Source organism: Parasteatoda tepidariorum, chromosome 3 (assembly GCF_982258835.1).
Source record: "Parasteatoda tepidariorum strain Cologne lab strain chromosome 3, Ptep-v5.0, whole genome shotgun sequence".
Classification (NCBI taxonomy): Eukaryota; Metazoa; Arthropoda; class Arachnida; order Araneae; family Theridiidae; genus Parasteatoda; species Parasteatoda tepidariorum.
Genome location: NC_141757.1, coordinates 116,314,048 through 116,458,226, shown reverse-complemented (window position 1 = coordinate 116,458,226; position 144,179 = coordinate 116,314,048). Strand labels below are relative to the sequence as shown.

General features: G+C 29.5%; 1 protein-coding gene across 1 annotated transcript; it reads right to left on the bottom strand.

The window, feature by feature from the left end:
* Positions 1-124,829: 124,829 nt before the first annotated feature.
* On the bottom strand, positions 124,830-127,034 carry LOC122270457 (uncharacterized). Its single transcript, XM_043047826.3, has 2 exons — positions 126,747-127,034; positions 124,830-125,810 (listed from the first exon to the last, which is right to left on the bottom strand). Exons 1-2 carry the CDS (start codon positions 127,032-127,034, stop codon positions 124,830-124,832), a joined length of 1,269 nt encoding a protein of 422 aa, XP_042903760.3.
* Positions 127,035-144,179: the final 17,145 nt, after the last annotated feature.

The following is a 144,179-nucleotide window of genomic DNA, read 5'->3' as shown; positions in this document are numbered from 1 at the left end:
TCTATGTTTGCGGTTAACACACAAATAGATAAAAGTTTTTACAAAATAGCATATGTTTGAAACTATGATCTTCTAGCACAACATTGCTGAGATTTGGAAGTGTTTTCCTCCTTTTGGGGATCCCTTATTCCTTACCCTTATCCAGCATATGGAAATTGGCGTCTTATGCTGACTAAAAATACTGATGTGCTAAACTTCAGAATAACTACCTATGTGTCATTTTTTAAACTTCAGATTGAATTTTTTTCCTACAACAAATATATCAACTGTTTTTTTACATTTCATGTTTTTAAATTTTTACATTTCTGAAATGTTTATGAAACTTTTTCATTTTATTGATAAATTTATTTAAATTGTGTTATTATAAAGAATAATATTTCTTAGCGAAACACTTTATTGTGATCTTCGAACAAATGACTTCGAACTGAAAAAACTGCTACGTCATAAAGACTGCTTAAAATGAAGATCTAACTCTTCCACATTTCAATTGTGTTAAAATTTTTATCATGTAAACAAAAGTTTGTGTTTTATATTCAATATTAATTTCATATATTGATTGTAATAATAGGGCAGGGCTACAGGTTCAAACAAGTCTGAAGTAAGATAATTTGTGTTCCAAATGACAGCAATACAAACAAGAGGCGATCGACTCAAGTATCTTATGCATTCCAATATAATCACGGTGAGGAATGGAGCAACATGGAGATGTCGAATACCAACTGGCAACGCGCCTCTCCCATAGTACCACTAAACACACATAATCATAGTTCTCTGTATAAAGACCTATGCTAGACTTTGCGGCGGGAGGAGTTCTTACCGTAGACAAACTATATTTCCTCGTTTAAGAAGACTTGTCAGAGCATGCATGGAGCAAAGTGGGTCATTCATCAAACCACTGAAAGAGCTCTGGTCTTAATTGCAGAGTCAAGGGTTGCCGCTTAAGCAATTCATGCTGCTGAAAATAAATTGTCGAACTGTTTGATCAAAAGCTCATTGTCTTGCAGATGATTATATTTTTATTCGCACAATTCTTGATGCGATTGTGCGACCCGTTGTGGGCAGCCAGATAAGACATCCGTGGTCTTACTTATTAGAATTGAGGAGCCGTTGAAATACAACACAACGTTTCGTATATGACTGTCCTGCAGTCATCGATTCCAAATCCTATTAGCAGTTTTAAGGGATCTCGGTCAACGCGAGCAGCAATAATACAATCCGATAAATTGCGATCCCTGTAGGCTACAATCTTTTACTCAGCCAAAGTCAAAGGAATGCTGGTGGGTATCTTCTTACTCGATGCATCGCTTCTTTCTAAGTAGAAAATAACATTTAAATGCAAATTAATTATAAGAAAATTGATGTCGCATTACAGGTGTTGCCACTGCTTCCTGCTTTACATGAATCAGCTGAAAATCTAATCGGTTGCATATCCCACCATGTTTTATCTTCCGAGCAAATTTAATGAGTGTGGCATGTCCTCTCCTGGAGAATCAATTTTAGTATATTTATTATTATTTAACAGCCAGTAGTACCCAATATGTGAGCATATTATTTTTCACTTTCGAAACAATCCGAAAGAAACTGGTTAACCACAGAGGAACGCGGGGCTCCCTAGGCTGATATGTCGGTTTATCGGTTAGACTATTTATAAATTAATAATTAATTAATTTATATATCTGTCTCCTTTCTTGAGCCTTAAAGACTATACACTATATATACAGGGTGATTCTAAAAAGATGAGCAAAATTTTAGAAAGTGATAGTACACACCTAAGCAAAGAATTTTTATCAAAGAATGAATGGTCGAAAACAAAATGCCTAGGTGCTGGCGCATTTGGAAAGTTGTTTGATGCAAGCGTGAAAGCTCCATTCCTGTTGCGAGTTACTGCGCTGCGTTACCTGTCGCCAAGCATTCGTCCGCTGCAGGGAAAGTTCGTGATATGCCTGGTGTGTTTCAGAATGTTCGCCTATCTTTTCTTCGCCGTTGTACTGCTTGCATAGCACTGTTTTGAGCACTTATTGTAATCACATGCCATTAAATTTGCTTTTATAACTTAACTTCATCGTTCTTTGTGTGTTTCTGCCTCATATAAGAACATAAACTTTGACGCCCTCTAGCGGTTTTGCGTTTTGTTTTCGACCATGCATTCTTTGATAAAAATTGTTTGCTTGGGAGTGTACTATCACTTCCTAAAATTTTGCCCATCTTTTTAGAATCACCCTGTATATATATATATATATATATATATATATATATATATATATATATATATATATATATATATATATATATATATATATATATATATATATATATATATATATATATATATATATATATATATATTGGATATATATATATATATATATATATATATATATATATATATATATATAAAAATCCAAACCAATTACTTTATAATTAAGCGTTGGAAACACAATGACATTTTGAGTAGCTATTATATCAGTGTCATGGCGGAGTAAGTATATTGCAAATTTAATTACACTTTTCTTTTCATTATTATGAGGATACTTCATGCGATTAAGTATTCAATTTTTAACTAATTATATACTTATTTATGCTGATTTAATTATTTTGAAAAAGGCAACAACAATTATACGACAAATTCTGCCATTTTAACTGTATTTTAAGTGTATGCTCGATGGTTTCATTCCGTAAAGACATGAATAATAAATAAGCAATGTAGATAAACTAAAAGCTTTGTTTTAACATCCTAATATTTCGGGTTAATTCATTTTAGTCAAAATCTGCTTCACATTAAAGTAGTTTTCATTAATTTTAATGTTATTTTAGTTGCGTAGAAAATTACTTTAATGATTGAAAGCTGATAGAGTATTAGTATGTACTGCGATTCTCATGTCAAAAACAATTCATATCCACACTGTAATAAATTTACAATAATCAGGCATCAGACTGAATCATTAACTAATTACAGTAATTCACACGCCCTGATGAATAATCAATAATGTACTTTGCAAATCCTTTATCATCTAAATTTAATCATCTATGACGCTCAGGTCATAGAATTAATGTAAAATTAACTTATTATCTCATTAAATCATTTTACTAATCTCGCATTAGATACTTATTATACTTTAGAGAATTAAATATGCAGTATGACTATATTTGTACTCAATCTCATAATGGTTTAAGTCAAATAAAACTAAATGTGTAAGTGCATATTTAGCTTTACGGTTCGCTATAAAGTATATAAAATATTTAATTGTATATATTTTTTCTTAAGGTGTGCAACACTGTTCCAATCAATTGAATAATCCATTATCACTTTTAGGAGAGAAACTTTTAAAGTTTTCTTGAACATGATATGAGCCGACCGGGATTTCACTTTTTTTTTCATTCACGGCAATTATGTTGGACTCAAAAGAGTTATGTCAATCTCATCATTGTATCAAACGCAGCATATCTTTGAGTGCTAAAATCTGGCAAACTTTTTTGGTTCCTTGCATTTGTTTTTCAACCTTGTCTCATATATTTCTGAACGATATGCGTAAAGTGTGATATTGTCAACCTTTATAATTCGTACACTTTCATTTTTTATAAAATTAAGAAATATGTTCATGTATAATATTTTATACTTTGTAAATCTAAAGATTAGAATCGATTTTGTTAAGAAACATATTTATTGTTAATAGTTAAGAAGTTTTTATTTTTGTAAGCCCCATTTTTTTAAAAGAAAATTATGTCTTTTTAAAAATTTTTAATTTTAATTTTTGTTAATTTTTTTTTCGGTATAGCTTATAGAAAAAAAATTTTATCTGCTCTTGCGGTAATTAATCATAAATAATAAAAATAGAATATTACTTTAAGGCAAATTGTGTTTTTGAATAAAAATATATATGATCAATAACTAGTTCTTCTAAATACTTTTTTTTAAAAAATGATTACATATATTAACTTTAGAAAATTTTTCGTTAAAACAAATTATGTATTTTATAATTCCGTGATGTGGAAATCTTCTGCCATTTATACATACTCTTTCAAATCTTTCATAAAAATACTTGTATTGTTTTGAATCTTTCAGTGCTGCTGTATTGAACAACCTTCTGAGAAACGTTTATTATTCTAATTTTGTCTAAGACTTAAAATAACACGCTTAAATTTAATTTGTGTCCCTTTAAATCAAAGAAAATGTGTATTCCACATTTTGTCTCCCGCACTTTGCGATGTTTTGAGTAAAAAAAAATTTAAGACATTATAATATATATATATATATATATATATATATATATATATATATATATATATATATATATATATATATATATATATATATATATATATATATATATATATATATATATATATATATATATATATATATATATATATAGGGGAATCTGAAAAAATAATTCTTGGAGGAAAGAGTCTCGTCAAACTTGTCTTCAACTTCAATTGATTTCATTTTTATCAAACTTTTTCATATTTCATTAAACTTAAAGATGCATTCTGTATTCTTATTAAGAAAAAATATTTTCTTTGCAATTTAAAAGAGACTTAGAGAAGAGGTGGACTGATATGGACGTTTTTACAAAAAAACCTTATTAAATATAATTTTTAACCTGTGAAGTATATTTCAACAATTATTGGGACGTTTGCCTGCATTCTGGTTTATAACTGATATTACGAAGTTGTTTAGTTTTTCCATGGCTGATTAAAAAAAAAATCTTTTTCTTTCCACACTAGCCCCACTGAGACGTGGTGGCTTAGGAGATCGAGCGTTCGCCTTTCAATGAGGTGAACCGGGTTCGAATCCCAGCAAAGACTGATCGATATGAATTCCGCACCTGGCTAGCGCAAATGCGGGTTGGTTCCATCAAAAAGTCCTCTAAGGAGGCAAATTTCTCCCAATACTTCATTCAGAAGTTCTCCAGTCTTCTGGAAAAGATTCAAAATTGCAAGGCTTCGGAGTTGAACATTAGTAGTCGTAAACCCAACATCTGGTCAACTATTCAATGAAGGTTATAACACTAGCCACACTACAAGGGTGAACAAGCTATGATCGACAAATTTGATAACTTATTAAATAATCATTTCTTGCAACACAAAAAAGTTTATTTGAAATAGAAATAAAATTAATTTCAATCTAAGCCTTATTCGATGTTTTAATTAAAATTAAAATTTTTAATCAAGTATTTGACTATACTAAGACATTTTGAAAGCAAATTAATTCCTTTGAAAATCATTATTCAATTTAATTTATTTAAAAAATGTTTTGAAATTTGTTTTAATATTTTATTGAGAAATTTCACATGTCGACTTTAAACGTGTAACGAGATGAAGTCACGGTAATTCTACCAGTTATAGCTAATAGAAATTTGGTAAAAAATTTTCTCTTGAGATTTGAGAAATGTCTTTTTAAAAAATATATAGATTCATGATTGAGAGAACTTTGTCCCTCTTTTCTACTTAAGAACAGGACATCATGATCTCTATATCTATAAACAACTTCTACTCTACCAATAAAATTTACAGCATTGTTTTTAAAAAAAAATTATTGACTAGCTCAAAGTCGTTAACTCTTATCAAGTCAACGTTGTCAGGAAGTTTCAGGTTTAATTTTCTAATTCACATTCTCTGGAAAAAAATACGCATGGCCTTTAATAGGTTTTTTGGTTAAGATACGTTTTAAATAGCTTATTTCTGCTGCATTGATAAGCACAGAATCAATTTTAAGTTTAATCAATTTCAATAACCAGTTTTAACCAGATGAGGAAATGATACGAATGGACAATACATGGTGTGCATGGCTCAGAGATGTTTCACTTATTAGAACAATGTAATCAACTAGCAAAACACGGCAGTATTCGATGTTTTTCTGTTCTAGTTTAATACATGGCAAAAGCTAAATATATACTATATATATGTTGTTGTTATTTTTCTTTAATTCATTTATATTGAATTAGATCCTCTTAACAAGCTTGATCTTTTATATTTTCTTAAAACCTTTAAAAATTCGGGCTAAAGTTTTTACTTGAGATTGAAACCACTATTTGTACAGGTATATCACTCCGTAAAATCACTCTAATTTAGAAAATAAATAACATGAAATATGTTATATTTATAATTAGTCCATATTTCTTTTACTGGAAATTGAAGGAAGCCAATTTGGAGATGTCCACAGTAGCCCCACCATCAGGTGTTTGCTCTAGTCCCACGGAGACCTGTGTTTGTTGGTGCTTAATCCTGGTTAACTGATGCCCGGTGGCTGAATGGTAGCGCTTCACGCTGTCATGCAACATGTCCTTGGTTCGATCCTCGCTCCGAGCAAGGTCAACTCAACCTTTCATCCCTTCAGTGGGTCGATGAAATGAGTACCCAGCATACTTGAGAACTAAACACTGAGGTTTTCCTAGGCTGACCACCCAACCGGAACATCTCCTCTTGCACTCCAGAGTCCAAAGGTCAAGAAAACTGAGATGGTCACATTAGGCCTTAGTCCTCTATGGGCTGTCGCGCCCCTGAGTTTGAGAGAATCCTGGTTAAATATAGAACAAAATTTAATACCAGAATAGGTAAAAAATAACAATATATTTTATAAAATATTATCACCTTTTGTTGAAATTTTGAAGATAAAATGTATTAATAAGAACGTAAGGAAGAAATTCGAAAGTTAATTTTGCTCACTAAAAATCTCGTTTACAAATTTCAATTAAAGTATTCACAATGTGATTATTTTAGTTGAATTACACAGCTCTCAGTATGCAATTGCAAATGAAAGTGTACATCAGTGTTGCCAATCCATGATATCTAATAGAGCCTCACACTAGCTTCATCACCTCTATTAGTCTTTATTGTAAGTAATAAATAAATGGAAACTAGTTATGAAAAGAGAAGTGTTGCGCAGAAATTATTCATAAAAATAGTGAATTGCACATACAATATCCATTGGATTACAATTAATATTACAATTTATATTATATTGTTTCTTAAAAATCACTTGTTCAAAAACATCAAATAATCAAAATAGTGCCAAACAGTAAAACAATGAACACCTGCAGTCATTAGAGTGTCTTCACGTGGCCTATATTATTCACGTGGCCTATTTTATTAGTAGAATAAACTACATATTTCTTAAATTTAAATAAAAACTTCGAAATCGTCTAGGAATTCGGAGGGCAGATTTATTACATTGTTAAAATATTTGTAAAACACTCTATATTCATAAAAATTTAGAAATATTATATCATGATCAAATCAATAAAATGTTTATCAAAATTAACTTTAATCTTTAAAGCAAATTGAATCAAATAGTTTATTGACTAAATTGTATCCATAATATAATGTTTTACAGGGTATACTCAATTTTATATATCCATTCTTTTAAAATAAAACTTAAAGAGTAGAAAAATATTGTTAAGTATTAAATTTGTTATTCTATGATTTAAACGAATGAATTTATTTAAATATAATTGAATGAATTTATTCAAATATAATTAATTTTCCTACTTAATTCCCGCATGGTTCCATTATTAGTTCGAGAATAAATTTTTAACAATGTAATTAAAAGCATGTCAAAATTTTTTTAATTAAAATAGTTTTATTTATTTTTGCCAAAAAGATTCATCCGTTCATAAAATTTTATTTTATTTTAGTTGAATTTTAGAAAATCAGCTCATTAGAGCGTATTCAAAATTTTTATCTAAACAACAAAATTATGATGAAAAATATAAAAAAATATTAATTCATTTAAATCCAAACCTTATGAGACTGAACTTAAAAATTAATTCTATGTTAATAAATAAATAAAGTAATTACTATGAACAAAACTGTGCATAAATAGTCTGGATAGATGCGAACGCATATACTTTAAAGCTTAGAAAAAATTCCAAAAATTGCAAAAGTAAGATATTTTTTAAATGTCAATTAAGTTGAATAGTGTCGATTTAAATTATCCACATCAGAACTAAAAAATATATTTTATATAAAATGGATTTAAACCATAAAATACGGCTAACAATGGTAACATATGGTAGTAATGGTATACAATAGTTTTTAAAATATTATTTTTGTGTCTACTTAAGAAGGAACAAATTAACTAAAGTTCAGTTTACTTCAGCTTATCGTTGTCAACGCCAAATAAAATTTCATCAGTTTTTATGTAATGATTTTCTTTTATTCATATTTTTCTTTCGTTATTTGCATATTTTTATTTTTTAATGATTGTGTACGTACTTAACAAAAGTATCGCTACCGAGTTTAATGAGACTCTTCTACTGAGCAATAAATTTTGTTGTTTGAATATATTTGAAAGTTTTAAATTAGATTTATTTATAAGAAATGTCGCACAATTCTTCACGTCTATTAAACATTTATCTGTAAGCCACCAGTGCAAAATAATTTTTTAAACTAATTACATCAATTTCTATCATTTATTGAATACGTTGTAATTAATTAAATAGAGCGATTTCCAAAGAATTATTGTTTAAATCAATAAAGTACAATAAGTTTTAGAGCATTTGCAATTTTAAGTAGTTTCTGAATCTTTTCAGAACTTTACGAAAAGATAATAAAATAAAAGACGCTAATGTAAAACTTTTTAGATAATGATGCTCACTGCTTTAAATTTTCACTCTTATTAATAATTAATTTCGTAATGCTTTAAGCTAAATGGCGGAAAAGGGCTTAAAAGGATTTCTTAGAAGCTTTCTCCCTAATTTAATTACGTTTGGATTGTTGAATGTGGTGGCATCGACAACAATCTAGTGCTTGATTTTAGTGACATTAAAATAATAATAAATATAAATTTTTTTCTATCTAAATTAGAAAATAAATTGTCCAAAATAATCTTTGTTAGATTGTTATGCTAGGTATTAAAAGAAATTAAGTATATTAAAAAGAAAAAAATAATTCTGGTAAAATTAACGTACTGTATGGTAATGACATTTCTAATTAAAAATGTACATAATTCAGGTAATAAAAAAAAGTGCGTGATATTTATAGGGCATTCATTTCATATTTTTTCCATTCATTTGATAACGGTTTACTGGAAATTCTGGTTATAAAGTCTTATTACCGAACATAAAAACAAAAATGCATGGTACTTATAAGGCAATTATATTAGTAAAAGAAAATAAAACTGAAAAGTAAAGTCAACTGAGTAAATAGATTTTATGCCATACTCTAAGGCATCACGTTAAAATTACCAGATTGCACCACAATTACCAAATTTTTTTCAATTATCAAACTATATTGTCTTGTTTATTTTGTCATCATTACCAAAGCACTGATGGTGTTCCCATAGATTTAGAAACATGGTAAATTTAACCATATTATTTTAGTTTCAACCACACTTTAAGCAGCGAATTATAGGTATAACAAATCGATTAATGAAGAATCTGAAGTCATAAGACTCTAACGGAGACGTTATAAGGTGTTTTGCAGTCGATAAACTAAGCAAACTAGTCGATAAGCAAACTAGAAAAAAAAGCATAGTAATATACAACAACTTTTCCATAGTGTTTTTAAAATCGATTTTTTGGAAAAACCTCAAAATATTTAAAATATATCGGTTAAATAGTCTTCCAGTTTTAAAACTAATTTTTTTTTTTTTTGAGTAAGCATTTTTAGCATATATGATGGCATCCTTAAATTAGCAACAAAAAAAAATAATAAGCGTGAAATGCCTACCAATTCACTTATACCCAAGTTTGAAAATTGAAATGACAACGCTGGTATGTGAATGAACATTAATCCATAACATGTATGTCATATTTTATATTCATAATGGATCACACAAGCAGGTCAACAGAGAATTTAGTCGGAACTGATTATCCTCGACAGGCAATCAATCAAAATTGTTCAACACATAAATCATATATTTTGTTTAACTTTTCTATCACATTGATATATTGGACAGAAATCATATCTCCGTACTCAGACATTTGATTAAAGTTGGATTCGCTAGAAGCGGCAACATATCTGAGTGGGAAAAAATAGATTTTTTGTTATAAAAAATAACACTGGGGAAAAAAATTTTGCGGCATTTATACAAATACTTGAATTTACTGATTTCGGCAGAAGACATTTCAAATATGAAATTAGTTTTGGACCTAACGTTACAGATTTTGTTTGAAAGAATGGCATTTTCAGTATATTTTTTAATGAACTGTATAAGTTTAAATATGTTATGTATTACAGAGGATCACGTAAATGGTGCGATGAAGGGGAGTTAGATCAGGATTGAAATTTCAAGGAAAGACATGCTTGGAAATGTAATCGTAGGTGGCTAGAGGTGCTTCTCTATGATAACTTGTGCAGAAGATTTAACAATTCATAATAGGGGAAATGCTCCTAGTGGCGTATAATGTCTTCCCATGCCGTTTTAATTCCAACTCCTTGAGAAGTTGGTCGCAACAGTTAATCTACCCCATCTGTTATATAACGTTTTAAATTTGAGCATTTTGACAAAATATTGACAGAATGTCATTTAAACAAACTGTAGCTTGGAGAGACATTGCAAATTGAAATCAATGATACAAGAGTATCTAAGTACTGTTTAAAAAAATCTCCTGCAACAGAAACAAACTACAGCCTGGAGAAACAAACCGACTGCAAATTAGAAATCAGAGATACGAAAGTATCCCAAATCTGTTTTTAAAAAATCTCATGTATCAGAAAACAAAAAAAAGTTGTTCCCCAGTATAATGGATTTCGATTTGCAACATGGCCGCAAAAATTATTCGATTTGTTAAATGTTCACCGCAAAATCTGATGCTAGTGTTTTAAGTCAATATGTTATGATTTAAATACACAAACTATGTCTTTTTATGAAAGTTCAGAAAAACTAAATTGTGAAGTATGCAAATTCCGCAAAATTCCCAAACTCCGAAAAACATTTCGAAAATGTTACCTGGAAATTTTACACTGTTTTCATCTGTGTATAACAATCTGATTTTCAGTCATTTCCAGATCCAATTAGTTCTGCTTACCTATACAGAATCTCTAAAAGTAGAATTAACAAATAAACACTGTTCACATATTTCATACCAAATAATCAAACATTATATTACAGTTTACTGATTTTAGTAAACATATAATACTGCTTTTTATAAGGCTGAAAACTTCCATATTTATGGTATACCTTGAAAAGTGCCTCCTACTAGAGAGAACTAAGTAAAATCATTTTTTAAAAAAAATTAAAACATACCTAAATTGAAATCATTCTGATCTGATGATGCGGCTTCTTAAATTAGAAGCCTTTTCCCGGTTTAAAAGCATAGACTATAATCAGACTACGTTTAAGGTGTCACTTTTTGAAAGCTTAACATTGTTTTCTTTTAATTCAACAATTATCAAATAAGTTCTTCTCTTTTTTTTTGGATCATTTTTATGGTTTATCTTCTTTTTATTAGATTTTAGATTTTTTTTTCAAATTTATTTTAAATGAAATTATGCTTTTATATATATATATATATATATATATATATATATATATATATATATATATATATATATATATATATATATATATATATATATATATATATATATATATATATATATATATATATATATATATATATATATATACTTTTTAACGGGGAATACAGACTTTCATCAAGTAAATAACCCCTGTAACCACACAGAATATTAAATTCTGATTAAATGACACTTGTTGTCCAGTTCGTTCGCATGAAAAATTGTGTATATTTTTGTGTGAAAAAAATTTTTAAATTTTAGTAGAATAGTTTTCTAAACATGTTTCATTTTTCTTTCTGTTTAATTGACTAAACAGATAAATTTCATTATCATGTTGTTATGTTTGTCATTGTAAATAATTGTTTTTTTTTACATACCATTAAAAAAATATTATTTGTAGTAGGGAAAAGGAACAGTCATGCCAACCTAAATTTTAGAAATTGAAAGTATTCAAAAAAATTTTTATTTTGGCTCACCAAAAAAAAAAAAATTTCGGGGGGGGGGGTGTAATACAAAAATTATAAATACTTTTGCATTAATAAAACCATTAAAACTCCTTCGTTTTCATAAAATGTCTTTGGTAAAGAACAGGTGTAGAAATTCTATGTTCGGACTTCAAGGCTGAAAACATACCATTGAATTATAATTAGCTTTATATTTCAAAGGAGGATTTATTTTTAGAATCTTGTCTCTCTTTCACTTCCATATTAGGAAGCATTAAATGATTGTCGATGATGCGTAGAGTTACAAACTATGCACTGACTGAGCCTCTTCACCTCCAAATCTGTAAGTATTTAATGCGAGAGCAATGGTTTTCGCATGATTCTTGCTGAATAACGTGTTCCATAAAAGATCTGCCGGAACCATTCGGAAGTTTGTCCACACCCCCTCTCTTGTGAAGTGGGGATGTGAACTGTTATAACCACCAGCCTACCTTTAAATAAACCTTTTTAGAACGTATTATGGCTTATGACTGCATTATTAAAGCTGAATACAACAATGATAACAAGGATGTAGCCCTGTTATTATAAGACGACAGGATAGTTGCTTGCGGAGGAAACTTACGCATTTCTATCTCTTGGGAACTAAGTTTAACAAAGGCTAGCTGTGGCTTCGGAATTCCCATCCCAGACACCGGGGGAAAAGTTGCCTTCATGCGTAGAAGGAAAGGAAGGATTCCTCATCCCTTCGTCAACTACCTGTACCTCATCGCAGTGGAATGCTGATGTTGGATCGAGATTGTCCCCTGAAACCAGTTGATGTGTGCCTCATCCATAGAGTTGACAGATGACAAGACAGTTCTTAGTGCTCAAGTTTGTGAAAACAAAGCTTTGTGCGCGATTAAATATCATGAATATTCATGAATTTCTACGATTTAAGTGCGCGTTTCCAAAAAAAAAATATATATATATATATATTTTTTTTCTCTTCAACGAATTGATGAAGGTCGACGTTGAAGAGTTGGTTGTTCATATTCTATTGACATTAGAGTTGAGCCTTGCTCTAAACTTTTTATTATGAATAATTCAATAGTATATTATTAATGATTAGATTGCATTTCCAGTGTTTATATTGCGTTTTTTTTTCAAAATTATAATATAATATTGTATTTATAGTATATTTAAAATGTTTTTGAAGAAAATGAATGTGGTTGAGGTAAATGTCCAAAAAGTTCAAATGATTCGAAAATAGATCTAGGTAATGGATGCATACATTATCAGGTTAATGTCGACGAAAAAATAAAAAATGAGAACAAAATAAAAAATGTAGACTTAAAAGAAATTTGTAATTCTTTTACTTTTTCGGACTTGGTCAAAACTGAATATTCCTTTTAAAAATGTGAAAACTTAAATGTTAACCAAACAAAAGAACATTTAACACTTGACAAAATTTGTGAGTTTCCCCTTTTAAGATAGGCGAAATTGTTAACTCAGCTAAGTTTTTTATACTTGATACTGATTTACCATATGCTTTAATAGGGTTGCAAACTTGCAAAGATTTTTGTTTGTTTATTGATTGTGTCGGGCCAGTTGTTACTCAATTTGGTAAGCGACTGATCATCTCTGCTAATTCTAAAAGTGACAACTTATCTTTGCACATTAGACGGCAGAATTCTCAAAATGTTAAGGTTAAAAATGGTGAGAGAAAAAAAGATGTTTCAGTAAAAGTAAACATCGAAAAAAAATAAGGTGAAGGGTAACAAAAAGAAAAAGAAAAGGAAAAATAGGAAAAAGAAAGAATGTCCAAGAAACTGATTACAAAAAAAAAAAAAAAGAAATTTAAGTAAACAAAATTTTGAAATAGTTCAGGTATCAAAGCTTGAGAAATATCACAGCCCACAAATGTCGTAATTAAATCATGAATAGTGTCTAAAACAAAAGAAATTCTTTTTTACTTTCTTCAACGGAAGAAGTAAAACCTTTTTTTTTGGGGGGGGGAGATCCGAATCGGGTGTGGAGATTTTTACCTCATCATCATTTGGATGTGAGGGTCAACAAGGTGAGAAAGTTTTTTATAAACTATTTTTGTATAGTCCAATTTGGATCTCCCAATATCACTGTGCTTCATGAAATTCTGTTTTCCACCATTTTAACGGGGAATGCAGATTTTCGTCAAGGAAATAACCCCTTTAACCACACAGAATATTAAATTCTGATTAAATGACACTTGTTGTCCAGTTCGTTCGCATAAAAAATTTTGTATATTTTTGTGTGAAAATTTTTTTTAAATTTTAGTAGAATAGTTTTATAAACCTGCTTCATTCTTCTTTCTGTTTAATTGACTAAACTGATAAATTGCATTATCATGTTGTTATGTTTGTCATTGTAAATTATTTGTTTTTTTTTAACGTATCATTAAGAAAAATATTATTTGTAGTAGGGAAAAGCAACAGTCATACCAACCTAAATTTTAGAAATTGAAAGTATTCTAAATTTTTTTTATTTTGGCTCACCAGAAAAAACAATTTTCTTTTTTTTGGGGGGGGGGGTGTAATACAAATACTTATAAATACTTTTGTATTAATAAAACCATTAAAACTCTTTCGTTTTCATAAAATGTCTTTGGCAAAGAATAGGTGTAGAAATTCTATTTTTGGATTGCAAGGCTGAAAACATACCATTGAATTATAATTAGATTTATATTTCAAAGGAGGAGTTATTTTTAGAATCTTGTCCCTCTTTAACTTCCATATTAGGAGGCATTAAATGATTATCGATGATGCGTAGAGTTACAAACTTTGCACTGACTGAGCCTTTTCACCTCCAAATCAGTAAGTATTTAATGCGAGAGCAATGGTTTTCGCATGTCTCTTGCTGAATAACGTGTTCCATAAAAAATCTGCCGGAACCATCCGGAGTTTTGTCCACACACCCTCCCTTGTGGAGTGGGGATGTGAACTGTTATAACCACCAGCCTACCTTTAAATAAACCTTTTTAGAACGTATTATGGCTTATGACTGCATTATTAAAGCTGAATACAACAATGACAACAAGGATGCAACCCTGTTATTATATATATATATATATATATATATATATATATATATATATATATATATATATATATATATATATATATATATATATATATATATATATATATATATATATATATATATATATATATTTCACCAAAGCGACTAAGTAATTGTTGACATTAGTCAGTGAAAGTCGACTCTGTCTCGATTTCAGTCACTCACGATATATATATACCTAATTATTTGTCATAGAATATGCGATATTAAGTGATATATTTTTGGTAATATTGAACACAGTGAGCTTAACACGTAATTTCCTGTCTAAAAATGTCAGAACAGCTTCTCATCTTTACAAAAATGATTTGTACGGGTACTGTCTCACGCTATTGATCTACCTAATTCATATTTCCTCCACTTGACATTCTTAGTTTATATTAGCTTCTTTAATTTCGCTTCAGAAGCATTTAGCTTCTTTAATTTCTGTCGTAATCTTATTTACATTTGACACCTAGCAAATAAATACTATTGTGCAATAAAACTTTACATTCCTCACGTAGAGACTTCGACAAAAAATATTGCACCAGATTAATATGAGAATTAATGCTTAAATTAAAGATTTCAGTAAACACAGCTGATTAAGAAATAAATATCGATATCTGTGCAATAAAAAAATTTTCAGTAATTTCATTTTGGATTTTTTTTCCAGTTTTATAATGTGTGGAATAATATCGAGAGTAGAGAGAATAAATTTCCTATTTTGTGCTTGAGATTTTATTTTGAAGTACCAAACATGAAACTTACCTTGAAAGGTAAAAATAATCTTAAAACCTCTGAAAACTCAGGTATGCAATGTTAATCTCCCTGCATACGTTTGGAAAATTTTATTGCCACGTGCTTAGAACGTTCAATCCTAAAATTCCATGCATGTCCTCCTCTATATTTATATATTTTAAGGAAAAAACAAAACGTGAATACACTTTTGAATAAGCTTTCTAAAAACATCGAAATAAGTTATGCTATTGAATATTTACGAAGACCAGGTATCGAAATATTTAAAGAAATCTTGAATTCATTGAAAGGCTTGCGTTTACACATAAATCATTTTGAGAATAATCAGTGTTTCATGAGCAATGTGCTGCAGCACAAAATTTAACACGAGTTTTTCATCAGAATGCCGGTGAATCATCACAATGCCGGCTTACCAGCACTCTTCGATTTATCACTGTTTTTTAATAAATTACAAAAGGAACGCGATGCTTCTAAAAATTATTTAATCCTTCAGATTTGATCTTTAGATATATATATATATATATATGGAACTTTCAGGATCCACGGGGATTTTCCTTTTTTTTTTTTTGGTTTGTTTCTATTTTTCATCTTTTATATTAATGTCAGATATAGTTTTAAGCACCGTTTTTTGCCTTCGTCAAAAGATTGAGAAGAACGCAGTGATCGCAATTTGTTGTAACGCTTAATGTTAAAATACATTAATACAAAAGTTTTTTAGAGATTTTACGCAGAAAAAGAACACAAGTCTTCAATTTACTCCAATAGATACGTACTTAAACATTATTTAATCCTTTACGAGAACGCCATACCGCAAGAGAAACTTTTCATCGCATATTCTGTTTTACTTCCATAACTAGTTTAAAATGTAGAGAAGGGGAGTTGAGGCAAACCTAGAGTAGGCCATACAGTATTAATTGCTAAAAACAAAATTTGTTGAAATCAAAATCTATTACAAAATTTGCTGAAAACAAATTTGCGAAATGAAGCAAAATATTAGAACTTTCCCATTGTGTAATCCTAAGTTATGTTCTCATAATTTATTTTCATTTTGATATTTTAAACATTACTTTTCAGTATTTGAAACTTCATAGTTTACTCTAGATTTGCCTAAACTCACTTTTTCTACGCTTTAAATTCTTATGGAGGTTAAACAGAATTTGCGGTGAAAAATTTCTCAATCAGTATAGAGTCCTCTTAGCGAAGATTCTCATCTAAGAGATACAAGTGAGTTCCAGTATTTCGACTTCCACATTTTTCTTCTTTATTGCATCATATACAGTTCTCAGTGCCACTTTCAGTACCCCGAAAAAAAGATTGAGCTGAGTGGGTTGTTATTACGGAAGGCAATGTGCTGTTACACGTAATGTTGTTGCAGTTAATAATACAGCACAGTAGTACATCCTTGGTTATGCTTAATAGAAAATTTAACTTCTGAGTGAGAATCTAATGTATCGATACATTTCAGTTTCGATAGCTTCGCTTTACTTCCTTCTGTTTATTTCCTCTTTATTATTACGTAAAATGCAGATACCAACATTGTTTTTTTTCTTTCCAAACTTGACGATTGAGCAGAGCAGTTGGAAATTTTACAGAATCGTTTTTAGAGTCACAAAACTTATAATTTGAATTTTAACTATGATAGTAAATTGTGACACATCAGACAATTTTACTGCTTGTAAAAGATTTAATGCATTAATAACTATTTCTTTAAAAATCCATAAAAAATATGCATCAAATATATTATTTTCTTGAAACCTTTTAGTTTTTTTGATGAATGCTATCTAATATTTCCCATTGCCTTTATTATATTTCATTTAAAACTTGATGTATTTTACTAGTTTTTAATTAACTTTCTTAGTTCTACATGAAATTAATTCAATTTGTGTAGGAAAAGAACTTTTAAAAAAGTTTATGGGCAACTTTATTATTAATTTAAATACTTGCGCTTCGCTCAAAATGCTTACAAGCTTTTTGTTATTTAACTACATTAAACATTGTTATAACTTTTTTAGCATTTGTATATTATATTGTTGTACACACACGACACGTTAACATTTTTAAGTCACGTTATATTTATTATATTTACATAGTTATAACTTTTTAATCATTTGTACATTATATTATTTCACACACACAATTTTCTTGTGGTATTTACATAAATATTTGTTTTTGCCTAATTCGGGTGTGGGAGTTTTTCTCCTAAAGCTATATTTTTTAAATGACATTCTGAACTATTTTTGACTAAATGTTCCAGTTTAAAAATGTTACATAGTAGCAAAGGGTGGCATAAATGTTGCAACAAACTTCTAGGGGAGTTAGGATACACCATTTAGATTAAAACTGTACTCTCTTAAAATGAACGAGTGAAAATAACTCAACTTGAGTGCTATTTAACTCTTTCATCTAGAAAAATCCGGCCTTCTCATATTGAGTTAAAATCACTCAAGTGGAAGAGTTATATGGAAATAGCTCAATTTGAGTGAAAAAAATTTCCCTCAAACTTGAGTTATGTTCACTCGAGCTTGAGTGATTTTCAGTATTACCTGAGTGGATCGTTTTCACTCAAACTTGAGTGATTTTAACTCGTGTTTGAGTGATTTTCAGTATTTCAGTTTGTAAATTGCAGTCAAAATTTTTATTATTAATATACAAAATGTTTGTTTTTAGTGGTATCTATCGTAAGCGATAGAAAATACTATAGTTTTTGTTTAAAAAATTTCCTTTTGAGTGGATTTTTTTTTATCATAACTTTTGTTGAATTTAAATATCGAATTAGATAGTATAGTACTTGTGAAAGTTTTCGCTGTGAGCATATCAACTCTGTGATTCGAACTCGCTTCCCGTCTGTTGTGAGATTCACCAATTAACCCTCTCGGCTACAGTCCTGTGTCAAGACTGCTACAAAGAACTAATTACTTTCATGAGCTGGGTCTTGTTGGAGAGAATAAAGCTTTTATTTTTTAAGTCAAATAAGGTGAAAACACAGATAAAAAAATTTTTCAGAGTTACAGTTTGAATAGCAGCATTTTATGGTTATCCAATTGTTTTGATTGTATACGGTAAAACAACAATTAAATGAATTATTACTTAAGAGTTTTTTTTTTAGGAAAAATTCCTAACTACTATAGATTTGAGTTTTTTTTTCCTTCTCCTATGTTCTGTCATTTTTCTTTTAATTTTAATTTTTAAAAGTAAAGAGCTCTGAACGAATTTTTAAAGTAAGCAGTTTAATAAATATTATGCTCATTTAGGTTCAATTGAAAATACTATGAGTTATTTTTTCTCGAACAAGTTTATTCGTTTAATTTATAAAGCTTTATTTTCAAGCAATAAAAAAGGTATATTGTTTTAAATTGCCTAAATTTTTTTAAGCCAAATTTCTGAAACTAAGTGAAATTAATAAATTTTTGAAAAAGACGTTTGAAGCTAAAAAGTCTGGATTAAATACCCTTTTTCAAACTCAATTTTGCAAATTCTTTTGATATAAATTTGTTTAAAATCCAAACTATATATTTGCTTTGGTTAGAAAAAAATAAGTATAATTTTTGTTTTGCAATAATCCTAGCTTAGTATGAATTGGAATAAAAAAATTAACTAATTAACATTAACTACTTGACTTTACTTTAATATTGTTTTTACCATAAACTTTGCTCAAACATAGTTTTCTTAAGTCAAAAAGAAATAAATAATAAAAATTTATAAAAACGACATTTTTATTAAAATTACTAAAATACAGAAATATTTACATACCTAATTTCAGGCATATTTTAAACTAATTAAATTGTATTGCTGGGCTATTCCATGGTAACTTACGTTACATTCACACAAATTTTACTGCACTGAGAACTTAGCAAACAAATAATACTAATACACATATTAAAATAAAGTGATTTCTTAAAATTACAATCAAAACCAAAAGGAATCTAATTAAAATAATTAATATTTTCCAATTTAAACAGTGTAAAAATCTAAAATTAGTGTGGTAACTTACGTTACCGAAAAAGGAATGGCATAAATTTGCAATATGCTTGAAGGCAAAATTCTGTTCTTATACAAAAGTTTCATGATTAAGATTATATGTATCATTTTTCTGATATGTTTAAATATTTATTATGGCTAGATTTAAGATTTTATTTCAAAAGTTAAATTAAATATAATTTTTTAAGTGGGTAACTTACGTTACAGTAACTTACGTTACGAAATTCCCCTTGTATCAAACTTTTATTCCAATAATGTACAAATGCAAACTAAGTTATTTAAACAGTATAGTGCAAGGAGAAAAAGTGTACATGAAGTAAATTCAGGTGCTTTTGATTCACACATAACTGCAAACTTATTAAGTCCTCTGTTATTAACTAGTACAGGGGGCTCAATTCTTTTCACCATGTTTTCCTTCTGGTAGAATATTTCGTCTCTTTTTTCTGGCCATTTACAATAGATTCCCACAGCAGCCAGTACATTGGCTTTAAATTCTTGCACTTCAACAGATATTACCACACCAGGACATAACATGTCCTCCTATCTAACCATATATCAACCACCAGCTTTTATCTTGGATACATCATTTTCTTTTTCAACATCTTTCACTAAAAAGAACTTTTCTGGTATGCCTTCTTGTACTCTTAAATGGTGGATCTGCGTAATGTTTTTAATCTGTGGAGCTTTTGAGAATAGACTAGACACTCCACTCATCTGCTCTAGAGACTCGCACTCATCTGTTTCTTTTTCTAAACATAAAATAAATTTCTAAAGAATTTCGAAAGATGGAACATTATGAATTTTGCTGCAGGCTTCCTTAGTCAATCCGAACTTTTCATGATACTTTCCTGGAAGACAAACACTTTCTGGAAGTTTGCTACTAAGCAAGACATGCTTTGGATGGAGCTCAAAGAATTTAGTTTTTCCTATTTTACATTCTGGATTTTCTTCCATAAACGTTTGGTGCATTTCTCGAACTGAATGAAGATGCCGGGCTTGTACTTTCGTTTTGCTACAATTAGCATCTCTAACTATAACTACATCCTTAACTCCTGGTGCCTGTCGAGAGATTTCGTCCAATTTTGAAAACATATGAATGCCAACACCCAAATGAATGACTTAATGCAAAGAGCTTAGTTAAAATTAATATCATAAGGCAGTGATAATTTATTTAAAATTTCTTATTGTGACTGGACACATCTTATTTAGTTTATCTGCCAATTTTCAAGAGAAATACTCATTTCACATTGGTAACTTACATTGCATGCATGTCAGTAACTTACGTTACACTTATTGAATGGTACACAAAACAATAAATAAGTAATACTTGAAAAGAAAACTATTGCTGCTTATTTAGTGTTAGCCTCTAAGAAAGAAAAAATATTATTCCTACTTTTGTATCACTTGTTCTTTTTTACACATAAAAACTTTTTCTACTTTTTGGTAACTTACGTTACATACATTAATGTTTAGTTGAAATATACATAATTAAGTGAATTTAACAACAAAAACTTATTTTAAGACAGCACAATATTTCTATTAAGTGTAATAAAAAATATTTATTCTTTTGAGAATTTTGAAATTAAAATAATGTTCACTTACTGGTTTTCAAAATTTGACCATGTTCTGCAGCCAATTCAGAGCAAGCAAATTCCAATGTTCAATGGGTTACAAACACTAAAAAACTAAATTCTCAAATTTTTTTTTTATAAATTATCAAACTTCAAACCTTTCTAATTCAGAAAATATCCAAAATGATAACATTATTCTTATTTGAATTTTTTAATGCTTTTCCCCTTTTTCATGGAATTGCCCCGCTTCTGAATTATAAATAATTACAATTAAATCAAGTATGTATTTCATGAATTTTAGCTATTATGAATATAGATAGTGTATGTTATTTCCGTTATGAATATATATGTTTAGAATTTTTACCAAATTGTAAGAAATTAATTTATAATCAAAAAGAAAAAAAAGAAAAAACATTATAAAAATTTAATATACCAGTCAGGAAAGCAAGATTGAAGACATCAAATTCTTTCAATTTTACAACAATGCGAAATAGCTGCAGTTTTTCTGCAAATTCATCAGAAAGTATACTTCTGAAACAATGACTGCATAATTTCTTCAAATTTACTGCAGAATGACCACGGATTTAAAGTTTCAGTTTTTTCTAAATTCATGATTTTAAAGTGACCTCACTTAAGCTACAGTAATTTTGTAGACAATAGCTAAAAGTTTTTTCGAAATAAATTACTGAGAAATTACTTCGCATTAACTTCAAAATTACTGCAGTGTTTTTACAGTTAAGATTGCACTACAGAAAACTTGCAGTTAACTCTAAAAAAACTACTTCAGTTCTGTAGAAAAACTGCAATTTATTTTCAGCCGGGTATAGGTATATAAATTCAAATTAAACTATGTCTCATAATAAATATTATTTTTAATTCTGCTCATATTTTTTTACTATTAATCTATAACTGTTGTAAAATTCTCATTTACTTGCATTTTCAAGAACTTTAATTAGCATTGTACTTTTAATTAAATAGTAATTCTGCATTTTCAATTTGGCCTCGAAAATTGAACTTGTAGAGAAGTGGTACAAACTTTTATGCTAGCAACAAAGGAAAAATAGTTTGTATAAAGTGATAAATACTTTATGAGATACGAAGATAGTATTGATTCTGAATTCCAATTATATAAAAGCTAAAAACAGGATAAAAACAGAAAAATTCAAAATACTGCTTAATTTTTTTAAATATAATTTTTTCCACTTTTTCTTTGAATGATATATTTATAATAAAATGCATTGAACATCTGAAGATTCTGATTTGAATGAATGGATGTTGCAAATGTGAACTTTCATAAATTAAAGACAGTCAACTTTATTAATAGAAAGCAATTTAAATAACAGCAGTTATAGTCTGTATGAACAATAATTTCGTAAATATCTTTTATAAAAGAAGTATAGAATGATATGAAAATAATTATCCAGAAATGTTTTGTACCAAAATTATACATAAAAAAAAACTAAAACATGGATATAAATTTATTATATTAAAATAAAATGTTAAAACTTTAATATGAAATCTGAAAAAATTCTAGAACTCTTATCAGATATAATATATTCCCACATGCTTTGACAAAGATTCTAGCATGGAATCCGATTTTTTTAATATTCCATAATCATCCACATTTTTGACGAATAATTTAAATGAATAGTATTTTATTAAAAAACGCTGAAAAACAGCTAATTTAAATGGAATGTGTATATAACACATTCAAAATAAAAGTATTTTCAAAATTAAAGCAACAAGGTATATCTACTTACTGAAAAGTAAAATAGCGTCTTCTTCAGAAATACCGCTGTGAACTAAAAGTTGTTTTAATTCTTCTTAATTCAAAATATTAAATGACATATTCTCCAGAAAAAAAAATTTAACGTAAAATAAAAACGAAGACATAATCTATTTAGATCACAGAGCATAGCAATTTTATTTAGATTTATTATTGTTTGCTTTTTAAAATAAAGCGATAGAAATTCCAGCTTATATTTCGCACGCAATTAAATAATAAATACCACTCAAGTTTGAGTAAACGCAAGGTAAGAATTTCGCTCAAATAAGAATGTGTTTCACTCAAGTTGAGTTAAAAAAATTTTACTCTTTTTTGAGTAGGGGAAATAACTCTTTCATTTTAAGAGAGTATGGGAACCCATACTCAACAATATTGTCGAACCGGCTAAGGACACTTCCTATTATGACCTGCTCAGAAGTATACGAAGAAACAGATCATAATAGCTTCCTATTATGACCTGCTCAGAAGCACACGAAGAAACAGATCATAATAGCTTCCTATTATGACCTGCTCAGAAGCACACGAAGAAACAGATCATAATAGGGAAGAAGAAGTTTTCAGGAATGCGTTTTAATGCAATTTTTCATTCTGGTGTTTCGCCCTAACTCTTCTAGAAGTTTGTCGCAACATATTTGCGCCCCTTTGTTATACATAATGTTTTCAGACTAGCACATTTCGACACAAAATAGACTTAAAAATGACAGTTAAAATAATTGTAGCTTAGAAGGAGAAATGAATTGCAGATTTCAAATCGCAAGTGTCTAAGACTTGCTAAAAAAAAGTATCATGTTACAAAAAGCAAGAAAAAAATTTCCCCAGTGTTATCAAAGAGTATAAATGAATAGTAGTCGCTTTTAACATCTATTCGTAACACAAACATAAAATCAAAAATGGCGTAAATATCTGAAAGAATTTAGGAAAATACTCCTCTAGAAAATCTATTTGATATTTTAACAACCTTACTTTTAGAAAACTAATTTACATTGAACTTTATTACATCTTCGGAGGGGGAAAAAGCAAACTCGTTACATCGATTTTTCCATTATTATTCCTGCTTATTCTAGAAACATCTTTAAAACTTGTGGGTTCTATTTCAACGTTGGATATAAAACACATTTTTACTTTACTTTTTCTTTATTTGCTTAATAAGATTTCAAGATCATGAAACTCAAAACTTTAGAGCTTCGAGTAAACTTCAGCAAGCCAGGAAAGTTTTATAGGACTTTGAAGACATTTAATGAAACTAATAGCCTCTTGCGCTGGTAGAAGAATCGTTAAAAAAAAGTTTAAGCTAATACTTGTTACTCACACTAATGTTTTTATTTTACCTCTTTTTTTTAGAATTTATATGAAATTAAATGCATATGTTGAAATCAAATACATAAATGAAATTAATAACTGCATATATTAATGAATACGAATGCATATAGTGATGAATGCTCATATTAATGAATCATGAATTCAAGTATTGTCGAATGTGAATACATAATGAATGCATACATTGAATGCATAGATGAATGCATAATTAATGCATAATTAATACATATATTGAACGAATATATGAATGCATAATGAGTTCACACATTGAATGCATATATAAATGCATATTAATTGCATACATTGGCGAATGCAGAATGAAAGCAGAATGAATGTTTATATTGAATGCTTAATCTATGCCTATATTGAGGAAGTTTGAATGCATATATGTGCAGATACGAATGCATAAGGAATTGCATTCATAGATGCATACATCTTTTTCGATTGCATATATTGGAGAATAATGAATTAATATATTAAGAGAAAGGAAAGCATAGCAAATGCATATATGAATGCAGAATGAATGCATATATGAATTTAAATGCATTTGTTGCACCAGAAACTATATTTATCCTGGCTTATTTATTAATTTACTGATGTTGATTTTCTTAGTCACTTATACCACTATCCCTGCAACAGCCCGTTGCGGACCATGAAGGTTAAATTTCATAATTACGAGACCAACAATACGATATTACTAATGTGGTTGCGCACAAGCTGCCTTTTGTTTCCCCGGACAACCTTAATAAAAATGAAAGAAAAAAATAAAAGATACATAAAGATGATGTATGAGATATATTTATAAAAGATTTTAAAAAAATGACTGTTATCTTGTTGAAGTATTAGATATACTCTAAACAATAGAATATCCATATTTAAAATTTTTACTTTAAAATTTCATTTTCTGAGTGAAATGGAATTTAAAAAAATGTTTTTTTTTCTTTTCCTTTTGGAAAAATATTTGTCCTAAAACAACTTACTTCTTTATTAACAACACTATTTTTACACATAATGTATGAACTCTAAGATATATGCTTCAGTGATTTAACTGTAAAACATTTTCTAAGTGTATAAGCTGAGTATTAAAATAAGCCTATTCCTAATTTCTAGAATCCTTAAATAGTATCTTTAGACGCTTTCTAAATGATTCCAAAGCCTTAATTCTTTCGGTAAAATATCAGTTACCTCTCATTTGTTCACTTCCGTATTCTCTTAAAAATGGTATTATAATTTGGAAACAAATCAAAATCTTTTGAAGTGCTACGATCCCTTTTAAATTTTATTAGCATGTTAATCAAAAAAATATTACCACGTGTACTTAATGATACATACTTAAACGTCTTAACTTGGATAAGTAAGAAATCATTTTCTGTCTTTTTTATATTATCTTTTTTTTTAATTTAAATTATTTCTTTTAAAACAATTCCGTTGCCTAGCAACTATTAAGAAATATCTGGTGTCATCGAAAAAATTCAAAGAACTTTACTTCAAGCAACTGAGAAAATTTTTATTATATTCCTCTTATTGTTTTGGAAAGGATTATTTTGAAAAGATTTTTCCTTAGCACAAAAAAATGTGTATATATATGAAAACCACCGGGACAGAAAAGCTCTTGTCCATAAAAGTCAACTCGAAGAAAAAACGATTTTGCACTCGGAATCGAGAGGTTTTTGCACAGGATGGGCAATCTTCACTATGTAATAACTCTCGGAGAAAACTGATTTTTAATGTCTTTGATTTGTAAAATTTTGCAAAAATTTTGGATTTGAAATTCAATAAATGTCGATCCAGTCCTCATTTTTCAAAAAAAATTTACATGAACCGTTTTTTCCTTGGTTTTATATTTTATATACATAATATAGGGTGTGTCTTCTAACTATACAATTAAATTTCGATATGAAATTCAACAATCTGAAATCTATAAAAATATGATTTATTGCTTTTTGTGTATTTTTTAGCGTAGATTCCAATGTGATCATAGGAGAGTCTATACAAAAAAGGGAATTCTGTCTAAAAATGTAAATAAGCATAAAAAAGCTCAAGTTAAAAATAAAATACGTTTTAGATATAAAATATCGCTTAAATTTTAAAATATTAGTATTGTTTTCAGTGAAGCACTCTCTTTTATGAGTCGGGAGTTCCTGAAAACATTTTTCTTCTTTTCAGCCAAGCTCAGCTGCTGCACTGAGAAAAAAAACATGATTAAAACTACTAGAATTAGGTACAACTTACCTATTTTCTGGTTGTATAGAAACACGGAAAAGCTCAGTAATTTTTATTGAAACGCTTTGGTAATGTTTTTTTTGTAAAATTTACTGTAAAATATGTTTCTATAATTTGTGATAAAATTTGGTAAAATTCTGTAATTTTATCATGCTCCTTAGAGCATGGCAAAAAATCCAGATATTTAGTTAAATTTACTTTTCTGATTTTTTTTTTCTAAGTTTGTAGAAAAAAGAACTGAAAGTTAGAAAAGCAAAATTTCTAATAAACCGTTACCATATGAACGGAAAAATTACCAAATGAATGGTTTAAATCCCGTATATTAGTGTTTTATTAACCAGAATGATGGTTTTTTTCACCAGAAATGCCATTACAATAGTAATTTTACCACGATTTTTTTTCTCCTTGTAAGAATGCCATTATAATTCCAATTTATGTTTCTTACTCTGACGATTAGAATTCGATTGACAAATCGGTGTTTCAATTTGGAAGCATCGAAATTCTGTAAGAAACTGGATATCTGGATAACCCATTTTCATCACTATTCTTCCTCATACCTTATAATACCTTTATGTAAACATTTATTCCATCCCTTTTAACAATATACTCGCCAGGGGATGTCGTCAAAGTTATTTTACAGCCACCCTGTATATTAAATTTTATCCGTATTTCCTTACTATATTTCCACTTAATTTCAATTTCCATTTTGGTTCACTCATGTTCGGAAAGGACGATTTTCTCTCAAATAATTAAAGTTGTCCTATTCCAGACATTTGTCGGTGCGAATTCGGAATGAAATCGAATTTAGAGACTTCGGTCGTCACTTCAAGAGTCTTACGTTGCGAAATAATACTTTCTGGGTTCAATTAAGCACACTGGACTTTCTTCATTGATTTACCGAGTTCTTTAAACAAACAGTTTATTGTAAACCAAACTTAACTTTAAACTGAATGGTGCTTGATTAGTTAGTGAGAAGTTGTATACTTTTCTTGAAAATTCAATTGACATGAGGCCTTCCAAGTTTTGACAATTTACAACCAAGATAACTTTGATGGAATAAGTTAGAAATGTGTTTATTATTTCTAAGCTCTCTAAATTAACTATAAAGAAATATTCCTCTTTAGATAAGTACTGGCTTTTAATATCCTGATATTATGAATTCCTGGAGTTAGTTTTTAATTCCTTTTTTCATGATGTTTCTTTTTTTTTCTCTGCCGGATATAGTTTCTAGCAACACCTTAATTTATTTTATTGATCTCAGTCAATAAATTAAGCGCAGCTACATGTAATGACATTTTTTTTAAATTTTTTTAAATTATTGCATTTAATATAAAATAACATATAAAGCAGCATTAAAGATTTCGTGTAAAAAGTAATTAGTAATTAGTTTTATTTTTATATTTTATTCCATATTCTTCCCTGCCAAATCTCCCATATCGAGACGCTAATTTACAATACAACGGCTTTTAACTACCCGCCCTCTTTTTTGGAGATTTATCTTTGGACTGTAGCTTATCACAATTATAAAGCAAGCTTATAATTCTTTTAAAATTTGTTACCTGAACTAAAAATGTCGAAAACTATGTTTTACTTTATTTAAGGAAATGTCAAACATGAAAGCAGGTTACTAAAGAGCCCGACATCTGGAGAGAAAAAGCCCAACATCTGGAAAACAGGGTTCAAATAGTTTAATTCAGATAGTGGTCAAAATTGTGAGTTATTCAATGCTGCCAATCATAGTAACCATCATAATAAATACCAATATTAGTGAGCCTTAATCGTATAATTTCAATTCTAAAAAATTTAATTTTCATTACTGTTTTTTAGTTTAAGCACTATTGTGAAAACTTTCCTAATGATTTTAATGAAAAAGGATTTTTGTTATGTATTCATTAATTTTTATAATGTATTTTAATAATGAATGAAAACACTGAATTGTATCGTCAACACATTTTTACGAACTTTTATTCAATTCATTCCTTAATGAACGAATTCTAAATTAAGGAAATCGGTTACAAATTTCTCATGTAATGGAATTTCCAAAATATGTTGTAGTAATTTAAAAAATCTATTTCTCCATGATAAGTGAAACTATTTTACAAATTTTGTTCAGAAGTTAAGATTTTTTTTTCATTATACACTTTTCGCTTTAATGCTTCAATAGTTGGATTCAAAAGAGTCATATGCAAAACAATTTAAGCAAAGCTAACCAAATTTAAAAACTAAGCATAATTTTATGTTTATTTCAGTCTTTGCATTATTTATCATATATTTAGAACTAATTTTGTACATATTGTGAGTTTTGTTCTTACTTAAAAGAAAAAACTCGTCTACACAAGCATATTTGCCCGCCATCTCCAATTTTGGCTAATTATTGTTTGTTTTATATTTAATAATTAAATTATAGTAAATTCTGAATTTTATAAGCCTTTAACCAACACTGCAAAAATTGATGCGCAATATTTTTTTTAAATTTGAACACAAGCAACCCAACGAAATGTGTAAAAGTACATTTTATTTCAAATTAAATAATAAAAAAAGAGTAATTCATATTCAATTTAAAGGGTGTGTAGTAAAATTGATTGAGGAAAGATTACACTAATCTCAAGCTCATTCACTCAATAAATGAGTTATATTTTCCTTCCAAAAACACCAATGTTAGTGCACTTTGAATATCATAGACTTTGTTTACATCGAGTAAACATTGAGTGGATTTATTGTTGTCTTCTCCCCTATACAATATCTATGAATCAAAAGTTCTGTGTTGAATCATGTATGCATGATTTTAATCGTGAACGATAATTATATTTTAGTTTTTCGCTGTTTTAAACAATTTTAAAATATTTCATTCTTTCTTTATTCTCTTCATAATCTCTCTTTGCTACGGTTTTGTTAAGTCTAGTCTTCAAATTCTTCTGAATATTATCTCGGTGCTGTATATATGTTTGATTAAGAAACTCATTTTAAGAAATATTGTTTATATGCATCCTAAGTTAATGATACTTATATTATATCGTACCATAAAATTTACTTTACTGACTCGTATGTGTACCATATCTCAATGTAATTATAAACTTTAGTATTACTGAATAATAAACTACTTTACACCAAGTAGTGTAAAAGAACACTCTAGGTGTTTCTCTAAACCCTGGTACTATACATAGTGGAGAATGCCACTTAGGTGTAAAAGCCATTTAAGGTATTATGATATACGAAAACTTTTTACAGTGCAGAAATATTAAAAAATGGAGAAAGAAAATGTTTGATGCTTACATACTACATAAAAATATTTCAAGCTGTTAAAAGAAAGACTGTTATAAATGTTTTACCAAACACGCTTGTATAAAATGCAAGCCCCGAAGTAAAGAATATTCATCTGCTTCAAGATCCAATTTAAAAAGAAATTAAGGAATAAAGCTTTAAGACTGAGGGAGAAAAAGCGCAAACATTTACTTCGGAAAACAAAAAGAATGGTGAAACTATCGAACTGGAAAAGCGCATTTAATTCCCCATCTCTAATTTGGATTGGTGAAGGGATATTTATCGCTCCGCTTCTTCTTACTGCCCTTTGTCGGTTTTGTTCTTTTTACATGTTAGGGGGAAAAAAGAACGAAATGCCTAAGGATTTTCTCATTTTTATTTAAGCTTTCGACTAAGTAGACTTTCTCATTTTAAACAGTTTAAAGGGTTTTTGATTTATTTGTTAGCTTTTTCTTCGGGAAAATAAAAAAATCTTTTTTTTTTAATGTCTAATCTGAAAATATGGCTTCTAAAAAAATGTGTGACAAAGTGTAATCAACTAATTGTCACAATTGTAAACGGTGATACACCTTACCAGAACTTTCACAGTAAGACAGGGGGGCCAGAAAGCAATATGCAAAAGGATACCAACCTAGACCTTAAGTTCATACCAATTTTGATGCATGCATTGAAATAGGTTTGACTTATCAAACTCTCCCATTTCAAATAGTTTAAAGAATTTTTTGATTCATTTATTTGCTTTTTATTGGGAATGCCAAAAAAATTTTTTTATTCTTTAATCTAAAAATACGGCTACTAAAAGAATAGTAGAGTTGACATTTAAACCTGTGGCCCCAAAAGGTGATCCGCTGAACCCTAAGGCTCCGTAGAAGAGTCACGAGATGTGAGTCACGAGTAATGAGATTTGAAACTCGATAGTACATTTATAGGCCATCAATATATCAGTATTTATTTAATATTTTGGTTATTTTTATAAAAAGAAAATAAATGTCAGAAAAAAACAAAAATTTATTTTAAAAAAAATTTATTAAATAAATTATGAAAAGGACTTGCATATATAAAAACCTGCATTAGTTTTCCACATTGAACTTTTCTACTCAAAATAAAATAATAAAAGTCAACAATAAATATGCTTTCCCAATAACCATTCTCCAACTTTTATAGCAGTTCTTTTTTCGTTTTAGAAACTTAATTGAAAACTTAACTTCGAAAACACATGTGACTAAAAATTTATAGATGATGAAACCATGAAAAATTTTAAAAGTATTGAATACATTTGAAATATTTTCCAAGTAGTTTGTTGCTTTTTATTACTTAATTTGTTCTGTATTGCTAATGAACCGCTAAAGCATAATCGACTATTTAGAGTTCCTTAACAGAAAAATGAGAAACAGCTGATATAAGTAACCACTACGCTGAAGGTAACAAACCTAATGGTTTCAACTGTGATAAACAGTTCTAACAATTAAGAGTTTGATGTGAGGTCAGAAAGCATAATGTTCAAGACTGTCCGTAATGAGTCCATCACACACTTCAATCTGTGTGAGCCGTGGTTTGAAATTCGTATTGAGCAGTCATCGCTGGGATGCAAACCAGAGTCACCTTATTAGGACACATCATCTGAGACACCGCAACTCGAATATTAATTATTATTTAAAACTGTTGTTGTTGTTGTCGTATGCCAGGGGCGCCAGTGACACCATATATGGCCAAGAATTTGACTTCAGCCACATACATACGTCACGTCACAGCCCGTTTATAGGACGAACCTATTTGTACATCCATTCATTCATCCACAGATCGTAATTTTGACCTAAACCAGAGAACGATCAATTTCTAATTCAGTACCCCAGAGGTATTGACTTGTTATGGAATCTTGGAGGACTTTGTGAACCGACAGAATTAACGTGCACCAGTCACGATTTACTAAATGGGGTTTCTTCGGCCCTAGAGGATTGAAATCACGACCTGTTTCGAGATGAGTCCAACGCCTTACCAACCAGGCTATCCGGGCTCATTATTCAAAACTGAGTATAAACGTCCGAACTGCTTGTTTTTATAGCCATATTTCTGCCTCAAATCAGTTTTCACAACGAATGCTATTTATTTCCGTTCTCTGATTTCGTTCTTTCATGACTTTAATCTTTTTTTCTCCGTTTCCTTCCGTTTCTCAAACACACCTTTGCGTCACGTCAAATGCTAGTTTAGAGGTGTTACTTTTTTTAAGTACTAAGAGTGCGTGTAAACTAGTGAAATAAGATCAACTACAATATTGTTGAGAAGATCATAACAATGATAATATTTACAAACATTATCACGATTATATAATATTATACGATTATATAATATTATATTATCGTATGTTTTAATTTAATTATTCATCAATGAATTTTTATTGTAATAGCAATGTGCCACAAAATTTTCATCTATTACATTCAAAATCAAAATAAGGTAGAAAGTTAAAAATTATCAATTTCATAATTTTTTTTTTAAATTATGAAAGGCATTATTTTTTAAAAATCTATTAAATTTTTTTAAAATTTTATTACATTTGCATTTTATTACATTTACATTATTACATTTTTTTAAAAAAATTTATTGCAGTTTATTTTAATTTAGTAGTCTCAAAAGAACAGTGGTGGCTAACACGTGGCTCAAAATTGACTCGTTGAGCTTCTACGCGATCCACATAGCCAACGAAAATTTTAAAAATTTTCAATTTTTTTTTTATTTATTATATTATTTCATAAAATCAAAATATCTTTTCATAGTCTCAAATGAAACAAAGTTAGCTGATTTGTAATATCCATTAGTCAGCAAAACGAGATATTTTTGAAAAATATTAAAAAATTTTAAAAAGTGCTTTTTTTGTTTTATGTTATTAAAAAATAAACTTTGTATGGCGGAATTTTAAACTTGTTTAATTTTGTTTTATTCCTTGTTCTTACTTTATGTTACGTCCATTACGAGAAATATCCCATTTCATTTGAATTCTGTACATTCCGGTGCCATGGTGGCTCACGAGATAGAGTGTTCGCCTTTCATGAGGTAAACCGGGTTCAAATCCAAGCGATGACTGGTCGATACGAATTCCGCTCCCGGGTCGCACCGGCCACAGTCGTGATGCAAAAATATCCTCAGTGGTAGAAGGATCATGAGTTAGAGTCCCCTTGCCGTCAGGCTAACCGTGGGATGTTTTCGTGGTTTTCCTCTCCATGTAACGCAAATGCGGGTTAGTTCTATCAAAAAGTTCTCCACGAAGGCAACTTTCTTCCAATACTTAATCTAGAAGCTCCCTTGTCTTCTGTATATTAGGTTTCAAATTACATGGTTACGGAGTTGAACATTGGTTGTCGTTTACCCAAAATTGGGTCTGCTGTTCAACGACGTTTATAAAATATAAAATAAAAAAAGTCCGTACATTCAAAAAAAGAAATGACAGCACACAACTGTAATTTAACACCATATGCTAATAAACACGTGATGTATTTATTTGTATTTATTGCAATGCGCAGCTCTACATTCCTTTTCGATTAAGTACCCTAAACAGTAGAACTGACTACAGAACAACATAATCAGCATGTGCAAATAAAACGACATAAATAAATAAACATGGAGCTTATTTGCGTTTGTTTATTGCGACTCAAACACAATTGGATCTATATTTCTTTTCGATTGAGAACCCACGGAAATAGAACTAATAACACACATCTGCAATCTAAAGTCATATGCAAATAAACGCGATTTGTTTTTGTTTATTACGATTCAAGCAGAAATGGATTTCTTTTCGATTTAGTGCCTTCAAAAATAGAACTGATTAGCACACTACAATTTAACATATTGTATATTTCTGAGTTGACTTAGGGATCAATTTTAAACATTGTATCCTAAAGAGAATTTAAACCATTTCATAATTATAATTATTTTTTTTAAATAAACATTCATTCTGAAATCACATTAGACTTAATACCCCCATTGCTCAAACAAATACAATCTTTTTCTCCGAATCTTTGCGAATCACGCGAAACGTACAGTGGGCGAGGTGAAGGGGGGGGGCGATGCACATAACTCCGTCAGCATTAGTATCTGGAAGTGATTACTTATTGCGGAATGTCGAATGCATTCTTAAAACAACGATAATGACTGAAATTAGGAAGTTCAATTGGTTTCATTAAACAGAAACCTCATTTAAGATAATTTGTGAGTAATGAAGGTAGTTTGAGTGAAGCATGTAATTAAAACTTTGGAGTTGTTTCGACGAGAGTTGTAGAAATAAATTAAAATAATAGCTCGTCGTTTATTACCTCTCATTTTTATACAAGAATCTAACGTTATGAGGAAATCCAAATCTAAGCTGCTCGTAATTTTGGATGTTTAGGTGATCTCATAAAATATATTGATTTCGAGAACATCCAACATAGACTAAATAAACAATCCCAAGAAACTGAAGCGGTAAGATATGACTTGATTTAAGATTTCATTCGCTTCAAAAATCTAAAAATTAGAAATAACAGTCGACATGTTCAAGCGCTGCGTCCATTTTCAAGACTTGACAGACGTAAATGAGCTTTTCTCAGCCACTGTGGTTTTTCTCATTTATATTTCCATTTTCTGTTGGCAACTTTGCGTTTTATATCTAAAATCACTTCTTTTTTCTGATTCATACCTGGCAAGTCTTGAAAATGGGCGTCTGCTTTTGAGTGCTTGAAACATGTCGAATATTATTTCCAATTTATATTTTTTTGGAGCGAATGAAATTTTAATTAAGTAATAATCATTATAGATGTTTGGTAGAGAATTAATCAACTGTAAAGATAATAAATATTTCTCAAAGAACATACAAACACGCACGTTATTGAAATGAACAAACAAACATGGTATAACAAAAATTCTTTTTACTGCGTTATTTTCATTGAAATTTAAAATCTAAATCTCACGCAATTTTGATTTTAATTATTCTCGCATCATAATTCCGATTTTTCGTTCCTTTTTAAATTTTATGTTTATTTATTAACTTATTTCTGAAATTAAAAAATATTTAAAAATTGCTATTTTATTTCTCAATAATAACGAAACAGAGAGCCATTTTCCAAACTTGTCTGATCCCGTTCTTTTTCAACAAGTTTCAGTTCATATTAATAACAATCTATAGGACATTTTATGAAGAAAAAAATATTTGTTAATTTATAGATTGTATGTGAATATATTTTAACTTTTATTTTAAGAATGAAACATAAACAGTCAATCTGATCTAATCTGATTTTACTAATCTTACAATGTATAACATGAGGTGAAAGCAACAAATAATCATAAATAAATGTCAATATTATTTAATAATTTATTTAATCATTTTGGTACAACTTATCTTTCATACTTGTGCATAATGGTGTAGCATTAATACCAAATGATACTGAGTATAGTTAATCTTTCTTTTGGTGAGCTAATCTGATTTTCTGAATCTTATAATGTATAACCTGAGGTAAAAACAACAAATAATCATAAATAAATGTCAATATTATTTAATCATTTATTTAATCATTTTGGTACAACTTATCTTACATACTTGTGCATGATGGTGTAGCATTAATACCAAATGATACTGAGTATAGTTAATCTTTCTTTTGGTGAGCTAATCTGATTTTCTGAATCTTATAATGTATAACCTGAGGTAAAAACAACAAATAATCATAAATAAATGTCAATATTATTTAATCATTTATTTAATCATTTTGGTACAACTTATCTTACATACTTGTGCATGATGGTGTAGCATTAATACCAAATGATACTGAGTATAGTTAATCTTTCTTTTGGTGAGCTAATCTGATTTTCTGAATCTTATAATGTATAACCTGAGGTAAAAACAACAAATAATCATAAATAAATGTCAATATTATTTAATCATTTATTTAATCATTTTGGTACAACTTATCTTACATACTTGTGCATGATGGTGTAGCATTAATACCAAATGATACTGAGTATAGTTAATCTTTCTTTTGGTGAGCTAATCTGATTTTCTGAATCTTATAATGTATAACCTGAGGTAAAAACCACAAATAATCATAAATAAATATCAATATTATTTAATCATTTATTTAATCATTTTGGTACAACTTATCTTACATACTTGTGCATGATGGTGTAGCATTAATACCAAATGATACTGAGTATAGTTAATCTTTCTTTTGGTGAGCTAATCTGATTTTCTGAATCTTATAATGTATAACCTGAGGTAAAAACCACAAATAATCATAAATAAATGTCAATATTATTTAATCATTTATTTAATCATTTTGGTACAACTTATCTTACATACTTGTGCATGATGGTGTAGCATTAATACCAAATGATACTGAGTATAGTTAATTTTTCTTTTGGTGAGCTAATCTGATTTTCTGAATCTTATAATGTATAACCTGAGGTAAAAACCACAAATAATCATAAATAAATGTCAATATTATTTAATCATTTATTTAATCATTTTGGTACAACTTATCTTACATACTTGTGCATGATGGTGTAGCATTAATACCAAATGATACTGAGTATAGTTAATCTTTCTTTTGGTGAGCTGATCTGATTTTCTGAATCTTATAATGTATAACCTGAGGTAAAAACAACAAATAATCGTAAATAAATGTCAATATTATTTTATAATTTATTTGTTTCAGTATATGCTACATTTTAAATTTGAGTATAAATGTATAGTATTAATTAATGCCGATTCTTTTATTGTTTATAAATTTTGAACACCGTACGAAATTTGCAACGAACATTCATAAAACTTGAAATTGCCTTTAAAACACTGCCAAAATCGAAATGCCGTAAGATAAAGAATATTGTGTTGCCCTATATGTAATTAAGGTGCAAATTACAATTTTAAACAAGACGTAATAAATAAAATCACGTAAACAATTGCAATGTTACCATCTTGGTTATTATTATTCAACATAATCTTTCTCTTTAAAAAATGAAACTGTTTTGCTCAAATAAAGTGATCAAAGTTTAGTTATTAAAATCATCAAGTTTGTGACACTATGTTAAGTACGTCTACAGTTGATGCAATAGCAATAGTTTTCATACTATAATTTTTACTGTACTATATACAGTACTATATACTAAATACAGTACTATACACTATATACAATACTATATACAGTACTATATACTAAATACAGTACTATACACTATATACAATACTATATACAGTACTATATACTATATATTAACGTACTGTATAGAGTATTAGAGTACTATATACAGTACTATATACTACGATATACTATAAATTTTACAGTAATAAATTCCATAAAAACCATCTCTAATTAAATAAATTTTACCTTAAAAAATGCGGTATACTACTCTATGGGATAATGAATTTTACGCATAATGCGTACTCTGGGTGCTGGTACTTTATACCGTAATTTGATCCGGAACTTTTCACAGTGTGATTAGTCAAAATAAATTCTTAAAAAATTTATATAATCAAAAACTTAATTATTAAAATATCGTTTCATACTTAAAATTTTAAACATTAAAAAACTCTTATTGGTTTATCTTTTAAATTAAAGTAAACATTAATCTAGTAATTCAATCTAATCTTTAAAATTTCGTCTATTTTTGAGAATCTTTAAGCTTACAATAAAGATATGTACCCGTAAGAATAAAATTAGAATATTGATATTTTTCCACAGAACTTCGAAACATGATCACTTCCCAAAGGAAATTAGTAAATATTTTACATTTACTTTCCTAAAGTCACCTGCAACATCTCAAATTTTCTAGTCCCGAAATCTGTTGACTTAATGAAACACAACATGTATCTAAACATTATCAGATAACAGGGATCAAGTTCTGTTTACAGAAAACGTTCACTGACTTATCCTTTAATCTTTCTTAACATTTAGAATATACTGCGCTAACTTAATATCGTGAACTATTATTATAAAACTAATTTCTAAACACACACCCTGTCATTTGCTACTGTATCCGTTATTTAAATAAAATATGGTTTCTAATTTGACTCATTTCATGATGGAAAAAAAATTATCATTTTTTTACACTCTAAAATAAAATTCGGTTAATCTTTAAGTAATATTTGGTGAAAAGTTTCGCATTGCAGCAAAGTTCGGTTGAATGAAATATTATTTTATTTTGGTAACAATAAAAACTGATAACTACACTGTAAAAAATTCCGGATCAAATTACGGAAAAAAGTACCGGCATTTTGGATGCATCGTCCATAAAATCCATTTTACTGAAGAATTCCTTTTACCATAGAATAGATTTTTACTGTATCATCTATTTTTACAGTAATTGGAGTGATTCGGGATATTACGCTAATTAATACTTATTACAGTAAAAATTATGGTTTATTATGGTTATAGTTAATTTTGTTCCGTAACAAGTAAAAGTTTATTTTGCAATAAAAAATATCAGTAATCTTAGTGTCGCTATTTTTAAGTGAAATTTTTTTATTATGTATGATCGGGAAATACCTCCATGGAACGATCTTTGTTTACTTTCGTACTATGTTTGTTTACTTTACCATGTTTTCTTTACAGCTCGATCTCGATGTTTCGGTATGAGCACTTGTTATCTGTATAATAGGCAGTGCACGCAATCTCTTCATTCATTCAAAAATTCAGAATGCTAAGTATTTCACCAAAATAGTACCAAAGGTAGTTGAACTATGTCTGCAAAATTCAGTATGGTGTTGCAATAATTAAGTGTAAAATGTTAGCTAGATATCATTTGAGTTCTCAAAATCGTGGATGAGCAGTTAGACGACTGGAAGCAGATCAAAATGTCACCACTATGGCCATGGTAATAGTTGTGTCAGACAGTGTCATCTCGCGATTAAGAGAGATCACTGAAGGTTGAAATGATAGCATGCCAACACCACACTTCAAGAGCGAAAAAGAACAGAAATGCCACTCCTGGGCAGACCAAGCAACTATTACCGATACACATCCCAGAACAAACCATTTCACGTTGATAAAATCAAGTTGATTTGCATGTACGAAAACCTATTCGATGTATCCCGCTTTAACCACGCCGTCATCAAGAAAAATTACGTTAGTGTAAGGAGCTTATTGTTTGCAGTAACCACTAGTGATCCAGAGTGATGTTAACCGACAAATTCCAATTCACTAGGACAAGTGATTCTGGCTACCAGTTAGTGTAGTGAGGGGTGATAACATGTTGTGCGTAACAATAGGTTCATGAACGTGATTGGCCTGGCCTGGCGGACCGGTATGGGGGCATCATGCACAATGGCTGAACACCTCTTCACACCTTTAAACAAAGTAATCTGTACTTCACAGCAGTATTGCTAAGAGATTATTCTGAATCATGTTTGTCTGCTTAGGGGTGTGGTAGCCAGACTTTCTGTTTATGGACGACAATGCGCGGTTACACAGGTGCTCTGAGTTATCGGACTTACTAGAAAGTAAAGACATGGGCCCCATGCAATGACCTGTGTACTCTTCGGACCTAAATCCAATAGAATATGACTAAGATGTCCTTGACAGACTTGTTTCACAAAGAATAACACACCCTTTTGCAAGAGTTTAAAACATCCTTGAGATAGGAGTGGGACAACATCCCCCACACTCCCTCTTCGATAGTTTAGTGGAAACTATGAATAACAGATGCAAAATGTGCATTAGTTTCAAAAGTAATCACACATCTTACTGAGGTATTCATGCTGGCTAGAAGACCCATTTTTCATGGCTTTTTGAAAATCGTCCAATGAGCATCTTTTTTCATTTTATTCTTTATGGATCTGTCGATGTGTGAATTATTTAGCATAACAATAAATGTACATTGTCACCACTAAATGTGTACTTTGTTTTATTTCGTCAATCATTAGTTATTCCGAAAAATGTAATTGTTCCCTAGCAATTGTCGAGCAACGTGTTTTGGGTACAACTTTCTCCAGATATTTGGAGATAATAAAAACATCAAAATACTGCAAAATTGAGCTCCATTTCAATTAAATGCCAATTTTTGGTTCAGCGTTGTTCGAAATTTTTAAAATTGTACACATTGGTTAAATAGTTTATCTTGATACGCATTTTTTTAGCATATGCAACTATAAAAGTAAATTGTAAGGTGTTTATTCACATTAATTGTATATATAAACCCTTTATACTATGTATAATCTACACAAAGCTAAAAAATATATTAAATATATACCAAAATATCTCAGAAAAAGAGAAGAAGAAAAGATTATTAGACTATTTTCTACTGGGAGTCTATATTATAGTAGCTCCAACTGGCATTAAACCAGGTCACAACGAGATTTCATTTCTAAAAAAATACTTGTATTATTGCCACCAAATGTTCTATGCTAGTGAATGGATTAAATAGCTTGCAACTGAGCATAGGAAAAATCTAGACACAAAAGAAATCAAAAGTAAATTGCTTTTGAAGAAAAAATTGTAAGAAGGAAAAAAAAGTTTTTTGATATTTTATCAGGCAATAAACAACTATTAAATTGGTAAAATATTTCTTTAGTGCTACAGTAATCTTTTACCTTATTGTCATCTTTTGGGATTCTATTGTAAACGCAATATTAAGTTTCAGCTTCATTGAATATTATATCATAAAATTGTTCTACAAAACTATTTTTTAAAGAATGGATGTTTGTTGTGATAAAAAATATATATATTCCAGCCGTATCCAAGCAAATATATTTCATTTAAAAACATTTAATTTCATTGTTACATACGTAGAACATAAACGCATCATAAATCTTTTTTCCAATAATGTAACCGTTCAGAAATTTATGTTAAAAGTACATGATGTTTGTTAAATATGTTACAGAGAATAAGAAATAAATTTTAAAATTATTCCGCGGAATAATTGTTTAAAATGTATAAGTTCTTGTCTTTAGAGCCCAAAATGCTTGGATTTGGTTTATTTTCTAATTTCAATTTTTTCTGCAGCGAATCAGTATCCAAGTACTCAAGGCGACTACGTAAATTTATTTAATAGTGGTTTGAACATGGTTCTCTCACCTTGTTTAAATTCGATATTTTGTCTTTAGTAGATTTCTTTAATGTTTTTTTAAAATTTTTTTAAAGATTCTATTCATTTATAATTTTGAGAAGAGATAACGGATCCAGAATTCCAGATTAACTGTACTCAAAACTGTGGAGTTTTACTGTAATTGCATTTTCACGGAGTTACAACCATTAAAAATAATACCGAAAAATTTTACCTCTGTGCTAAATAATAATTAAAATCGTCCTATTTTAACGAATTCCTTTATTATATATTCACGAAAATTATGAAAATGCCTAGATATAAAGCCATTATTTAAAACAATAAAAAAGAACACTCGACTAAAATCCTCTAACCTTAGCATTCGGAGCTGTAATTGTGAATAAAGCAATTGTATTTATTTCACCCCAAGGAGTTATGAAATTGGATTCAAGATTTTATATCAGTTCTTTCAATCTCGCTTTGTAATGCAGTAGAAATTGTGTATGCAAGATATCGTTTAGGGAAATGATACGGAATGATGATTATGATAATGCGTTTCAATAGTTCTCTGATTTCCATACATTGATCCGATTCTTCGTTGCTTTTTATCTCCCCTTCCCCCCTTGAGAAAAGGCCGATACATTTATATAATATATCAGTAAGTCAATTTAATGGTCACGTTTCATTTTTGTTTGGCGTCTAACAATTTATACAAACAAAAACAAATATTTTTTTGTAAAAACATTATTTAGAAGTGAAAATAATTAGCAATAATAATTTCGTAATTGAAATTACTTTTAAAAAATGAAAATATTAATGTTGTAAAGATAAGTTATAAACATTAAATATCACTGGGTGTGGTAGCCAGTGATTAGAGAATCGGATTCTACTCCGGAGGGTCCGGAGTTCAATCCCACCGAATGCATACATGCACTTAAAATCTGTGGAATCGATAGTCTTGTCCTACTTTTTTAGATCTGTTTTTTCTCTATTAATTTTGCTTCATAGTACTTTGAGTGCCGAGATGTGTCAGTGGATAGAGGGTTCGCCTTCCAATGAGGTGAACCGGGTTGGAATCCCAGCGATGGCTGGTCGATACGAATTCCGCATCCGCCCAACACCTCCTAGAAAGAACAGTCCTCAGCACGGGTTACCATAAATATCCCCTAGTAGTCCAAACGTAAGGACATATTTTGTATTTTCAAACACTGCGCAGCTTAGTACCCCTAACGTAATGACATCTTTTTTATTTTTCGTCTACTGCGCAGTTAACTTCGTCACATCGGACTACTAAATTGATCCGTGCTGAGGCCTTTCTACTTCTAGGAGGTGTTGATCCGCCTTGCTCTGACCACAGTGCTGACGTAAAATATCCTCAGTGGTAAACGGATCATGATTTAAAGTCCCCTTGCCATCAGGCTAACAGTGGGAGGTTTTCGTGGCTTTTTTTCTCCATGGAACGCAAATGCGGGTTAGTTCCGTCAAAAAGTCCTCTACGATGGCAAATTTTTCACAATACTTGATCCAGGAGTTCACTTGTCTTCTGGATTGGGTTCAAAATGACATGGCTACGAATTTGAACATTAGTAGTCATGAAACCAAAAATTGGGTCGGCTGTTCTACGACGGTTATAAAATAAAATAAAATAGTATCTAGAGTATATAGCTTATTTTTTATTTCAGTTAATACTTACTACCAAAATTAATTAAGCAGCATTAACGTCATTAAAAGATTACTAGTTTGGCATTTTTTTACGATTCTTTTAAAGAAATGAGTACCATTTCTTCATTCATATTGCTTTCATTATAGCCTATTTTTAATTTTAAATAGCAATTAATGCCAAAACTAATGAAGCATCAATAGCGTCAATAATATGACGATATTTCAGCTTTTTTCATAAGTGATTTAGAACCGTTTCTTTTATTAATTTAACTTCATGGTATGGAGAAAAAAAATTCTAGTGAAACTACCGTAGTGTATGGTAAAAATCATTTCGGGTTAAAAATAAATGCAATTCTAGTAATAAAGCAAAAATATATGATATTTACAAACCATTCATTTGGTAATTTTTCCGTTCATATGGCAACGGTTTAATGGAAATTCTGGTTTTCAAAACCATAGTCAGTTCTTATTACCAAACATTTAGTTAAAAAAAAAAAAAAAAAAAAAAAACCTAAAAATAAGTTTAACCGAATAAAAGAGGAATTTTCATGCCATGCTCTAAAAAAATTATGATTGCAATTTTTTGCCGCATTCACTACATTTTATCTCATATTATAGCAATTATGTTTTTATCATTAGATTTTCACAACATTATATTTAACAAAATCAATCGATCTCATCAAAGAGCTTCGATAAAAATTACTGAGCTTTTTGATGTTCCCATAGTGCCAAAACACGGTAAATTTAGTCATATTCTTTTAGTTTAACTACCCTTTTTTGTCAGAATACATAGCATATTTTTTCTCATTTCAATTAGTACTTATTACCATAATTAATTAAGCATCACAGGCGTCTATAATAGTTTATTTTTTGCAGTTCTCTTAAGCAAAAACTAGCACCATTCATTCATTAGTTTTCTTTTTAGTAAACTAATGATTTTTTATTTGAATTTGTACATATTATCAAAAATAATTGAGCCTCATATATATATCTGATTTAAACACAGTATAGTGCAACTCGCTGCATTCAAATAAAAAATATTTAAACGTTAAACACAAAATCAGTTTTTTGTAACATATTATCCTCCAAATTGAAAATATTGTTCAGAAATTGATGATATTCAGCTATTTAGAAATGTGCATTCTACACTCACACATAAATGACTAGCATGAATCAACATTTATCTTACAAGAAAACATTCAAAATCCATGATCATCTTAAATTTCAGGCAATATTTTCACACATTTTCCGCGTCATCTTATAGGTTGGTCGTGTATGTATGAATTCCGAAGGGTAAGAAATAGAAGAAAAAAAAGTATTATAGAATTTCGAGAAACACTCGAATAGTCCTCCATATTTTATATCTCTTCAGACTTTTAAAAAAAGGGAAGAGAAAGCCCCGAACATTTATCAATTTTGATGATACCCGATTTGGGATAAAATTGAATGAGCGAAAGCAAACATTATTTGCCAAATGTTCTCAGCTTCTCGAGATGTAAAGTGAAACATCTCCAAATGTAAGTGATTCGTCACAGAAAAGGGCCTTTGTGTGGTGGATCGAATTTATCTTCAGATTTATTCCCTAAAAAAAAGGGATGATAAGATGTGTAAAAATCATTTTGAATTTACTGAATTATTCTATGTTTGTATTCTAAAAAAATTGTAAAAGTAATCTGAATTATCATTATTTTCGTTCTTCTGACTTCCATACTTTGCCAATTATACGTAACAAAATTATATTTACCGCCAAATGTACAATTTAAAATCTTAAATTTGACTCATCGTTCTTATATATTTTTAAGAAAACATTAATGAAGAACTACCTGGAAACGAATAAGAATGCAATATATAGTGAATTTATTTTTTGCTTTATTTCTTAAAAAGTATAATAATTAAGATGCGTACAAATTATTTTGAATTTACTGCATTATTTTACGTTTGTATTCTAGATTGAACAATAAAAGTATTTTATATGGCAATCGTTTGTCTTCGATTCTAAATTTCATTTTTTGTCATTTTATAATTGGCAGCATTTTCATAATAATTTTGGTTCTGCTCTGTAATTCCTCATTATCTATGTAAACCAAATATAATATTTTTACAATCGAATTAAGTTTTTACAATAGAAGTCCATGATTACAATTCTTCGGATATTTAAAATTAAAATTTCAAATACTGAAAAGGGTAAATATGTACCGAGGACATCACGTTTCTTTACTATATTATAGTTTGAAACCTTCTCTATAACTGCTTGAAATTTAATAAAAGTGAAATGGTGGCAACTATACACCAAACTTTTTTACTGTGTTCAAGGAGGACACAATGCCGAGATTCTACACAACTGCAAAGAGGAAGCCTAATCATCAAGGTAAAAAGAATTTTTGCCCAAATCACGCAAATTATAATTGCGAGTGATGTTTTGATTTACTTATTTTATTTATTTTACTTACTTACTTATTCTCATCGTGCCAAATTGGCACATAAGGCCTCGAGTCTTTTTCTCCACACACTCCTGTCTTGGGCCAAGGAACACGCTTCTTCCCAACCAGTTAATCCCGCTCTACTAAGATCTTCTTCATACATTTTCGCCGTGTTAGTCTCAGGCTCCCTCTTTTTCTTTTTCCGTCAAGCGCCCATGAGCTTGCAATATTTGCAGAATTGTTTTTATCTGTTCCTAGTATATGGCCGATTTTATTTATTTTATTTAGTTTTTAAGCAAACCTTCCACCATCTTTGTGTAGAACTTATTTAATTACTTAGCTTTCCCTAATTATTATTTTGAAATAAAGAATTTAAAAGAATATAAAGAATTTAAAGAATACTGAATTTCCCTAATAAGTGCTTTCGTTATAGGCGGAACAAATTTTCTTTATCGACAATCTTCTTATACTAAATTACAACGACTTTTTCATAATAATTTTGGTTCTGTGTTGTAATTCTTCGTTATAATGCAAACGATATGTAATGCGTATAATTACGCTTCTACAATTGAATCGTTTGTCTTCTGCTCTAAGTTGTTTCCTTTTTTACCATTTTATAATTGGCAACATTTTAATACTAGTTTTGGTTCTGTTCAACAATTCTTCATTATCTATGTATCGCAAATGTAATTTTTTTACAATAGAATTAAGTTTCTACAATTGAAATCCGTATCTGCAATTCTTGAGGTATTCTAAATTAAAGTTTCAAAAGCTTTAAAGGGGGAATATGTTTCGAGAACATTACGTTTCTATACTGTATTATAGTTTGAAACATTATCTCCAACTACTTGAAATTAAATTTACGCCGGTATGATCTTAATTTTAAATTAAATTGAAATTGTTCACAGGAAGCAGGTATCAAACATTATCTGTCACAAGCAGTTTTGAAAAGTTCTAGAGATTTTGTGCATTTTCTAACATTATTTTCATGGAATAAATTAAGATAAATATTAACAGTTTATTTCTATTGATAAATCAGTAATTATCTATTAATTGTGTACCAAAAAAACAGAATCTTTGTTTGATTAAGAAATAATATTTTGTGCGTTAAACATTTTAAAGCAGTACACATTTTGAAAAATGAATAAATAAATGGAAAATAAGATAAAATTAGCAATATCCCTTTTCTTAATTAAACCTTTTATAGATCCGGGACACATAAAATAAAATATATCTTATTTGAAACGTGTTTTTTATGCTTAAATATGAACAAATTCATTATAAAAAAATTTTATTTTATTTCTAATAAATTTTTTACAGATATTATCAGTTAAAAACATTGCAAAATTTTTACCTAGAACTAAAAAGGCAGTTAAGCGTCATTTATATCGCATAAAACATATATCGAAATGGGAGGGAAGTAATTATAACACTAAGAATAAAATAATGCTAATGGAAAATGTTTTTCTTGTAAGTTTTAAAAAACACTCAGGTATATTGTTTGGAAAATCAGAAAAAGAAATCTATTTTTTCGGAATTTTATTCACACTCTTAATTAAGAATTTCGAGTAAATGTTTTTGTTATTAAAACTGCCTTATAATCATAATATTTTTCAAATGAAAGCATGTATTTTTAAAGTTAGGGATTTAGTAAAATTGCATTTTAAAATTATTTTGCAGTTAATTATTATTATTTATTGAAATTATATACCATGTGGTACAGAGCTTTGAGAAGGTGGACATTTATAATTTACTTAAAAAAACTTTAACTTTGAAATCGTTAATAATGATTTCTACATAAGAAAAAGTACAAATTAATTTTATATATTATTACTTATTTAGAACGTATTAATTTAATAAACTTGGTAATTTTGTGAGAAACATATTGTACACATCAGTATAATTTCATGATACGCTTAAGAAAAAAAATTTAAACTAAACAAAATTGGTCCAAGTACAACAGGGTATTGTACCTTGATCATCCGCGTGCCGTATCTTGGGTCATTGCATAACACTCCATTGAAAACACTAATGATATTTATGCAATTGCATACTTACAACTCGAGTGACTCTAACCAAGTAACTTAAACTAAATTTAATTGGACACCTGTAAACAGCGTCACTTGTGTGATGGACCTGATTGGCTTCTGAACTGACAAATGCCACGATTTACCTACGATGACGTCACTTGCAGGAACCTAATAAAAACTTTTTCATGCAGGATACGTGTGTTTAAATGAAACACGTGGAATATATCAAAATTTTCAAAAATTTTAATCAGTTTTCAAAAGAACATTAAAATTTTTATATATTGTGAGTGGATAATCCTTAGAGAAATATACTTGTATAAACTGGATTTTCTGCACATAACTTAGACTGGTGAAATCTACACATTTTTTTAAAATTTTATTAAACTCTGGTGATTCATCCTTCCAGTGCATGTTACAAGGTAGCGCTGCGAGCGTATGTAAAAAACTTCTACCTTGTAAGTAAGCACTACTATAACTTTCACTTCTCTCAGCCGTTACATTCTGACAGTTCTGATCGAATGGACAATTGCAGTCAATTTTTTTTATGTTCTTAATGAATTCAGAATGATGGAAAAGTCCTGAAAAACATCTTTTTACCTCCCAAAAAATGCTACTTTTTTAATTAAGAGCAATTAAAAATCGTGTACTTTCGTTTTCAGTTTAAAAAGGAAGTCACGTGACTTTTAAGAAAGTGACGCCATTCGAGCCTGACTCGCGTTTGTTTACACTTTTTCTCCTTGGTGATTTAACGCTTGTTTACGTGCCTAGTTGAACGTCGTTTGTTTTTTTAAAAATATATTTTAAAATCGAAGTGTATTGCTTCTAAAATAGAAGGACACTTTGGGGGAAGATCTTTGATATCTTTTTTACCTAAACTAGAAGCATGAATAAATTTTTGGGATGAACCAACTGATGAAAGTTTAGATTTTTTCCAATAGCATTCTATTTCTGTTGGAGATGGTAGCGAACATTTTCGGTGAACCCAGAAAAGAAATGCTATCATGTGCTTGCATCCTCCTGCGCTGGCCGCACAGTTATCGCACACTAATGAGTTTATGACCCCAGAAGATTCATCACATGTCAAAGTTATTGCATATGCGTTGGTTTTTATTTTATGCTCAGGAGTCATTTTCCCTTTAACAATGCAGATATCACTTTCTCGCTTAACTTGCACATAGCCTATAGCATTATCCCCATATGTTTGTCTTGCTGATCTGAAGTTAAAATATATATATATATATATATATATATATATATATATATATATATATATATATATATATATATATATATATATATATATATATATATATATAAATATATATATATATATATATATATATATATATATATATATATATATATAAATATATATATATATATATATATATATATATATATATATATATATATATATATATATATATATATATATATATATATATATATATATATATATATATATATATATATATATATGTGAAAAAGATGATTTAAAAACTGAAAAACAGAATCTTATTAGACTAAACAACCAATTGAGACAGACCTGGCTTCCCCAAGGCCATAGTGTCGATAAAGAAGAAGAAGTTTTTTATAGCTTTCCTATGTCCATGTAATATTAGTTTGTGTTAATCGCTATTTCATATCTTTCTTTTCCGTAAAAATTCTAAAAGTTTCTGGAAACCTTAAATTATGAAATAGTTATTTAATATAAAATTTAGTATACATTAATTTTTTCTTTTTTTTACAGAATAGGGATAAAAACTATTATATTTTTTTAAATCCTTCAATATGCACACTATCTGCATAACTAGACGCTTTAAAATATAATGTAATAAAAATCTTTTTGATTTTTAATACATCATTCATAAAATGTACCAGTATCTTTCAAAATGGTTCATGTTATTATTTACACCTTGGATTTAACACTTTAAAAAATATTATGAAGCAAAACTTATTTTTAAATTTAATAGAAAAATTCGATAAAAAAACATTAGCAGGTGTAGTTAAAGTAAAATATACTAAAATTGAAGATGTGTATTTATGTTTGACAGTAGAAAGGGTAAAAATATTCTATAACTAGCTTGCCTCTGACTATTTCTTTAATTTTTTTTATAAATTAGAATCTAATTTTCTTTAATTTTATTTTATTAAATATTAATTTTTGATAAAACAATAATTTTTAATAAAAATAATAGCTTATTTATTTTTATAAAATCGTTTATAAATTATTTTTAATAAAATTGACTTCAATTAATTTTTAACTAAATTAATTTTAATAAAATTGATTGTAATTATTACAAAGTTGTTTATAATTGGTCTTTAATAAAATAATAACTTTAATTCAAATTAATTTTTAATAAAATAATACATTTTATTAAAATTAATTTTTAATAAAATAATTTTAATAAAAGAGTAAGTATAACGTTTATAATAATAATTTTGTGAGTAAGTATAATTATTTGTTTTTGTGAGTAATAATAATTTAGTGTGTAAGAATAGCGTTTAGTTTTATACTTTTATGAAAGTGGAAAGATGTTTTTAGTATACTTAAATCCTTGCTATATTTTAACGTGTACCTATATGTGTTATAACAAATCGCCGTTCCATTTTCACACACAAAATTATTTACAGCCAGGGGCGCCGGTAGAATAAAATATAGGGGGGTGCAACCCTTTAACAAACTACCATCCCCACAAAAAAAAAAAGATTAAAACTATTCTGTATGATTGCAATTCTTGTTTGATTAATCAATTTTTTACATAAAATTTTATAACTAAATTGCTTTTCTATTTATTTTTAATTGCTTAAAGAAAATCCAGGGTAGCGTAAGTGCACTTGCCGACGCCCTTATTTACAGCTACAGTTTATAAATAAACAAATTTATACCTTTGAGCCTTTATGCCTTTGATTTCAGGCGAAATGAAATCTTGGTTCGTTCGAAAAAAATCCATAATCATCTCTTCAGTAACTTGCGGCAAATTGTCCGTTTGAGCTTTTTGAAACCCCTCTTCCATTTTGATTCTATATATGCAATAGATTTCAAAATATTTGCTGCTAAATACGCATTTAAATACACGCGGGAAAATTTGGAAAAAATAAGTTAAAGAAGAGCTAGTTAAAACCGCAAGAAAGAAAATACATAATAATAACGGGAAGGTCGTGAGGAGTAAGGCTCTAATGACGTCACACCAATCAGCGGTCGTTTTCGAGTGAGGGCGTTTTCGCTCAAATTAAAATATTAATAATTAAATAAATATTTATTTGTCAGAGTTAAAAATTATATTTTCGTAATCAGGAAATCAATCTTAAGAAGTAATGACTATAATTTGGAAAATTTAGGAGATGCTGCAATTGTCCATTGTTTTGTACATCTACATTAAACGTTTTTCGTTCTGGACTTCCAGTTTCTTGTAACTCATTACGTTGTGATTTATCATTAAATGTTGTTTTGTTAAACGTTTGGAGATCATGTCATAACGAACACGCATTTATTTACCTTCACTTAAAGACCCCAAAAAATAAACTTTATGAAAGAAATTTATTTTTCCTTTCAAGAAATGTAGTTTTGCTTTTTTTAATATATATTTTGTAAGCATGTTTTTATTACTACTTTTAAGGCATATTTTTATTAATACTTTTGTTATTTTAATACATTTGACGTGGTTAGTTTAATTTTAGTTTTGAGTTAACAAAAAATGCGGAAATTTTTTTAATTAAAATATAGAATATTTATTAGAACTACTATTAATAGTAAAGAGAATATTCACAACTAAAAATTCTTTAATTTAAATTAAACATTTAGTATTAATTATTTTTTTAAATGTTAACGTGCTTGTAACACAAAAAAATATGTTAAATTAGAAAATATTTTACGTTTTTCAAGATAATTTTTATGTGTAATAGTTAATATTTACTTTAAGAAGAAGAAAATGATTTCCAGTATTATCTCGATATTTCTAGAAATATTAGTTACTTTCCGCATTCGTTTATTTTCTAAGAAACTCATTTAAACTCCGAAACAATTTTCAATTACTGATTTCGAAGAAGGCTCGATAGTTTTCCGTTTAACATTTTTCAAAAGTAATGTTTAGTTTGAAAATTAACAGGAGTTCTAGTTATAATTTATCTTTGAATCTATGTTCTAAAATTGGATGCCCCCATTTTTAAAATATATAGTAATTGTAAATAAACTAGTTTGAATTTATTTTTAACCATTTTTATTTTTCTAAATTAGAGAAAAATGAATAAAACGGGAAGAAGGTTTTATTTTACTGCTCCACACAAAATGGAAATTTATTATCGGAAAATCGAGAAACATTGATGGTTAACATTGATAGTAAAAGATGATTGGATGACATTAAGGCTTGCAGATTATCTTTCTAAATATAGTATCAGAAAAGAAAAAAAAACATTTCTTCTAAATAATAAAATATAATTCCAAAAATAATGCAGATAATATATAAAATAACTATTTATCTAATAATTGGATTTTCGCGTACTGAGATGTAATCTTAATTATTCAAGGGAGGGACCTAACATTCTCTAATTTTGTTGTTCAGACGATTAACCAAGTTGTAAAAGGTATGTATAAACGTATTCAGTAAAACCTATTTTTAGACATTTCTCCGTGGGAGTTAAGTTTTTGATCTTCGAACGATCAAAACTCGAACGATCATTAGATCAATAGTTATTAAGATACATATTTTTCTTATTTTGAACTTTGAACATTTGTATAAAAAGTGCAAAATAGGTTGATGAACACAGAGATAGCAAAAGCAGTTTCGAAAGAAACATGAAAATCTATTTAATTTTGGAAGGAAACTAAATTTAGTAAGAATCAAAATTAGAATCTATTTAAATTTACAACTAAAGTGGCTCACCCGTAAAAAATTGCTTGACAACTTAGCCTACCAAAAAAATATCTCTAAAGTAATAAAATAATCTAGTAGAGTATGTTAATTAAGTCAAGCAACGCAATTTACATAAAAGATATTTAAAACCTTAAAATAATTGCTGAAAAATAGGAGCAGGTATAGAAAATAATCATAAAATGATTTATAAAAAGCTAGAATTATCGTAGCGTAAGTAAAGCTGAATAGTAAAAACTGGAATTTAAATTGAGGATTTTAATACGTTTATGATAAGGGGAGTTAGATCAGAAACCATTTTGTCACCAAAACAGTTTTAAACTGTTAAATATACAGAGCAAGTCTGTAAAAGAAACGGGAATTTTTTTTGCAATGTTAAAGAGTAAAGATAATATCAATGAGAATTTGGAATCTGTATTTGTATATCAGTTTAGGATTCCGTTGTCACATGAAACCTTGAATGAGAAAACAATGCTTTGCAATTAAAATTTTTAACATTCTGTTCCTAAAATCTGTAAAACTTTAGAAAAATAAGTGTTTTCAAACTGCTTTTTTAGGTTTTCCTGAATCTCTGTTAGAGTTCTCTCAGAAAATTGTTTTTTTTTATGTCCCCTTTTTTTTGCACACAGATAAGCAAAATTTCCTAACATGCGAATTTTTTTGTTAATTATATTATTTAGTGAGATTGCATAAAAACAGTATATTAAGTAAAAGCAATTAAAAAATTATTATATTTGCAATCAGAATAATAAAACTTCTAGAAAACAGTCAAATATATAAAATAAATAAAATAATCGCACTGAAAGCATTTTATTTCTTTTAGAAATTTCCTCACCTCCGACTAGAGTAGTTATAACATAGAAAAATGGAACACGTTCCCTTTAACGTTATTTTAATAAATTATTATCATTAATAATAATTACTGCAAGTTTTTCCACTGGAATTTAAAATTAGAATTCTGAGTGTAATTGCACAATAATAAAACTATAATTATATTTTAAAGAGAATAGGATGTTCAAAAAGTAATATCACTGATTTTATTATAAATTCAATAGGCGTCGCAGCGTGAAAAGTGAAAAAATCTGGCACAATTACCGTACTATAAGATAAGGACATTTCTGATAAGAAAAGTGGTAGTAAAAATTAATAGAATTAATTTATTTATTTGGTAATTTTTCCGTTCACTTAGAGCAAAATTTCCTAACATGCGGATTTACGGGAAGTTTTAACATTTACGGGAAATTTTAATTTTTAATATTTTAGTACTTATTACCACATATTTAAAAAAGAATTCATAACAGAAAAATAAATTTAACCAAACAAATGGTTTTTTATTCCAGGAATTAAAGTAGCATGGTAAAATTACCAAATTTTACCACATGTATCAAATTTTATCACATTTTTTGAAATCGTATTTTATTGTTAATATTACTGAAATTTATTACCGAAGCACTTCGGTAAAAATTACCAAGTTATTTTATGTTCCATAGAACAAGACACGGAAAAATTTTACCATATCCTGGTAGTTTTGATCATACTTTTTTCTTAATCTGCAAGACTTCGTGTCCCTGTGCTCACATTTCATAAACGTTGACATAAACAATTGCGCCAAATGCACCAGAGACAGCATACCGTAGTAACATGACATGGGAGAAGCCGATTCAAATTTTTAATATGTTCTACCTATTAAAGCAATCACTTTCTTTTAATCGAATTGGTACCATCGCTTTTTTAATAAACAGTAATAAGGACCCACTTTGAGGTATATTTTCTCATAAACTACTAAACGGTTTTTAAAAACTTCTCTCCCTTTTTTGTTACACTGTTCAAAATTTCTCGGAAAAAAGACTGAGTAATAATATATTTAATTGTTATTTTATCCACTCCAAACAAAGCAGTCGAATAACCATAAATAAGATGGTATTCAAACTGTCGACTGTGAGAAAAACCGTTTATTAACTGCTTAATACTGTTAAACAACCAGAATTTTGTCGCACCAACTGGGCCCACCTAATGAAGCCACTTAGTTTCTTGCAGACACCCAAAAGAGATCTCTCAATCTCATAACTGACAGAACGGAGTCCCAGCATCACAATATTTCCTGCGATTTAGTTTTCCTTAGTAATTTACAGAGACAGTTTCCAAAATAATCTTATTATTTGCTCTTTAAGAATATTTCAACTAGGAATATTTTTGGAATTTGAATTATGTAATAGATTTTTTCTCATAAAACTGACGGTAAACTGACTAAATAAAAATAAAAATCAAGGACTATACTCTGTTTCAAGTTAAGAAAAAAAACATTATCTCAATGAAGATAGCCTATTTGCATCTAAGTGCACGCCAAACAAATGCCGAGGTGAACGAATATCAAAATCTTGAAATTATTATTGCATCACAGCCTTCCTTTTGCTTGCTTTCTTAAATCGGGTTAAATGAGGAAAACAAAAATTGTGGAATAATCATTTAACAAGTAATAAAAATTATGTCTAAAAATCGTAACAAAAATACGTCTTTCCGTTTACATTTAAAGAAGCTGATGTCTTTCTGATTACATTTAAATAAATATTCTTTCTTGCAGACGATTTTCTTCTACAGAAAAACAAAAGTAAGACATTGTTTTTTATCTCCCATTAGATTTGTTAATGGAATGTCAGCATAAGACTAACCATTTTTAAGTGATCCAATCAAATCCAATGCTCTTGTAACTTCAGATAGTTGTCTGTTTTCTAGAACGAATGTTGCCCGTATTTATCGAAATACGTCGCCAAGTCTAGGATTCCAGTAAGACTACAATACTATAACCTTTTTATCTAATAAGTCTATGACATATATTGTAAAAAATAGCGCGAATTAAATTTCTGTCTGACGTGTTTAACTTTTAAAAGCTTTTATGTTGTTTTGAAAGCATATTTATATTATTTAATAACGAATTAAAACAAAACTATATGAAGTCGCGGATGATTAATTAAATCCTAAACAGAAACGGTCTTTTCAACCATTTACAAACAGTATGAATAAAAAACTATTCGGTTTTTTTAACCATTTACTTATTGTAAATGCTTATTGCATGGTTTCAGAAAATTGATCGGGACATCGGTGATAGGAGTTTCGTTAGGGAAACTCTTCATGTGAAGTATTTTATTTTATAACCGTCGTTGAACAGCCGACCCAATTTCATGGGTTTACGACTACTTACGTTCAACTCCGTAGCCTTGTAATTTTGAACCAATCCAGAAGACAAGGAAACTCCTGGATCAGTACCCCCAGAGGTATTGATTTGTGGGAACATGGAGGACTTTGAGACTCGACAGATTTAACGTGCATCAGTCACCATTTACTACACGGGGAGTCTTCGGCCGGCGAGGATCGAACCCACGACCTCTTGGATATGGGCCCAGCGCCCTACCGACCAGGCTATCCCGGCCCATCATGTGAAGTATTGTGATGTCCGTTCTGTTGATTGACAGACAAGTTCTCTTGGCACCTATCTGATATGTACCTTTTTATACTTAAAATTAATTTCTACGCACATTTTAATAAGAATCAAAACTAAATATAAATAATTATATCACAAAAAGTTATTAATGAAGGAATAATTACTTCGCAATAATTTCTACAACATGATTCTTAATAAAAACTCAACATACGAATAATTTTTTACTACTTTTAAATTATAAGCTAAGACAGCATAACAAAATAAATAATAATAGTGCTGTTAATAGTAGAGAAATACCCGAGTTTATGATGCCATTTTAGATAAAGATATATACATGCATTAAAAGTAACTAAATAAAATCGATAATTCACGGATTAGAAAAAATAGTACTTTTGTTTACAGACGTATATTTTGAATTATTTATTTGTATTTTTTCCCTCACAATCTGAACTTTTCCTTAGTTCAAATAAATATAAATTAAAGAACCTCGACTCTCATTTTAAGTATAGAGACTAAAATAGTTTTTCATTTCGAAAGTATTTCTTCACTTTGAGGTATAAACAACTATAATATACTTATCTTTATGCGTCACCTTAAACCTCAACAAAATCAATTGCACCTTTTAAAGCAATTCGAAAATCGTTCACAATTTCCTCAGGACTAATAGAACAATTATAGGGTCTGCTCTGATTGTTTCAGCCATTTCAGCAATTTTCTCGATGAACCATGCAATCAAAATTCCGATGGCAGTAAATTCATCACGCTCGACTGTGTCTCTGTGATCTGCAAAATCATTTCACACCTCTGGGAAGAAATTTATAGCTTTTCCGACTTGGATAGCTGACATAAACGAAACGTGACTACTATGTCAGTTTGACTTCTGTTATTGTATTGTAGGAAAGAATTTAAGAACTTAAACTGAAACTTAAAGGCGACCAGAAACTAATTCCAGACAAATGATGTATGCTTTAGAAAACAAATATACTTTGTAACTTTGTTAACTTCAAGGGTAGTACTTTTTGTAAAAAAAGTCATTAAGAAATAGTTTCTACTTAACCCTTTAGTGGGCCATTTATTTCTAGTAAAGGTAAATTAAAGTATTTTTGGAACTGAAATTGATATAAGAATAGTAATTGATATAAGAAAAAATACTCATTTAGCTTATAAAAAATAAATCTAAATCTTAATACCATTTTTTTTGGTGGTAAGTAAATTTACCACGACCAATTGGGAACTTATTGACTTTTATTTTTCGTTATTTATAAAATAAATTTTATAAATGTTACAAACTTTAAAAGGAATTATGTATTTTATAACTTTTATACGATTTCGTAAACTAAAAAATGGCTACCAATTTTATTCAAACGCACTTCAAGAAAGCTGAAGTTATTAACAAATGAAAGCCAAAATTAAAAGTGGTAAAAAATTTCACCATGGACTTTAAAAAGTGGTTATAAGTATACTTACCACTGCCTTAGAAAGGGTTAATATAGCTTTTAAAAGCTTTTAGTCAAATAACATTTTTAATGTCTATAGCTTTTTAACAGTACTCATCAGTTAATGATAGCATGTTGATTAGTGCAGCTTTGTGAGTTCCTATTTCAATATTATTATTTAGTTTAGCTTCTGAAAACAATCGTCCTCAATTAATAATGTTCTGATTAAATCTAACTTCCACAAAGTATTCATCAATTGAATGTTTACTAATTGAAATTTTTTTAATTGTAAAAAATTTACCTAGCAAATGAAAATTTCAAATGTTTAATTTCAAAACATAAAACAATATTTTGTGTTGTTTTTATTGTTATTATTAGTATTATTATTATTATCATCAAAATCTGACAATAAAAAGAGCTATATTTTTAGATGTAAAACGTGTAACATTCTCTTCAATTTATAATTGGTATTTAAGCTATGTGTATTTACCATAAAACAACAACAAAAATGTTGTAAACGATTAAATGATAAGCTAATTTCTCTGTTTTTCATGTATGGAAAAAATTGTAATCAACCATTTGCTTTTTTATTGTTTACATTCTATAAGCATCTGCAAAAAATTAAGGAACATAAGTATATATATATATATTTTTAATGTTCATGGGATTATGTATTTTTTAAATTAGTTACTAAGAAAAAAATTAAATATCCTTCAAAAAAATATTAAAGATTTTTTCGGAAAAGGGCTGTGATTTTACTTCGTATATAATTAGTTTCTGCATTACTGTTATCACATTTCAAATCTAATACTACTTTCTAAGTGTATTAAATGCTCCAAGATGGAGAGTTTTAATAAATAAAAAAATAAGAACATTAAATTACAAAATGTGTCTTTTACGCACTGTAAAAAAATCCAGATCAAAAATCACGGTTAAAAGTTCTGGCAATCAGGGCAAAAATCATTTTATTGTAAAATCCATTTCACTGTAAAATTTACAGTATATCACAGATTTTGTTCTGTTATATGTTACGGTAATAATGGATTTTACGATCAAATATACCAGCAACCTGAATCTGGTTTATTTTACCTTAATTTGATCAGTGCATTTTTACAGTGTACTTAGAAATAAAGCTTAAGAGACCAAAAAGATTCTTCATCTTTAGAGATTTTTACTTTTCTATTTAAACGTGTTAAATACTTACTTTGTGTCAATTGGATACTTGCAGTTATCGGGCACTAAAATGGCGTATTAAATTTGAGTTTAGTTTCTCTACTTAACTTAGAATGTAAATCAACGATAATTTAATTTAACACAGAGCCCTATCGCGCATCGAATTAGTTGAAATATAATTCTTTCACGTCACGTCTACTTCTTTCACTTAACTTATATTTATTATTTGTTTATGTGTTTTATTGTAACCTTTATATATTTTTGTTTATGTTTTTCATGGCTTCACGTCTGTCTTTATGTTAAGTCAGAAACATATAGTGAAAGAATTGAAATATTTGAGGCAGAATCTTTGTAAAAGAATTTAGAATGTGTCACTGAAGAGATTTGATACTTGACGGACTTGGCTTGCACGAAATAGAAAGAAAGGGACAGTTGCTAACGTAAACAAATGCTACGTTTCAACAACCAATCAGGATCAAGGTACTCACACTACGTCGCTTGCAGGTATCCCATTGCTATTATTTCAGTAGTTATGACATTTAAACAAAAATAAACTATTTTCATCTTCATTTACAATAGCTTGCTAGACTAAATTTTCATGTGGATTCAGGTTTGGCAATCGCCTCTAGTAATTGCAATAACCTGTTCAGAAAATCGGAGTGTTGAGAATTTGCGATTTTAAAATACGCTATATTGGATTAGCTTGGTGGTATTAAATTGCAAAATATATTTTAAACAATTTCTTTGCTAAATACTATGCAAAAGGATTGAAGCTTTTGGGAAAATTATTAAATATTTTGTAATTACCAGTAGCACATAGCGATGGCAAAGGTCTACCATGCATTTTGAACTATGATTCTTATTAAGGTATATCACTGGTTTTTGGAAATAACGTAGCGTAGTACGTTTTTTTTAAAAAAACGGGCTTAAATTTAAATTTATGTTTGATGAGCAGCGGTTCTAACTTTATTAATTTAAATTAAAACTTAAAAGTTTATAATATTTTTTTTTATACGAAGAATAGATTTAAGCGTAAAAACGACCCATTTTCCATGCCACTCTTAATCCTCTACAACAAATTGTACTGCTAAAATTTCAAAAGGATTCTTTTCCAAATCAAAAATGTGATTACCCGTGTTTTAAACTAAAACCTTAAAAATTTCAAAAGCCCTGCAAATAGAACTAAATATATTGCCTAATATCGAATTTTTAACAATAAATTCTAAATATTCCTACTTAAAGCTTGGTGAAAATAACAACTTCACTCTTATATCTTAGCTTTTAATTCAAAATATCGCTTACATTATACAATATTTACATGCAAAACTTTTAAAGAACTTTATTATGAACTGTTTTTGTAATAAATGTTAGCGAAAAGAAATTTTCTCAAAATCAACGTTCTACAAAAAATGCAATTAAAATGCAAAGAATTCCTAAATGTAAGAAAATACTGGTAACAGAAAAATTAATAATTTGAAAATTAATTTCTGAAAATGGTTTTTACTTGTCTTACAAATATAACTTATTCAATTTTAAAAAAAGTTAAAATACTTAAAGCCACAATGAAAATTATTTTAATTTCGTTTTGGGGAGTTAACTTACGGTTCCGTCTGTCAGGATGAGAAAAAACAATTTTAACTTCTTTTCTAAAAATTGGAGTTCAAAAATTTAAAGGATTTCGCAAAGCTAGCGAACTAAAGTTTAAATATAGATAATGAAAAGAAAAATTGAAATTTTTCCGGAAATTGATGATTTTCATTTAGCCGAAAACTTTAAGAGATGCTATACCGAGTGAGAAATTTCCGTAGCAAATTCTGCTTTGCTTCCATCGGTATCTTAAAATTTAAAGTATAAAGAAACATGAACTCAGATTTACCTAGAGTGAATCAAGTAGTTCCAAATTCTGACTTGGATGATGGATAGTGATTTTTGCTTTCGATATGTAAACAAAAGTTTTTATTTGATATGTAAAGGGTACTTACCCCTTTCTTAGGTTCTTTTGACACCAGGATCTGTAAAAGATTTCTTAACAAAATAAACGATCTGGAAAAAAATAGATATATATTTATTAACACAAGTAAATTAGAGAATAAAAGATATACCACTAGAAGACAACTGACATTCTGCCCTTTTTAAGAATGTGAAAACTCCTAACGCGCATGCGTTAGGAAAGTTCTGTTTTTGGCGGTTGCATTTTCGACAGTGGTATCAAAGAATGGGTGAAATCAGTTTCTAACTAAATAAAAAATTTTAAAACCTATAACACTAGGGAAAAAAAATTTTTATCATTCTGTAGCTTGAAGTTTTTAAACGTATTTCAGATACTTTCGCATTGCTAATTTCAAATTTGCAATTAGTTTCTCTTTCCAATCTTGAGTTTTTTTTAATATCATTTTTAGTCGAAATGTGTTGAAACGAAAAAGATGATGAAATGTATTGAATGAAAAGTGAAGCAAAAGTGATATATAACAAGGAATTAGGCCCGTAGCCAGGGGGGAGGGCACCGTCGGGACAAATTCCCCCTCCCCCTCGAAATTCTGGGATTCAAACTTTTTAGTCTTTCTTTGAGTCTCGCAGTAAAAAGAAAAACAAAAACTGTCGAATCAAACCTTTTATTAACTAACTTTATTAAACATATTTCGGGATATTCTGGTTTGTCCTAAAAAACCAGAATATCCCGATCTAAAAATTTCCTTCAAACCCCCGTCGCATGTCTTTGTAAACTTTGTTTACAAATTGATTATAATTATTATGTAATATTAATTGAAAAATAAGTATTATGTAATATTTTTAATTACTAGTCTAACTTTTGCAAACAACAGAATAAACAATATTTGTTACAATGTTTTTCCCCTACTTTGCATGTTTGAAACTGTCCTTGCTTCTTACCATATCCCCCCCCCCCGAAAAAATATCCTGGCTACGGCCTTGCAAGGAATCGCATAAATATTACGACAAACTTTTAAAGGAATTAGAGGAGCACATCATCGAAATTAAAATTTTATAGGAATCCATGTATAGAAATATCATCATGGGTGCTTCACTATAATGAACTATTTTTTTCGTGTGTTGCCGAACAGGTTATAATGAGAAAACACCCCTAGCCACGTACGACATTTCTAGGCATAGGTTCCTATGCAAATTTTGAAGATGTGCCCTAACTCTTTTCGAAGTTTGTCACAGCATTTATGCAACTCCCTGTTATATATAACGTTTTTAAACTAGTACATTTCGACAAAAAATATACTAAAAATGTCATTTAAAAAGAATTTTGCTTTACTAGCGAACTAATTTTAGGTTTGAAATCCCCACACCCGACTTAGGCAAGATCAAGTATTTGTAAGTATATGTAGCAAAATATTTGTTCCCTTGTGTTATTTACTGATAAGTCAGTCGACAACAATGTTTAATAAACTTTATTTTTATATCTTGTATTTTAACTGTATTTGATATATTTTTTTAAATATTTTTTAGGATATGTCAGATTTAAATAGAGATTAATCATTTGTTGACGTAAACTTAACTTTCTTCACTAGAAAAACATTTTCTTCCCATTTCTTATACTCGACCTAATTCGGTTTCATCATTTGTCTCTTTCTTTTGGTTTCCGATATCGGCGACATACTTGATTTCTTCCAGAATAAATGAGACATTTGGCGACAAGTACTAAAAGTATCCGATTCTTTCCAAAAGATTAATTTAATGACATCGACGTTGAGAATCAATGCATGAACCATTTCGTTCATAAAGTAGCAATAATTTTTACTTTTGCATAATATTTTTTCTCAATTCAGTATACTTCCGTAGAATATTCAGAAGAATAACTTTTATAATTGTTTAATTTTTACTATTAAAAACAAACAAAAAAAATTCGAAAATAAAATCAGCTGTACTTTTTATATTTTACTAAACTACCGTCGTTGAACAGCAGACCCAATTTTGAGTTTACGACTACCAATGTACAACTCTGTAGCCTTGTAATATTGCACTCAATTCAGAAGACAAGGAAACTCTTGGATAAAGTATAGGGAGAAATTTACTTTCGTGAAGACTTTTTCATGCCACTTACCCACATTTGCTTTACAAAGAGAGGAAAACAATGAAAAACTCTCTCGGTTAGCCAGACGACAACTGGATTCTAACCCATAATCTGTCTACAACAAAGAATATTTTACATTAGTACTAGGATCGGCGCGAGCCGGAAGCAAAATTCGCATTAACCAGTCACCGCTGGGATTCAAACCTGGGGCACCTTTAAGTTAAAAAATTTTCCTTTTACTGATATCATTTAGAAAAAATTTGGTAGTTCACCTTAAAAAAATATTAACCACTTAACTTAATAGGGTTGTAATTGTTTTCACAATCGAGTACTAATTTGTATTAACCCTTTCAAATGCATCTGCTGGTGGGGATGAAGAGTACAACAAAACCTCTGAAACGTTCTTAAATTACTGATGTAGATATTAGTGGCTCCATCTGTAATAATAAAAGCAAATTTATCTGCAAGAAAACAGTTAATTTAAAGAGTAAAATTAAGTCAAAATCAAAAATAAACTGCAAAATTGTTTACTATAACACTAACGATACCGAAGAGCCATCCATGTACACATTGCCTTGGTAAAAACGACAAAACTCTTAATTCTGCACTTTAATGGGTCGGTCTTGTATATTTGCAGACTAGCTAAAGTGATGAATGTATTAATGGCCTTCAAGAGAAAGGGAGAAACTTTTCATTGAAAATTTCCTTTCACCTCCATAAGTAATTTAAAATATCGAAAGAGTGAGTTCAGAAAAAGTTAGCGTAAGCTATGAAGTTTCAAATACTGAAAAGAAATTTTCGAAATATCAAAATGAAAACAAATCATGAGATAATAACTTAGGATTACACAATTAGCAAGTTCTCTTCCAATAACTTGTTTGCATTTTGATACTTTTTTTTTCAACTATAAGATACCTGCAAGTTACGTAATGTGGGTATCTCGATCTTGGTTGATTGTTGAAACGTAGCATTTGTTTACGTTAACAACTCTTCTTTCTATTCTATTTCGTGTGAGACAAGCCGTCCACGTATCCATTCTTTTAAGTGACACATTCTAAATTCTTTCTCAAAGATTCTTTCTCACAGGTTGCAACACTTTCGCTATATATTTACTCAGAGACATAACACAAAGACTGGCGTAATGGCCTGCTGAACATAAACTAATTATTCATCGAAGTTGCCAGGTTAACAAAGCATAAATATATCATGGTTCTAATAAAATACATAATCGAATGATAAATCTAGGTTAAATAAAATAATTTTAATTAAAAGAATAGTAATTAATTCTTCCCGACAAAATACGAACTTATATTCCCTGCAAGAACTGCACCGATATCCAACTTACCCCGGATCATATTCTCAAGTGCCCAACCCTTACCCCATATGTTTTACAACTGGGTTTGGTGCCACTGGCTTCAGAACTTCGTGAGATCCTAGTCTACAGTAAAGATGTATTGGAGCTTACGGATGCAGTTTTGAAGGTACACGAGGCCATTTAATTGTCCATCGACAAGATAAATAAATAAAAGAATTAGACGAGAAAGAATTATGTTTCAACAAAGTCGATGCGCTATACGAGACTGTATTTATTTAACTTATCGTTACTTATCTTATCGTCCATTAACTTATCGTTATTTAACATTCTAACTTATGTAGAGAAACTTAGTTCAACTTTAATACGCCATTTTGCTGATAAAGATTAAATGATGCTGACGTCATAGGTCACTTGTCTTGTGTGGGTATGGGAGATCTTCTTCTTAAATTGCAAGTACCCAATTGTAACTTTATTGCTTATTCTAGATTTACCTGAACTCTCTCTTAAATACTAGTTATGAAAGTAAAGCAGAATTTGCGATGAAAAGTCCTCTTAAGCTTCAAAGATAACAGCTGCATAAGTTTATGCTTCCTTAGATATTAATTCGATAGACAAAATAGACCGCGATGGCTGAGTGGTTAAAACTATCATTGTGAAGAACTGGGGTCCCATTCCCAGTGGAGGCTAGAAACTTCAGATCAATGGGTACCAGCTTGTCTGGGAAGTAAAGGTACCACATTGCCACAATCATGAAGTTGGTTACGAAACTGAGAAGCCTTTATCTCCATCACTCCACTGTCCCACAACGAGCTAGCAGGGAATGCTTTACTTTTTTATTTCCTTCTCAATACAATTGCGTATTTTAGTCTAAGAGCATTGGGGTGATTAATGGCCTAAAATTTCGCAAAATTTTTGCAAAAATTTCTGTCTTCTCGAAATTGATTTCCTTTTTTTCACATTTTTTTAACTTCAAAATGTTCCAGACGCATGTGTCTTTTATATAGATTTCTGAAACTTTGCAAGGTTGTTAGGCATATTTAATAAGTATATGATCAGTTTCCATATGTTTAAGGAAATTAGTTTATGTAATTTAACGGGAAAATGGTAATTTAAAAAAATACTCTTGTCATGAATATAAATTTACTGATTAAGCAAAAATTAAAAATTTCAACTCATACAACTGTTTTTGTATGTTTAGCTTGCAAATAAAAAAAAATTCAGTTAAAATGTGTCAAAGTTAGAACGTTAAAAATTAAAAAAAATGAATTAAAATATTTTAATAAGAATTGAGAAAACACATTATAAGTATGTATGCAAATTAAATTTAAAACTGCACTTAGATTAGTTAATAATTACAGAAATTAATTTTGAGAGTCCACCGTACCCTTAAAACATTTTCTAAGGGAAAATTATACCATTTTACTATATATTTTCCTTTTTTGTAACACATATATATTTCTAAAATTAGAAAGTAAAAATCCTCAAATATCAATGGTCCAATAATCAATCTAAATTATAAATAAATGACAACCAAATAAATTATTTACTATTCAATATTTCAACAAGTTTGTAAAAAGCAGTAACTGTTACATTGCAATTATTGTAGTAGCGTCGTAGTAATTATTGCAGTAGCGTTTAATTACCAAGGAATTATTAATAATGAGAATATTTGTGATGAGTGTGAGGTATGTTCGAAATTCCTCGTGCAGTTCTGAATAAATCCTAAGCATCTATGCTTCTAAGACAAGAATTCGCCAATCTCAGAAAAGAGCGCCATGCCTTTAGTGCAATTTTGTGTAACTCTTAGGAAAACTTTCCGGAGACTGAAGTAAGATTTCTACTAGAAAAGAGATATAAAGGATAATAGTGCTTAGGGATTGCTGCGACACATTCTTTGCATCTGTAGGGAAACCCATTATTATAAATTAATTTGGCGAGGTTTTCTCTGAAAGTATTGGCCCTTATTGCGAAAACAGTTTTGCAAGATATTTCATGAGTAAGAATAGTCCTGAACAATTCGTAAAAGTCATTTTCTCTCTTCGTAGAGTTTTCATGTTACCAAATTCTTTGTATTCGTGGGTGAGCATCTCGCGAATATTAGATTCTGAATTCCAGTAAAATTTCAAATAATTATACTTTTCAGATCTAGAAACTATTTCTTCATTATATTTTAAAGTTTCCATGATTTTTAAAATGGAATGAAAAGAATTCTTGTAAAAAAAATGTTCAGTGTCTCTACTAACTTATAGTGCACAGGCTAATGGATGCCATAAATAATTGTTATTTATATTTTATTCAGGAATTAATTTGTTTATTTATTATTTATGTTTTGTCTTGTGAGAAAACAAAACGCTAACGTAAATACATGGGGGAAAGTAAAAGTTCTCTAAATTTGCATAAGTTTTCAGTTTTGCAAAATTTATACTTTAAAATAAAACCAAAGAATAAAAAAATAACAGATGATAGATCAGGGCTATAAAAATTATTATTTCTCGAAAGAACCACGTGTTTTTATTTTGAGCGGTATTTTAAGTCTTGCTGTGTTATTTTGCACTGTAAAAATTTTTTGTATATAATTGCCACCTTTATTGGTGTAGAGATAAGCTAAATATATTTTTAATTATGAAAATTTATTTATCATGCAAAAAATTTTATAAATTTAACAAAATAATAATTAAAATTAAACTAGAATAGATATCTAGAAAGGGATTCTAGAAAGATAATTAACTAATTTATTAAAAATTTATAAAATATGGAATGATTCACAGAAGTCAAAATCTGTAGAGGAAGAGATGATTTCAGAAAGAACCTCAAACTAACACTATATTAAACTTTTGATCTATAGTTGCCACCACCTTTGGTATTGAGGTAAACTATGCATACATAAAGTATAGAACTGTAGTTATAGTGCAAAAAATTATTTAAATTGGCAAAATAACAATTGTTTGAAAGAATTAGTGCGAATATATTACTAATAATGTGCTTGTTGTTTCAAATGAAATGTTTTTCTAATGAGGCCATAAATTAATTCTAATTCGCATAAAAATATGTGTTGTCAATAAATAAGAAAATAAAAAATGAGACTACATGCTCTGCAAAAAAACTTTGGTTTACCTAAGCAAACAAAAATGAGGGCAACTGTACACCACATTTTTTGCAGTATGAATGTGTAATGATAAAAATTAACCTCCAGATCAAGCTATTCAATAATTCTAGACTTTTTGTTTGGAATCTTTTGAAGTGTATGGTTAAAAGTTTCAACAAAAAAGTGCATTGTGTAAGCTCTTGCCTCCCTCCTCACATTGCTTGATGCATGACATACATGACATAATGATAGATACGTGACAAGATATATGGCAATATAGATATATGACAATATAGATATATAACAATATAGTTATATGACACTGCATAGTATAGTTTGTGTATTAATAAAAAAGTCACAACCTTTAACAGAAAATTAGTGCTTTCATTCAAAATTACTTTCAGCATAAATTACGGTGTATTCTCTACATATTATGTACATACAGATTTTTATATCCAGAAAAATAGAGAAATATAGATTTAGATTTCTATAAATAGCAAGACAATTTCTCATTTCATCATTCATTTTATTATTGTGTGTATATTTTTCAATGAACATTAAACCTTAATGTATTATTTATTCCTTGCTGGATATTTCCTGATAAAGAAATGATTGAAGATGTGTTGTATATTATTAATAACTATTTCTGTAATAAGATTAATGTCGAACGTTAATGAGTAGAATCAAAGTCCATAAGAATAGAAACTATACTAGATATCGGGAATTATTTTTGAAGTCAGAATGTTAGGGAATGTTTCACATTTACATTTAATGATGAGACAATTTAATTTATAATTTTTTTTTAGCTTTCTTTTTTTATACATGGCGCCTTTTTTTGTTTTAATTCTCTTGTCACCCATTTCTTTTTTTTAAAAGATTTTTCTTGTGCCACAAAAATGTGTTGGAAGATGCATTGTTTTTTTTTTAAATAATAAAATAAGTAGTTTTACAAAATAATATTTTACAAAAATAAATGTTTAGTTGAACAGAAAGTTTTGTGTGATTGTTTTTTTTAGTTACACCTTTATAGCTAATAGTTATCACCTTTTCCTCCTGTATGTGTGTGGTGAGTACCCTTTTTATTGTTATGGGCATTTACTTTCTCTCTTTGGAAACATCACAAAAATTGCATTGAATGATTTATTTATGTTTGGATATATTATGTCATTTATCGTTTTTATCTTTAATATTTTAATTTATTTTAGTTTCGCCCTTTTTCCAAATTTGGTGACAGCAAATCATCCAATTTGTTCAAACCTCACGCTTTGTGACCCTTTGAACCTATTGGGTTATTGTTATCCCACAATTGCATTGTACTACCACTTACCTTAACGATCACATTCCCCTTAATTTTATCTGATTACCCTTTTATATATTTCGGCCTTAATTTGTTTTATCATGACATTTCAATCATTTTAACTGTTTTTAATCATGACTATATCCAGAGATACATCCAATTATGTAACCCATCTTTCCATTTTAATAATAATACATAAATAACGTTACTTTATACGCACCAAATAATATTCTTTATTAAACTCTTACAGAATGGTAAGTATCTTATCAGCTATTCGATTATATGTTAAATTTTACAAAAATATTGGACGCTAACTACGAATATTTTTATTGACCATTAAACGTGATATTTTACATATGAAAGTAAATTAAGCTAACACAAATCATACCAAATATATGTGGTATGATTTGTGTTTGCTTAAAATTTCTAACTGACAAAAGATTAAGAGAAGTTTAAAAAAAATAATAATGAATAAAAATATTTAATGAAAGGTGAGTGGAATTTTTATTAAATTCAGCTCAGAATTATTTTATTCTATAAAGAATTCATTATTAAAAAATTTGCTCAACAAAGTGAGTGCATGTGTTAAAATGGAGGATCTCAAAGGAAAAAAAAATATTTGAAACAAAAAACTGCTTTTGTTGTTGAAATGATTGTAGCTTTCAAAATTTTCCAATTATAAGTCAATATGTCATCTTTTATTTGTCAATATGTCCATCTTACAGGACTGACTGTATTTACCTTATCTGCACTCAGCAGAGCTTAAGTAAATAAAATCGTCTGTTCCCTTAAATAATATTTTTAGCCCATGAAAACCAATTTATGATTTTCAATTTCAAAATACGAAGTTTGTTTTGTTGCTCACAATTTTATACATTTTTCTTTTTGTAACTATATTTTGTAATTTATTTGAAAACTTTGAAAAGAAGTCTTATGCATCTTTATTTAATTTTATTTTTCGCATATTTGAATTTAAGACTGAAACATTTCCCCTTTTTGTCTTCAATGTTGAATTCTGAAATACATGTTTATTACAAAACTTTCATTGGTATATTTTAAAAATAAAATTACTTTTTTCATTTTACATTGAAGAAAAATGATGAAATAAAAAAAAATTTTTAAAAAGCAACTACAGTGGCTCTCAAAAATCTTCGTACACATCGAATATTCGTAGTAAAATGAAGTACTTAAGGGCGCTTTTTCATTACACGACACGATAACGACAAAACGGATCCGATTGTCGGCGAACGACATAGGGTCAAGTAAAATACATGGTCAGCAACGGAGCGCTTCTTCACTCACCTATACGATAACGATTATGTCGTATCCGACAAGGCGATATCGTTTGTCGGAATCAAATGTTGGTTAGGCAAACAAGTTTCTCCTCAAATCGTGGCGATTTTATTTGTTGTTGTGTATCTTTCCAGTTTTATCTTCTCTTTTGATATCATTATTTTATTCTTTTAATCAATTTTAATCGTTTATTTGATCATGTCAAATATAAAATTTGAAAATAAAAAATTTATATAATGTATTCTCATATCTGGTTATAAATTTTTAATTCTATGATGCAGCATTTTTTACATTATAATGAGATTGAAAGACTTAAACAATCATAAAAGTTTCATTGAAAATTTTTATAAATTCATTATGCTTTAATGAAGAGATGATATTTTTTATTATAGTAATTGTTTGACAAGAAGGCAAATAAAGACCCTTATGTATTTCAAACAGTACTATCTAACTACTGGTTTCTGCTTGATTGAATAATAAAAAGTCTGTTTCCTGATTCAACTGAAGCATTTTTTTGAAACGTAATAGAGCGGCTTCATAAGATAAATTTGATAAAACTCATTTAAAAAAATCATCTAAAAAGATTATTCTAAATTAAACTAATATTTTAATTCGATTAAAAAAAAACGTTAATACTTTAAAACATTTAAAGAATTTAAGTAATGTTAAGTGATTACAAACATAAATTAGCGAGCAGACGCCAATTCAAAAGCCATGTAAAAATTATTCCTCATTAACATCACTCTTGTACTTGGTTTCTCTTATTCGGACGTAATTAAAAAATTTATTTGGGACTTTTTGTAGCTTATGGAAAAGCGCATAAATATCTCATTCAACATATCTTGCCTCATTTATTTTGTGCGTACTTCAGCACCCACGAAATAAATGTTGCAGAAGTTGTGCTAAAGCGCCAATAAAGAGCAATCCTGTTATTCGCACACAGCAACCCCGTTTTCGCACGCAGTTATCTTTTGGACTCCTTGTTGCCTTGTTTGCTGATTTCTGACTCCATTTTTTAGTGCTACGAAAATGCATCCTTGGGATTTGCCAAAAACAGAACAAGATGTAATTTTATTTTTTCAGTTGCGAAATATTTTACCCCCCAAAAAAACGAAAATGTACCAATTCCCATGACATGAAACTTTATTTTGGTAAACGTACGTTTTGGAAATGTAATTTAAGACAGAGTAATCAGCAAGTGGGGCTTAGATGATAGCAAAACTTATTCTGACAGTTGGAAAGGTTATCAAACAAAGAGAATAGAAGGATTCCTACTTGCTAAGGTTTATCATAAATACAAATACCTTAGGAAGTAGGTATTTGTATACATTTTATTAATCCTGATACAGGAGTTCATAATACACAAACAGTTGAGAGAATAAGGGGCAGTGCTAAATGGAGGAACAAAATACATAAGGGGGTCAGCGAGACATCATTTGGAATCTTATTTATCAGAGTTCATATCGTCACTTTGAAACTAAACCATGGTAACTCAAAAAAGCAAGTTTCTCAAGAGAGCGATTTCTAACTTTTCAGGAACTTCCACCCAGGGCTAAAGAGAATAGAAGGGCTGGTTCACTCCTTTGAAGTATTTCTGGCACCGCCGATCCTCCGACGTCACTCTAGTGACGTCACTTTGGCGCAAAGCTCGCACTTTTACTTCAAGAACGGAGCGTTTGGCCGTACTAGCTCTAACTAATATTGGATCATTTCTTTTTGCGAGATATTCTAAGACATTTGTTATTTTCTATAATGACTTTCCACAGTTTTTGCAGTGAATTTACAAGAATTTAAAACTATTATCGAAATGCCAGTTTGCGCGATTGCAACTTGCAAAAATTCTGATATAAAAACAAGAGGAAAAAGTATATTTTTTTGCGTGTTCCCTAAAGTAAATGAACAACTATGTAAAGAATGGATTCCGAAATGACAAAGTTAATATAAAACAGCAATACGTTTATTCTGTCGTAAAGAACTTTTATAAAAATTCATTATCTAAATAGAAACCGCCTCGTTACTTCATAAAGAAAAGCAGGTGAAAAGAATTAAAAAATAGACAAAGTCAAAGAAAATTAAAATGTAAGTAAAAAGTATAAATAAAATATATAGTATATAGTTGAAATTCTCCTAATTTCATAACATATTTTTTAATGTAGTTATTCTAAATATTTATGATTTTTTTTAAAAATTATATTCTCTTCAATTTAAATATCTATAAATTATATCATCGTAAATTTAAATGTCTATAAACAATTGTAAAATTTTTAATGTCATTATGAACCTAAATTACCATTTTGTTTCAGTAATTAGCGTTTAAGTTTGATGTTTCCTAAGGATTAAGTATGAACAAATTGCTGTTAACGACATATTTTAAAATCAGGGATTCTAAATTTAACTTAACTTATCTTTATAAAAGAATATGTAGATAAAAAAAGTGTCGATATATGCCTTTATTTTTCTTAATAGTTAAAGTTAAAACTGAACTTTTTAAAATAAAGTATTTATCGTGTCATTTTCACCAACTAACAAAATATTTTTATAAGTTTAAAATGGTATTTTTTTAATATAATAACCAAGAAAGTTTTTTTTTGAACTATGTTTATGAACGGAAATAATGTGTTAATTACGTAAAGTTTGAAGGCTAATAACCAGAAAAAGTCTAACTTATTTTTACAAAGAGAAAGATGCAAAGTTATCATATCTTTGCTTGCGATCTCCGAGATCTGTGGACACAGTGACGTCATGAGGAGGGAAATCGTAGCTTCAGCTCTAAGAGCGGAGTGAACTAGCCCTTGTATTCTCTTTAGCCCTGACTTCCACCGCAGGTTGACTCACAGCTATGGCGACTATTACAAAATAGTTTACTTTAAAAAAAAACCTGTTTCTTTACATTTTTCAATGAACCAGGGTAGATTCGTGTAGCATTTCCAATTTTGTGGTAATTTCGAAATAAGATAAGGTACTTTGAGTTGCAACACTTTTCTCTAATACTTTTATTAAATGTGGAGAGTTATTTCAAAATACAACGATATTCTTCAAAATATCCTCCCGAATATTCAAATTTTCATTTCAAATTTTGAAAAATCGCTCTCCTGAAAAACTTACTTTTTTGAGTTACCACGGTTTAGTTTCAAAGCGACGTTATCTCCTCCAAGGTTTTGTTGCAACTGGCACACTGCTACACTATTCCCTAAAACTAAGATGGCGAATCGCACCAATGCGATTACGATTTATCTGCTCTCTAAATTAATTTTATGGAACTATGAAGATAACACGTTGTTTCTCTAAAAGGGTGATTTTTTTACGAAAGTGACCTAAATATTTAATTTTTCGATTTTTTTTTAGTTATTACGGTTTAGTTTGAAAGCGACGATATGGCGACAGCATCTGATGAAAGAAAAGAGACTGTTTTGAATATATGTTAAACTCTATATCGGCCCATTTTCCACCGAAATCCGATTGACTACTTTGATTTTAAATAAAGTGTTTTGAATTTTTAGATTTTAAATAAAGTGTTTTATTTCATGATTTGTCACAAAAATTTTAGGTGTAGATTGGCGGCACTTAAAAACCGCCAAAGCTGCGGTCGCGTTAATACGTAAGTACCATTTCGTGCACCCAAAAACGTTTCTGTACTACTAGCTTTTTTCTTCTGAAATAAAGTAAGAAGTCTGAGACGACGATTATCATCTGACATATTTAAAGTTTGCAGAAAAAAATGACAACAGAACACAAGCAACTGCTCACTCAAGCTCTAAACATTGAATGAGCAAGAATTTCTACTTCTCGGACGAACGATATCGGACAAGTGAAAAAACAATTGCTTGAACGATCCGGCAACGACATTGTCGTTCACTCATTTGTCGTCCGATTTTGTCGGTATCGTGTCGTGTAATGAAAAAGCGCCCGTAGGAATTTAATACGAATATGAAGTCCTTTTTTTTCTGATTATGTCTGTGTGATTCTGTATGAAACTCCTCCATTTGTTTTAAGTATTGATTTATTCTTTTTTTTAAAAAAATGACATGCAGTGAAATATTTTCGTTCAAATTCAAAATTAAATTTATCGTCTGGCGCTTTAATTAAATTTATCGTCTGTTGCTTTATTTCTTTCTGCCTTTATTTCTTATTTATTAATTTAATCTTCATTATGATAAATAAATCGTTTGTTCTCAACTTTTTCTTGTTTACTTCGCAATATTCTAATTATTTATTTTAAAATGGCTCGTAGTCGTAAAGGAAAACGAATATCATTCAAAAAAATATTATTCTTAATCATACTAGTCATAAATCAATTCAAAATATCACAAAATTAGTAAATCTATTCAATATGTGGTTAAACGCTATAGTAAATAAGTAAATATGTGGTCCAGTATGGCTAAATGCTATAAAGAAGAAACTCGTACAGAAAATAAGGCAAGAAAAGGTGGTCCAGCAAAGTTAACAAAGCATGATCAAAGATTTATAGTTCGAAAATTTGTGAAAAATCTATGTTCGAGTGCTTAAAATTTTTCTTCTATAACATCACCTGAAATTGTTCAATGAGTTCGTGCGTCCCGTCGAAAACTTTTTGCTAGAGCGGAAAAAAGGGGTTAGATCTTTCTTTTGCAAAACCCTAAATTTAAATCAACCCCAAACTAATTAAAGTAATGTCGTCATATAAGTTGATGAAAGCAAATTTACCATTTTTGGTTCCGATTGACATATAATTGTACGGAGAAGAAAAAAAGGGGGAACTTACTCCTAAGAAGTTACTTGAAATAATTAAGCATGGCATTGGAGGTGTGCTTGTCTGCGAGTGCATGTCAGCATCAGGAATAGATAATTTAGTATTTATTGGTGGTATAATGAATCATGCAGTTTATTTAAATATTTTAAGAGGTCATTTAAATTTGCCCGACAAAAATTTAGGTATTGGAAACTGTATTGTTTCATATAAAGATAACGATACTAATCATACGTCGCTATCTTACCCACATATTACCACTATAATTACCCACAAAATTTGTAAACACCACCAATAACTTTTGTGAATTAATATTTTCGCTGTTGTTTGACAGTTGATTTCGTAAAAAAAGTTTTGTTGCATTTTTAAAATATTTCATGCAGTTAGGCTATAGATCGTATTGTTAAATATCCATTCTGAAATATTTATTTTAAGCAATGACTGAAACCCTATTTCATATAAGTATACAAACACTTTTGGGAGCCACTGCACATTAATATATATATATATATATATATATATATATATATATATATATATATATATATATATATATATATATATATATATATATATATATACAGGGTGTCTCAATTAAACGTTTCAGAACTCCTAAGAGGGGTAGAGTGCATCCTGACGACTCTAAATCATATAGCAATGCGGGGTCGGAAATATTTTCCAGAGGCGGTAGATGGTGTTCTACGAAAGTTCCGAGCTTTCCAGTGAGTTGGCATCCACGGTCACCTGACCTATCGTGTCTTGCTTTTTATTTCTGGGGTCATATGAAAACACTGGCTTATGGCACCCCTGTTGACAATGCTGAGGAGCTGGTTGTAAGAATCGCAGTAGCTGCCGGAGAAATTCGAGATATGCCTGGAGTATTGCAGACTGTTCGGATGTCCATGCGCCGGAGATGTGAGGTGTGCATTGTAAAGGTGGCAGAAACTTCGAACACTTACTTTGACCCATGTAGCTTATGCTCATATATGGCAGTACTTTTACTTTCGTTACTTGTACCGCCGGAACAAGTAAAAAGTACGTACTTTTACTTGTACTTCGTTACTTTTTAAATTTGGTACTTTTACTTGTACTTTCGTTACTTTTTTAGGGAAAAAGTACAAGTATTTGTAACGGAAATGTCGAATGAAATCGTTACTTTTTTCTGAAGCTCGGTAAGCTTTCTAAAAAGAAAAAAAGGAAGACAAAAAATTAAATTTAAAAAAATGCTTATGTTTTTTTAATTTATAAAATTAATGTGCAATATATATGCAGTCACAGCTAACTTCATATTTAAATACCTTGACCTCCCGTGGGGCGCTTATTCAGCGTGGCTAAGCACGTTCTGAGAAATTCTTGCAGCAGACTCAGTGACACCACTTTCGAAATGCAATTATTTTGCAAAATGAATAAAAATATTAATTAGCAAGTTATTTTCATTCATTTTCGAGTTTTATGCATTTATTTATTACATTTTAAATAAAAAATGTTGGATTTTGTTATTACATTTTTCAATTTTCTTTTTGAAGTCACTATTAATACATTTTTGTCTCAATACATTTTTTACTAAATACATTTTTACCTAGTACATTTTTTACTAAAATTATGTTCATGCCCGACCTTGTCAAACAACGCCCAGTCAAATCTCTAAGAACTTCAGAACTATTTGTGCTAGTGAAAACTATTATAATTATTATTTTAACTCTTGAAAACTCGAAGGTATTAATTTAGCAGCTGATACTAAAATTCGTTTACAAATTTTTATTATTCCGTTAGGCAGAAATGTTTGGAAAATGATTTTCTCGCATGACTTCAGCATAAGCCATTGTTACAAATAAAACAGTAAACTGTTCTGCTTCAACTTATACTGCACAGTCAATAATTTTTTACTAGCTCAAAGATCACAAAGCTATCTGAAACCCTGTGTTTGCTTTGTTTATGTTCGCGCTTTTAAAACGCGTTTCTATAGAGTAAAACAATTTTAAATCAATTATAATTTAAATAAATAAAAATAATAAACTAAAAATTAAAATCAATAGATAAAATTTCGTTTTCGTGCAAATCCATAAAAAGTTTGATATTAAAATCATATTTGATTTTTAAATTATATTATATGATTATATTATAAAATTATATTATAATATTCTTCCGAATTTAAAAATAAATTAATGTTCATAACTTTCAAAATTAAAAATAATTAAATAAATAACAACAATTTTGCAAAAACATTAAAGAACATAAGAATATTATTCAATAAAATTTTAGTTTACTTTGAATTTTCGATTTCCTAGAAACATACTTTTAAATCGTTACTTTTTTTGCTTAGTACTTGTACTTTTACTTGTACTTTTTACTCGTTACTTTTTAAAATAAGAACTTTTTACTTTTTACTCGTTACTTTTTTTAAAAATACTTGTACTTTTACTTGTTACTTTTTAAAAGTTACGTTGCCATGTATGCTTATGCTTATTTCAATGCATTATTAAAACTATTTTTCACTTACGGTCTCTTTTCTTTATGGTGCTTTTGTGTACATTACCGCTTCAGGAAAGCATTTCCGACCCCGCATTGCTATATGATTTAGAGTCGTTAGGATGCACCCTACCACTCTTAGGAGTTCTGAAACGCTTAACTGAGACACCCTGTATATATATATATATATATATATATATATATATATATATATATATATATATATATATATATATATATATATATATATATATATATATATATATATATATATATATATATATATATATATATATATATATATATCTATATATATATATATATATATATATAGTTAATTAAAACAGTTACAAACGTGTCTGTGAACACATAACAATTTTATATTCTTAAAATTAAACTGATATTTTAAGAGAACAAAAGATTAATATTTTATTATAAAAAAATATTTCAAGTACCTCTCATTGCCTCGGATATAGAATAGAATGGAGTGAGAATGAAAATTAATGAAAACATCATATAAAATTATTTGTAGTTTTAAAAGATCTAGCTCCTTAAGATCGAGCCTGATAAACATTACGGGTAAAATGTTACTAATGTGTAAAAATTGGTGGCACATTTAGTTTAAACTACTTTTAAACTAAGTCAACACTTTCTTCTCTTGGTGAACACTTTAAGTTTGAAAATAAATAATAGCTGCTTTATTACAAAAAAATATAGACTTAATGAGATACTTCCTTCCTGGAGACATGATTTTGGTTTAAAACAAGACTCGAGACATAAAATTACACTTAACTATAATAAACTAAAATCAATTGCGCGAGAGCTCTTTACGCGTGTTATAACCGCCGTTATAATATTAAGTTCATACTATTTTAACTAAATCATCAAAAGTTAGAATACAGAAGAAATATATTATAAAATGAAATCTATCATACGCAGGCACTCCAGAAATCCGGGCTAATATGGCTTCCTTGGTAGAGCAGTAAATAGCAGTAACATTTAGATCTTAGTTCTATTCATTTCCGCTCGAAGGCAACAACACCTCATGGGCAATATAAAGTATCGAACTTCATTCCGTCCCTCTACCAGGTTGTGTCTTACGTTATAAAAATATAAATATTTTTGAAAAATCCCTTTAAGTTTAAATTGTTTATTCGGTATTTTTCGTGCAAGAGCATTTAAATACTTATTACTACTAAGTGTTAAATTAAGTCTCATTTGTGGTACCCAGTTTGAAACCTAGGAAATGGTATTCGGAACTCTTTGTTTATAAATTGAGACGTTATTTTTGAAAATCGAATAAGTCCATTTTTTACGATTTTAACAATCAATGTTGCATTTTGATGTGTCATCAAATTGTATTGTTAAAAATATCTCCCAAATTGATTAACCTCTATTATTTTTAAATTTCAGACACTAGCCCTTAAAAGCTTCAGACTCATTTCCCTTTTTAAATGGATTTATTTCCTTTTTAAAACTAAAAAGTATAATTAATTATTAAAGAATATTTTATAAATTTCTAAAATAATTTAAATATTAATCACTATTCGAAACTTCTCATTCAAAAATGTAATATACATGCAAAGAAACTAATATTCAAGTTTATTTATCTATACTTATCAAAGCCAATTTGAATTTACAATTACTAGCGAATAATAGGTTTTTTATTTTATGGAACCTACGTTTTCGTGTCCAGATATTAGACAATAGGTAGTATGAAATTTATTTTTCGTAAAATCTGGTGGATTTTTTCATTCATTTGACAACAAATGATATTGTTAACATCATCCAAATTGATTAACATTTACTAATATTTTTAAATTCATTCAAACACAAACCCTTAAAAGCTTCGGACTTATTCTTTTTATTAAACAAACTTATTCAATTTCTTAAACTAAAGAGCACAGTTAATTATTTAAAAATATATTATAACTATCTAAAATAGTTTATTAATCACTATTCCAAACTGCGGAATTCAAAAATGTAATAAACATACTTAAAAAAAGTCAATATTCAAGTTCAATCAATGGGAATTAATAAAACCAATTTAAATTTACAATTACTAGAGTGTTATATGTTTTGTATTTAATAGAAAATTTCTCATGTCTAGATATTAGTCAATAGGTAGTATGAAATTTATTTTTCATAAAATCTAGTGGTTGTTTTTTCATTTAGTTGACAGCTATGCATTTGTTTCTCAAACTCAATGAAAAAATTTTAATAGCTATTTAAAAAATATTAGTAATATGTGGAGTAATAAATATTTTTCTAAAGTTGTTGATTTAAAATAACGAAACCCTTTTTGGCTGAGCAATACATCATCATTACCTTCGAGTATATTTGACAGGTAAATTTGGAAGAGATATTAAACGCTGAGTGGGAAATTTTTAAGCAGATATAATACGAAGATTGCGATGTTTTAGAGTGATTTTCCGAACGTTAAACGTTATCTTCGTTGAAAAGATATCATATAAAGTATATTAAATCGCATTAAAGTAAAATTTATTGACGACAAAGTCAAAAGTAATTTTTAACACTAAAAAGTTTTGATATCACATAAATATTAAATTAAGAATTGCTTGTTAGTGTATATATGATTAAATAAATCTAATACAGTTGTCTGTTCGTTTGTTTGTTTTTCAATTATTTTCTTAATAATAATTATGACTTGGAAATGTAATTTTGCACACATGCAGGGTCAAACCTATCATGTTAAAAAAATTTAAAGAAATGTGGCTCATATTATGGTTCAATTCGCATCAATGGTCTTTGTGTAATTGGATCAGTAAAGCATACTAATAGGTGCCAGTAGGTCAGGTAGGAGATAGATATTTAAACTGCACCTATAGCATTATAGTGGCAATCAAGGTAATCGAGCACTGATTATCGTAAATAGCAATCAAACTAGTACTCATCGGTCTGAATCACGATTCTGATTCAAATCACTACCAAGAACAGAACTGATTCTTGATAATGATAGCTAAAATCCGTAACCAATGTACTATCGCAAATCAGTTAAACCAAATTGTATTTGCGCTTATTTAATGCACTCAACCATTGACTTTATTCGGGAAAAATTCAATTTTGCTCAAATATTTTAATTCACTAATTACGAAGATTACTCAAACATTTGAAGAGAATTGAATTTGGAACAACATAGTAATAAGTCACAGTATTTCCAAGTGAAGTCTTCTGGTATTCACCTCTTTTGAAGACAAAAAAATCAATTTTAAGTGGGATTTTTTTTATTTAAATAAATAAAATAATAAAAATTAAGTATTTAATTTGCTGAAATAACTTGCACCGATGAAAGAAATAGGTACCAAATTTTAACAAAACTGTTTTTTCTTTAGCATTCCTTCAAGAAAGGCACTTCAAATGTTTTTAATTTTCATGAATTAACAAAACATGAAGCAAAAACATCTTACTGCCCATATGGAAATCATGGTGAGCATTTAAATCGCTCTCTTCAACAATTTTAAAACGTGGGTTATCATTTATTTTTCTTTATTTTGTTACTACTGATTTTAGGTCTAAACCGAATGTATTAATATATTTAAAAAAATCCTATGGGTGTACAGCTGTTGCAGAATGTTTCAGTGGTGAATGGGTGCATTAATTAAAGAAACCATATTTAATAACAAACAAATTTAATAATAGTAACAATAAAAAATATATGATACGAAAAGGGGCTCTCCAATGAGCCATCCAAATCAATCCATTGCCTGCCACATAAGTGTTTACAGAATTATAATGAGTGAGTGATTACAACGCCCTCTTCTGTTCAGGCAGAAATTTGTAACACTCCCCACCTGAACTCTTTTGAGTTCACTTACCATAAATTTGCAAAGCAAAATTTTTTCAAGAACAATTTTAGTTGAAATTTAAAATCAAAATTTATTTTTAGCAGAAATTTGCAATAATAATAATTAAATGAATGTTCAATTATTAAGATAACAATATAAAACAAACAATTATAACATGTGCATATTATCAAAATATATATTTTACACATTGCAATAAACATTTTGTTTAAGGATTAATTTCTAAATTACTTACAAGTTGAACTGAGCGTCTTATATCTCCTTTAGGGGTTTTTATCTAAAGTGAACGAATGTTTCCATCTCGCCCCTGATATACTTCTAAAATCCTTCCCAGCATCCACATATTTCTGGGATAACGCTCATCATTGATTAAAACAATATCATTTACCTTAAATGATGTTATCTTACCTGGTGGTGAAGAAATATAAGCAGATCTTAGATGAAGTAAATATTCCTTCCTCCACCGATTCCAGAAATGATCCATAAGTGTTTGTTGATATTTATACCTTTTAGTTAATGAATCTCTATTTACAATCAAATCATTAGGTTTATACTTAACAACAGGTAAAGACATTAATCTTTTTCCAACTAAAAAATGAGAAGGTGTAAGTGGAGAAGGTTCTGAAGGTTCGTTATGTAGATACGTAATAGGCCTAGAATTTATCATGGCTTCAATTTCCAAAAAGACAGTTTCTAATTCTTTAAGAGTTAGAGAAGATTTACCAATAATTTTCTTTAAACAAGTTTTAACTGTACGTATCTGTCGCTCCCAGAAACCTCCCCACCATGGACTTTTTTCTACAATAAATTTCCAAACTATATTTTTAGATGCAAACATATTTTTTACCTGAGGATCATTAATTTGATTCCGCCATTTTTTTAGTTCACTATTTGCCTTTTTAAAGCCTTTTGCATTATCTGAATACAAAATCGAACACAATACTCTTCGAGAAACAAATCTTCTAAATCCCAATAAAAAAGAATCAGTATTCATATTAATAACTAGCTCTAAATGCACAGCTCTAGTAACTGCACAGGTAAAAATTAACAAATAACACTTATTATTAGAGTCAGTAACAAAAAAAGGTCCAGCAAAATCTACACCAGAAATATCAAAAGGAGGTTGTTCTTTAATTCTGTCAGGTGGTAACGGAGCTACCACTTGAGTACCAGGTTTTACCTTATAACGTCTGCATATTAAACAGTTTCTCAAAACCTTTTTGAAATTGTTTACCTTTGACTATCCAATATTGTTCCCTTAAGTGAGTTAAAGCAGAATCTACACCTAAATGACCCATTTTAACATGAGCATCTAATATAACCAATTCAACAAATTTATCATTAGAAGGAAGTAGTACAGGATGTTTTGTTTTCACGTCATCGCTTGAGAACTGCAAACGTCCCTGTAAAATTAAAAGATTATCATCATTAAGTTTACAATTGGGTATACTATAGCCTACGTCACAGGTCGTGTTATTCCTACTAAATTTAACTAGTAAACAGCCTTTTCTGCGAACCTGATTTCCAGCAACAAGTAAACATTAAATGAAGTTTGTTGTTATAAGTCGCTATTCGGCAGGTTGGAATTGTATTAGTCTAGTTCCTTTTGAAATAATTTATTTTGTTGTTTTATCTAAGTTTATGAATTTAGTAAACATATTTAAAACTCAGATTATTAATTAAAATAAAAGGTAAATGTTATTCCTAGTAAAATTTTCGAAGTGGAAGTAGTTGTGTTTTTTTCATATTATACCCAATTGGGTATACTATAGCCTACGTCACAGATCGTGTTATTCCTACTAAATTTAGCTAGTAAACGGCATTTTCTGCGAACCTGATTTCTAGCAACAAGTAAAAGCATCAAACGAAGTGTCTTGTTATAAGTCGCTATTCGGCAGGTTGGAATTGTATTAGTCTAGTTCCTTTTGAAATAATTTATTTTGTTGTTTTATCTAAGTTTATGAATTTAGTAAACATATTTAAAACTCAGATTATTAATTAAAATAAAAGGTAAATGTTATTCCTAGTAAAATTTTCGAAGTGGAAGTAGTTGTGTTTTTTTCATATTATACCCAATTGGGTATACTATAGCCTACGTCACAGATCGTGTTATTCCTACTAAATTTAGCTAGTAAACAGCATTTTCTGCGAACCTGATTTCTAGCAACAAGTAAAAGCATCAAACGAAGTGTCTTGTTATAAGTCGCTATTCGGCAGGTTGGAATTGTATTAGTCTAGTTCCTTTGGAAATAATTTATATTGTTGCTTTACCGAAGTTTATGAATTTAGTAAGCATATTTAAAATTCAGTTTATTAATTAAACTAAAAGGTAAATGTTATTCCTAGTAAGTGGAAGTAGTTGGCTTTTTTCATATTATACCCAATTGAGATTGAAAATTCGTGAATGTTTACTCAAAGTATTTTGAGAGAGGAGTTGTTGGATTTCACTCTCGTAATGCAAGAGTTGAACAGTTTTAATCCAGGAATGGAAAGCATTCTGAAGTTCACAAGCACTAATAGGTCCTTTCAACTTCGAAGAATCTAGCTTGGCATTATGGGCAAACCTTTTTACCCAAGCTGTCACTCTCAAAAGTCTAGTAAGATTGCTGTATTTGTTGACATCAAAACACTTTGTAAGAGAAACGTCAGAAGTCTTGTTTTGAGTCACAGTGTTCACCACAACAGCTCGTTGTTCTTTCTTCACCACTTCACTATAATTGTCATCAGGCTGATTGTCAAAATTCACTACAGGCCACAAGTTGACCGGATCGGACAACCAAACTGATCCAGAGAACCACAGGGGAACTCGAAACAATTTTAACTGCAGATTCTCCTCTAGTGATGAAGTCAGCAGGATTTTCCTCACCGCTGCAATGGTTCCAACACTCTGGAAACGTAAGTGTCTGCACTTCTGCCACTCGATTAGACACAAATGCTTTCCAAAGCTTTGAAGATCCCTTTACCCAGTGGAGAACAATTTTAGAATCACTCCAATAGTATATTTGTTAAGTGAAATTAGGAAAAACGTTTTGTAAATATTTCCCTAATCTAGCACCGACGAGAGCTGGCATTAGTTCCAATCTGGTCAAAGTTTTTAATGGAGCAACCTTGCACTTAGAAATTATGAATTTAACTTCAATATGTCCTTCAATTGTTGTATAACGAATTGTTGTATGCCTTCAATTGTTGTGTGCCTTCAATTGTTGTATGCCTTAGGACTTGCGTCAACAAATATGTGAAGAGAAACACCACTAATATCCGTCGTTGAACATAGTTTTCGTTCTATTAAAACATAATTGTCCAAATCAGTAATTTCAGAACACCATTTTTTCCATTTCTTTACTAAATCGCTAGGTAAGTCTTTGTCCCACTTTAGACCTCGCTCCCAAATTTCCTGCATAATTATTTTAGCTCTAACTACAAATGGACTAATAAATCCACATGGATCAAAAATTTTAGAAATTATTCTCAACACTTGTCTTTTGGTGTTTCCTGATTCTAAGGAATACCTTAAATCCTTTCAATCTAATTTAATTTTATCCTCTATAGGATCCCACTTTAATCCTAAGAAACCTGCTCCTTGCCCAAAATCAGTGTTTTCCTCATATCCGTTTTTACGCCAAAGTTCATTTAGTTCCATACAATTAGTTTTTAATTTCCTTAAATTAAATCCGGCTTCGCGTAATATTTCAATAACCGATGAAGATAATTGATACGCATCCTGAACAGTTTTAGCACCGTATTACAAATCATCTACGTATAGAGAATTCAACATTTCATAACAATTCGGTTGATCTTCCTTAAATTTCCTAATATGAAATTTTAATATGCAAACAAGAACAAATGATGACGTAGTTAATCCGAAAGGAAGGCGATTAAATTGAAGTATTCTTTTTAAATTATCTGTTTCATCCGAAAACCATAAAAATTTTAGATAATTTCTATCATCTTCCGCAATTTCTATCATATGATAAGCCTTTTCCAAATCTCCGCAAAATGCGACTTGATTTTCTCGAAATTTAAGAATTCTATCCAATAAATTTGGATAAAGATTAATTCCCGATTCAAGAGAATCATTCAAAGATTTTTTATTGTCATTTGCCTTACTACTACAATCGTAAACAATACGAACGCGACTTGTTTCTTTGTCATTCCTAATTACTGCACGATGAGGCATAAAATATCCTGAATTTAAATTTTCATTTACACTATTCCCAACAATATTACATTTTATTTGTTCCGACACAATTTGTTTATATTGACCTAAAATCTCGGGATTTTTGTTTAATTTATTCTCTAACGAATCAAAACGCTTTTTCGCAACTTCATAATTAGAGTCCATTTCCAAAGGGGGGCCTAAATTATCCTTCCACATTAATTTACATACGTAACGTTCTCCATTAAATCGCAAAGAATCCTCGAAATTTTTTATCAATAGATTATCCTTTTCAGAAAGACATATTTTTTCATTCGGAAACTCTTCTATTTCCCAAAATAGCTTAAGATCAAATAAAATAGAAGTAGAGTCCATAGTTAAGCATACATTCTCACAACTTTCGGCTGAGTCATGACCCAATTTATTATACCCAGAAAGTAATCATCCGAAATGGGAATTAATTAAACTTACAACTTCGTTTAATTTCACCCTTTCATTATAAACATTTCTCCAAAAATTACCACTCCCTATCAATAAATCGCAATTCGTAGTTTCAAATGAGTCAGCGAGTTCATATCCTTTAGTTTTTAACTCATTCATTAAGAGAGCATCTGGCTTGTTCAAGGTTAAGTTCGAAATGAAATGTGTTACTAAGCATTCGATTTCGATCCACTTAGAGCTATTACTTTTATTTATGAGCTTTAAAGAAATTACAGGATATTCTTTTTCACATGCTTTTTAAGAATTTGTTCTTTAGTTTCTAAAAGTTCTAGCAGTTCTGCAAGTGGCGTATCAGTTTCCGCTTGCTTTTCCACATTTATTCTTTTAATTAATTTCGTTAAACCGCTTCTTACACTACTTCGTTTTTCTTTAAGTTTATTAATCTTATCCATTTTCAAATAGTAATATATAAGTGATAAAATCTCCTACCTTGCACTCCAATAAATGTAAATCCAAATAATGTACCAAATCCAATAGTCCAATTATGCAATAATGTCCCAGTTTTGCAAGATCGGGAGTAATTAGTTATACACCGATATTGTATTCCGATTGTTATTTCTTTTTGTACAAACAACCTTTTGTTGTACAGTTCCAGTTTTTTATTTTAATTATATTCCCGGCCGATGCACCATGTTGCAGAATGTTTCAGTGGTGAATGGGCGCATTAATTAAAGAAACCATATTTAATAACAAACAAATTTAATAATAGTAACAATAAAAAATATATGATACGAAAAGGGGCTCTCCAATGAGCCATCCAAATCAATCCATTGCCTGCCACATAAGCGTTTGCAGAATTATAATGAGTGAGTGATTACAACACCCTCTTCTGATCAGGCAGAAATTTGTAACAACAGCGCTGTTTTGGGCGCTTAACTTAATCATTAGCTTACGACTGGTATAACACGTGGATCCCAATGGATTCAGCATACTAAGTGCAGTAAGCAAAGGGTTAACGTTACATGTTTTGCTGAGCAAAAACTATAAGACTTACAACTTGAAATTACAAAGGTGTGTAAAAAAATGTACATGAAATGCTATGGAATGAAAAAGATAAACATTCAATAAATATTTCTAGGACTATTAGCTGCTAAATTTCTGGGAAAGATATTACATGAATAGCTTTACAGGTCGCAGGAATACAACTACAAAGTTAAAATAGGGTTTGCTGAAAGAACCATAATTGTTTACGAACTTAACACAGAGTTTCTCGAAGTTCTCATTTATTCAAAAGTTATTGCAATTTTAAGAGCGTTTTTTGTAAATTTTTTCTCACTTTGCTTCCTAAAACCTGTAGACTTCGAAATCTAACAGCATGAAGTTAAGTAGAGAAAATTACGGGAAGTGTGACGAAATAAAAAATTTAAGATTCGAAAATTAAGCAGAGAATTATTAACTGTTGAACTTAGGGAAAAAATACAATAATTGATTGATCTGTAGCCAGCTGAAATGCAACTACAGAGTTAAAATTTGAAATACCATCTTTATTTGAGAACTTATTTGGGAGACCACATTTTATTTGTGAACCTTAAGCAAACATTAGTTTCGAAATTTCAGTTCGCTCAAAAGTTATTGCCGCTTTCGTGAGTTTTTTTTCCAGCTATTTTGCTTTAAATATTGACTAATTACTCATTGATGTAGAAAATGTATTTTTCCCACTCAATGATGATAGAGATTTTTATTTTATAAGCTCATGCTTGAGCAGATGTGCATCAAAAGTAGCAATAAAAAAACAGAGAGAGAAAAATCATTGCAATAATAGTGAAAGTTTTTGTCACAGTGATGTGTGACGTTTTTTTCTAATTGTTTTAATTTAATCCCTTTTTAGTTTAATGTTGGTTGTTTGATGTCACATTGTCGTGGTACGATTTTTTTATGTCCGGAATTTAACTTAATTTTTAATTTTAATTCAATCTTTCATAGTTTATAAATTTTGCACTTTTCCTTTTTTATTTCTCTTCATTTTTTTTCTCTGTGAAGAGAATTGAAAATGTCTCTTTTTACTCTTAAGTTAGCAACACATTTTGTGTTTTTCTCCTTTTCACCTTTTACAATTCAAGGTCGTCTGACCCCACTGTCCTTCAAGGACGAATTCTCTTCCCTCACTTTCTTTTACGTCACCACTTAAATTCTTTTCCCATCACTTTCAAGTAACCTTCAAATTTTTGCACGTAGTGACTCTTCCGCTCGGTTTTTCTAGATTTTTCCAGAATTTTTAGCGTGTTCACGCCTTTCTTGTATGTGTGGGAGCACATTTTTTGCACTGATTGGTGGTGACCTAATCGTGTAGTAATCCCCCCATCCAATCACAGTCATTCTCTCTCCTGCTTTTCAACTCGCATTCTCCCGCGCTTAAGGGACGCCATTATCATTAACGTTTTTGGTACTGAAAAGTACACACTTCTCTCGGGGATTGCGGTGCGGCTGGTAAGCTAGCCCTCTTGGTCAGCGAGCCACGCCAAACCACCCCAAAGCTAATTTTTTTGCCATTTTCGCTATTCGTTTAGTTATACTTTTTTTGCGATACCTAAATGTATTTTTATATTAATATATGACGGACCACCCATCCCATTCACGTGGCAAACTGATACTGTTGTAAGACAATGGACTGTTAAAAATAAAATATGTGAGCGAGTTAAGCGTTGTATTTCTTTTTAATTATCATCACTTCAGAATGTCCGATGCTAGACCTGCCTCCATGATGTAAATAAAGATGTCAACTTGATGTTCGTCGGGGTGAGTAACATTCTCATTTTTTTTCCTTTTTTTTGACCAGTGTTTATTTGCACAAATGTAAAATTTATAGTTGTTATTCAGTCATCCCTTAACTTTATCTTGACCACGAGCCCTTGCTGTTGGGTTAAATTCACGTGGCACTTAAGCAATTGTCCTCCCACTACTTTCGATCACTCTCGGCCTTTTCTTTACATCAATTTATGATGCTCCAAATTTATCATCAAAATTTGTTATTTAATTAATCTTTCATTTTTTTAATCATCTTAAACTTTATCGACTGAATACATCTATCAAATTTTACAACCCATTCCTTTGTAATATATTTTAATTGCAACATCACCTTCTAATTTTAAGATATTTAGCATCGGTACATCATCAGTTAATTTAATTTATAATTATTTAATTTTTTCACTGGTACATATGGTGCCGTTTTATTGTACCGCTTTGCGCTGTTTAGCCAATTTCGGCTATAAATTTTTGTTAACTAAGAATATTATGAATAAATTTTTTTTGTCATTAAGAAATTTTTTTGTTGTAACTGGTTTTGAATACAACGTATTCTTCATTTTAATTGTATCTCTTGTGTTACTGATGCTAAGTGTACCAATCAGTGAATTTTTTAAAAAAAAATTTGTAATTACTTGTCATGAATTAATAAGTTACATTATCACTCAATAATATTGTTTTTTCTTAATACGATTAACAATTGGGTCTTTCCACGCACTTGTGAAATTGACTTTCGCGTAAGCAATCAATCAATCTTAGGTGTATTGTGATCATTTCACTTATCTAACTGTAACTGTTATTCTGTAACTGGCGTATGGGTAAACAATGATCTAATTCAAGCAGTAAACTGTGTAATAATTTAATGTATATTTAATTAATTTGTTAGATTTTGAGTTCAACATAAAGAGATGAACGGGTAATCCCTTTATGAATAAGTATATTTCTTTATTTGATCATTTTTTTATATAACAAGGATGTAATGATAATTTTTTTTCTTACCCATTTAGTCTTTCGTGCAATAGTAATTATTAACTTTTATTAAATTGTTTTTAAACTGTTGTTTAGTACGAGTTTACCAAGTAGATGAATTTAGTGAATTTTTTTTTTGTTTTTTTGTTGTGTACTGATCACACACAACCTGAGGAGACGTCTTCAGTAAATTCAATGAAAATTTTTTTTAAACTTTATGCATCTTTTTGGATTCCGAACTAAATTTTTTTTCATTTTTTTTCATCTGCAAAGTCAGATGTGAACTTAATTTTTTTAATTGATTAGTAATTGACTAATTAAGTTTCATAATTTAACCTACCTTTAATTAATCACAAATTTAAGTTGATTTATTTCAATTGAGTTTATTTTATGTATGACAACCATACATGCAGCTATTTATTAGTATAATAATGATTAATGATTGAGTGATTTAGGTAACTTTTACTTTTGTTTTCCGATTGTTGCCTATAGTTTGTTGACATAACAAATTCATCAAAAATTAATGTTTTGTTATTTAAACTAAGATTTATTTTTTCACATGCTATAGGATGGGTATACCATCTCTTTGATTTTTTTTTTCAATTATAAGGTGTTTTATTTCTTAAAAATTAACTACTTATTATATTTTGAACCTTTAATGTTATTCTCTTGATATGTGTATATATTCATTGGTTTTGTTTTGACAAGTTAATGGTTGTTTTTGTTTCTTTTTATGTTCTTTAATGCTATTAATAACACTTACATATTCTTGGTTTGAAATTTATGCTACTGCTCAATTTATTGATTTTTTTTCAAATCATTAGATGATATAACTAAATTAATTATTTTATGTTGATTAGTACAATTGTTCTTTGTTGCAAAGTGATGCAACCACTCCTAATCATACACTTTTAGCAATCATGCTGAAAATTATTTCATAATTTAAGTAAATAAACCAACATATATATATATATATATATAAAAAAAAAAAATCCTTTTTGGTTATGACATACAATTGGTGTTTTGGTGTTGTTCATTTGATATTGTTTCCTTTGTCAATGTTAACAAAAGGGTAATGTGAATCGTATTACTTTATTTTATATTTAACCAAGTATTTTTTTATATTTTGAATTTTTTTCTTTGGTTTAAATGAATATTATTTGCTCCATTTTAACTTCTGTCTCAAGCACACATTTACAATTGTGTTTACACAATTTAAAATAAGTAGATATTGTAAATTGATTTTTTTTTGTTTTTTCTTCACTGTTCCACACACTGTAGTTGAGGGGTTATCTAGAATGTTTGAGTTGATTTTTTTATTTCCACAAATTTTGTATTCAGATGAGATGTTATTTTGATTTTGATGAGTTTATTCCGAGAGAGTCCGGATATAAATAATGTGTGATTCACTTCAGAAAGTGAAGGCTAAAGTTGTGAATGCCAGCCCTAATACATGTGACCGAGTATGGGAGATTTTTAATCATGCCCCTGGTTCGTCCTGGTCAGTTTTTGTATGGGTGGTATGCATATTAAATGAGTTATTTATACTGGGAGAGTAGTCCTGGTAATTATGAATTATGATAGCCTAGGGCAAAAGTACCTGGCAATTTGGAGTTATGTTCTGGGAAAAGTTCCTGGAAGGGATCATGTCTTGTTTTTAGATGTGATATTATAAATGTGATAAGAATTGATTTTTCGTGGAAAATTTTGATTGATTTTTTTAGTGGAAAAATTTACTCCTGGCACGGAGATGCCAGAATTTATGAGATTGTGGAATTATGCATATGAAATGCAAATGTTTTTTCCCCAAAAAACCCCATAATTTGTTGTATATCAGGTGGACAGACAGTATTTTATTCTAATACATGAAGAATTAATACTAATGAAATTGAGCTTTTCTTTTTATGTAAACAAAAAAGACAAAATGACATAATTTTTGTTGTTCATCACTGTAAACAGTGAATTCTTATTATTTTTTTTACCTTTATGGTTATGCACATTTAATTATATCTGTTTGATATATTTTTTTAATTCTACAGTGAGCAAATTTTGACCAAAGAAATGTTATTTGTTTTGTGTGTTTGTGATGCTAGCATTGTTGTTTGAATTTATCATGATAATGTGTTTTTATTAATTTTTCCTAATAAGTGGACTTTAACCCTAAATTAAACTCATTGCTCATGTCTTTTTATTTTAATATAAGCTTGGTTTACACACAAGCCTGTTTTGTTTTGCTTTTCTACTGCAAGTTTTGTTGTAAATTTCTTTTGAACTAATTTAAACAATTTTTTTAGTGATTCTTTTTAGTAATTTAAATTATTTGCTTCCTCGCTTATTTAATCTAATTTTTTTTGACTATGTAATTGTTTTCTGGACTTGCCACTAAGGGAAGAATCCTTACTGTTGACTAGTTGATGTTATCATGCTGGTCGTGATGACAAATCCTGGTCAGGTTTTCAACACTGTCTTGAGTCTGGTTCTATCCTATTACTGCTATGTCTGGATGATGAACCTTCATCCTTGTTCCTTAAGGAATTGTGTATTCCTGCCCAATACTTTTGAAAACAAAATTTTTTTGTCTAAATTCTAACTCTCCTTACCTTGTTTAAGCCACCTTTTGATGAATGTTCCCACACAAGTATGTTCTAAACAGTAATTTTTTTTTACTTTTATGAGCAATAATTTTTTTTTGCTAATACTTAAGGTATTGCCAATTTCTACCACTTTGTCCACATGTTTTTTTTTTTTTTTTTAAGTTAAATTTTTTTTTCCTATCTCTAAGTTAACTAATTTCAATTAAGTTTAATTAATAAATTTTTTTATGCACATTTTCTGATAATCAAACTGGCATCACACTTGTGTTAAATGTTTGTTAAGTTTTTTTTAAAAAAAAAAATTTTCTCGTTCACATTGTTATTTATTATTCTTGTGTGTTTCTGTGTGTGTAACTAAACTCTGGTCAAATGAGAGTTACTCACCCAGAAGCACCGATGATGTTCCTTTTCTTGTCGAGCATAATCTGTCCGAAGATTGTACTTTCAGATGCCACGAAGTGTATTTCCATGACTGGATGTGACACCAAGCCTGAACTACTCCTGCCCAATCTTCCGAACAAGGGTTCCAAAACTGGTGAAGATGCCAGCCTTATCCGTATCTTATCCGTGCCTGCCTTACCTTTCCTGCCGTAATCCAGTTAAAACGTTGGACTCACACGGTAAAAAAAAAAAAAAATTTTTTTTGTGAAATGTCAACACCAAGTAACACACATCAATGCTATATGTATCTTCGAACTCATCAACTTTTCCTTCTTGATTTTTTTTGTGAATGTATTCACTTAATATTATATGTAACTTTATGTAACACCTGAGTGGAGATGGGTGGTAACCTTTTACCTTATCCCCTTTTACTTTCGTTGACTTGCTGCTTGATTATTTTAATAATGTTTTTTTTTTCAGTCATTTGCCAGGGCTGTACAAAAAAATTTTGCAACGGGTTACAAAATTTTTTTTGGGTCAGTTGGGGTGATGTCACAGTGATGTGTGACGTTTTTTTCTAATTGTTTTAATTTAATCCCTTTTTAGTTTAATGTTGGTTGTTTGATGTCACATTGTCGTGGTACGATTTTTTTATGTCCGGAATTTAACTTAATTTTTAATTTTAATTCAATCTTTCATAGTTTATAAATTTTGCACTTTTCCTTTTTTATTTCTCTTCATTTTTTTTCTCTGTGAAGAGAATTGAAAATGTCTCTTTTTACTCTTAAGTTAGCAACACATTTTGTGTTTTTCTCCTTTTCACCTTTTACAATTCAAGGTCGTCTGACCCCACTGTCCTTCAAGGACGAATTCTCTTCCCTCACTTTCTTTTACGTCACCACTTAAATTCTTTTCCCATCACTTTCAAGTAACCTTCAAATTTTTGCACGTAGTGACTCTTCCGCTCGGTTTTTCTAGATTTTTCCAGAATTTTTAGCGTGTTCACGCCTTTCTTGTATGTGTGGGAGCACATTTTTTGCACTGATTGGTGGTGACCTAATCGTGTAGTAATCCCCCCATCCAATCACAGTCATTCTCTCTCCTGCTTTTCAACTCGCATTTTCCCGCGCTTAAGGGACGCCATTATCATTAACGTTTTTGGTACTGAAAAGTACACACTTCTCTCGGGGATTGCGGTGCGGCTGGTAAGCTAGCCCTCTTGGTCAGCGAGCCACGCCAAACCACCCCAAAGCTAATTTTTTTGCCATTTTCGCTATTCGTTTAGTTATACTTTTTTTGCGATACCTAAATGTATTTTTATATTAATATATGACGGACCACCCATCCCATTCACGTGGCAAACTGATACTGTTGTAAGACAATGGACTGTTAAAAATAAAATATGTGAGCGAGTTAAGCGTTGTATTTCTTTTTAATTATCATCACTTCAGAATGTCCGATGCTAGACCTGCCTCCATGATGTAAATAAAGATGTCAACTTGATGTTCGTCGGGGTGAGTAACATTCTCATTTTTTTTCCTTTTTTTTGACCAGTGTTTATTTGCACAAATGTAAAATTTATAGTTGTTATTCAGTCATCCCTTAACTTTATCTTGACCACGAGCCCTTGCTGTTGGGTTAAATTCACGTGGCACTTAAGCAATTGTCCTCCCACTACTTTCGATCACTCTCGGCCTTTTCTTTACATCAATTTATGATGCTCCAAATTTATCATCAAAATTTGTTATTTAATTAATCTTTCATTTTTTTTTATCATCTTAAACTTTATCGACTGAATACATCTATCAAATTTTACAACCCATTCCTTTGTAATATATTTTAATTGCAACATCACCTTCTAATTTTAAGATATTTAGCATCGGTACATCATCAGTTAATTTAATTTATAATTATTTAATTTTTTCACTGGTACATATGGTGCCGTTTTATTGTACCGCTTTGCGCTGTTTAGCCAATTTCGGCTATAAATTTTTGTTAACTAAGAATATTATGAATAAATTTTTTTTTGTCATTAAGAAATTTTTTTGTTGTAACTGGTTTTGAATACAACGTATTCTTCATTTTAATTGTTTCTCTTGTGTTACTGATGCTAAGTGTACCAATCAGTGAATTTTTTAAAAAAAAATTTGTAATTACTTGTCATGAATTAATAAGTTACATTATCACTCAATAATATTGTTTTTTCTTAATACGATTAACAATTGGGTCTTTCCACGCACTTGTGAAATTGACTTTCGCGTAAGCAATCAATCAATCTTAGGTGTATTGTGATCATTTCACTTATCTAACTGTAACTGTTATTCTGTAACTGGCGTATGGGTAAACAATGATCTAATTCAAGCAGTAAACTGTGTAATAATTTAATGTATATTTAATTAATTTGTTAGATTTTGAGTTCAACATAAAGAGATGAACGGGTAATCCCTTTATGAATAAGTATATTTCTTTATTTGATCATTTTTTTATATAACAAGGATGTAATGATAATTTTTTTTCTTACCCATTTAGTCTTTCGTGCAATAGTAATTATTAACTTTTATTAAATTGTTTTTAAACTGTTGTTTAGTACGAGTTTACCAAGTAGATGAATTTAGTGAATTTTTTTTTGTTTTTTTGTTGTGTACTGATCACACACAACCTGAGGAGACGTCTTCAGTAAATTCAATGAAAATTTTTTTTAAACTTTATGCATCTTTTTGGATTCCGAACTAAATTTTTTTTCATTTTTTTTCATCTGCAAAGTCAGATGTGAACTTAATTTTTTTAATTGATTAGTAATTGACTAATTAAGTTTCATAATTTAACCTACCTTTAATTAATCACAAATTTAAGTTGATTTATTTCAATTGAGTTTATTTTATGTATGACAACCATACATGCAGCTATTTATTAGTATAATAATGATTAATGATTGAGTGATTTAGGTAACTTTTACTTTTGTTTTCCGATTGTTGCCTATAGTTTGTTGACATAACAAATTCATCAAAAATTAATGTTTTGTTATTTAAACTAAGATTTATTTTTTCACATGCTATAGGATGGGTATACCATCTCTTTGATTTTTTTTTTCAATTATAAGGTGTTTTATTTCTTAAAAATTAACTACTTATTATATTTTGAACCTTTAATGTTATTCTCTTGATATGTGTATATATTCATTGGTTTTGTTTTGACAAGTTAATGGTTGTTTTTGTTTCTTTTTATGTTCTTTAATGCTATTAATAACACTTACATATTCTTGGTTTGAAATTTATGCTACTGCTCAATTTATTGATTTTTTTTCAAATCATTAGATGATATAACTAAATTAATTATTTTATGTTGATTAGTACAATTGTTCTTTGTTGCAAAGTGATGCAACCACTCCTAATCATACACTTTTAGCAATCATGCTGAAAATTATTTCATAATTTAAGTAAATAAACCAACATATATATATATATATATAAAAAAAAAAAAAATCCTTTTTGGTTATGACATACAATTGGTGTTTTGGTGTTGTTCATTTGATATTGTTTCCTTTGTCAATGTTAACAAAAGGGTAATGTGAATCGTATTACTTTATTTTATATTTAACCAAGTATTTTTTTATATTTTGAATTTTTTTCTTTGGTTTAAATGAATATTATTTGCTCCATTTTAACTTCTGTCTCAAGCACACATTTACAATTGTGTTTACACAATTTAAAATAAGTAGATATTGTAAATTGATTTTTTTTTGTTTTTTCTTCACTGTTCCACACACTGTAGTTGAGGGGTTATCTAGAATGTTTGAGTTGATTTTTTTATTTCCACAAATTTTGTATTCAGATGAGATGTTATTTTGATTTTGATGAGTTTATTCCGAGAGAGTCCGGATATAAATAATGTGTGATTCACTTCAGAAAGTGAAGGCTAAAGTTGTGAATGCCAGCCCTAATACATGTGACCGAGTATGGGAGATTTTTAATCATGCCCCTGGTTCGTCCTGGTCAGTTTTTGTATGGGTGGTATGCATATTAAATGAGTTATTTATACTGGGAGAGTAGTCCTGGTAATTATGAATTATGATAGCCTAGGGCAAAAGTACCTGGCAATTTGGAGTTATGTTCTGGGAAAAGTTCCTGGAAGGGATCATGTCTTGTTTTTAGATGTGATATTATAAATGTGATAAGAATTGATTTTTCGTGGAAAATTTTGATTGATTTTTTTAGTGGAAAAATTTACTCCTGGCACGGAGATGCCAGAATTTATGAGATTGTGGAATTATGCATATGAAATGCAAATGTTTTTTCCCCAAAAAACCCCATAATTTGTTGTATATCAGGTGGACAGACAGTATTTTATTCTAATACATGAAGAATTAATACTAATGAAATTGAGCTTTTCTTTTTATGTAAACAAAAAAGACAAAATGACATAATTTTTGTTGTTCATCACTGTAAACAGTGAATTCTTATTATTTTTTTTACCTTTATGGTTATGCACATTTAATTATATCTGTTTGATATATTTTTTTAATTCTACAGTGAGCAAATTTTGACCAAAGAAATGTTATTTGTTTTGTGTGTTTGTGATGCTAGCATTGTTGTTTGAATTTATCATGATAATGTGTTTTTATTAATTTTTCCTAATAAGTGGACTTTAATCCTAAATTAAACTCATTGCTCATGTCTTTTTATTTTAATATAAGCTTGGTTTACACACAAGCCTGTTTTGTTTTGCTTTTCTACTGCAAGTTTTGTTGTAAATTTCTTTTGAACTAATTTAAACAATTTTTTTAGTGATTCTTTTTAGTAATTTAAATTATTTGCTTCCTCGCTTATTTAATCTAATTTTTTTTGACTATGTAATTGTTTTCTGGACTTGCCACTAAGGGAAGAATCCTTACTGTTGACTAGTTGATGTTATCATGCTGGTCGTGATGACAAATCCTGGTCAGGTTTTCAACACTGTCTTGAGTCTGGTTCTATCCTATTACTGCTATGTCTGGATGATGAACCTTCATCCTTGTTCCTTAAGGAATTGTGTATTCCTGCCCAATACTTTTGAAAACAAAATTTTTTTGTCTAAATTCTAACTCTCCTTACCTTGTTTAAGCCACCTTTTGATGAATGTTCCCACACAAGTATGTTCTAAACAGTAATTTTTTTTTACTTTTATGAGCAATAATTTTTTTTTGCTAATACTTAAGGTATTGCCAATTTCTACCACTTTGTCCACATGTTTTTTTTTTTTTTAAGTTAAATTTTTTTTTCCTATCTCTAAGTTAACTAATTTCAATTAAGTTTAATTAATAAATTTTTTTATGCACATTTTCTGATAATCAAACTGGCATCACACTTGTGTTAAATGTTTGTTAAGTTTTTTTTAAAAAAAAAAATTTTCTCGTTCACATTGTTATTTATTATTCTTGTGTGTTTCTGTGTGTGTAACTAAACTCTGGTCAAATGAGAGTTACTCACCCAGAAGCACCGATGATGTTCCTTTTCTTGTCGAGCATAATCTGTCCGAAGATTGTACTTTCAGATGCCACGAAGTGTATTTCCATGACTGGATGTGACACCAAGCCTGAACTACTCCTGCCCAATCTTCCGAACAAGGGTTCCAAAACTGGTGAAGATGCCAGCCTTATCCGTATCTTATCCGTGCCTGCCTTACCTTTCCTGCCGTAATCCAGTTAAAACGTTGGACTCACACGGTAAAAAAAAAAAAAATTTTTTTTTGTGAAATGTCAACACCAAGTAACACACATCAATGCTATATGTATCTTTGAACTCATCAACTTTTCCTTCTTGATTTTTTTTGTGAATGTATTCACTTAATATTATATGTAACTTTATGTAACACCTGAGTGGAGATGGGTGGTAACCTTTTACCTTATCCCCTTTTACTTTCGTTGACTTGCTGCTTGATTATTTTAATAATGTTTTTTTTTCAGTCATTTGCCAGGGCTGTACAAAAAAATTTTGCAACGGGTTACAAAATTTTTTTTGGGTCAGTTGGGGTGATGTCACAGTGATGTGTGACGTTTTTTTCTAATTGTTTTAATTTAATCCCTTTTTAGTTTAATGTTGGTTGTTTGATGTCACATTGTCGTGGTACGATTTTTTTATGTCCGGAATTTAACTTAATTTTTAATTTTAATTCAATCTTTCATAGTTTATAAATTTTGCACTTTTCCTTTTTTATTTCTCTTCATTTTTTTTCTCTGTGAAGAGAATTGAAAATGTCTCTTTTTACTCTTAAGTTAGCAACACATTTTGTGTTTTTCTCCTTTTCACCTTTTACAATTCAAGGTCGTCTGACCCCACTGTCCTTCAAGGACGAATTCTCTTCCCTCACTTTCTTTTACGTCACCACTTAAATTCTTTTCCCATCACTTTCAAGTAACCTTCAAATTTTTGCACGTAGTGACTCTTCCGCTCGGTTTTTCTAGATTTTTCCAGAATTTTTAGCGTGTTCACGCCTTTCTTGTATGTGTGGGAGCACATTTTTTGCACTGATTGGTGGTGACCTAATCGTGTAGTAATCCCCCCATCCAATCACAGTCATTCTCTCTCCTGCTTTTCAACTCGCATTTTCCCGCGCTTAAGGGACGCCATTATCATTAACGTTTTTGGTACTGAAAAGTACACACTTCTCTCGGGGATTGCGGTGCGGCTGGTAAGCTAGCCCTCTTGGTCAGCGAGCCACGCCAAACCACCCCAAAGCTAATTTTTTTGCCATTTTCGCTATTCGTTTAGTTATACTTTTTTTGCGATACCTAATTGTATTTTTATATTAATATATGACGGACCACCCATCCCATTCACGTGGCAAACTGATACTGTTGTAAGACAATGGACTGTTAAAAATAAAATATGTGAGCGAGTTAAGCGTTGTATTTCTTTTTAATTATCATCACTTCAGAATGTCCGATGCTAGACCTGCCTCCATGATGTAAATAAAGATGTCAACTTGATGTTCGTCGGGGTGAGTAACATTCTCATTTTTTTTCCTTTTTTTTGACCAGTGTTTATTTGCACAAATGTAAAATTTATAGTTGTTATTCAGTCATCCCTTAACTTTATCTTGACCACGAGCCCTTGCTGTTGGGTTAAATTCACGTGGCACTTAAGCAATTGTCCTCCCACTACTTTCGATCACTCTCGGCCTTTTCTTTACATCAATTTATGATGCTCCAAATTTATCATCAAAATTTGTTATTTAATTAATCTTTCATTTTTTTTTAATCATCTTAAACTTTATCGACTGAATACATCTATCAAATTTTACAACCCATTCCTTTGTAATATATTTTAATTGCAACATCACCTTCTAATTTTAAGATATTTAGCATCGGTACATCATCAGTTAATTTAATTTATAATTATTTAATTTTTTCACTGGTACATATGGTGCCGTTTTATTGTACCGCTTTGCGCTGTTTAGCCAATTTCGGCTATAAATTTTTGTTAACTAAGAATATTATGAATAAAATTTTTTTTGTCATTAAGAAATTTTTTTGTTGTAACTGGTTTTGAATACAACGTATTCTTCATTTTAATTGTTTCTCTTGTGTTACTGATGCTAAGTGTACCAATCAGTGAATTTTTTAAAAAAAAATTTGTAATTACTTGTCATGAATTAATAAGTTACATTATCACTCAATAATATTGTTTTTTCTTAATACGATTAACAATTGGGTCTTTCCACGCACTTGTGAAATTGACTTTCGCGTAAGCAATCAATCAATCTTAGGTGTATTGTGATCATTTCACTTATCTAACTGTAACTGTTATTCTGTAACTGGCGTATGGGTAAACAATGATCTAATTCAAGCAGTAAACTGTGTAATAATTTAATGTATATTTAATTAATTTGTTAGATTTTGAGTTCAACATAAAGAGATGAACGGGTAATCCCTTTATGAATAAGTATATTTCTTTATTTGATCATTTTTTTATATAACAAGGATGTAATGATAATTTTTTTTCTTACCCATTTAGTCTTTCGTGCAATAGTAATTATTAACTTTTATTAAATTGTTTTTAAACTGTTGTTTAGTACGAGTTTACCAAGTAGATGAATTTAGTGAATTTTTTTTTTGTTTTTTTGTTGTGTACTGATCACACACAACCTGAGGAGACGTCTTCAGTAAATTCAATGAAAATTTTTTTTAAACTTTATGCATCTTTTTGGATTCCGAACTAAATTTTTTTCATTTTTTTTCATCTGCAAAGTCAGATGTGAACTTAATTTTTTTAATTGATTAGTAATTGACTAATTAAGTTTCATAATTTAACCTACCTTTAATTAATCACAAATTTAAGTTGATTTATTTCAATTGAGTTTATTTTATGTATGACAACCATACATGCAGCTATTTATTAGTATAATAATGATTAATGATTGAGTGATTTAGGTAACTTTTACTTTTGTTTTCCGATTGTTGCCTATAGTTTGTTGACATAACAAATTCATCAAAAATTAATGTTTTGTTATTTAAACTAAGATTTATTTTTTCACATGCTATAGGATGGGTATACCATCTCTTTGATTTTTTTTTTCAATTATAAGGTGTTTTATTTCTTAAAAATTAACTACTTATTATATTTTGAACCTTTAATGTTATTCTCTTGATATGTGTATATATTCATTGGTTTTGTTTTGACAAGTTAATGGTTGTTTTTGTTTCTTTTTATGTTCTTTAATGCTATTAATAACACTTACATATTCTTGGTTTGAAATTTATGCTACTGCTCAATTTATTGATTTTTTTTCAAATCATTAGATGATATAACTAAATTAATTATTTTATGTTGATTAGTACAATTGTTCTTTGTTGCAAAGTGATGCAACCACTCCTAATCATACACTTTTAGCAATCATGCTGAAAATTATTTCATAATTTAAGTAAATAAACCAACATATATATATATATATATAAAAAAAAAAAAAATCCTTTTTGGTTATGACATACAATTGGTGTTTTGGTGTTGTTCATTTGATATTGTTTCCTTTGTCAATGTTAACAAAAGGGTAATGTGAATCGTATTACTTTATTTTATATTTAACCAAGTATTTTTTTATATTTTGAATTTTTTTCTTTGGTTTAAATGAATATTATTTGCTCCATTTTAACTTCTGTCTCAAGCACACATTTACAATTGTGTTTACACAATTTAAAATAAGTAGATATTGTAAATTGATTTTTTTTTGTTTTTTCTTCACTGTTCCACACACTGTAGTTGAGGGGTTATCTAGAATGTTTGAGTTGATTTTTTTATTTCCACAAATTTTGTATTCAGATGAGATGTTATTTTGATTTTGATGAGTTTATTCCGAGAGAGTCCGGATATAAATAATGTGTGATTCACTTCAGAAAGTGAAGGCTAAAGTTGTGAATGCCAGCCCTAATACATGTGACCGAGTATGGGAGATTTTTAATCATGCCCCTGGTTCGTCCTGGTCAGTTTTTGTATGGGTGGTATGCATATTAAATGAGTTATTTATACTGGGAGAGTAGTCCTGGTAATTATGAATTATGATAGCCTAGGGCAAAAGTACCTGGCAATTTGGAGTTATGTTCTGGGAAAAGTTCCTGGAAGGGATCATGTCTTGTTTTTAGATGTGATATTATAAATGTGATAAGAATTGATTTTTCGTGGAAAATTTTGATTGATTTTTTTAGTGGAAAAATTTACTCCTGGCACGGAGATGCCAGAATTTATGAGATTGTGGAATTATGCATATGAAATGCAAATGTTTTTTCCCCAAAAAACCCCATAATTTGTTGTATATCAGGTGGACAGACAGTATTTTATTCTAATACATGAAGAATTAATACTAATGAAATTGAGCTTTTCTTTTTATGTAAACAAAAAAGACAAAATGACATAATTTTTGTTGTTCATCACTGTAAACAGTGAATTCTTATTATTTTTTTTACCTTTATGGTTATGCACATTTAATTATATCTGTTTGATATATTTTTTTAATTCTACAGTGAGCAAATTTTGACCAAAGAAATGTTATTTGTTTTGTGTGTTTGTGATGCTAGCATTGTTGTTTGAATTTATCATGATAATGTGTTTTTATTAATTTTTCCTAATAAGTGGACTTTAACCCTAAATTAAACTCATTGCTCATGTCTTTTTATTTTAATATAAGCTTGGTTTACACACAAGCCTGTTTTGTTTTGCTTTTCTACTGCAAGTTTTGTTGTAAATTTCTTTTGAACTAATTTAAACAATTTTTTTAGTGATTCTTTTTAGTAATTTAAATTATTTGCTTCCTCGCTTATTTAATCTAATTTTTTTTGACTATGTAATTGTTTTCTGGACTTGCCACTAAGGGAAGAATCCTTACTGTTGACTAGTTGATGTTATCATGCTGGTCGTGATGACAAATCCTGGTCAGGTTTTCAACACTGTCTTGAGTCTGGTTCTATCCTATTACTGCTATGTCTGGATGATGAACCTTCATCCTTGTTCCTTAAGGAATTGTGTATTCCTGCCCAATACTTTTGAAAACAAAATTTTTTTGTCTAAATTCTAACTCTCCTTACCTTGTTTAAGCCACCTTTTGATGAATGTTCCCACACAAGTATGTTCTAAACAGTAATTTTTTTTTACTTTTATGAGCAATAATTTTTTTTTGCTAATACTTAAGGTATTGCCAATTTCTACCACTTTGTCCACATGTTTTTTTTTTTTTTAAGTTAAATTTTTTTTTCCTATCTCTAAGTTAACTAATTTCAATTAAGTTTAATTAATAAATTTTTTTATGCACATTTTCTGATAATCAAACTGGCATCACACTTGTGTTAAATGTTTGTTAAGTTATTTTAAAAAAAAAAATTTTCTCGTTCACATTGTTATTTATTATTCTTGTGTGTTTCTGTGTGTGTAACTAAACTCTGGTCAAATGAGAGTTACTCACCCAGAAGCACCGATGATGTTCCTTTTCTTGTCGAGCATAATCTGTCCGAAGATTGTACTTTCAGATGCCACGAAGTGTATTTCCATGACTGGATGTGACACCAAGCCTGAACTACTCCTGCCCAATCTTCCGAACAAGGGTTCCAAAACTGGTGAAGATGCCAGCCTTATCCGTATCTTATCCGTGCCTGCCTTACCTTTCCTGCCGTAATCCAGTTAAAACGTTGGACTCACACGGTAAAAAAAAAAAAAATTTTTTTTGTGAAATGTCAACACCAAGTAACACACATCAATGCTATATGTATCTTCGAACTCATCAACTTTTCCTTCTTGATTTTTTTTGTGAATGTATTCACTTAATATTAGATGTAACTTTATGTAACACCTGAGTGGAGATGGGTGGTAACCTTTTACCTTATCCCCTTTTACTTTCGTTGACTTGCTGATTGATTATTTTAATAATGTTTTTTTTTTTTCAGTCATTTGCCAGGGCTGTACAAAAAAATTTTGCAACGGGTTACAAAATTTTTTTTGGGTCAGTTGGGGTGATGTCACAGTGATGTGTGACGTTTTTTTCTAATTGTTTTAATTTAATCCCTTTTTAGTTTAATGTTGGTTGTTTGATGTCACATTGTCGTGGTACGATTTTTTTATGTCCGGAATTTAACTTAATTTTTAATTTTAATTCAATCTTTCATAGTTTATAAATTTTGCACTTTTCCTTTTTTATTTCTCTTCATTTTTTTTCTCTGTGAAGAGAATTGAAAATGTCTCTTTTTACTCTTAAGTTAGCAACACATTTTGTGTTTTTCTCCTTTTCACCTTTTACAATTCAAGGTCGTCTGACCCCACTGTCCTTCAAGGACGAATTCTCTTCCCTCACTTTCTTTTACGTCACCACTTAAATTCTTTTCCCATCACTTTCAAGTAACCTTCAAATTTTTGCACGTAGTGACTCTTCCGCTCGGTTTTTCTAGATTTTTCCAGAATTTTTAGCGTGTTCACGCCTTTCTTGTATGTGTGGGAGTACATTTTTTGCACTGATTGGTGGTGACCTAATCGTGTAGTAATCCCCCCATCCAATCACAGTCATTCTCTCTCCTGCTTTTCAACTCGCATTTTCCCGCGCTTAAGGGACGCCATTATCATTAACGTTTTTGGTACTGAAAAGTACACACTTCTCTCGGGGATTGCGGTGCGGCTGGTAAGCTGGCCCTCTTGGTCAGCGAGCCACGCCAAACCACCCCAAAGCTAATTTTTTTGCCATTTTCGCTATTCGTTTAGTTATACTTTTTTTGCGATACTTAAATGTATTTTTATATTAATATATGACGGACCACCCATCCCATTCACGTGGCAAACTGATACTGTTGTAAGACAATGGACTGTTAAAAATAAAATATGTGAGCGAGTTAAGCGTTGTATTTCTTTTTAATTATCATCACTTCAGAATGTCCGATGCTAGACCTGCCTCCATGATGTAAATAAAGATGTCAACTTGATGTTCGTCGGGGTGAGTAACATTCTCATTTTTTTTCCTTTTTTTTGACCAGTGTTTATTTGCACAAATGTAAAATTTATAGTTGTTATTCAGTCATCCCTTAACTTTATCTTGACCACGAGCCCTTGCTGTTGGGTTAAATTCACGTGGCACTTAAGCAATTGTCCTCCCACTACTTTCGATCACTCTCGGCCTTTTCTTTACATCAATTTATGATGCTCCAAATTTATCATCAAAATTTGTTATTTAATTAATCTTTCATTTTTTTTAATCATCTTAAACTTTATCGACTGAATACATCTATCAAATTTTACAACCCATTCTCTGTATATAATATATTTTAATCATTTAATTTACTACGGTATTTTATTTTTAATTTATAATTACTTTAAACTTCGGTACATGAGTATTTGGAAAATAAATATTTTCCTTTGGTACATATGAGATACTGCAAATAGATTCTAAAATTGGTACAGTTTTAAAATAAAATAAGAAACTATATATAGCTATAAAAACCGTTCCCTATTTAAATTTTTGTCAAGTTTCGTCAACGAGTAAAACTGCTTATTTATTTCTTCTGATTGAGCCACACAATTTGTATTCCTTAATTATATATTTTGAAAGAAAAATATTCTGTATTTCTGTGGAAAATATACACGCTTAGGGTTAACAGATTACGATGTTTTTGATTTATATAACTAAGTGAATTAGTTGAATAAATTATTTCGTAAAATGTTAGATTTTCGAAAGATGTTTCCCTATCAGAAAAAAAAACATATTTACATATTTAAATGACCAAGTGCCAATTTTATTAACTACACACCCATGAAACTAAAAATTGAATAGTTGCACCGACATTATAGAGAAAAGAAACTATAATTAATGAAAATCGTAAAGATGAATTAAAAAAAAACATTATTCAACTCTTTAAAACTTTTAAAATTAAATAAATTTTTGTTTTTTTCCATAATTAATGTTCGATTGAAAACTTTCCTCAAACTTGATAAGGCTGTACATTTTGTTATTTACAGTTTAAAAATTTATCTTAAAATGAAATAATGTACTTCAAAAACATGCTTGAATTTATTTATATCTGAAATTGCTAACAATTAATTATAGATATTAATAATCTATTTGCGAAAAAACAATGTCTGAAAAGTTTGAATGTGAGCTCGATTATTTGTGCAACATTAATTTGAAAAAAAAACTAAGTTATGGCTTCCTTTCTAAGAAATTAAATTTCTTAGAAAAGTTGGATTTTTTTAACAAAAAAAAATATTTGATTATTGATACTTTCCTTTCTTGCAGCAATTTAATAGATTGAAATTTTTGTCCCTTGCACTAAAAACTTGATCTGGAAATCTTTGACTTCGTGAATATCGATTATTTTATTGAGTGAAAACTTTTATGCGATAAAATACAAGCATTTTTCAAATATTGTTCACAGATGTTTTGCTTTTCTTGATTATTGGAAAATTGTTTCTGTATAATGTCTAAAGTTTTTCGATTATCTCAACAAACGTTAAAAATTTAACTAATTTAAGTATTAGAATTGCAATATTTTATTTTTTAGTAGATTAAACTAATGCTATTCACAATCCACCAGTGAAACTCTTTATTTTTTTAAAAGAAAAACATGTTTTTTTTGTGTCTTTTTTTTCTAAGAACAATTAAAATATCCAGTAAAAGTAGGGGGAACACTCAAAGTTTCTTCTAAATATCGCCAATAATTGTTTTGATTCATTATTATTGCGTGTACAGCATTATGTGGTGCAATAATCTTCTGAAATTATTTCTTTTAAAGAAGAATTTCAGCAACCAATACAGAGTTAAGATATTCGATGTTGTGTGAATGTGTCCTCCCTGTAAAACGAGTTGGGACACATGTGTGTGGAAAAAGAATTCGAATTCTTGGCCATGGATGGCGCCACTGAAAAAAAAGTGCACCTCTCTGCCTTAAATTAGGCTTTTGTGACAAGTAGCATAAGAAAACAACAACATCATGAATTTTCCTGCTGATGAATTTCCTACTGCCTTTAATGTACGACTTCCATTTTTTTTTTTTTAACTATTATTTGTTTTATATTACCCGTTTTAAGTTTTCGTTATGTGTCTTGGGGAATCCTCTTAGCAAAAAAAAAAAAAAAAAAAAAAAAAAAAAAAAAAAAAAAAAAAAAGGTTAGTTATACATAGTAGTATTTTGCATTTAAGCTGATTCTATTAATCACGATCAATTTGAGTAAATTATGGTTTTATATCACCCACTCCATTTTATTGGTGATTTGGCCCTTACACTGTAAAACATTCCGGATCAAATTACAATAAAAGTACAGGCATTCTGGGTTTCATCATCCGTAAAATGAATTTTACCATAAAATTTATACATTTATATTAATAATTATTTAACTGCAGTGATTCAGTGATTTTACAATAAATTTTACTGTAAAAACCTCGGTAAATCTTATTTTTTCATTTCGAAAAATTTTACGGTAAAAATGGATTTTAGGGTAAGAATTATCAGCCCCTGGTTACCCACTAGGAACGGATAATTTTTATCCTAAATACATTTTTACGATTAAAATACATTAAGAGGTAAAAATATCTGAATGCCGGTACTTTTTTTCGGAATTTTTTGCAGTGCACTGCACAACGCATCGAATTCATTTTTATTTAATTCAGTTGACTTTAAGATTATTTATATTAATGATCTCAATAGACACTCGTTTCAAAAATTTTGATATCAACAATGTAAACACGTGATTTAAAATAGCTCCAAAAATATTTATTTGGAGCCATTTACATCTGCATGCAATGAAAACTTACCAAATCGCGATTTTACTAGTGGTCACCTGACATTAACGTTGAAAAGATATCAAAAATGTGTAATTAACTCTCAGCGAAATTCGTTTAAGATTCAATACAGGTGTAAGCCATCAGTAATTACTGACCTCATATTTGAGTTAAAATACCCAAAGCTTATTGGTAATCCTTTGAGAAATTTTGTTTACCACACAATCCGTTAGAATGTTTTAATGACTTTCCCCGTACTTCAAACTATCAATACAATCATTTAATTGTAATTGAGTTAGTTATTTAGAAGGTCAATAAGGAACAAACAAGCAGATTGACTCACTTAATTTATTTATTTTTTTTATATTTATAAAACAGTATACTGTAAAAAATTCCGGATCAAATTATGGTTAAAAGTACCGGCGCTCAGGTTGCTGGTAATTTTTACTGTAGAATAAATTTTCACTGAATATGCTGTGGAACAAAAAATCTGATATACAGTAATTTTTACAGTAATAATCACCACAAAATCACTGAATCACTCTAATTAAATAAATATTATTGTAAAAATTACTGTTTTATTAAGGTGAAAATTAATTTTACGGTAAAAATAGATTTTACGGTAAAATGGATTTAATGGATGATGCACCCAAATGCCGGTACTTCATAACTTAATTTGAATTTTTACAGTTTGTAGTTAATTTTATTTTATCGTTTAAATTTTCATGAATAACATAAAATTTTATTTTCATTTATAATTAATTATAAGTTTAAAAATAAATTACACGCATGAATCATTTCAGATTTTTTTTAACATTTTTTTCTCCTTAAAATCGTTTTCTCTTTCTTACCATTGTTTCAACATATTATGTATTCTTAACAAACAGTCAAAAGTTAACAATTTACCAGCTTAAAACGTATTGCATACTAGAGTTATTAAGGTCATTTTCTCGCAATAATGTTTTGGATTGTAACAAACATTCAGAAGTTATCAGTTAAGACGTATTTTATCCTAGAGAATATTTTATGTGTAACGGAAATGCAATTTTATATTGTGTCTGAAAGATTTCAAACATCTGCATCAGCTATGGGTGCTTCGGCTTTCAATTAACATTTTCTTAAATGCACATAGCAATAATTTTAAAATAATTGTAGACAAACTTTAGCTGTTGTTCCATAATTATTAATTATTGTTAATTTAACTATTGTTTAATTTAAGTAGTGTTTAATCGTTTAATTTATCTATTGATTAATTGTTTAACTTAACTATTGTTTAACAAAATTTTTAATGGAACTATTTTTTTCCTTTAACTTAAAATCCATTAATTAATTGAAAACCGAGTTTTTCTTTAACTTAGAGTCTATAATCATGGATCAAAACTAGCGTGATCATTGAGAAATATATCTAGAATACAGTAAAATACTTTTTTAATGAATTAAGACTATTTTGAATATTTTACTAAATATCTTCGTTAAAAAACTTTTTTTGAAACATAAGCATGAGAATAAATACTAAATAATCAAAACTAACGCATATCAATGCAATGATTTATTTTCTATTCTTAACATTCAAATAGTATTTTAATCAATCACTTTATTACTAATTCAATGAAAATAATCGTCAATACTTTTTTCTATAGTTAGAGAATCTCCCGGATATTCTGACAATCTCAACAAGTAACAAATAACAAATGTTTCATACAAACTGCCAATAATTCTTAAAAGGTTTGACATAATGACATATTAAAAAACATAATACATTGCTCTATTTTACTAACAGTATCTAAACATTTTTTTTTTGTTCTAAACTGTTAAAGCTTTCATATAATTAAAATTGAAAGTAAAGAATAACCTTCATTATCATAAAGATAAAGCTAATACCGATAATAAAAAAAACTAACTTCTCAAATTACCAATACCCAATGACTGTCACGAATTACCATTATCTTCCCAATCATCACTGTCATTAAGCTATTTCAAACAGCTTATGTGACAGATAATTAATTTCCATTATGAGAGATAATAAAAGCATGTCCAAATATAATTGCGTGTTTGTGGAATATGGGAGTCTTCTTTTCACACCAGCTTTTATCGAATACGATTTTCCATCTCTTTTATTGATTGCGGAGCATAAGAACACCTTTTTTTCAAACGAAATTAATAGCTTTTGGGCTAATAGTGCTTAATTTCTTCAGTAATTAGCGTTCTGGTTTTATCGATTTTATATGAAATTGTTTTGAAATTAGTTGTAAAAGGTGAAAACGTGATTTAATTTGGATTTTAATAACAGAATTTGGTTAAAGGAAAATTACAGCTGAATAAATGAGGAACTATATCAAAGAAATTTTTTAAAAAAATATTGGCTATTAATTTATTTTCCAAGAAAATTTTGACTAATATAAGCTGCTGAGTAACCATGTTGTACGATGTCAATTTATGACGAATACTAACGATGATCAAATGTCAATTATGACGAACGACGAAAAAGTTACGAACAAATAACTGGTTATTTAATAATTATCAGAAAGCATAATTATTATATCCCGAGTAGATATGACAAACAATAATATGATTCCGATGAGCCGAAACTTCACGACAGAGGTATGGATTTACCAAAAAGAGAAATGAATAGTGATCAAAATCAAATGACTCGCAATTGAATTCAACCACGAACTAATAAATGTGTTAATGGCGTTACTCAAACTCGTGAAGGCGCCTACACTTGTATTAGATATGAAGTTGAAATTTATTTAAAAAGTAATCTGTTTGCTATTTAAATGAAAGCAGAAAGTATTTTTACCCATTTATTGAACAATTAAGAATATAAAATAATCGACACTTTATGAAACTATTGTGTAATACTTTTTTGACACTGCACTCAATTCTTTGCAATTTTTTTAGATGAATTAATAGCATTGCTAATGTAAACTTTTGGGAAGAAAAGATCATAACTGTACATAAGTAAATTTACAATAAGAATAATCATTAAATTAAAAAGAAAAATCTTTTTGCATAAAATATATTTATACAGAAAAAAATATGTAACTGTGTAGTAACTATAATTCATGCTGAATAAAAAGTTTCATTACACTAACTACAAATCAAGGAAATCTCAAAAATTTTTAATACTACTCAAAATAGTAAAATTCAGTCGTTATTTTATTAATAGTCTTATTTCTATAAAACTCTTAAGCTTTACATTTTGAGAACAATTTTCACTTACCTTTAAATGTATTGCAACCTTTACATGAGTTGATCTATATTCAATTAAAAAAACATTAAAAACCTGCTTGAAATATTATCTTACTTCGCAAAGTATGAAGTATAAACTTTTTAGGTATTGATGGTTGCTTTACATTTGCATATAATTATAATGATAGTTAGCATTATGCCGGGTGTTAAGTAATGAACGCTCTTGATGTATATTTTTAAAACCTTTGTCGAAAAGGAAATGAAAGAATTATGCTCATGTGAGATCAAATTAATATCTAATCCATAAAAAAAACGAAAAAGATTTTATATCTATCGAATCATTATTGAGGAAAGCGGTAAGAGCATTGCCAAAACTAGTTTAATTGCCAGATGAAAATTTCATGTGTTTTGAACTCCTTTTTGCTTCCTCCAACCATCAACCATATTTTGATACTCTCGGTGTCGTTTTCCACACTAATATTTCGTTTTAATTTTGATAGCATTTTTTTTTCTCGAGTTTAAATATTTATTTCAGATCTGTAAGTTTTTTTTTATTATTTCATAGTTAACAAAGATTCTATTAATATACATAAAAAGCTATTTTTTACAAAACACTCAGTTCATTTTTAAACTTATTTGCAGAAAACTTTTCACTTATTTCACAGCATTTGCCTTACATTACATTTATATCTTACATTTTAAAAGCTTCGCGATAAAATATTGTATAATAATACTTTAAAGTGTGTTAAGCAATAGTTTTTTTTTCTTTTTTTTTGTATATTACGAGTACGGGAGAAACTTTAATTGAAAATAGTTTTAGGCCATTTAAGTCTGGGTCCCTTTTAGACCAAGCGTAGAAATTTCAAAAAATATTTTATTATTTTCTTTGAAGTATGATTAAATTACATTCATTAAGACACAAAGCAAATTCATTCATTCAAAAATAATACTTAATTTAAGAAATAAAATTGTGCGTAAATGCGTTGACCTAATAAATGGACAAAGCATTTAGCGGAAGACTAGCTCTTTTTTTATGACAGTCGTTTTATTTTTATTTTGTTTACAGAACTTGCAACTTTAATCTATCCTAAAAACATATGACAACAGGGGAATATTTATGTATGATCACGAATTTGTAAATAAACATTTGAAATTAGAAAAGGAAAAACTAGCGTATTTTGATACTTTCGCAACAGAAAATGAATTCCAATGGAATTACTAATATTTTATAGATGTTTTCAGAACCCTTGAAAACGGCAAAAACAACAGAAAAATAAAATGTGTGAAATATATGTCACAGTTATAATTAATAAAAATAATGGAACGTTTACGCACCCTTGGCCAAAAATGGGTTAATTTAAATTTAAAAGTGAACTTACTACGATATATTAATTTTTAAATGTGAATAGAGAATTGGTTAAATATTTTTACATTTTTCAATGATTTGTTGTAAACCTTTTTATTTCCTTCAATCATTTTTATACTAAGAAAAAAACTTGTTTAATTGTTAAAAAAGGCCAGAAATTTCATACCTAATATGACAATTTTTGCAGGAACATAAAATAGAAAGCACTGATTCTGTCTACTAAGATAAACTTTTAATTTATTTTTCTTTTCATCGTTCTTTTTTTTTCTTATAGGAGTTGAGAGATGTAAAAATAAATTTACTGAACCACGCTACTCTCAGTTTTATTTATACATATCAATACTTCATTTTATTAAACAACTGACGTTTAAATTCAATCCCAAATCAGGATTATAGTATGAGTATTCATTTCAGTTGACTTTATTATCTATGATCAAGTTTAATTTATAAATACTACTCAATACACAAATTAATACGTATTTTATGATGTTGTATAATTATCTTCAAATATTTCGGAAGTTTTTAGCTGATGATGTTTCTCAGTTTCATTACTTCATTTTTTTTTTATAAAAAAAAAAACACTTTTCTTTTTTTCTTTTTTTGTTAACATTATCAAAGTCTCAAAAAATCCTCTTTTGAAGACCGACTTTTCTTTTTACTTTTTATTTCAATTTGTTTTGCCTTTCTCGTTCAAAATAGTTTTTCAACAAAAAAAATCATTCATCTCTTGTTACATTTTGAAAAAGTTTCACAGAATACAAAGTAATTCTGACGTCTTTAAAATAAAATGTAAAGTACAAAAAAATAATAACATTATCTCTTGTTTTACGCGATGCAACGAAATTTACACTTGGAATTTTAAAAATTCTCATAAAACGTAAAAAAGAAAAGAATATCACAGAAAAAGTAATGTATTATCACAAAACACCATAAAAAACTTTTTTTTCTGTGTAAACAGAGCTATTCGTAAAAGTAAATAGAAAGTAAAACTTTTTTTTGCAAGAGCTCCTTATGAAAATATTTGTATTTCAAACAAGTTTTACAAAAAAAAATTCTTTTTATTCTTCATTTTTGCTTTGAAAAACTTTTTTGACATATTATTTTAAATTTAAAGGTGATATAAAATACAGAAAAGCAATACAACAATAAGTCATGCAATCAGGGATCAGATTATTACTTTTAGAAAAGTAATCATGTATTTATTTGGAAATAATAAAATTTCTTTATATTTCTAACTTTACTTATGAAGAATTGTTTTGAATATTGCTTAAGTTTGCAACAGCTATTATCAAAGCAACAAGCCAATTTACGGTTTTACGTTTTTTATCGCAAAAGTTGTGCACTGTAAAAAAATCCGAATTTAATTACGGTTAAAAGTATGTGTATCAGCGTGTCAATGTTTTTTACTGTAAAATCCATTTTTTATCATAAAATTTCACGAAACAAAATATCTCATATACCGTATTTTTTACAGTAATATATACTAAAAAATTATTGAATCACAGTAATTAAAAAAATTTATGTCAAAATTGAGCTACAAAATTTTACAACTAAAAAGGATTTTAAAGTAAAATGGTGCACTCAGGCAGCCGGGAACTTTTAGCGTGCGTTTAAAAAATTTTAAGATTCCATGAAATAATAATAAAGAAAAAAATAATGATAAAATCATTTTGGTTCAAAAAATGATTTTATCATTAATGCTTAATTTAACTGCCATTTGTTTTAAAAATTGCAGTACTCCTCTATAACTTTAATTATACCTTTAAGTATTATTTTTAGGCAAGAAATATGAAACATTACATCATACCTTTCATTGGGAATGCTTCACTTTATTCTTACCGACGCTTCTTAATGCATGTATGTAAATATTTTGATATGTTTTTATATTTATCACAGCACGACCGCTTCCACTCACAAACCACTGCAGAATTCTTTTCGAATCGTTTTGCTGAAACAAAAATTTAATAGTCTAGTGCTCTAACAATCTACTTGTACAGTGCTCAAAAAAATAAACTCTTATCTTGAGGATAAAGAATCGAAATCCATCAGGGGAAAAGGTATGTTTATTCAGAGAGAAAATAAACCAGATCACCTTGAATAACCTTTGATCTAGTGATCGGATCCTCTCGTTCTAAGACTTAATCTTAAAGGTTCGAGAGGGTGACCCGAAATAGGCTAATTAATAAGAACAGACGATATTTTAAGTTAAGAAAACAGACGTAAAAACGTATTTTATCTGAATAAACAGATTCGGATTTTGAAATCTTTGAAATAAACTCCCAATAGTTAGTTTGCTCGAGCGGTTTAATGTTTGCACCCCTCAAAGTTTATTGCATTTTTTGCGTATTTTGCTATCTCGAGAACTTTTTAAACGAATAGAAAACTTTTTACACACAATTATAAAATTCAAATACAATTACAATTTTATCTGAAAAATAATTCCAGGCAAAAAGTAGCTTCAGGTAAATATTTAATATTTTTAATTATTCATTAACAGTCGAAAAAGTTTTCAATTGTAAGGTATAAATTTCGTGCATGTAATTTTAAATTACATTATACGAAATTTGTGCGAAATCGGTCGAGAAAAGTTCCTGAAAAATTGACTTTTTAAAACTACGATTTTTTTTTAAAGTTCAATTTCTCAGGATAAATGAGATTCGTAACCGATTTTGTAGCTTAAATTATCGTCTACACAAATTAATTAGCATATGCAAGACTTACACTTAATTTCGAATCACGAAATATGTTTAAATCTGATCAAGTTTAAAAATTATTACTGTGTTCAGTTTTTTACTTCTCGCATTGTACATCTTAACAATAGGAAAAAATCGAAAATAAATTTTAGAAATTTTTTGTTTTCGCTAATTTTGGAAATTAATTATTTATTTTGGATTTTAATCAAAACTGAAATGAATGCTGCATCTTATGTGTATAGAACACTCGATTCCCCTCAAATAGTTTTATTAAAGATTTAATAATTTCATGTTATTATTCACACAAAATAATGGATACATTGAAAGAAGATGTATGCTTTATACATTTTTACAGAAACATAATGATTCTGGAATGAAATCAAGAGAAGGTGTGATTTGGTTGTGAGTCCAAACCTGATTAACTCTGTCAGGTGATCAATCAAAAATAATCAACTCATAAATCATCACTTTTGTTAAACTTTCAGCCAAAGTGATGCATAGGGTGAACATTCTATCTCGGAAATCTCTTTCAGTAGGATTAGTGTCTGATAGAGTATCTAAGAACCAACAAAATGTGGGATTATTGCTGACATTAGAGAGTCTTAAGGACTTCAAAAATGCATTTAAAATTTTAAAGTTAGATTAAAGTTAAAGTTGGATTTGAAGTAAGCGTTAGTGGTAGATTTTATATATCTAATGTTTTAAATTACTTTTTTTTATTAATTTGATTAAATAATTAAGCAGTATTTTTTTTAAAAATAGGAAAAAATAATGACGATTAATTACAGAAGAGAGAAAATTGTAAGCGCATTATTGCTTTCAATGGTGACCCACTGATCAAATGTTTTTTTTTTCCTGGATAGGCTTTCATAAACGTCACAACATTTAGAATAATGGATTGCAAAAATTGTCTCAATTAGGTACTTCCAGCTCGAGAAGAAAAGATGTGATTGCGCGTAACCATGTGATTTAAATCAGATTTAATTGGATAACCTTTAGCAACGTCACCTGCGTGTCGAACTTGATAAGCGTCTCAATCCACAAATGCCATCTTTTATCAAGAAGGACGTCGCTTTCGGGCATCCAATTGATGTTTTCCCTCTTGTCGTCCAATAGGCTGGATTGGTTTTCAATTCCTGCCAATATACGTTTCTTGAAACGTCATAAATTTCTCTTCGTTCTTCAATATTCATATTTGTACCGACCAGCCTGTGTAGGGGTCAAGGAACTGGCCTTGCATCAGAAAGGTTCTGGGTTCGAATTCCGAGCGTGGCATGGATGTTTTTTCATCGTCTGTACTTTCTGTCCTTACTGTGGGAGCAACGTTGGCCCACCTAATAGGGTGCCCCTGAAAGTGAGTATAATTGTTACTGGTCGCATACTCATTTTTCTTTTTAAAAAAACTAACTCATCAATAAATCGGGCATGATCACCATTATAAAATCATGCACAAAATTAAAAAGAGATATGCGGATACAATCATTCTATTGCTCAAGATCAACTCTTGTTGTAAAAAATTATTGGGTTTACAAATTAGTTCGATCCATTTATTTCAGAACAAAATGAATGAACAGATTAATCAAAGTATTGTATTTCGCTGGCTACTACTTTTTCCCACCTCTCAGGCAATTTTCGAATCCCATCTCAAAAAAAAAAAGTCTCGTCTTTTGAGGCGATCCTAGTTAGGAGCCAATTTTCGACTTCTGCTAAAGAAGTGAACTAGTGACCTACCAAATCGTGCTGCATCCGTCGGAACAACCAGTAATCAGAAGGAGCAATGTCCAGCGAATACAGCGGATGCTGTAAAATATCCCACTTGAGCATTTCCAAATAATTTTTACGACTTTTGCGACATCAGGCTGACCGTTATTATGCAGAAGAATAACTTTGTCATGTCTTTGCTCGTATTCCAGCAGTTTTTCTCATAATGCACGGCTCAAACGAATCAATTGTAGCCTATACCGATCTCCCGTAACGGAATCACCAGGTTGCAGCAGCTCATAGTATACAAAACTATTCAGCATTCTTGAAACGTCGAAACCATTCCATACATGATTTATCAGTTGGAGCATTGTTACCATAAACTTCTACAAGCATTCGATGCTCTTCAGCTGCACTTTTCTTCCAATTAAAGCAGAAACATTAAACCTTCCGCAAATGGTGCTTAGTTACCACAAAATTTGACATATTCAACAAAGTAAAAAACAGGGTCTTTGTATGAAGCTCAAAGCTTTGTAAACTTAATATTATTGACACATGTTTAATCTCTCTGAAACCACCGAAACCAGCTGTCTCTATGAAACATTCATAACAGCAAAGCCATCTCTTAAAAGCGGACAGAACTAATTTGTACTCCCAATACTATAACCGATACGTATATTAGTATATATAGTAAGTATTAAAAAAGCACCCATTTAATCATACCAATAATACCTATTAGTAAAACCGTTTTCATTTTTAGGATTATTATTTCTAAATTGTAATTGTGTATTAATTGGGCTCATCAGCAATCTTTAACATGTGTGCACTCGCTTAAAATATTAAGTGTTGAATCCGAAATGATAAGCGTACTTTTGTGTTTGTCAAAACTAATGGCAACTTTTTCATGAAAATCGGCATGGCATGAGTGGGTGAGAAATGAAGTCTACATACATGGACACCCAAACTTCATTTTGCAGGGAATGCTATGCTGATGCAAGTTATACTTTGGAGCTTCATTGTCATTGGGGAATTCATAATTCTTACCTCCATTTTGCTCAAATGCTCATTAGTTTCACTTAAAATATCTCTTCATGAAGGTGACTTTCAAGGTTAAGAAGTTGAAAAAAAACTGCATATTGTTCAACGGCAGAAATTCGCGACCAAAACTATGTACAATGAAAATCGCGTAACCAATCATGAAGACGTTTACCACGATAGAAAAAAAAAACTATTTTATGAACATTTTTATAAAATAAAATGTATCATTTTGGTATGAAACTGCATTATATATAATAAAAAATTGAAAATAATTTATATTTCAACAACTATACCTGCATACTTTTTGTATTAAAACTAAAAAAAATATACTTGTATTTAATTTCAGAAATATCTTTAAACGTAACGAAATGACATAACATTTTCATCGCTATTAGTGCTATTTAAAGGAATACTTTTTTAGAATCAAAAATTATCGAACTCTCGCCAATTAAAGCGATACATACCAGTGAAACATCTACTCCGCGAAAGTTAAGCTCACGCTGCTTCGGAATCGTTTTTAATCGGTTATCCGACTAACAAGGCTAAAGAAAATTTGAAACCAGTATGTTTCAAATTAAGGTTGTTAAAATTTAATTCTATGAATATAAATCTAAATATATGTATACTTATTTTATCTTTTCAAACAATATGTATACTTATTTTATCTTTTCATAAGTTTCACTTAAAATATCTCTTCCTGAAGGTGACTTTCAAGGTTAAGAAGTTGAAAAAAAGCTATATTCAATTATATTCAATACTATATTCAATTATATTCAATGAAAAACACTAAAAATCGAAAACAAGCATATGCTACGCAGATAAATCATTAAAATCTTCTATTTAAAATAAAATTAGAATTAAATAAATAGTCCCCGTTTACTTTAATTCACTAAAGTGTCACTTGGCCGGTTCTTCCTCTTCGTGTGTGTTTTCATAATTTATTATAAAGACTGGTAGGCATTAAAATTAAAACTTTTTTATACACAAAACAAGTTAATAATAGACATCTACTAAAATAAACATCTATCTATTTTTTTTATCTACAGATATAAAAAGAAGAAAAAATTATAATTGTTTTTTTCTTTTTCTTTCTTTTCTTTTTTTTTTTTAAATTGTGATCGCCTTTTTACGATCACTGGTTACCCATTAATCAAATCCTTTTTTTTCTGGTTTGACTTCGATAAACGCCACAACGTTTCAAATCATGGGTTTCAAAAACTGTCTCAATTGGTGTTTGTCGTCGGATTGGTTTTCAAATCCTGGCTATATACGTGTTTCAAGACGTCACAAAATACTTTTCCTTCTTCAGTATTCATATTTGTATTAAAATCACCGTCAAGACAGTAATTATAAGTTAATAATAAAAAGTATATAAAAATACTCTAAATTATTACGTAAATACTTTAAGAAGGACTGCTGGTGAATATAAAAAGAATTCTTTAAAAAAAAAAAAATCAAACAGCAGCGGCAGCCATAGCAACACATGCACACTGTTTACTATTACTTTTGAACACAGCTGAAAAGTGTGGTGACGTCCAAATAAAGTGCGCACGCCATAAAACCCAAAACGAGACCCATTTTGCCAATGGATAAAAATTAAACTGAAAGCTAAAAGTATGTCATTCAAGCCTGACATCGTGTTTAAAGACCACGAAAGCGAATGTATAAGATAGTTTATTCTCTTTACTACACATCTCTTTGCAAGGACTATTCTATTATTCAAACCTATACACAAATATCTGTTTGCTATTCATAAACGTATTTTTATTCATGAAATATTGATTTCGGAAACAAACTACGTCGGAAACAAGAGCAAACTGTCTTTGCGCTTTCAAAATAAAATAAGGATTCGATTGAAAATTAGTTCTTCGGTTACAAATATTTCAAAGAAATTATTCAAACCACTGTTCTTTCAATGTTACCCTACACGGAGAAAGAAATTCTGATAAAATTACCATATTGTATGATAATTATATTTCTGGTAAAAAAAAAAAGCATAATTCTTGTTAATAAAACCAAAATATACGGTATTTTAGCCATTCATTTGGTAATTTTTCCGTTCACATGGGAACAGTTTACCAGGAATTCAGGTTTTTAGAATAATAGTTCTTATTTCCTCACATTTGGTAAAAAATGCAAAACTAAAAAGTAACTTTAGGGGAATAAATGATTTTTATGACATGCTCTAAAATATCTTGATAAAATTGCCAAATTTTACCACGTTCGCCAAACATCACACATTATAAAGCCATATTTTATTGTTAATTTTACCAAAATCATTAAAGTACTTTGGTAAAGATTGTAACAGCCTTTTGGTATTACCATAGACTATATAGCCAAAAGCATGGTAAATTTTACCATATTCTGATAGTTTGTGTTAGATTAGAAAATCTATTAAGAAAATCTGTATGAGTTGCATAGAACCTAATTGTAATCCCTATCCTAATTGTAAGAGTTTAGCAGTGTCATAATGTCTATGTTACTTAAACAGTTGAAAACATTTTTCTTTTCTTATCTTGAATTTCGTTGAATAATAGATTATAATCTGACAGCCAAAAGTTGCAAGAAAGTTTACCGAATATCACAGTTTTTTTTTTCTGTCACTGTCATTTATCATTTCCAAATGTAAACTCGTGTCTGTTGGAAAAAGTACACTCTTTTATTTTATTAAAGTATTCTGTTGCTTCTCCAAAATAGACAAGTGAGGCTATGAGGTTAACATTAAGAAAAGTTCAACTTTTATTGTTTATTTTTCCTTATTTGTATTATTTATTTTTTTTAGAAATAAAACTTTTGAATTGAACATATTGAATTAATGCGAAGATAAAAAGTATATATTTAAACTTTAGTACCTTTTATAACTTTTTTTTCTAAAATAATATGGTGTAATTGGAAATTCTAAACTAATGAACAGCTTAAAGCTTCTTTTTTAAAATTAAAATAATATATTAAAAAAAAATATTGAATTAAGCCTTATAAAAAGAAACGCTATTACTCTATTTTAATATCTTTTTTGAAAATCATACTATGAAGTTGAACATTATAAATTATTGCATAAAAATGAGAAAAGAAGTAACTTAAGCTTAGCTTCCACAATAGATATTTTGTTGACTGAAATTCGAGAATAAATATTTCAAAAAATTTTTTTCAAATGAACTCATATTACTGAACGGTAAATATGGAAAACTGTAAACATGATACTGTATGAACTAAAATATGCAAAATACCTATAATAACCATTGAAATTTTCATTAAAAAAAGACTTCCTAAAATAATTTTTTTTATTTTTTTGATATTGTAAACGAAATAAAGAAATTTAATGTTTGTGTATTAATCATCCCATCTGATTTCGTCAATTATAACAAGTAAATTTAAAGAAAAAGAAAATATAGCAATCAGTTTCAAATGTCAAATCTCATAACAATCTCGTAAACGAATGTAATTGAACCGACTGAGATTATTTTAAATTTTTACTATTATAAAACTAAAAAGAAAAAGTATCATTAAATCAGAAGAAGGACCAAATATAAAAAAATAAGCTGCTATTCAATAGTTTGCAAGTGAAAATAAATGTTGGAGTTTTCTAAGAGAAAAATATATTTTCCTAAATTATTTTTATATCTCTCGTTTTAATTATTGTTATCTTATTTTTGTGTGTATTTACCATTTCACTTGTTTTGGTCAGTTTTATACATTTAAAATGTGTACTTTTAAACCGAATTTTTTTTTAAAAATTAAAATTAAGTATCTAAACAACCTCACCAAAATCTATAACCACTTTTACACTCAGTTTCGTTTTTGTTCTTAGCGCTCTAAAAGAAAGAAAATGTGCAGTAAGAAAAGAGGAAAGATAAAAATAAAAATAAAAAGTGTTCCCCCGCAATGTGATTCAAAATCAATAATGTTTCCGAGAAGCACTAACTTCCTAACACTTTTTATTTACTTTTCATTTATCCATCTTTCATTTCCACGGAAAATCTTTTCCCAAGAAATAAAATTGTGAAACTCAATAGGCTTGAATTCTCCAGTCATATGAAGAAACTCATAACAAAAAAAAAAGAAAGTTCGGAGAAAAGCAAAATAGTGTCAGGGAAAAAAAATCTCATTTTTCAAAATATATATATCACTCAATGCAGCTATTTTTTTTTTCTTTTTATAAAAAAGACCTACAGAGAAAATCAATTTTACCAGTTTTTGACTTCAATAATTGTGATCTTTACTTTTTGTCTTGAGTAAGTACAGTTGGCTGAGTAATGTGAGAATTTATATGTTAAGTAAGCACAAAATTTCAGTGTTATCGAGTCAAAAGTTTTAAAGGAGAAAAAGAACTTCTTAAGGATTACGAATTACATGGCAACCCATGAAAAGCAAATGGCCGGAAAAAGTGGTTGTATAGTTAGAAGATTTGAAGGGACCCAAAATAGTGATTGATCGGAAACATTTATTAGATATTGTGATTACAAATGACATATTGAGGGGGGGCAAGAGATAGCCTGGTTGGTAGGGCACTGGATCCATGTCCAAGAGGTCGTGAGTTCAATCCCCGCCGTCGGAAGACTCCCCGTGTAGTAAATGGTTGACTGATGCACGTTAAATCTGTCGAGTCTCAAAGTCCTCCATGATCCCATAACAAATCATAACTCTGGAGGGTACTGATCCAGGAGTTTCCTTGTTTTCTGGATTAATTCAAAATGGCAAAGCTACGGAGTTGAACAGTAGTAGTTGTAAACCCAAAATTGAATCGGCTGTTCAACGACGGTTATAAAATAAATTAAAAGATGACATATTGGAATTTAAAAAAATCATAATGTCATAGTTTGCCTTGCTAATAAAAAGTTGCACAGTAAAAAGAACTTAAAAAACTCATGAAAGTAATTCATTGGAATCATTTATTTTATAGCATAATTACAAATGACGTACTAGATCAATGCAGTTCATAATATTACTAGTTACTACAGATGTTCAAAGTATGCTATGCAAAGTATGCAATTCTTGACTCGGACAAAGCTTCGATTTGGCAGAGGCCATAAAAACAACTAGTATTCCGAATAACTTTAGAAACAATTGAATTGCAAAGTTTTTTACAATTATTCACCAATCGAAATTTTTAAAAGTTTCTGTAAACGAACAGAGAGACATGGGACTGAAAATAAGAGAATAAATGTTTCTAAAATTACGTTTTTGAAAGCGGATTAAAAAGGTCTATAAGTAAGTTTGCTTTTATCAGACCAAAAGCGAAAAACATAGTTCTCATCCCTTTCTTAATAAACATCTGTCACCTTCAAAAATGCCCCTCACATCTTTTGAAAGTTTTTTTTTAAAAACTCATTTTTTTAAAAAAACTTTTGAAAATAGAAAGTCAGAAGAGATGGTAGTGATAAAACTGATTATAAAAGTGACGCATCCCATGTTTTTCGATTTTGAAAGACAAAAACCGAATTAAACTATGTTTTTGAAATTTTTTATTTATTTTTTTTCTTTTACTAATGATTCATCAAACCGCAATACGATACGAATCAATTTTGTGAATTGATACAAAGTGAATTTATGGAGCATTTCTTTATTGTCTCTCCTTAAGTATTCTCTTTAAAAAGTCGCTATTTTTTTATTTGTTGAGTGTTATTATTCATTCCAAAGATACTTTATGCGAACTGTTATAAATCAGTTCTTACTTTTCTTAAGAATCCTTTTGTATACATTTAAAGAAAATTGAATAAAGGAAAAGACGTTTGTGGGTTCTTGTTAGAACTCATCGAACTCTTCCTCTTGTTCTGTTTGAGTACTTAACAAAAGAGAATCATCGAATACTATCGATTCCAATTTTCCCTATTATGAAATTTTTTTTAGAATCTGCAGTGTCTGCCAGAGGCTTGGACAATCAAATTAAACTGTTATGAATGATTTAGAAGGAAATTTAAAGAGCAGAAAGGGTATAGTGTGCTTGATTGAGTAGAATTAAAAGTAGAATGTCACAAAATGAACGACAATTTGACAAAACAGTATTGATAAACGGAAGGGGGTAGAAGTATACACTTCGCTGCATTTTTCTTAAGAAACCAGCTATTCACCTTATTAAAACTCTTAATGAGTTACAAATTCGTCATTTTAAAGCTTACTGGTTGGAAAAACTATCAAGCAATGTTTACTGCTGTGTGTTGAATCATTCCATCAAAAATTATTGCTCATGATAGTGAACTTACTCATCAGTTTGCGCAACTCCGCTTCCCCAAATAGTCCTCTTTTTAAAAATTTTCCTAGTTATCATCGCCATCTATTGAAAGAAATTTTAGCTAATTTTAATTTTAAAATTTATGGTCTTCCGAGACCGAGCAGAACACAACGAAATGCGCAATATAATTCCCTTTTGTGTTTCTGTAAAATCTTTTTCAAATCATTTTCCAAATCTGATACACATACAGAGTGCTTCAAACAATCGCAGAATCACCATTAACATTGCTATAGCAACTAGCATTGCCAAAATAAAAGGGTAAAGCAAGCGAACAAAAAAAAAAGTTTCGTAGGAAAAAAGGTTCCTAAATGCTATCCTTGGCAACTACAGGTGTTATCAAAGGAGATTTGCGTTTCGTCGTCCCTGCAGGGAATACCTCACCTTGACGAACATCGCGAACGATGCAGCTATCGCAAAATAGTGGTCGAATCTTTAAGAATCTACTTTAAAATACCATAAAAAATAACACGAATGCAAAAAAAACTACGCGTTACGAAGTGAAGAACCCTCTAAAGCAGAAGCTGCATTATGTTTTCTATCAAAATTACAAAAGGAAACCATTAAATGGACAGTATTGAATCTTTGATCTATTGAATGAGACTGACTTCTGTGACTTTGATTGTATGCGAAAAGTGCCTTCTTGTCTTTATGAAGCTGTAAGTGCTGCAGATACGATCATTTTCTCAGCAACTGGAAAAAAATTTCAGCTGATATCGGAAACTCAGAACACTTGAAATATTAAGTGCATATCTGTATGTAAAGAGGAAAACCAAAAATGGAAACTGGAAGTCAAAACACTCAGTAACTCATGTCCGAACAAACTCACGATCGAATCTGAGAAGAAAATTCATCTACGCCTGAAGACATCACCTACCCGAGAAACTTCTTCAAGTCATGGACTTGGAAGTCGGCACACAGCTCTGCACCTATGCCGTGGGCATCTATCAGAAAGAAATACTGTGGCCAGGAAAACAGACAGTTACAACGGCGGCCTACTACGCTTCCCCCGATGAGTCCCCAATCACGAGCCCGCCCAGCATCTGCAACGTCGCCAGAGCTAGGCCCAACATCTGCCCTCATCTCTCGTCAGGATACTTAAATTTATAACTATACAAATATTTAGAGATGCAGATATTATCAAACATTGTGTAACTATAATAGAATATTGATTATTTATATTTAAGACCCATGAGAGCTGAGCGTCAAAAATAGTGACTATACAGAAGAAGCGTGGTTAAATATGACATATCATGAAAATATAACTGGATAAGCAAATACATTGCATGAGATAATGTAGCAAAAGTACTAATATGATGCAAAAAATAAGAGGACTGGGAAAATTATATACATGGGGATTTATATTTGAGGCACAATTTACATTTGTGGAATCGTTAGTATCTATATATACATGGTTATTCAATAACAGTTGTCAGAAATGATTCCATTAAAACTTTGTAGTGGTTGTGCATAGCACAACCACTACAAAGTAGTACAAAGTAGGTTAATCAAGTTACTACAAAGTAGGCTTGATGTCAGTTGATGGTAGGCTATATAATCAGGATATGACAATTTGTTCATGTAGATGCAGTCAATTAAATATGGTTTGCTAGTAGATACATACATAAAAGACATTAAGGCATTATATAAACATTTCATCTAAAGTTGACATAATTTAATACAAATGGTAATTATGTCATCCACTGTATGAACCGAAACTATGCTTGAGCTTACTGTTATAATCATGACATGAAAATTTAAAACAAATTAATGCTAAGAATTGAGAAATTATATGTTTTGAATAATATGAAAACCTGGGTAGCAAAAGGTTTTAACACTATGGTAATGGATAGCATTGAAGTTGGATGTATTTTAATATTGATTATTAGTCGGAGAGTTGTAAATTTTAGCTTGGCGTTAGAATTTGTTCATAATTCTGTATGAAGTTAATTAAGTTAATTAGTTTATTTATAAGAGTTTTATTACTAATAATTTGCTTCTTCAAGGCTATGATGTTTTGTTCCATGGGAATTTTAAAGTGATAGGATTCTTTTAACAGGCATTTTGTAGCGTAGTGTAGTGGTGAACCAATTTCTCCACAGCTGCAAAGTTTATGTTATGACAACTGAAAGCGTTTCAAGTATGTCCAAAAGGGATCGTGCTCAGTTCTGAACACTATTAATTGTTTTGGCCATTTACTATTTTTAATGGAAACTTTTGGAAGAATTTCGTAAGTCGTTCTTCCGTACTTGTGTGTGGTCCACAGTTGCTGCCAATAATTTAAAATGAATTCTTTTTCCTTCTTTTTAATATATGATAGGGGCATCCCCAAATTTATTGATGTAAGATTTGTGTCTGTGACTGTATCCTTTGCTGCCTTATCCACCTCTTCATTATCCATATGACCAACATGTGCCTTTATCCAGGAGATTTCCAATTGTGGATGATTGATTAAAATATTTTGGACTTTTTTGAGTAATATTATGTGTTGTGTTGATTTGATAGCTTGTAAGGTAGATAGACTGTCAGTCCAAATTGTTGTATTTCTACTGTTATTTTTTGCTATTTGGAGTGCTTCTAAACTATCTCTTGCTTCGGCTTGAAAAATAGCGTTCCAATTGAAAAACTTCCTTTTGATGGTATTTGATTTCGTGCCATCATTAAAGACTATTATGGCGGCTCCTGTTCCTGCCTCCATCTTCGAGCCATCTGTGTAAATATTAATCCTTCTATTTTTATCAGTTTTTTGTTTTATTTGAATATTGCCTGTTATATTTAAGTTAAAGTCTGCAGGATGAATTGTCTGGAGATTAATTTCTGTATCTATTTTTTTATTACTTATAATTAAATCGTCCATCAGAATTGTGTGAAAGAAATCTTTTAGCAAGTTAATTCTAATTGCTTCTTGTTGCAATGTTAGATGAAGAGGAGGCAGACCCAGGATCACCTGCAGTGCTTTTGTTGGTGTTGTCCTATATGCGCCTGTTATATTTAGTAGGAACTTCCTTTGTACTGAGTCAATCTTGTCTTTTATGTATTGCTGTGGTTCTGAGCACCAGATTGCTGCACCGTGTGCTAATATTCTGACTACACACGCCTTATATAAAATTAGTCTATGGTCTCTTTTAATTCCTCAAGATCCTCCTGCTATTCTTTGGATTGCTTGAAGTTTTGCAGATGCTTTATTTCCTTGTGTTGTTATATGTTTTGACCAGTTAACCTGTTCATCAATTATAAGACCTAAAAGATTTACTGATGTGGATCTTTTTGTTTTCTTGTTGTTAAGCTTTATTACAGGGCCGTTTACTAGTTTTCTTTTAATCAGAATGTATGTAGTTTTCTTTTTTAAGATTTCAAGACCATGCATAGTGGCCCAGCTATTTAAGATATTTAATGTATTTATTGTTATAATTCCAAGATCTGATTCTGGCTTAGCTGTTATGACAAAGCTGAAGTGATCTGTAAAAGCGAATTGTTGGACGTCTGCTTCTATGGGGTGTTTTAGATTTTGCGAGGCCTCCGTCCAGTTGAATTATAATGGTTCATCAGCAGAGGTTATCGAAGAAGTAGGACCACTGCACGAGCCTTGAGGAGTTCCTATGGTTTGTGTTATTCAAGATAAAACTTCATCTGTATGAAGCATAATTAGTCTATCCGTTAATAAGCTTTTAAAAATGTTAAAGATATCACTTGGACAATTTTTATTATTAAGGCAATTTAGTATATCATTATGCCTTAGATGGTCAAAGGCTCCTTTAATGTCTGCTGAGCGTAGCAGCATATGTTTCTCTTTATTTTTATGTTTCTTTATGTATCTAAATAGTTGTGTTAGAAGGTCGTCCACTGATTTACCTTTTCTGAAACAAAATTGTCGGTCGCTTAGTAAGTTGTTTGTCTCTAGGTGAAACATCAGTCTTGATGTCACTAATTTTTCTATTAATTTCCCAATCGAAGGGAGAAGCGTAATAGGCCCATAATTCAATATGTTGTGTTTGTCTTTTCCTTTTTTAAGGAAAAGAATCAGATTTCCTACTTTAAAAGCTTTGGGTAAATAACCTATACGCAGACACGAATTGGCAAAGCACAGGAAAAGTTCTTTGTCTGTTTGGTGAACTTCTGTTAGAATTTCATTGTCTATTCCATCCACTCCAGGAGCTTTCCTTTTCGGTAGAGTTGTTATAGTTCTATCTAGTTCTTCTTGGGCGAATATTTTGTCTTTGTTTGAGTTATTGCTGTGTATCGTATTAATTTTTTGATTAGTTGTTTTATAAATTTTTTGTAGGATATTCAAAGCATTGTTTTTAGATTGTTGCAATTTCATCTCGCTCAATTAAATTAGTTGGATATTCCCCACTTTTAAAAGTTATTTTGTATGCCTTATCGAATGGTTTGGTCATGTTTGTGCAAAAAGTTCTTCAGGAGTTGATTTTGTTTTTCCTAATTTCCTTAAAATATACTGCTTTCTTTATCTTCTGTTTCTTGCGTTCTTTGTAATCTTTTTCGAATTGCTCTCGAATTCTTTTTTCTTTATTTGTAAGCTTTGAGTCCACCATGATAATTTGGGTAAAAACGTATGGCTTTTTGTTTTAAGGGATTTATTGCAGGCAACAATGATTGTTCTGATTAGGTTATCCGTTGCAGTATACAGAGTATCTTTATTTTGTGATAAACATATGCTGTTTTTTATTGTGGGGAGAAGTAGTCGTAAATGATTTTTAAATTTAGCAAAACCTCCATAATTGGTTTTATAACGCTTTAAGGTAATACATTCTGCTGAATTATCAATTTTTAGGTTAAGCCAGCGATGATTACACTTCTTCAAGTCATTGTCGGACACCAATTATTGTCTTTCACTTATTTATTGTTTTGTTTGTTTTTTTTTTTTTTTTTGTAACTGATTCTATTCTAAAAAATGCTTGAGCCTGTACTTTCTGTTATTGTTGGTTGGTGGATGATACTTTGCCTTCCAGTCCTTGAATTGACCGAATTATATCGAAATGAAATTTTCCAGTCATCTGCGGAATTTTGTGCCGCTATTCCGTTGTCGGGTAGGAGTTTTTCTGCTAAGCGAGCAAGGTAACCCCTTTGCTGGAACTATGCGTTATTTTCTGTCGGGGATGACCAGCAGCTTGTTTCACTGAGATGCTTGATCGCACCAAGTTTGTGTTGGCTTGTTATTCTCTCCTTTGCATCAACTTGCTTGGGAATAATAGACATCGAATATCTCTGAATGAATTTTTTGTAATGACGATTCTTATAGTGCAATTTTATCAATTGCAAAATAAAGGAATCTAGAATTCATTGATAATTTCACAAACATGAATTACATTTAAGCCATTTAAAAATGGTCCATTAATATCAACCAACCTAAGTTACTTTCTTAATACTATAGCACTGTCACTTTATTTCCGTGATAGACTGTTGGTTTTTTATTTGACTGTTGTTTTTTCATTTTAACACATCTTAAGAACCATTCTTTCACAAAACTATTTTCACATTTTATTCAATAAATACTCTCATATTGAGGATTTCAAACTGGTCGTAACAGTCCAAACTATTCATATATTCTTATATGTTCTACCTTTTCTTTTAAATAAATAACGTATTGAAATCCAAGAAACAAACTCAAATATTTTTAGATCTGGTAGACATTACAATAACATAGATTCCGAATGGTAATAATATAGATTCAGATGGGTTGTATATATATATATATATATATATATATATATATATATATATATATATATATATATATATATATATATATATACCATCTTTAATATACGAAAAGTATTTGCTCGATAATGAACAGATAAACCAAACCAATTTTGAATAGTTTAAATGTGAGAAACTTTTCAATAATATTTATATATAACCACAAAGTAGTGATATATCACATTGTATACATCATAGCATTTGCTAAATATGGAAAAAATAAATAAAACATTTATAGTTAAATATCATATTGCATACAATAAATATACTATCTAAATAATAAACAAAAAAGATAAATAAATCAGTTTTTGTATGTATTACGCTTGATAAAACATTATCAAAAACATTTACTAGCTAGTGAATGAGGTCTACTTTATAAGTCTTAAAAAAAGATTAGGATATAATATCAAAGTCCAGTTATTTTCTATAAATAAAATTTTCGACACTATAGAATTTTGACTCTCTCTTTTGATACAAAATATTTTTGTGAATGAGAGAAAAAAATAAATAACCCCCAACTTAATTCTAACAAAATTTTCGTCCTGATTTACTTCTTATTTTTTAAAAACTTCAAAAAATAAGTTTGCTACATCAGGAGGAAAAAAACACGACCACTTCAATTCAAAGAGAAGGGTCTTATAAATCACCCGAAAGAAGAAATAACTAGTGTAGCAGAAATGAAGCTGATTTATGAATGGCCACAAATTATACCAGAATAGTCCAGTTGCATGGTGTAGATTTCTTTTCAAAGAATTTTAGTTTTTTCTTTATGTTATTTAGCAAAAGTTAACACGAGCATTTATGACTTTAAAACTTGCTTTAACACGTTGAATGCCGTGGGCGTCACTGGTGACCGGCACTGAGTTTGTTCGTAGCTCGGTCAACGGTGACCGGTGAAGTCAAGATTATTAGAAACACATAATTCGGGTAAAATTTTTAATGCTTTTAATTTTCTTACATTATTATCGTTACTAAAATGGTTTGAAGAAATTAATGCAGTGTAGAACACACAAAAATCATTTTGGCCAGACGGGCAAGCAATGTAAAATTATCGTGGCATTCAACGTGTTAACGGGAAGGCATTTACGATTGACATTAAGTATCGCTTATCAAGCTTAAGATGAATTAGTATTGTGACTGGGTGTTTTGGAGTAATTTTGTGAAAATTTACTTGCAAAAACAGCAATATTTGCTAACGTACTCCAAACATTTAAAGTATTGTGATTGAAATTTTAATTTTGCTTTGGAGTATTTTGCAGATTTTTTTTTTAATTTTACGGTAAAAATATTAGTTTAACTCGAATACTATAAATAATAATATTTTCTATAAATAACATTTTCAACATTATAAGGTTTTAACTCTATTCTGATACAAAATACTTTTGCGAATGAGAGAGAAATTTAATAACCCTCTACTTAATTCTAACAAAATTCTCGTCCTGATTTATTTCTTATTTCTTAAAAACTTCAAAAGATAAGTTTGGGAAAGTTTGCTACTTCAAGAAGGAGAAAAAAAACACGACCACTTGAATTCAAAGAGAAGGTCTTATAGATCGCCCGAAGGAAGAAATAACTAGCGAAGCAGAAATGGGGTTGATTTATGAAAGGCCACAAATTATACCAGAAATAATCCAGTTGCGTCAAAAGAGTTCTTTTCAAAGAATTTCAAATTTTTCTTGGTGTTATTAAGTAAAGGAGTTAACACAAGCATTTGTATCTTTAAAACTTGTTTTCGAGGAAAGGCGTTTGTGCTTGACATTAAGTACCGCTTTATAAGTTTAAGAGGAATTAGCATTGTGACAGGGTGCTTGGTGTTGGCTCAATTTTTAGAAAATTTACTCGAAAAAACAAAATTTTAGAGAACTCAATCCAAACAATTGCAGTGTTGTAATTGAAATTTTCATTTTGTTTTAGAATATTTTGCATATTTTTTTTTTAAAAAATCACAGTAATATTTTTAATTTAACTCGAATACTAATGGGCATTATTCTGTGGCGCAACTGTTCCTTTCATATATTCTTTTTTCTGGTGCTCTAATTACAGACAAAAATATATTTTGGTATTTTTAGCTGTATAAAACAGTGCAATAGTTACTAAAAATGCGTCAGATTAGATTATCGAAATTATATTTGTACTAAAGTACAAAATACAAAAATAGTAATTTTTTTTCATTCATATTCAAAAATGTATCAACGACAGATTTTGTAAATGAAAAACATTTCAATGATGAATAAGTGGTTCTCTTGGATCTAAATAAGTGCAAGCAAATTCAAATTTGAAAAAAAAAAATTTGGAAGTGTGCCGTGTATAGAAAATTTCACTTGAAATGCAGAACAAAATAGTGATGCTTCATGTTGTATTTCATACATTATTAAATGCTAAATATAATTTGGAGTTAATAATAGAGTAGCAAAATGTCTTCAAGATTCCCTTAAGAGAATAAGTATTTTCTCCATTAATTATGCTTTCTAGAACCAAGCTATTTTTTTTATTTAAATTATTATCTAATATCAAATTTAATCAAACATCATTAGCGTCAATTAGAGTATGGCGAACTGTTATGCTTCTCCTTCACGAATTAGAACTAATTCAATAAACTTTTTATTTCATTTACTGCTGATTTTAAATGATTTTGTTTTATAGAATCACATTTTAAAAGCACAACTATAAGCAAAATAATAACGTGGAAAATAGTAAAATAATAGCAAATAAAGAGATTTTTAAAGCATATGCATAAATTTATTAAATGACCAAAAATAACTGAAACTAAATTAAAAGAAAAAATACGAATTATTTAAGAATAAATAAAAGATATTATAAGTATTATATTATTATTAGAGATCGTTAAAGATACTTAATGGTTTAAAAATATCGCCTACTCAAATCATAATAAAAATATAAACACAGAATGGCCAAAGGTCGTCACGTCAAACAATTTTCGGCGGATATTCCTACTGAGCATGCACGAAAACTGCAACTGTCTTTCCGATGTAAAGCGGGTTTCATCTCTCGCACCTATTCCTTACCGCGAGTCGCCTCATGCGTGGCCTGCTTTATCTAAATATATGCAAATAAAGCGTGGAGGTAGTGGGTTCGAATCCGGTCGTAACACTGAATGTATTCTTCGTGATGCCCTTCTCTGAATTGTTCCACTTGTTCTCTTACTTGACAAAGGTTTATAAGCCTAAATTGAGCACACATGCCTGCAAATGTATGTAATTTCAATAAAGCAATACATCAATATGCAAATAAGTGCAAATGTGAAACATTATTGTTCAGAAGCAAGTCGTGTTTTGAAAATTTTACCTTCAACGCAGAAAAAGACACCTGTGCTTCATGCTCTATCTTATAACCATAAATTAATAAAATGTTAAACATAATATTTTTCATTTCCTTTTAACGAAATTAATACAAAATAATGAAAAAAGTTACAAAAATATGTTTAATAAAAATTCTGAAAATAAAGAAGGTTTATGCAAAAGTTATATAAAAATTTCTCATCAAGCGAACAAATAGTTCAAAAATTTATTATTATTATATTTCAATTCGAACAAAACTTTACTAAAATTATAATAGGAATTTTCTATATATTTTTTTTCTATAATGCCAACTCTGGTGTATTTACTTTCAGTAAATCCTCAATATAATTACCCAGTTTTACGTTACTATTTTTCTATCACATAATGTTATACCTTCATGAGTTTAAACTGAAAATTTCGTGATGTGAATTCCAGTGAAATGATGTCAACCTACTAATTTTGCTCGATTACTTTTGCAATTATTATTAAATATTTGGTTATAATTAAAATTCGTTAAACATTATTAATTAAATATTAAACCTTCATAGTGTAATATAATTTAAAATAGTTATTTTTTAATTGCATGCATTACATTATTCTTTAATGTAGTTTAATTACATAAACACAGTTTTACACTTTTCATAAAAGTAAATATAACTTAATTAAGAATAAATATTATATGTTTACCTATTATTAATTATATTACGGTAACTAAATATTTGCATACAATATTACATTGAACCATGTATGATATATTATAATGTATACATAATATCATGCGATTATCTTTTCGTATCATAAAGGAACTAGACATTTAATTTCATGCACTCAATATTGATTAATAAACACAATAAAAAAGCGTATATTATTTAAATATATTAATTCAAATATATTACTTTAATGTTCTGTTAATGCGTTGAGGTTTTTAAAATGAAGCTCTTTGAAAATTAATTTCGTCTGTAAGCTACAGCTGACGCATATACCAATTTTTGAACCATTAATAAGTCGAAATGCCACAAATTGTATTTAACCAAATAAAGAAAACAATATGTAAAGAACGGAAAAATTCGTCAAACCGTTATTTAATTGATTTAATATATATTACCACAATTAAACTCAAAAACTGAAAACTTTTTGTTTTTCAATAAAAACTTAATTTATAATTAAACTCGTATTGTGGTAATAGTTATTCGATACTGTATTAGTCGGCACCTAACATATTAATATAGGTACTGCGGTAATAGTATTTCAACGCTCTTCCCCAAATTGAATTCAAAAGATTTTAAATAAGTCTTTAGGTTTTTGTCTACATTGATAAAAATAGAGTAACTTTTTTTTCTATATTCTTAAATTTAATTTTTATTAACATATTTCGCAAAATTGTATTTTATCCATATTGAATATTTTTAAAACTTGAATATATAACTACTTTTGATCCAATTAACAAGTAACCTTATTTATAACGGAACAAAAAAATTAACTTAAAATATACTAATACATAAAATATACTTATAATATACTATTAAAATATAATATACTATTAAAATATAATATACTTATATATTTTACATTGAAAAGAAAATTAATTAAATTTTGCAAAGCTCTTATCATTTAATAACTGTAGTATAGGTTCCATTAACTATATGTAGGTTCCGATACTAGAATTAACATCAGGGAAATTAAAATTTGCATCTTCAACATTTTAAGGAAATGATAAGCAACATTACAACCAACCATAAATAGACATTAACATTTTCTTGCAAATATTCCTTAAAATGAATATTTATTCCAGTTTCCCTAGAAGTGCCATAATGATATTTCTCAGTTAATTTAGTTAAATTATTTTTACGTTTTTTTTTACTTAAATTCTAAAATTGTTCGATCATGTTTCCTTTATGCTTATTGTCCGCATATCTAACACAATGTTGTAATCTGTTAGAATTTTCATTCTTAAAATTAAGATAAAAATAAGCGGTAGCAGTCTGTCCATCGGATAAACCGTAAAGTTTATGGTTAAAAACGTTTTTTTTTTAACCTTTACGGTACCGAAATCGCTTACAGCTGGTACAGTTAAAAATCCACGAATACAAAATTATACGGTTTTATAACATTTTAAAGGTAGCATAAGTTCTAAACCATAAAAATAAAAGTTAAATGGATATTGGAGCTCTATAGTTGCTGCGCCATTTCTGCGTAAATGATAGTTTCGTATTCTAACAGTCTAGGATCACCAATTTAAGAGTGCTGGATACTAGAAACTTTTCAGGAAGGAATGAAAGAAATATTGTGGTATCAACGCTGGGATTCGAACCCCTATTCAGCTGGCCATGACATTGACCGATAAGCCCTCTCGGCTACTGTATGTACCCAACTGCGTTTAACAAAATGGCTTTATAAGACGGGCTCAGTTAACGCGGATAGAAATCTGGTTATTAAAATGTATGAGGTAAAAACAATAAAAACGTTTTTTCTCGCTCTTAATAGTTTGAACATCATCTTTTTTATGGTCATTTGAATGTTGTGGTTGAATATGGTAAAGTAGCAATTAAATAAATTGCTGTTCAACTAGTTTTTCAGAGAAATTTCTAACAGTGTAGAGTTTAGAAAGAAACAATAGATCTTTACATTTTTAATCGTAAGATTTTGTTTAAATTTTTCTAATGAAATTAGAACTTCGTTTTCAGTATTTGTGCAGTTGAAAACTTTTTGTTTTTCAATAAAAACTTAATTTTTCTTTATTTAAATACATAAAAAAGTTGCCGTTGCATTTGAACATGATTCTCATTTTCAAGATTCTCGTGAAAACATAACGAAATAGATATAAAATATGATGCCAACAAAGAAAGTGAAAGGAAAATAATATGAAAAGAAAAATGATGGCCGAAGGTAGCAAATCTAGGCAAGATATATTACCATGTGAAATACAGGAGTGGAACTGACGTCATTAATTAGGGAATAGGCTTTCATACAAATGAAATAAGACTAGAGGGATGAAATGGTCTAATATGACAGAATAATAAGAATTTTGACATTATTGAATTGTATTTAGTGTCCAAGATCGGAACAATATGCGGTCACAGATGAGTTATCGAATTTTTGACGGCCGACGTATTCGCAAATTTAAATTTCAGAGTGTATCTTATTTGCCTAATGAAGTAAAGCTAGATGATAAATAAACCAGCGATTTCACAGGGGAAAAAAACTCTGTTACATGCGATTTTTTTAACAGATCATGGATACCTTTGTATCGTTGATTTCAAATCTTCAGTCGGTTCCTCTCTCCAAACTATAATTTTTCAATGACAATTTTCGTCTATTTTTTGTCAAAATGATAATGGTAACAGGATATATAACAAGAGGTTGCATAAATGCCACAAACTTGGATCACATCATCAGTATTAAAGTTGCATTAAAACCTATGCACGAAAATGTCGGCATACGCCACTAGGGCATTCCAATTGTAAACTGTCTTTTCATGCGTTTCTGAACAGGTCATAATTAGGAAGCTCACCTAGCTGCGTATGACGACACCTTCGAGCATGAGTTTCGTTGCAATTTTGAATAGTCCTGATAATGCACCCTTGCAACAATCTTGATGATGTGCTCTAAGTCCCCTAGAAGTTTGTTTCAACATTTACGCGACCCTGTTATATATAACGTTTTTAAACTTGTACATGTCAGCACAAAATAAACTAAAAATGTCATTTTTAAAAATATCTGCAGTTTTAGGAGAAAAGGTAGTTTCAAATGTGTCGCAACATTTACGAGACATTTTGTATAACGTTTTTACACATCGACCCAAAATAAACTGAAAATGTCATTAAAAAACTGTAGCTTTACGAAACAAAATTAATTTTAGATTTGAAATCCCCACTCCCGAACTGGACAATATTAAGCATTTGCATAAATATAATGAAAAAATACCCCCCCCCATTGTTATTAATTCTGATTAAATCCTTAAAGGTCTTGTATTTAATTTTATTTATGGGTCTGAAAAGGATTTTAAAAGTAAAACGTGAGAAGCAATTTTATAACAAACGGGAGAAAAGGGTTATGATAACAATTTCATTTTTAGAATTTGAAAAAGAGGGGCGTTCGGTTCTCATAAGTTTAACCCTTTGACGGTCAGGGAAATGAGCAGTTTTCGTTTCATTAATTCGCGCAGTATTACGAGCAAACAGTAGTCGAAAGTGGCAGCTATTTTTCACCGCTGTTCTACCGAAAATGTCACCCTTCTCTGGCGATGCCAACTGCTCCGCTTTCTGAAATTGTTATAATTTCGTTGGAGATGGACAGTTACGCCTACTTTTTAATAGAGTAACCAGTAGACTGTTGCTTTAACGTTGTATTTTATATGATACTTATAGTTTTTGATATTTAGTGGTGAAAAAATTACTTAAAAGGAAAAATACTAAACTGAAAGTAACTTGACTTTCGCTATCACTAGGAAATACTATTTTACAAAGAGGAGCAAGTTGGCTTCTCTGGATGCGGTAGATAGCTCGCCTCACGCGTTTAAAAATTTCTTAAAGTATTCGTAGTACATAAATAACAATTTTTACGTACTTTTCGTTTTTAACATAGTCAATGCAGAATAATTATGGCGAACGAGCACAGCTCGTCAGCGCGCATTGGGGAAAAATTTCACTACCCGAGTAGTGCTCGTTACTAACCATTACGGTAGAAATCTTGCTCCCGAGCGGAACTCGTTTGCGCGCATTATGAGGTACGATTCGATTGCGAGCTGAACTCGTTCATAACCGTCAAAGAGTTAGAGTTGACTGAATCAATTATAAATGGGTTAAATCCATGGTTAGCAGTCAAGGGGGGGGGAAATTAGCTCGGGATTTGATTTTACCAACCCTTATTATTTATAAAGTTCAAAACGTTTTTCTTATTACCCATGAATGTTGCTACAAAAATTTCACATATTTTTTAGATAAAATGCATTTGACAAAATATATATGAAACCTTTTTTCTTTTTTGAACCATATTAAATTAATTCTGAATTTTATAATCATTGGATTGACCACGGTGTTTAAACCTGTATTAAGTTGAATGCGATTTAAGTAAAATTACGTGAAAAATATTTAAGGTTCTAGAGTAGTAAAACTGAAGTTCGTATTTTATTTTAGGAAAAACCCTTCATTTACATATGATAACATTTTTATGCTCATCGTGAAACACAGCATCAACAACTATTTTCTGATTTTCAATTTCCACTCTTACCTATTAGGAAATAAATAATTATGGCTTAATCAAAAGGCCATGCGAAATTCAAATAAGGTATCTTGATCACCAATTTTAAACCGCGCCCACAGTGATCCATAAAAGATATTTTTTTTAGTGAATGCATACTAATGAGATGCTTACAGAAATGAAAGAAATGTGTGGCGTTCTAAGAATTACAAAAATTCTTGAACTTCAAACTGCTACCCGTTTAAATTTTCAGACGAACTATCTTTGCCAAGATTTACCAGGCATGAAATTATCTGAAAAAGAAGTCTTAAACACACTTGAAACAAAACCAAATTCCTTTTTTCAATTTTATATGATGTGGATCTTCTTTTTTAGGGAATTTTCTGAATACGGAAATAATTATGGGAAAGCTTTAAGCTATTTCAAAAGTTGTGGTCCTATATAGATATTTCAAATTTACATACACCCTCCTTTGAATTTAACTTTAGTTGCCATTTTGAATTTCTTGTGGCGGATAGGTCTATAGGGAAAGACCATTAGACAATGCCAACCTTCATCTATCAAAAGGTACCTCAAGATTGAATCAAGCTATCATGTCTCATATACTATTAATATAAAGATAAATCTGAAAGTAGTAGTGATATTTGAATGAGCAAACAGTTATTTTCCATCCAAATAAAATATTAGTGTTGTTAAAATAATCACGTCCGGGTCACCAATGTGGGGAAAGACGCTTAGACAATGCCAACCTTCATCTATCAAAAGGTACCTCAAGATTGAATCAAGCTATCATGTCTCATATACTATTAATATGAAGATAAATCTGAAAGTAGTAGTGATATTTGAATGCGCAAACAGTTATTTTCCATCCAAATAAAATCTTAGTATTGCTAAAATAATCACGTCCGGGTCACCAATGTGGGGAAAGACGCTTAGACAATGCCAACCTTCATCTATCAAAAGGTACCTCAAGATTGAATCAAGCTATCATGTCTCATATACTATTAATATAAAGATAAATCTGAAAGTAGTAGTGATATTTGAATGCGCAAACAGTTATTTTCCATCCAAATAAAATCTTAGTATTGCTAAAATAATCACGTCCGGGTCACCAATGTGGGGAAAGACGCTTAGACAATGCCAACCTTCATCTATCAAAAGGTACCTCAAGATTGAATCAAGTTATCATGTCTCATATACTATTAATATAAAGATAAATCTGAAAGTAGTGGTGATATTTGAATGCGCAAACAGTTATTTTCCATCCAAATAAAATCTTAGTATTGTTAAAATAATCACGTCTGGGTCACCAATGTGGGGAAAGACGCTTAGACAATGCCAACCTTCATCTATCAATAGGTACCTTAAGATTGAATCAAGTTAGCATGTCTGATATACTAGGGAATTGATGTTTAATAAACGCAGTGGTAGTTACGCCACAAGTCAAAGAGAGAACAATGCGCAAAACATTGATATCTATGAGAGTCAAATATTGTTTGTGATGTCTTATTTCAGGCTGAATTGATGAAACCAAAGCCAAATCAATGTAACTAAGTGTTCAAAATTTATAAAAGTTTTCATGTATGAAAAGCACAGATTTGTTCTCATACCTAGTTACGCCTCTACTAAATATTTTAATTCAATAAGGTCCCATAATTTTAGGTAAAAATTATTTTGGAGATGCAAACAATTGTAGTCCCGCAGTGGACTGATCGTTAAGACACGGTTCCCAGCAGATCACCGAAGTCAAGCATCACTGGCTACGGTCAGTGTGCGGGTGGGTGACCACTTGGATCAGTCTGCGTAGGGACCGAGGGTGTGCGGTATTGGTCCTCGTTAAACTGTGCTACCGTAAAGTGCTCGACTTCGCGCGCAGGTCGTCGGGCTACCGAAGCGGGGGTGCCATCCCTTCCGCAGAGGATCAAAATTGTGATGGCATGTCTTCGGATCATCCTCCGGGATGTTTCCCAGACCGTCGCCAATAGCCCATTGTGCAGCTCTAGTGCGACGTAAAGTAACAACAACAACAACAGCAAACAATTGTATAATGTAAAGCACGGAATCGAATTCCGGACAGAAATATTTAGTCATACAAAAATATTTTTATTGATTGTTTTTAAAACCTACTTTTAAATCGTATCGTATAAAGACACTTGATTTAGTATTAACTTGAAATAAAGTAATCATTTGCAAAATTTTTAGAGTTTTTCAACATCAAATTCTGATTGGTATTACACTACAGATCTCAAAGTGCGTAGTTCAGATTTTATATTTCGGACTGCCATACTTTCAGTTCCTATAATAATATTTTTTTCTCTAATATAAATGTCTGATAATTTTATACATTTGTATTATTTCCTTTTACGCCCGCGATAAACTTTATGTAGCAACACGGGAAAAAAAATTATAAACTTCGCTTTGATCTGTCGACAATAATAAATATAAAATGAGAAATTTTGCTAAAATATATAGAAATTACTAGATTGAAGTTCAATTTTTAGCTACAAAGCTTTCCAGATCTATAGTATTTAAAATGCATCCGTTAATGTTTGTATCTATTTGCTATTTCTTTCAATCAAAGACTAAAAAATGTCTGTGTATAGTTGCCTTCCTTTTTTGTGTTTGGGTAAACTAAGCACATTTTTAAGCACAGAACTGTAGTAATGGTTCAAAAAATTATATGCAGTTGACAAAATAATAATTATTTGAAAGAATTTATGCAAATATATTGCTAAAAATGTGCTTGTTTTATAGAGGATATGTTTTGCAATGGAACCATACGATGATTCTAATGCACGTGAAAATATGTGCTGTCAGTAAAAAAGCGAATAAATAAGGTTATGACAGTGAAAAGGTAAATAAAAAATGCGACTATATGCCCTGTAAGAGCCGTGGTGGCTCAGGAGATAGAGCGTTCAACTTCCAGTGAGGTGAACCGGGTTTGAATCCCAGCGATGGCTGGTCGATGTGAATTCCGCACCCGGCTCGCACCGACCACAGTACTAACGTAAAATATCCTCAGTGGCAGACGGATCATGGGTTAGAGTCCCCTGGCAGTCAGGCTAACCGTGGGAGCCTGACATGTAACGCAAATGTGGATTAGTTCCATCAAAAAGTCCTCCACCAAGGCAGATTTCTCCAATGCTTGATACAGGAGTCCCCTTGTCTTCTGGATTGGGTTCAAAATTACAAAGCTACGGAGTTGGACATTAGTTGACGTAAACCCAAAATTGGGTAGGTTGTTCAACGACGGCTGTAAAAATACATGCCCAGTAAAAAAAAAAATTTAGTTCATCTCATCACTAAAAAACTTGAAATGGTGGTAACTATACACCAAGAATTTTTACAATTTAAATATACTTTATGTAAGGTATGAAAAGTAATTATTTCGTATTTGAAATGAAGAAAAACAATTTATTTTGTCTACAACATTTATTTATTTATAAAATGTTACTGATACTAAAAAACGTACATAGTTTAAGGTATGAAAAAATTTGATTATTTCTAGTCATTTGAATTGGGGAAAAAACTTACTTAGAGAGCTTATTATTTTATGAAATGCTACTTTGATAAAAAGGTTTTTCAGCGGTTATTAGTAAACGGTTTTTAGTACTTATTACTACACACTCGAATTAGCAAAAATATGTCATTCAATTAAAACTTAAACTTAAATGGTATGTGATTTCGGATGAATAAATACAAAGCAAATATCAAATTAAAAAAAGCAACTGCAATGCAAACGTGGTATTGTTAAAATTATCATCTTAAGATGTTTGGATTATTCCAAAAAGAATTCATCTTCAATTCGAATTTCAACCACTTTTTGACAAGTGCAAGTCTTATGAACTTAATTGATTAATAATGCAAGTTAAAGTTGCTTCCTGACCAAAACAAGCCGACTTTTTGTCACAAAATCAATTTTTTTTTTATCGTGAATCGAAATATCGACCTATCTTTGATAAGCTTTAGGATCCAAATTTTAACTGGAGCTCTAAGCTTCATGTCAATACTAGTTACAAGTTTTTCTAAATGATGCAAGCAAAAAGTAACACCATTCGAAATTGCTGACATTAACAAACTGAAAAGCATAAAACTGAAAAAAAAAGCGAAAAATAATTCAATTTTTATTTTACCTGAAGAGAAGTATTGCATATAACTTTTGTCTTAAACCACATTCAACACCCAAAGTTTTTCCAATATGCATGCATTTGTTTTAAATTAAAAAGCAAAATAATATTCCTTTTCAGCGTACTTATAAAACGTAGATTTTATTATTATCTTTTTTTTAATTTTTAAGAGTTTACTGCAAATTTATTTATGGTAAATTGAATTTTTTTGCACCCCTTTGCAAAAAAATTCATTTTTTGAATTTATAATATATAACACAGATCAAAATATTTTCGGAAAGAAATTCGTATTAGGGAATAGTTTTTAAGATCGGTACAATTCGAATATTCATCCATAAATCGTGTATTTCATTGTAATCTTGTTGGGGGGGGGGAAATGCGAAATAAATCTCTTCTCAAACCTAAGCTATTCTTAGCAAGACTAAAACTTTCTTCAAATACTTTTCCTTATTTGTATTCTGTAAGAACATGAAAAGAGATGATTTTTCCTCCCGAACATTTTTTCTCATGAAAGCGATTGCAAAGTCGATGTTTTGTAATATTTAAAGAAATCCAAAGTGTACGATGAGGTATTCTGAAAAGCATAAATCTTTTCATGAATTCCAAAAATCCTTTCGACAGATATCTTCTTGTACTATCGTATGCCGATCTGAATAATTCCATGAAGTTGTACGTGATTTTAAAGCAAACGAAACTACTTCACAGTTGAATTTTAGCATACTCATTTTTGTTAAGTCTCAAAATGCACTAACTGTATTAACTTGGAGCTATAGAATTATAAGCCACACTTTTTCCGCAAGTGACATTTTTAAATCAAACTGTTTCCCTGAAAATAAATTCTTTACGAGTTTCTGGAAATTTCTACTGGATAACAGAATACTACTCAGAAACTTCTTATTACCTTCATCTAACACAGAGAAAAAAAATTTCGTACGATTACCATACTGTACTGTAATGACAATTCTGGTTAAACAAAACCAAATTAGAAGGTATTGAAGCCATTTATTTGGTATTTCTTATATTCACATGGTAACAGTTTACCGGAAATTCTAATTTTCAAAATTATAGTTCCTATTACCTCATATTCAGTAAAAAATTTAAAACTGAAAAGGAAATTAAACCGAATAAATGGTTTTTCTGTCATACCCTAAGGTTTCATGATAAAATTAGTACATTTTACCACATTAACTAAATTTTATCATGTAACACCATATTTCATTATTAATATTTTACCAAAATCATTAGCAAAGCGCTTCGGTAAAAATTTTGAGTATTTTGGTATTTCCAAAGAGCCAGAAACACGGTAAATTTTACCATATTCAAGTAGTTGTAACAATACGCTCTTTTCTCAGTGAAGACAGGGTGTTTTTTACGAAAGACGTTATCCTAAAAACATTTTGAAGCAATTTATTGTATTCACTCAAACCCTTTCATTTCAAAATTGTAAAAATTGGGGACAAAGGGTTAACATTGCTATACGTAGTCTGCAGACAAAATCAAAGATTGTCTTTCTATTAATGCGGTGATAGAAGCTATACAATCCCCGTGGATATATTCCGTTCCAACAGATATTTACAAGGCATGTTTTTGAAAATCTAAAAATGCTCACTTGCATCATATAAGAAGTGGGAGTCTCGATAAGGTGAGAACGTTTGAAGAAACACTCCACATAGCTGAGAAAAACGAATCATTTTATCCTAATTCATTTAAAACAAAATAATTTGCATTCAAATTTCAAAAATTGTAATAATTTCAATCCTGAAAAATTATTTAAAAATGAAAAAGTCGCCACATAAAATATTCAGAAATTTTACTAAATGTGATCAATTCATCACTAGAAGTCGCCACCGTAGTTTATTACGCAATAACCTAACAAGCCTCTCTGTTTCGAGTTCGTATACTGAAGAACTCATTAATTTATATCAAATACATGCATATTAATAAAACCAAAAAGTAATTTTTTTATAAATTAGCATATTCTCTTATATTTCCTAAATCGTTATTATTAGCAGTTGTGCTGCACTTAAATAACTTTTTCTCTCTGAAAAAAAAAAACACGATTAATCCTGAGTGAAATCATGAATAATGAATTATATTCAATTTCCCAGCCGTTTGCTAACAAATCGAAATGCATATTACGTGTCTATTCGTTAACTTAAGCTTTGATATTAAAACCAAAAATAAAGACTGAGCATTTTTCTCCAGTTAATTAAGTTTGCAAGTCTACTATTTCTGCAATATTACTACCCTTCAATCTAGAGTTTTGTTCATTCCGCACATTTTACAGTTTTTACCATCAACAATATTTTACACCTGTTCACAAAACTGTCAGTACCCTTAAAACGTTTTTTTTTTTAAATTTTCGAATCTGTAATGTAAGAATAAAGCGAAACAACGTAAATAAAATACAAAAAAAATGTCCATAGTTTCGGTTCTAGAAATGTGTGCTAGGGTCAGTTTCGAAAAACGAACAACCTACCTAAGTGCAAAAGCACAAAACAACAGTCGAAAAGTAATGAGACAGACACACTGGAATCGGAATAAGAAAATTGACTGAACCAGTCGAGAAGGAGAAACAAGCTTGAGCAAGATAATAAAAAAAGGAGATGAGGCACAAGTGTGAGAGGGAGCGTGTTAACCCCACCGTGGAAATTGTATTAGAATTGATTTTCCGAATGGAATTCTAGAAATATAATAAACAAAATTATTAGAAATTTTTCTAATGTGAAATGATTCCCATAAATCATGATCGGTAAACGAAGAGCAGTATTAAATGATTTTAACAACAAAAAAAAACTCAAACCTATGATTAGAATTCCAACAGTACGTTTAGTTTGTTCAATATTCTGACCATGCTGACGATTTTTGTTTCTTAAATTCTCCAAATATCAGCAATAGGATCTTTAAAGTTAGTTAAATTTTGTTTGTTAACAGCAATACTGTATACCCGCAATACTCTATTGTTTTTTCGTCACAAAAGTTTATAAGACCTCAAGTATCTATTAAGACCATGCCCATGGAAGACTTCATACTGTTGATAGTGTCTTCGTTACCTTAGCAACGCCGAGCTTATTTATAGATTAGCAGAAAGAAAATCATTTAATGCAGCGTTTTATTCATTTA

Coding starts and splice junctions, on each gene's coding strand:
- LOC122270457 (XM_043047826.3), bottom strand. CDS start 127,034: ATGAAATTGCAACAATCTAAAAACAATGCTTTGAATATCCTACAAAAA. Junction 125,811..126,746: donor ATTTACCCAAAGCTTTTAAA/GTAGGAAATCTG, acceptor ATTTTATATAAG/GCGTGTGTAGTCAGAATATT.